This window comes from Mya arenaria, chromosome 3, assembly GCF_026914265.1.
Source record: "Mya arenaria isolate MELC-2E11 chromosome 3, ASM2691426v1".
Taxonomy (NCBI): Eukaryota; Metazoa; Mollusca; class Bivalvia; order Myida; family Myidae; genus Mya; species Mya arenaria.
Genome location: NC_069124.1, coordinates 42,750,425 through 42,872,898, shown reverse-complemented (window position 1 = coordinate 42,872,898; position 122,474 = coordinate 42,750,425). Strand labels below are relative to the sequence as shown.

The following is a 122,474-nucleotide window of genomic DNA, read 5'->3' as shown; positions in this document are numbered from 1 at the left end:
CTTATTGTTTACTGTACTACCCTACATACCCTACAATAAAAAGTCTGAAGGATTAACCTGAATGATTCGAAATACTTATTTAAGGTCAATCAGAAACAAGTTACAATTTTGGCCATTTTGTTATCATGGCAATAGCATCATCAAATTGTGTGTATTGTACAGGTTCTATTGGTGGAATTCTGAAATCATTAACCGAACCTCCTTCTAAATATGAGAGGTAGAGTATCAGCATGAATTGCCGTGGGGTTTGTTAAACTAAGAGGGGACACTAGGTAAGTAAACGGTTTATCACTGAAATGGCCAGTAAGTCTGCCTGCTTGGTCAATCAGTAGTGCATCCATCAATTTCTGAATTAACTGGACTTTATCTTTTCACTCATTAGGCTGGCATTTATTGGAGCCATACGGAGCCCCTGCAAATGCCATTGAGTTCGATGGCCCGTGTTAGCAATAGGTCTATAGTTACATATTCACGGTTAAGAATTAAGTGCTTAAGTTTATTTAGCACATGAAATGCCAAATAATCGAAAAAAATGTTGGGATAGTATGTGTGGGGTCAGGATCGAAATAAGACTGCATGACGTAAGAGGCCTGGTAAGTAGCGTATTGTGGCTGTAATGGATGCTGGCGAGGTGAAATGAGGAGGTAGGGGATCGAGATGAGATTAAGATATGCAAGTGCCAGCCAAACCACACCCAGACTGGTTAGTCCTACGCCGATCAGGGAGTAAACGTTGTGAGATCATGTTTTCAAAATCAATTACACCCTCCTGATTTTCAATGTCTTTTTCGGGTGCTTGTGATTCTGTAGCATGGATTGTCTCCAGAATGTCTGGTGTAGCTTTACGTTTCCTCCCGGATGGGCGCCCGCGACCCGGCATTGTTGATCAGTTCCAATTTGAGTTTTGTAACTGAAAAATGTATAGATAAGATGGTAGTTTTTGCGGCTTATTTGTTTGATACTTATGTTTGAAAAACACGCCAGAAAGTGAGTTCCGCATGGACGGGTTAATCGTTTTGCACTAATATCGCCAAATATAATTTAAATATTATGAGAACCTGTCCGATGTCAAATAAAACGGATTAAACAAAGAAGCACCGAATGCTTATAAACGTGTAAATAATACATAATGATGTCAACATTTTCCGAAAAAAATGTATCAATTTTAAAATAAATGAATAAAATTATCGGTTTTTGATAACAACATGTTTGCGTTTAACAACATTAAAAATTACGTGAAGTCATTCAAATATCCAGCCTGTGTTTTAGACATTTGCATGGTGTAGTACGTTTTATAATATAGTGTAAAGCAAATAGTAGCTGTTCTCTGATCTTAATACTTTAGCTACTGTATATTGCATTTTGAAATCGGAACTTAAATCTCAAGATAACTCATTTAGCCAAAGTTACTAAACTGAATGGATTCAACTGAAATATATGTTGTGCACCTTTGTCTTGATGTTATTTAATCATACTTTGAGGTTATACTAAAACAGGTACAATTATATGTTCGTGAATATTATATATTGGATGAGTGTCTTTATATCTTTTATAAGTTAAATTGTACGCTTAAATTCATTTGAAGGTAAAAATATGCTACAGTGTCTGTTTTAAATAACTGAATGGATTATTAATTATTTATTTATTGCAAATGAATTTCTGTTACTTTTTATCGGAATTTGTACTTGCTGAAATAGTCATTATATGCATACACATGAAACATATTTCCATTTATTCAAAAACTAATTCAAGTTTAAAAATTTGATTTCCAAAAAAAAAAGATATTCGTCTAAAGTAAATTCAGCACAGTTTCCATTCATATGAAACTGCAGGGAGTTTCAGCTTAAATTACGACAGTGCCACTTTCTCCAGGAAATTAGTAGCATTCCGTAATGGAAAAACACCCCTATGTTAAAGCATTTATTCTCATACCGCAGTGATGCACAATGAGGATCGCATTGTACTGACTTAAATTGATATTCGCGAACACTGCGTTGTGTAATTTTAAAGATGACACTCTTATTTAATATCAATTTATAAACATGTATAACAAACATAAATTTTGAATAAAGTGATTAACTTTTAAATATTTACTAAATAATGCATCAATGGAAAATATAAATAGCTGATAACAAGATAGTAACCGTTTATTTAATAGCTGAAAACGCACACATATTAAATGATTGGTGAGTGCTAAAAAAATTACAGTGGTCTACTATTGTCCCATAAGATAAAAACACCGTGTTTTCTTCACCTTTCTTTTAAATTAAACACGGCATTTGTCATAAGAACCATATTTTGTGATATTTATTTTCCTTATATTAAAACAATTTTATTAATTGTGGTACATCTTATTTGGGAGTTAGAGTGCATCTTTATTCTATAAATCTGATCGAAATAAGCGGCGGTCAACAGAAATCTTCCTTTTGGATGTTTGTGATGTGAAGTCCGAAATCAACAAAAAACGCCTCTCGAAAATGAAAAGGAAAGACATACAACACATGTCAACGGATTGCAATTGTGTTAATTGCCAGTCAAACTATGAATACTGCTTTTTATGAACGATAATCAAATATTGATGCTCTGGTGACATCCAACGGGTCCTGTCTTGAGTCTACTATCCCGCTGTTCTAGTGACTGGTCATGTACAAAATGCCTGCAATTGCTTCATTATGTGTGGCTAAAGATCCATTACTGCGGACCATGAGTACGTTACCGCGACGTTTTGGACAAGCAGCTTAATGTAACAAATTCAACAAAGCAATCTCCCATAGCAGATCAACATTAACTCCTTCATTGAATTAAAAAGTTCTATTTACGACACAAATGAGTGATCTGGCGGTAAATAAAAGAAACATTTTTTTCGATATGGAAAGACCAGCATGTGGTTGTCCATGTGTCGAGATAATAAATTCACGTAGTCACAACCTAAATTAAAATGTAAGAGTTTTATCTAGTGGTATGAACTATTGCCTCCGGGACTTCTACCACTATCATCAAACTTAAGATAACGCCCAAATTCACGTCTGAAATCCTAACATTTCATAACAAAATGAGTTATGCGTCTGCATTCTAAAGACTTGTATCAATGGTTTATCCTTGTAAATAAGATACACTATCATGACATGATACGACACTGAAAATTACACCATGATGTACATACACATTACCAAACGTTCATATCTTCGTTCATCCGAGTGAAAAGTAAAATAGTTTTTAATTCCTTTACTTGAATGGGTTTTGCTCAGTATTCAATGTATCATTCTACGAATGAGTTGTCTGTTTACAACTAAACGAACCATTTTAGTAAGGTTATTATGTGTATATTGAAGATTATCTACTGTAAAATATTCATTATTTTTCAACACTATTACTCTTTTTAGTACGGTGGCACAGAGGTGACAACCGCAACACCCTATTTGTATTGTGGCCACTTAGTAAATTGAGGTAACATTTGGCGACAACGTAGTAACTTAGTAATTTGAGGCCACAACTTAATATATTGTGGCCACAAGTTAGTATACTGTGGCCACATCTTAGTACTTTTTGACCACAACTTAGTATCTTCAAGCCAAAACTGATTAAATCGTGGCCACAATTTAGTAACTTGTGGCCACGACTTATTACCTAGTGGCCACGACATAGTTTATTCATTCAAAACACTTGTTTTGTCTGTTATTAAAACGTCATTTGTACCCAGCAAAAGTGAACTTTATGGACAAAGACAGGGACAGTCTTATAGCAGATTACTTTCAGGAAGGCTTTTCTTACGCTATTAATTATGTAACTGTTTTGAGAAAAAGTCATAGAATTCAAATAAGTTTGCGTCATATGCACAGAGTACAGATATCGTTGGAGTTAAGGCGTAGAGAGTACAGTGATGCTCGTTCCGTTTGTGACTTTCCTGTTTGTTAACTGGAACGAGCATTCTAGACCTACTCATCGCTACAGGGTTATGCGACACCGATGCTTGCTATGGATTGAGCGTAAGGTTTGAGATAAACATCCATGTTCAAACCATGACTCGCCACCATGACAGCATTCCTTCCTCGTTCTTCTTCCCATTGCTTCCATCAGGACTAAATAGAGCCTGTATGTGCAGGCGAAATATCCGGTGAATCCGTAGAACCGTACTATCACCGGTAAAAGCCATAACGAGTCAAGCATGACACAGCTGTTTTGATTGGCTGAACTAAGTTTTGGCCACAAGTTACTAAGTTGAGGCCACGATTTAATAAGTTGTGGCCTCAAGTTACTTAGTTGGGGCCTGAAGTTACTAAGTTGTGGCCATAATTTACTAAGTTATGGCCACAAGTTACTAAGTTGAGGCCACGATTGAATTAGTTGTTGTCTAAGTTGTTACTTAGTTGTGGACTCAAGTTACTAAGTTGTGTTCACAATATAAATAAAGTGCTGCGGATGACACCTCTGTGTCACCGTAATTTAGTCCTCTACTCAGTTTCGAATCCTAAACTGAACCTTAGATTCAAAACGTTAGTGTTTGTGGGAATAAATTCAAGGCTGACTTTAAGCTTTCTGCCAAGTATTCGAAATCTAGTTGAAATAAAAACAGAAGGAATACACCCGATGATTTAACCTTTTTATTTTAGTTTCCTTTTTTATGTATGCATTTGAGTGAAAATTATAAACAAAGATATGATATCGTGAGCAAGTAAAACTGAATCAGTGAAAATAGATTAGGTATGGGTATATTTCTCCTTTATTTGTTTGTCCATATCATATATTAAGTATATTTCCAAATGATAAATTTAATCATATTTAGATATCAGCATTGCTATTGAACATAGTTTAACGTTAATAACATGGATTTTTATAATTGATTGTGCGTTGAGTAGAGTGACATACATCACCATGAAACTTTTCGCATCAGTAATACTTGTGTTTTTGCTTGACTTCTCGCCGTCCTATGGGGGTAAGTTACATCTTTTTTAATAATAGCAATTTTATATAAAAAAAATAATAATATATAATAATAATAATAGTAATAATAATAATGATAATAATAAAAATAATAATAATAATAATAATAATAATAATAATAATAATAATAATAATATAATAATAATAATAATAATAATAATAATAATAATAATAATAATAATAATAATAATGATAATAATAATAATGATGATGATGATGATGATGATGATGATGATGATGATGATGATGATGATGATTTCTATATGACGACAGGATACATTTTTTACAATACCATGTTTTAGAAACCAAAGTGCGTTTGGCGGGAGGAGAAAGTCGCTCCGAGGGCAAGCTGCAGGTCGAGATCAGGGGGGAATGGCTGACTGTTTGCTCAAACAATAACTATGACAAACAAGGAACCGCCCAAGTGGTGTGTCAGATGCTCAATGCTTCAGCAAACGCGTAGTAAGTGAATGGCTTATTTCGCCGTAAGGCTGTCTGCATTCACCCTGACTTCCAGTGAAATTTACAGAAATCAACTGAATAAAATTAAGATTTTCGTTGGCCATTATAAACGAAAACTAGAAATTCCATTGTTTGTTGTAAAATTAATCAAAAGGAGTATCAGAAACGAGCTCTGTAGATCCCTGAGTGTTTCAAAGTATTTTATTTACCCACTAACGATTTTTAATGAGATGTATGACATACCATCTTTTTAGGGTAAACATAACGTGTAAAACGCTTAAATTAGTATATATACATATACTATTCATGTTATAAACATATAGTACATAAGTTGATAATTCATATCCTATAAGAGCGTCGAGTTGCAAGTCATAAGCAAATTGGCTTACCATCTTTCATGTCGATCATAATAGTATAAACAAATGTACTCAAGAACTCAGTTCCTGTTGGTTATACTAATATTCAATAATTATAAGGGTACAACATAATTATGACCGTTTACTACCTTTTTAGGGTTGAAAACATTTATGTATTAAAACTTATCACGTACTTAGTCAAACATTGCAATACTCTATAATACTGTGCATGGTTATTATTTCAAAAGCTGCACTATCATGCAAGTACCTCGTGTAGTTTCAGAACTTCTTTCGCGTTGTTAATCAAAGCGCGAAGCGCTGAAAGAATATCTGCGGGCAAATATGTGAGAGTTGCAAATTTTATTTGAACTATGGAAATGGGTGAAGGGCACATAGATAAAAGTGAAAATGTGCCGAAGGCCAAGAGCGCTTGTGCCCACAATGGGCGAGGAAACAAACATATCTGTATCTATTATATGACGTCTTGTGTCATTTTGTTTATGTAAATGTCACTTCAATCGTCATAATACCCCTTCCGCATGTATTTAATGTTACAATTCACGCTCCTTCCAATCGTTTCTAACGGGTTGTCGTTGCTTTGATTAAATATCATACGATAGGAAAATACAATACATCATATATATCATTTCCTTTTATGAACATACATGTTTTGTTTAAGGAAAATCATTTTTTTTACAAACAACTTCAGCAATAATTCCATTCAAAATGCACAGCGTATCACTTAAGTCGACGTATCCCCATGTATTTAAAGTTACAATGCATGCCCCTTTCAATCGCTTCTAAAGGTTTTTCGCAGCTTTGATTAGATATCATACGTAAGTCAAGTTTTATGAACATACACGTTTTAAATAATTGTTTAAGGAAAATGATTTTATTTTTACGAGCAACCTTAGAAATAATTCCTATCAAAATGCAGACCTTATTAGATGGGTTCTTTCCAGCGGTGAGGACAAACATGTGGTCAGTTAATGTATATAGAAACTATTTTTAGAAAATCTGTCAGTTTATGATGTTGAAACTATTTTTAGATTATCGGTAATTGTCTGTTTTAAGAATGGGAATTTGATTGTGCTTTTTCAAGTTTTATTGATAAATAAATCGTATTAATGTGTTACGTAAATATCTGTGTAGAAATAATACTAGTGCTGTTATGAAGGCTTCGCACACTTTAGATGTTTTACAGGTTAAATCCGAACTACTTTACTTCATCAAACGTATGAATGACTCAATGTTGTATCAGGGCATGTGTGTTAGAATAAATTGAAAGCCTTATGTCCAAAACAATGGCAAGAATGGAATGAAGCTACTACGCAAAAAATGAAAACATCTTAATAGAAAAGTATACGCCTAAAAGTCATAGAATGAATAGTATTTTGTAATTGTACAGCAGGCAAATCATAGCTAGTATTTGAATCATTAGCAACGCGAAACCTAAGATACAACTATTTTGACTTTCAGACAATCATTTTTGTTTCTTATCTCATAAAACGGTAATATCAAAAGGACACCATTACAAATAAGCTTGCTTCAGGGTCAAATCAGGTTATAATAACAAACCATGCAGGCGATGGGACACTTGCGGTCGGTAATACATCTTGGGCTAAACTCAGAGTGGATATCAGTATGTTAACTGCCTACCAGAGCCTCCATTATTTTGACCCATTAATCTTGTAAATATAACGATCTAAAAAAAGTTATGTCCTACTAAAAATAAAACGCCGGGATACAGAATTACAGCGCGGAAATAGCCGAACAAGCAAGAACTCATACTCGGAACGCAATACAACTAATCTATTTTTATGATTTTGTCGTCATTCTGCTAAACATAGAGCGCATTGAGACAAAAAAATGGGTTAAAACGACATGAATAGAAGTAGTTCTTTGGAATTTGCGGTCTTAAGACTACCTGCGCGCATGCGCAGATAGTCTAAAAATAGCGTGACAAAAATCGTCAACCTGTCAACTTGTGAATATATAAAATAACCTTACTTTACTCAGGCCACCAAAAGCTTGTAAATATTCAGGAGCATGGTTTCTCAAATAAATTGGATAATAAGCTCGAGGCAATCAATCTTATAGACAACTAGTTGTTTGTCAATGCGAAGTTCGTAAATTGTAGCATTATCATAAACTTGAGCAGCTCGCTAATGCAAAGAAAAAGGCGAATTCCATATTTTAACATTTATCAGAGGGCGTTAAATTTAAATAAAATCGAAACCGAAAAATAAAAATGAATAGTTAGATAGATAGGTATATAATCAATTGTTTATTACGATAGGACGCTTTTCTAGTGACCTGCCTCACGTCGAGTTCGGTGATGAAACATGTATCCGTCGAGACCGCAGGTCACCAAAAAAGCGTCCTATGATAACGTCTTCAATTTATTGAAAAAGAATTGAAGTGATTTGAAGTGTTTCGTTTTTGTTTGAATACCAGTCTTTAATTGTCAAAAATGACAAACGTTTATAAGTTGAGTTCAGTTGCGTTTTAAGTCAATCGGAACGAATCCATTCTCATCATTTATTATTTTTGGTAGTCTTAACTTTTCTTCATTTAAGGAGAGAGAAATGAGTGATCAATGTATATATTTTGTCAGTGAGAAAACCTCTGCTGTGTTGATTTGAGTTTTCTTCTGTTAACTATACAGCAGACATCATTTCATTTACCCCCTGTTTTTAAGATGAATTGTTTACCGTGTGTTCGAAAACGAAACGCAAAGAAATACTCAAGTACATAAATAAAACAAGTAAACGATAACCTTTACATCAAGCCCACATCAAGTGTGATAACTAAATTGGTAAAAACCAATACCATAATAATTATCTGCAACAGTATGTCCAAAGCTGGGTTCAATACTTTTCAAATGAATTTAATAAACTAGGCAGATATAAACATTGATAATTATATTTCCTTAACATATTATCGCATAAATCATTTTTCTCGCGTTTCAGTTCAGGGTGATTGTAATTGTAATTCACTTTGAGTAACGAAAAACGCTTTGAGTGGCGTTTCCACGTCAAACGTTGTTTTTTTTCTTTTCATCTGTTTGTTTGGATTTTTTTTTTAATCAAGCTTGTATCTTTCTAAGTGCTGTTATATCTATCAGCAGATCAACGTGTTAGAGTTAAAAAAAACTTGTCGCAGAAAAACATAGAGATATTATCGATATCATTTCATATAGTTATTTACTTGAAACTTAGTATTAATATCATTTTATGCATATTTTAATTTAATATAGCAATGGCACAACAACACTTATAAACAGCCCATATCTAACTGAGGGAATCAGCATGGGTGACCTCCACTGTGACGGCTCGGAGGAAGACCTCTTGTTCTGCAAGTCTGGCCCTTGGCGAGCACACTCATGTCCACTTTACACAAACGCTCTTTGGATTGAATGTAGTGAGTGAATGTAGCTAGTGCTATGACACAGAAAAGAAACAAGGCCATCATAGTGGTGTTCGAATCTTTTTCGAATTACCGCTAGTATTTAGCGGCGATATCCTGCTCTCGTCAATTTCTAAAAGTTTACGATGCAACCTACTACATATAAAACTATTGTTTTATGATACTTAAGATATTTCACAAAAAGGTTTATGGCTCAAATCTCAAATTGCATAATTATCTAGATATATCGCATACTGACGTATTTAACCATACTTGCACAGACACGCCAGTATACAACACAACGATAGCGGATTATGCTCTCGGAGGCAATGGGTCATATGAGGGCCTGTGTGACAGTGGCTTTGGTCCCGTGGAGGCGCAAATTTATTGCAGAACAGCAAATCTTCCAGCATGGTAAACGTTATAGAAAAAATATATTCAAAAGGAACATAGTAATAGTAACAGAACTAATAACACTATCATTTAAAGAAAATATTTGCGGTACATCAGCATCTTTGTCTACAAATAAGACAAAAAAAATATAGATTATACAATATAAAAAAGTAATCATCAATGTCCACATTCAGTCATTATTAAAATCACTAATAGTGCAACATACATTCATTATAGAAATACAAGCGTTTCGTCATTCTGGTAAATGTAATGACTGATGGCATGTACTTCATTAGTGATTTACTTGTCCGCAATAAGGTATTGTTGTATGCAGAGCTTTAAAAGTATTTAATGAAGAGCCACCACGAATACAGTATGAAATAAATTTTCATTAGCATTTGGCAAAGTAAGAAAAGGATCTCTTACCATTATTCGCTTAGAAGCAAAGAGATCTTCATGGACGGCAGACAATTTTAAGCATTGTGTATTGTTTGTAAACGATGTTTTTTTCTGACTTAGATATTCCGGCATGCGCCAAGGCAAAAATAAATTCAAAGATGATAAGACAAACATGGAATGTGCATCTGTTTTCGAATTCAATAAGATAACCAATTTAATTGTTAATGAACTGGAGCGAGCTAGATTATTTTGGCAGATGACATTTTGGTGGTGTGTGATTTTTAAATCTGCTAAATATTGTATTTGTGTATCGTAGAGAAAATATATGCAATGTAAGCTTTTGCATATCAGATTTCTAAGATATAATTCAATGTAACGCAGACACAAAACCGTATGGCTAGTGACTTGATCAAGTGTGGTATTTTTCATTAGCATTTTATTAAGAGCAAGATAACAGCATCTCATTGATAAATGAAACTAAGATTAGGTAGAATTTAAGAATAATTTGTTATCTAAAACAATTGTTATTCTAAACTGAATTATTCTGCATTCTTATCCACTTGTACAACTTTGAAGATGTACTCTTACTCCCAAATAAGATTTAACACAATTAAAAATGAGTTTGTATATATCAAAAAGAATTAATCAGTGTCAAAACAATGGTTCGTATGAAGGAGTTTAATTTGAAGGAACGGTGCAAAAACATGGTATTTATACCTTAAAACCATAGTAGATCGAAATAAATCTTATTGCATTCACCAATCATTTACTATTTTTGCGTTTTCAGCTATTAATTTTATATTACAATCTTGTTATCGGTAATTAATATTTTCGTATTTTACATCAATACATTATTTAGTAAGTATTTAAAGGTTTATTATTCACAATTTATACTTGTTATGCATGCATTTGTATTGATTTTGAATAAGAGTGTCACTTTAAGGTGTTTTCGCGATACTTTATACAACGAATTTTTTTTGCAGGAATGCATTTATACACCATCATCAGTACGTCGGACACTCACTACAGATTTACGCCAACTGCATTGGATATGAAACTGACATATCACAGTGTAACCTCTACCAGGCGGACTGTCACTATACAGCCGGAGTGGATTGCTCAGGTAAAACGTAGTTTTAATCTGGTCGCTTTCAAGAGGATTGTAAGCGAAACGTATTGTATAATATAGTTTTTGTTCCGGTGGTAAAATTGTTTCCTACCCGATGGAAAACGCTATTTTATATTTTGTGACATTTATCTTATGTGTTTGGCCATGGCCATGGTCCTTAGACTCTTAAACACAGGGTCTTCGTTTAAATTAGCGACCTCTGGGAATGTCCCTGTAGATTCCATTTTTTTATTTTACATGACTTAAATGAACGAACACAGAGATACAATTTGTGAAAGCGACTTCAATGTTGTTAAAATGTTGTGCATTTCACTCCTTGTATAAAGTGCTTTGTTATTTAACAAATGTATATGCACTTGAGGTTCCGCCTAGTCATTTTAAGGAACTGCTTGACTCTCTATATCACATAAGGCTACATAACATATAAGCTGAAAGGTGGCGTGGAAATGGACGTAATATCAATTATAGGACGCATAGAATTCCTACGTTTTTTTTCTGTTGTCAATATGTACAATTATACATTCAACTTAAAATATAATTTTTAATAAAGTTTTCTTCCAAACGTAAATATTTGTATTAAAACCGTTAACTTAGTCAATTGTAAGACACAACACTAATGCACAGGGGTCGCTCATTCTTAGTTTATTTCAATAATCAATGGTAAAATCACATTGCCAAACAAAAGATATTTTCAGTAACATGTTAAAACACAGAATTGCAACATTTTTTTAGGCAAATTCCATGTTGTTGTTTTTTAAATATACCATCCATACATTTCCATGCGCAATTATATAATAGAAAATGTTATGAGTTTGTCCTTTTTTCGCATTTCTATGAGAAAACGTCGTCATTTGAATGGCCCCCTCGTAATCTTATCGACCAGAAAGTGAAAGAACTCCCAAGGAACTAAAAATATACCATTTTCAATTGGTAAACATAAACGTTCCCGTACCAAAGGAAGGATAGGTGGACTTCGAATTTCTATCTGCTTAATGGTCCGGTATGACCTCAAATGATGCTAACACGTGATCAGGAACGGCTTATATACTAGCCGTGTTTTATATTCCTACTTACTATTACGTTTTATGGTGATAATCGCACAACAAAGTTTTTCCTCGATCTAATATAAATATACTTATATTCGCTTTCCGCTATCCCAACATTAACAGATTAAACATTAGTATATGTGACTAGCGTCGGTGGCAAGAAGATATGTTGGGGTTGGAAGGATCGGGGAACACGAAAAATGCCCCATCCAATAAGCAGACCAATAGGTTTGAATATGTTACCCATAAGCAAAACAATATGTTTGAATATACTACGGGAGTTTTGCTCTTGCCCGAAACAATATATTTAATCTTCGATGTTACCATATTCATGATTGTTAGCAAATGAATGTCATTTATATTGCTGTCATGCATATTTGACTTAGACATTCGAAATAGACCCCCAGTCCTGTAGCCCAGCCAATCAAAGGGGGTAAAAACATAAAAACAATTAAAATAACCGGGACATATACAGTAGCCTAAATTATTACAAAGATCCTTTTTAAAGGCCGAGGATCAAGGCTTTTAAGCAAACACTAATTAGGAGAAATACGTTGTCACAATGTCACAAGGCAACAAAAATTAAGTATATCAAAATAATATAAGAAGATGTTTGAAAATCCGCTTTGGCTAGGTCAATGCGAACTGAGTGAAAACGCACTAGGGGTGTAAAGCAGTTTCGCCAGCGCTCAACTCGACAGTTGCCTCAACAATTATCAACAATGTTCAGGTAAAACAGGAACAAAATATGACGTCACAAGAATATCAAAAGTATACATATAGGTGAAACAATAATGTTATTACAGCGTGGATATTGATACTAGCGGAGTACTGCTTCGGAGCGTTCAATCGAACAGGTAGGAATTCACTAGAGTCATTATATCCTTAAGTACTTAAAGCATGGCTTAACTGTTTATCAAACCGTTTTCACCACACAGTCACAGACATTGGGCTGATGGGAGGCCATAACAATCTGACCGGAACTGTCTTTGTGAATGTGACTGATTCATGGCGATACATCTGCGCTGATGACTTTGGGCCCAATGAGGCTAGGGTCGTGTGCAAAACGCTCAATGGAACTGACGTGTAAGATTAAAACAAGAAACGAGACGTAGCATAAGCTTCGAGGATTGTTTCTTAATTCTGTCTTCAATATTGTGTGCATAATTTACATGTTGTTGTATTTTTAATGCATGGCATATTTGGTCTTTGTATATTATTATTTAACTCAAAATTTATCGAACTGAATCAATCATACATGTTATATCGAAATAAATATTGTTTAAACCACTATAACCATTGTTAGATATACACTTTTTTCTATTTATTATTGGTATGTAAATGCCTCTAATGGGATATTTTGTCCATGACCAATCAGGACGATATGTGTGTATGATAGAAATGTTTGTATAAAATAATATCACTGCGTTTCTGTCCTCTCTCTATAAGACCTGGCCAGATATCCCGTGAATATGTTGGCCATTACGGACTGGTGTCAGACTTACAATGTACGGGCAGCGAGGATGACGTGTCTTTGTGTACCTCAAACGTTTTAGGTTACTGCAGCAGCGGATACGCCGCCGCTGTGGATTGTAGTATGTACAACTATTTCTAAGAAAATTGATACTACTCATAAATTGATTGTATATCATTGTGTTTTATTAGGTTTTTACATTTAATCTGTTGCAAATGTTAGGTTACTTTATGTTTTAAGATATTCAGATATTACTATCGTTGGTTTAGAAAACCTGTACGTTCAAAATTATTCAAGTAGATCCATTTGATTTAAATCTACCATCCAAGCAAACTGCTGTGTTTGAAGTAAGTTAAACGGGAAACGGAAATACAATTCAGGATTACACCGCACAATATCTTGTTAAAACTCTATAACTCACTCATATAGTTATTGATGGTTTAAATTCAGACACGGTTCGTCTTGTTGGTGGAACTAATTATACGAACGGTCGTGTAGAAGTATATGACACCTTCAACCAGACGTGGGAAAACGTATGCTACGATCATTTCAGCTACAACGACGCAAAAGTTATTTGTCGACAACTGGAATTCTACATTGGAGCACTTAGGTATTTGTTTGTATGTTTTTTTATGAGTTGTGATATTTACTGACAATGTGTGTCCGTTGAAATCAAACTTGTTTTCGCTCCTGCTAAAATATGTATGTTTAAGAAACTGAAACAACCAAAACTGAATCTGAAATAAAAACATGTTTTGATTAAAAATTACTATACCGCATTTAAGAGTATGTTGTTGTTGTAGTTGTTTGTTTGTTTATTTCTTTTTCGTTTGTTTGTTGTTGTTTTTCTTCAGCAATATTTTACAAGGACTTGTCTTGACAAACTAGTCGCCTTATAAGGGTTATGTTAATAAAAACATTTAAAGACTTCTACTCTAATTCAATACGAATCTAAATACAAACAATAACATCTCCGCTGTTTTGTGATAAGTTATTTGGCCAAAAAATGTGTGCTCCTTGATCGTTTTCATCGACGCGCAAACCTTTTTATAATTAGGCAGATATTTATGCATAAGTTTATAAGTCAGTTTAAAAATAAAACGATTGTTTGCATTTAACAATAGTGTTTTATCCAAACCATAGTAGGGCAGCTACTTGTGTACTTCTTACAGCATTGTTATAGACGTATGACGCTTTTGTCATAAAAGTAATCAGACAAACCATTTTGTTTCAATTCAAGTGTGAATGGACAATTTACTAACAATTTAACCAAAAGTTCGGCACGTAAATTGTCGATCAATATGAAATTTAACATTCGAATATTAGGAAAAAAACACTCGCATTTCATTGGTTGAAAACTGGTTTCAGCCATTAATGTCTTGCTACTCCACGTACGTATTCTCATCTTTAATTTTAAGGGACAAATTCATGTTCTTTAGATTCAGACATCGAAAAAATATGCACAAAATGCTTGTAACAATGATTAAACATCATCAAACGTTTAAATAAGGGCTCTATTGTAAAACTGATCTAAAACAGATGAGTAACTGCCAGTTTGGACTTTATTTATAAATGTAAGTAAAATAACCGAAATTGAACAGAGCAGATATATTGACAACATTATCTCTTTGAAAGAAGTCCTTTAAATCGCAACAAAACATAAAAAATGATATTTAAATCATTTTGCATTTGCATATGTCAACTTGGTTCGTTTTTTTCAGTAGGTACCGATTGTATAGGTATTTTACAAGACCAACTATATACAGAATGAATTGCCATGGTTATGAGGATGACCTATCACAGTGTGCAATCGACTGGAATAACGGTCACTGCAGTTATGATGCTGAAGTGGATTGCAGCGGTATTTCGACTTATTGGCTTTTTAAATAGCTCTGTAACAATATCCAAACCACCATTAAGTCCTCGCTAACAGAATTTGCACATCTGAAAACATCTCGTTTGTAAACGCTTTTAAGGAGTTTTTCATAGTTTTCACTGATTATTAAAGGGGCTTTACTCCGTATGATGAAATAGCGAAAAAAAAAAAACTGACATAAACTTGGTATCGATGTGTACAATGCATTAAAACTTACTAACTGAAGTACCACATAGTTTACAATTAATTGCTAGTAGAATTCATTCCTAATGCGTGATTGGCTAGTCGATGTTATCACGTGATATAACCAAGTTAGGTATATTGCTAAAATATTACATTATGAGTAAGCCTTCGTAGCACAGTGGTTACAACACTGGACCGCAATTTTGGCCATCCGGACTCCGACTCGATTTTTTTATTACATTTTGGTAATTTTTACAATTAGGGTATCAAAGAGTAAAACATTTTATTAAATAATTGTCCTGAGATTCGTTACAAAAAAAGTCTTTTTTTTCGTGCCAGTCTGAGGAACAGTCCCTTTAAGATCTTGCAGCCTCTTAATTTAAAGGAAACAATTCCCGTAGTCGAAATAATCTTTAATTTAAAGTTGTTTTGTTATAGTTCAAGACCGTCCAATAGCATATCCAACCACGTCGAATTGTGAGTTTTTTTGTTTTCTTACAATTTGATTTTATTGATGATCTCAAGTTTCCATATTGATTATTTGTTTGATTTCATTCTTTAAAAGTTATTGATAGTGAAAATGAAAATTGGACCGCGTCGTGCGATTTCTAGCCGTCGGACATAAATATTACAAATGAAATAATCCTTAATAAAAATACCAAAAATATTGATTTTTTTTCTATGTATATCAATTTCTTCCAGACTTCTTTCTTTTAAAGGTTTGCCATTGGTGAATCATTTTCTCGACGATTTGTGACCATTGGTTTACTCATGTTTTCATGGCAACCATAAATTTCGTCCCGACCTGTTTTGACTACATTTTTAGTCTGTGTTTTAAACGGCCAAATGTATTAAAGATACACAACTGATTCATTAATTTTATGTTAATTAATGTTCCTTTATTTTTTTAAATAGCTAAATCATATTGATACGTTCATTTTGCACGTCATTCGAATAATGGGCTTTCGTAACGACGTCATTCACATGCGCAATACATGGTCTCACTTGTAAACATGTATCTTACGCAATTTAAGTGATATCATTATAACATTTTCCGAATTTCTTCTTTGAATATCACTTCATTCAAATACCTTAAAGCATTGTAATAACAAATATGTCCGAAGGCCCAAAATCGCGCGACGCGGCTAATATATCCCTTTGTACATAATAAAAACATGTTTAAGTTTAGTTTAAACTTATTTATTTTTCAAAGATTGTGAAGAAAGTTATTACAACACAATTATTCGCTACAGTATGGTCTTGTGTTATGAGGAAAACCGGAGAAATCGGTGAAAAACCATTGGTCCGGCTTGGTGACCACAAACCAAAATCATTTGCGGCCAGCCCGGGAATCGAACCCGGGTTGCCTAGGTAATGTGTGTTAATCACTGCGCTTACCGGACAACCTAATATTTTGATAAAAGTAATGTTTCTTGTGCGTAATTCGTACGAGCGAGCGAGCAAATTATCGTTATGTTTTAGCAATTTAACACGAGTATAAGCTAACTTTCATATCTGTGTATGATATTGATAAAAAGCTGCACAAGTGCGCCTGGTTGACGGTGACCACAACCATTCTGGGCGGGTTGAGGTTTACTACCAGAACCAATGGGGGACTGTGTGTCGACAAAACTTCGACCATAATGATCTGATGGTTGTATGCAGGACACTGGGTTACTATCGTGGATACGGGTACTACTTATATCTTATTTTAGTTTTTGTTAGTAAGAAACTAGACAGATTCCTATTTTTCCCAATGTTTATATTTAATATAAAGCTCACTTGCTGGCTATGTTTGTAGAACAGGGTCTCGGTGAACATTGCAGAACGTGAGCTGCACATCGACGTTCGTTTGCTATGATGTTATAGAATAAATGAATCCTTTTTAACCAAATCTTGTTGTGACAGATACATAGCAAAAAAACAAAGCATTCTAATAGATCCAAAAATGATTGCATCGACTAAATATGAGAACATGTTGAAGTAGCTAACGTTTCAATGAAAATATGAGGTTTTGATTTGGGCTGCAACCTCACTTAGGGCTATTCGTCTTTTATATATACATATATATACAATTATATACGTAGACATTTTTCCCGGATGTATTTATGTTGTATATTTCCCTGAGTGCGGTGTCTGAAACATGACATGTATACATTGATTGTGTTTAAGACCTGTGTCAACTGTAGATTTGATGGAAACAAATATAAACAAAGTTTGAATGTTTGGCAAAACACATCAAGCATCAAGGTGATATGTTACAAACATTTATAAAATATAAATAAATAAAACGATCAAAAATGAAAATTAAACAATTCTTACGCCGGCAGCAGGATTCGATTATTGCTATTTCTGCAGTTGGGTACTATATGTCCTGCGCAACGGTAAACAACTATTTCATTTGAGTTTCTGTAACACACACATACACAAAATTTGTGATTGTCAACATTTTCTCAACACAATATGTTTGATAGGTTCATTGCATATACTTTTGAATAAATCGGCGCCTTCCGATATCTGACAGAAGGTTACTAAGAAATGTTCATGAGGCCTTATACAACCAGCAATCTATTTATTTTGTCGTAAATGTCGACCTATGTACAATAACCAAATCAAAGAGAGGGACTTAAATACTATAAATCTGGAGCCTTACAAAAAGAAATAGAACTATAGCATGTGTTTTATCAGTGCGTGAATGGTACAGTTTGTAGTCCCCGTTTGTTTAGTTTTGCGTTATTGCATCTGAAGAGCTACTTCTTCGAGCACCATTATTCTTATTACATACATGTGATCACTTATATTTAGGAAATCTTGCAACCGTTTCATTTGAGATTATTGTAAACCTCGATCGATTTTTTTTCTCTCAGGTATGGAAAAATATACGAAGGGGTACCAGCTTCCGGAGGAAACGTGGTTATTGAAGACTTACAGTGTCGGGGAAGTGAATCAAACGTAAAACTGTGTACATCCAAGGTCTGGCTGTCAAATACGTGTGACCACTCCCAGGATGTCAGTATTGACTGTAATTGTAAGTTCTTTGCGGGATACACTTATAAAGCTTACTGATAAAAAGTATCGATAGTAAATGGTAAATACACTTTTTTGAGGGCGTGACCATCTGCAAAGGCCCGCAAAATGGTTTGCAGTCCGAGTGCATAGAACTTAGAACATAGATGCAGACTTAATTAACTTATTAAGTATGTTTAGAATATGCATTCATTTATAAGAAATGAATTTATGAACAAACTGTGGGTTTTTTAAATTGTCCAAAAATTGGATGTGCACATTTCTGTGAAAAATGCTGAAAAATTACACATTTGATTCAAGATCAGAATGATATAAGTCCAAATATATCGCAACTCTATTTTGCTAAAACAAAGGTGGTAACAATCGGATATGATATCCTTTGGCAAAACTTTCCCGACCTACCCCTTTTGGCATCCGGCCCAGCAAACAAAACTGTTAAGCCAGTTATTCATTCTACCAGGGAAAAGACGCGTAAATGTACACAGACCAAATTGCGACGGCCTGTGGAGTGAGAATGAAATTATACACAGCTCTACTAAAACATTAATAATATCCAGACCTACCCTCCCTATATTTTTGGCCGTGAAATCGGACACAAACATTTTATACATTCATTTTCAGCCTATGGAGATTCTATAACAACAGTTCCATATGGATCGATTTATTATCATACCGGAAGCCCTGTAGGTGAGTTCACGTGAAATATAAGGATGGATTAATGCACAAACAAATGGATAGATTGACCGACAAACGGACGGACGAACATAACATGCGTTTATTCAGACTTATAAGAAATAACGTCGTCTATTCAGATGATAATTTGCTTATAGATGTGACGTGTATATATATAAATGCGAGATCTGGCTTAAACTTTGTATTATAACAAAACACTGTTAGTATTAAGAGTGAATACAAGCTTTACATTGTTTATTGCGGTTCTCGTACAAAACTTTCACTTATAATACTAAAGCATGATGTCGATTTAGGGAACGTGATTAAGAATTTAGATTGTTTTATAGAAACATTGGTTTTAATGCTTAATTCCAATGCCTTACTGCTAAGCCCAAATAATTTTAGTGTCATATCATCTGAAAGGACATTGGTTGTTGATCACAGAACATCAGTTATTCATGAAGTTATTGCAGTTTCTATTATTTTTTTCAACTAAAATTTACTATTGAGCAATCTTTAAAAACCAACATTTTGGTTAAAAGTTTGGTTAAAAGTTTGAATTTCATTTGGTACCAATATAATTTGGAGTCACAAGGCATCCAAATTAGTGTACATCGGTTTTTAGTATTACATAATGTGGGTATAATGATTTTGGGTAATTTATACCATCAGATGGAGACATTCGACTTGTTGGTTTTGGCTATGGCAGTGCCAGTGGACGACTCGAGGTATTTTACAACGGACAGTGGGGAACTGTTTGTAGTAGAAGTTTTGACATCCGGGACGCAGAGACCGTGTGTTATATCCTCGGTTACTATGGGTAAGAATTAGTTAGGGCTAATACTGGAAGTGGAATTAATGCGCTACCCCATTATCTGCATTTCATATAAAAATGAGCATAATTATTGTGAGCTCTCAAGTGTTTGAGTTTCCGGGACGAACTCAAGAACGTTCATTAAGTTCCTGATCAAGGAGCACATTCCTGACATTTACGCGTTTCTGTCAGACTGTTTTATTTACTCCTTGTGACAACATTTCAGAACACAAAATACCATACTGAATCCGTATGCAACTTGTTATATTCTTCTTGCTGGTATTCCAATGGTTTTGTGTCAGAAAAAAATCAATTTTGATCAGAGAGACGAAAAGTATTTATTTGTCATCTATATTTGTTATCTATCTTGGGGCAGGTAAAGACAGAACAAAACCATCTCGTTCTGATCTATTTTAATGTGACTAAATTTATAAAAAAAATATACTTTCTTATCAAGAGTTCATAAAGTCTGCGCGTTTCATCCACACATAGATCACCGACCTATTACCGCTCGTATTATATTGAGGGACCAAGCTATGGAGCAATCATGATAGAGGATCTCAACTGTCGAGGTGGAGAGTGGAGTCTAGCTCAGTGTGATTCCGGGGCTTGGTTGTCGAATAAATACTGTAGTCATAACGATGATGTTGGCGTGGATTGTTCAGGTAATTTTTAATAATATACGTTTTGTTTCATACTTGTATTTTAAGCTGTCATATGTATATGAAGGAACGAATGTTCGTAAAACCATGAAAGAAATATGAACGTACTATTAAAATTAATCTATAATGCTGAATGAACCTTTTATTTTTAAGTCGAAAACATATTATATCCAACATACAAATGATATTTTAAGTGATAGAAACCTATTACAGGGGTTATTTCATGGTTTGTAGCATGCACTCTTACGGATTTGTTTTTCAATATGAAATAAAATATGTTCAATCATCAGAAGTCTTGAAAATTTAACGACAGCTGAATGCCTTCTATTAATGTTGAAATATATGCTCAAATATTGTCTCTGAAGTCCACAATTTCAAGCACCATTAGTAACATGATTCGGCGAAAGGACTTAGCTTTATTTGCATTATCAAGTGGTGCTTTTAATGTTTTTAACAATGGTTAAAATACCCATCTCGTAATGCATGAGTTTTTGTGGCCGGTTGGATAAGATTTCTAAAAAAAATTGTGATGCTTCCTGTGTGGGCATGCTTCTCACAAAACAATATTGTTTTTACACTTGCATCGTTTGTTTTTCTGCCATTTCGCTATCTAACATTAAACTTATTAAAGATTAAGTGTTTTCATGAGCATTACCGAGAAAACTAATTTTTGACCCATAACAAGAGCAAATCGATTTAATGACAAACAGTGTTTTTTTTCTATATTTCTATTTTGAATTTAGGACAAATATCGGCAATGACAACAGAGTCTACTTCCACTTGGTCTCCATATACTACTCGTAAGTATTAAATAAAAACGTCCATAATAGCACAACAATACCGGCACGAAAGTTCAGTGGTAGAGCGTAGCTTCGGTGCGGAAGGTCGGGAGTTCTAACCCCGGCCGCGTCAAACGAAGGACGTTTAAATGTGACACCAGTAGCTTCTTTGCCTAGCGCTCGGCATTTAAAGGGTAGTACTGGGGAAATGGTGTACTAAGTACTGGTTCAAACAAAGAAGGTTGTATCCCATTTTCGATGCTTTACACCAAGCACGTTAAAGAACCAAGAGGTCATTTCGCAAAGAGCTAGGGTATCACTCCCGGATCTCTTGTATCACACACCGTTTCTTCAAGTTTTCTAATTTCAGAATTTGACTGCAAATTGCTGACACATCTATCTCATGTCACTAATGGCATTTAAAACACAATGTACGTCGTGATGGTGTCACGGCGGGATCAGGCCATAATGTAGCCAATGGGTGCAGCACACCTTGATAAACTCATATAAACAAACAACACAACGACAAAACGTATTTTATGATATATTATATTATATTTACCAGTTATTCACTATACACTTTCAGTTACTTTTACCTTATATTGTTTACGTTTTTTCATAACGGTTGTTTTAATCCGTCGACCTTTAACAAATAAAAACTCTAAGAAGTGCTCTTTCAAAGTACCTATTCTCCGCAAGTTTGTTCGAAGTTAACACATACATTATAATTCACATTAATGTAATAACTAGAGCTGTGCTTTTATATGTCATTGACAGCTATTAATGTCATAGGATTAACTCTATTTTTATTTATCTAATTAAACTCTTTATCCTACAATCGTGACACGGAGGCAATATATATATTTATTATTATGCCTGTGGGTGAAAAGTCTTAAGAATGTGTAGATTTTGTGTCGTGTTTGTTTACAAGTCTTTAAGCCATGAACATTTACAAGAATGTTGATCAGCACTTCGGTTGCTGTTTGTTGTTTAGCCAAGAAAAAGCATTGGAATGGGCTTTTTCTTCGTGAAAATTATTACAAAGAGGGATCAACTTTGTGTTTAATACGTATTGATATCAAATCATTTCAGTTATGTGTTCTGATAAAATTGTTTTAATCAATTATGCCTATGGGATCAAATATATGTATCTACATCATTGTATTACAGAGCAGTGCGTGTCACAAAATTTCCACCACATATGTTAATACGGACGAACGGGCAAGATCAAATATATATGCCCAAATAAGTACTGGCTTGAAACATCATATGGCATGTTTTAGTCGTTCTTAAGAGGCTGTTTTCGATAACCTAAGTCACACGATATTCCGTCAATACAATAATTCTGCAATCGAGGGGATAACATATAACTTCGAGACGAAAGCTATAGTTTGTATTGTTATCTTTTTATCTGGGCTTTGCTTCAAATGACAACAGTCCTTTATTCAACTCCAAACGTGCGAAACAGAGTGTGATTATCATGATATTTCAAATTTCAACATTCAATAAATAGTGTATTCATAGATCATGTGGTGATTATGGCTGAACTATTCTTCAGCATGTGAAATTTTGGAGATCAAACAGTATTCTAATATTTGTGGCACACATACAGGTTTAAGTATCTGTCTTCTCAGAGATCTTGATTACGAAAAGGTGAAGAAGCTTTGATGCTCATAAACACAGTTTTAAAATAAAATTTATAAAACAAATAAATATTTTCGCGTTTTTGGGTGATTAACTCAAAATTTTGAAATATCTGTTTTACTTTTAAAAAATATCAATTTGGAGCTCAATAATTATTGCACAAGGGTTTGGATTTGGGCAGGCTTGTCTCCCTTGATTATGTGCAATTTACTCGTTTAAAATGCTTACAAGCACCAGTTATTTACACGTTTATGGTATTTTTAAACAAATGTATTGCATTCAACTTATGGTATATTCGTCTTGATATATCTTCTACGATAGGAAAACTGAAAGTATAAATCGTGTTTTAAAAAAGAATCGGAATAAATTAAAATACGTACATGAAAAACATACCATGTAATAATAAATACCCCCTAAAAACCTACCTGTATAATGTGTATTTCACAAAATTGCAGTAGAACTCACTTTCTAGTGTCAATGCATTCAACCAGATCTGGTAACAGCATGTAAAATACATATTGGTTTCAGATCAAGTATTTCAACTGCCAAGTGCTGGACTTCAACCTTTGACTCCCCGATTATGAGCTTGAAACGCTACTAATTGAGAAATCTTGTCGACGTATAAATCTTATTGCAAATTATAATTGCTAAACTTTGGTTCAAAATAAACATGACTAACATATTTATTTGCAATAATGACAAAGATTAAGGTTGTACTTGTAGTTGCCTTCTTCATGCACCGTTTTTCGATATTGCAGCTAATAAAAGCTATTGCGGAGGATATTTCAACGGGTGGTCGGGCTATATTGCCTCACCAAACTATCCTAAACAATACTTCAACGGCCAACATTGCGAGTACCATCTCAGCGTTCCAAGCGGTCACGTGGTGTGTCTGTATATTGAGAACATGAGCCTTGAGACCTGTTGTGATCATCTTCAGCTTTACGATGGCCCTTCTTCGTCGTATAACTTAATAAGCAGGTTTGCTAATGCAAATTTATTTCATTTAAGTATTTGCGAGGTAACAACAATAAAAATACCTTTCACAGCAATGGTATCTTGACAGAGAGAAGTTGATGTATGTTTTAACGTCTCGCTTTAATAATCATTGAGAAGTGTATTCAAAAAATTAAAAGAGGGACAGAAAATGATTCTTTTAATAAGCAGGTATATTAACTTTACTATAATGGCTTCCGTGTGTTTTAAGTTGCAAAATGTTTATCATTTCATCAAAGATATTCTTATTTCAATCTTAAGACCGCGTTACTGAATTTGCAGTAGCACCTGCTCAGATTGTCGCAAATTTAGTACGGAAGAAATGGTACTTATGTTTAAATAAGATACACCATAAACGCATACACGTTTAAGAACTTTATAACCCGTTTTTTTTTTTTTTCAAATACGACGGGTATCGTTATTTTTCATTTGAAACCAACCTTGAGTGTATTTTTAGTTGCCTAGCCCTACAGTTTGCTGAGTTAAATTGATACATTTGAATAACTTGTCATTTAAAGCGTGACTTCAACATCTGCCCCGGGAATAAACTGGAACGATACGGAGATTTGCTCCACCGGACCTACAATGACTGCAGTGTTTACTACGGACGGCTCTGTCACAATGACAGGGTTTAACGCTACCTATTCTGCGTTTATACCAAATTCAAACGGTATGAATAAAACAATTGTTCCACTAAAAAGATAAAAATACACAAGTTTTTCATATATCAAATATGTTCCGTTTTAGATTTGAAAGTAGGACATAGGCATAGTGAATTTGAGTCTATATTTACAACAAATCGAAACCTTGAATGAAATTTACATTAGTTTCATTGAACGATTTTCTTAGAAGATCAACTTTTTTCGTGTATCATTGAAAGTAGAAACAAATACGCCTTACATAACGACCGAGCTTGCTGTTTCTCATGACAAACGTTAATTGGGGTTCTACCACAGTATCCAGTAAAGCCCGGTATGCCGTTCTACTTGCATAATACGGTTTTGTCTCCGCCAGGTATCCGTCTTGTGAACGGGCACAGCCCATACTCAGGTCGGGTGGAGGTCTACCACAACGGGCAGTGGGGCACGGTGTGCGATGATAGTTTCGACGCCTTAGAGGCACAGGTCGTTTGTAGAATGATTGGATCCTATCGCGGTGACAGGTAATGCTGATGTCTAGTATTGGTAACTTGTCTTAGCGTGGTGAACTATTATTACAACTCACAGAACATGGTATGATCCTTCAAACTATACTTCAATAAAAGCTGCGCCTTAACCGCTAGATCAATCTTTACATGAGTCATCTTTAGTCGGTTTATTTTTATCTTTAGTTGGTCCCTTTTTCAAAATCATATTAAAAACGACCACCAGGATATTGCGTATGGTTTGACGTCTTGTTTTACCGCATAGGGCAGTTTAAACAACTTCGGTAGTTTGTCATCAAAATACCATACTACCTTTGCAATGCTCGCCAGTTAAGGCTCATAGTTACTAACGTTAATAGATGTTCACTTTAGCACCATGCCTTTTATTGAATCGCTACCACATTGGTACCAAATCATCGTATATTAATTTAAATGAAATGAAAATTCAAAAAAAAATCGTAAAAGAGATACACAAGAATGGTATTAAGCGCATTTAATGATGCCATTGCGGGTGAATTGACCTTTTGGGTGCTGAGTAAAACTATAGTAGAAGTTTGGGGCCTAACCTACAAGCCACAGGCAGCTTTATATATCATAACGATACCTATAATAAATTAGCTTAAAGAAACTGAAGAAATGGGTATTGTCTGCTGGGAATTATGTTTTAGAGGTTTGCCTCAATATAAGTTTCTGTGATTATTTTTCAAAGACAAGTAAAGTTATGTCATAAAATGTCAACCGTGTACGCGTCAGCCCTTCATGAACTCCTGGTGAAAAGGACTCTGTGTTGATCCCATTGCACATTGGGTCATATGACGGTGATAGTGTCGGCATGTATAAAGCGGTGTTTCGGCTTTCAGATGTGATACTTTTTACACCACAATAGGAATTATTTTTTAAATTATCAGGTATGTTATGGCATACAGTAGTGCTCATTATGGACAAGGATCGGGACAAATATGGCTAGATGATCTGAACTGTCATGGATACGAGTCCAACATTTACGGCTGTAAAACAAGAGCATGGGGAGAGCACAACTGTGGCCATGGCGAAGACGCGGGGGTCGACTGCGATTGTGGGTTATTGGGCGATTTAATATACCTTACTGTTTATAATATATGATAATATATGATAGTTTACCATCCTTTGATAAGGCTGGTTATTTAGATCTTAATTTAATTGATATTTAAGTGGGTGTGTTGATTAATTGCAGCAAAAACATTTGCTGTAGCGTACTGTTTAACGATTATGGTGAACAAAACAATTAAATATGTGAAATAAACCCAGTCTTATTGTTGAAAAGTTAATAAATTGTGAACATGCACGTATTTGATATTTGATCATCCACATCTTCGAAGTTAAATTGAAAGATGGACATGATTGTGTCAAATGTAAGATTTTGTATACACAATAAAGTGACTTCATGGTGTTGTTTTACTTTTAGATAATTATTATGATACAACAACACCGTGGTGGATAGCTACAACGGATCCTTCAACAAGTGAGTTGCTTATATATTACTATCTTACATCAGTTATTATTTATCTTAAATGTGCTTTATAATCTATTCTATTTTATGTGATGTATTTTATTCTGTTACTGATCTCTGACTGTGCGAGGCCACTCCTTTTTTATTTACATTTTTGGCAGAAATGTCCACTGGGTGGTCGAAATAAGAAAGGAACTGTTAAAAAAAGTTCTTCACATAGATAGTTAGATTCTTTTTTGACCATAGCTAATAAGATTATGTTTCATATTGATTTTATTTAACAGCTAGACGCGGAATTCACCTTTAATAACTCACCTATAAATTTTGACACTATTAATTTGAACAACCATTATTATTTTCGGAAATAATATTAGTTTGTGTACATATATTCGCCGACGCCAAATAGCAATTAATATTTCAAGGCATGTCCAGTATGTTGTACATGATAAGATATCCATACCATCACTCCTTGATCTGCAGCCGACAAATATCGGGTCAAAACAGTTTCAGTGCAGGTGATTATTTGTTCGGGCTGTAGGTAATGCTATGAAAATTAAGGCACAAAGCACGTGTTTTCGACCATTCAATTCTTGAAATATCAAGTATGATCGTGCGGCAAGATTCTTGCCATACATGAGAGAGCTACGGCAGGTCCATAAAAGAAATCATTTCGGAAATATTTCACTTCGACTCTCTTAAACAAGTCTTTTGAATGCAAGTGTACTAAATTATAATAGCATTTTGTTCTATGTAACACAAAAGAGCAATATTACTCTCAGGGACCATCTTTTTAAGAAAAAAACAATCAAACAAACAATGTGCAAAAACATAAATAATGTCTGTGTGTGTGAAAATTTCCTAATTTCAAAACGCGTGTTTTTAATTGAAATACTATCATATTTCTCATATGTGTTCAATTGCGTTATTAGGGCTTTCTATAAAAATAGGGCATTTTTTCTATCACATGTTTATTTACGGGCGAGAACATGATCTTTTTTGTAAAGTAATAAAAGGTAACAATTATTGTATACAAAATTTAGGACAAAAAAGTATTCCGAGACAAAAATAACATTTTGAATATCAGTATGAAACAGTGTGTGTATACCACTTGATAAATTGCGTCATAAATGCTCTGTCGGAAGTCAATATTTTGCTTCGAAAAAAAAGTTTAAACACTTATTACTTTACCATTTCTTCACCATTTTAAATGAGACAAAGCGCAGTCTACGCCGCTTACGGAGCCCCGCCTTCGGTCTTTTATCAGTTTGATTTAGATTTTAGTTTCTTTTAACACTTCGACAAACCGTTTCACAATACGGCCGTCTTACGGAGCACTGGCAAAACATTATTTTGAAAACAGAATAGTCGAAGTGCATGTTGAAACTAATCACCTTATCAAATTTCGGTAATATAACGAATGTGGGGCTCTTTAAGCGGCGTAGACTGCCCTTTATTTCATTCAAAATGGTGAAGTAAAAGAAAAATTATCTTTGATAAAGTCTTCATTTTCAGCAAAAAGTTGCATTCCGACGTAGCATATATGACGTAATTTATCACGTGGTATATACACACTGTGAAATACTGTGCGAGCTAAACACAGTCTAAGAAGCCGACTTTAACATTGTTTTACCGTGATTATATTTGAGTGGATAATTAAAACAATATTATATACATTTATATGAAAAACTACAAAAACAAGTCCAGTAGTCGAAAGTTTCAAAATAAACCCCGTTTAATGACACAAGGTCAACGGCAATGACATGAAACATAAAAAAACACAATCACAAACCAGAAACAATGAACAACAACACAAAACTCCACAAACAAAACACTACATATTTAATATATATTTACATCCGTACTTGATTTTCTGAACGATAAAAATTGAGTACATTTTGCATGAACCGGGCGACTTTTCCTGACCTTTGTAGGCGGGGTTTCGCAACAAAGCAACGCTCTGTTTGGGCGCTGGTGAATCACTGCGCGTAGTGATCTTACTATGATCTACTTTATTGCTAAATATAGCAGGGCACATGTTCTGTTGAATGCCGGCTTGTTCACATGTTTCTTTGATGTTTAACGAAGAATTTAAATGAAAGACATTATTTTCTAGAAATACGATTTGGAAAATGCTTTATTTTGCATTTGACAACAAAAGAACATGCATTGAACAAATAATACAAACAAATTAAAATTTAACGGTTTTTACTACGGTTCGTCTGCAACAACTGTCAAAACAAACATGGCTGATGATTCTGAGTTCGGCGATTTCTTTCTAGGACAAATGAATGATACATTATCGGATTCAGACAATGATTATCTTTCTACGATAGAATTAGGCGATATCTTCGTCTACATTTAAATACATGAAATGATTGGAGATTGATCAAGTGTCATGTATTTTCGTGAACTCGAACAAACGTCTTAATATTGACAATTCGAGAAGACTAGCACGACACAACACTTCAATATCCTTGCGAATGTTAAAAGACAGCAACAAAAATGAAATTATGACGCTATAATTACCTTGAACTAGAAGTTATCCATTAAATTACCATGACCACATTTGTTATGCCCTCTCACATGGGTCAGGCATATGTAAAACACAATTAAAATGTATCGAACGTTCTTTTGATTAAATGAACATATTACAACAAAAATCATTTTTACCTCCACATATAAACTATTAAATGATTAAATAAAATACTTGATTCTTTATTTCTTTCTGCAAATTACTTATGGACTATTTATTATGCGGAGGATAAAAAGAACGCCCAGCTAAAACACCAAGGGCGACAAGCGCTCTTACCATTAACATTCGGTCTTCACGTTTTGTTCCCCTTTGTTGTAATTAAATGCTTATTCTTAAACACTATTAGGTCGAAATCAATTGCAAAAATAAAAAAGGACAAATGTAAATATAAGTATTGATTCTTATTTTTTGTGCGTTCATACTGCATGAACGCACAAAAAATAAGAATCAATCCTTAAGTTAAAGTAGTGGTGTTAATCGATTGTTAGATACCGTATTGGAACGGTCAGTAAAATGTAAATTTACTGGGGTTTGAACTAGTTTGGGTGCATAACCCGACAAGCCAAAGCAAATAACAATTTTTATCAATGTTTTTTTTCGAAGAACTTCACATATTTTGGTGTATCATAATGGCATAATGTAAAGCAATGCGTCTTCACTGATATAAAACTAATTTAAAATGGTTTTTAAACACAAATATGCTGTTCTAATGACAGGATATTTTCCGTCAAGATTGCATTCAACATAAGTAATGAATACTTAGCTGTATGTAGACATTCGTCCTGTGAACGATCACGACAGGTACTCGGTCTATCACAACGGGCGGTGGAGCATGGTGTGCGATTGCACTTACATATTATGATATTTTCTATGCTAGGTATCCGCCTTGTAAACGGTCACACCTCATACTCAGGTCGGGTAGAGGTCTACCACAACGGGCGATGGGGCACGGTATGCGACGACAACTTTGATCATAGAGACGTCATGGTCATTTGTAGGATGCTTGGCTACTACATGGGACAACAGTTATTATCACGTTTGATTATTTAACTAAACATTAAAACTGTATATGTATTTAATGGTATATTGTCATATCATATAACTAATAAGTCGGCACAAAAGTGACCATAATTGACTGTCATAATTTGATAAATTGACATTATCATATCGTCAGTGTTTGATATGTTCGCTTCGATAGACGATGTTTAACTACGGATAGTTCTCTAAAACTCGCGACCGCAAATCATACAAATAAGAACGTTTCAGCCGTTTCATCTTGATTTGCTCTTGTTACCTGCTAAAATCATTTCTTAGATACGGTCGCCCATACCAAGGCGCATACTTTGGATCGGGATCGGGAACCATATGGCTTGACAATCTTAATTGTGGCGGGTACGAGTCAGATGTACAGTATTGTAGTCGCAATTCGTGGGGCGACCATAACTGCGATCACAGTGAGGATGCTGGCGTCGATTGTCATGGTAATATGTGCATTTAATCAGCATCTTTCTATAACTTTTACTTTGTCATCAGGCACATATAATACGTGCATTTTCAAAAGTAGTTTTAACAAACATTTCGGCGTGAGTTCGTCAATGTTTAATATCAAAGTGTAGGTTTTGGTCATCATATGTACGAAATCAATTATTGTTAGGAACAATTATCACTATGAATTAAATATCTTAAATACTTTTTTAATGTTTAATTGAGTATATTAATTTAATTAAACATCTATTCTGAAGTACAATAATTGTGCACCCATATTACTTTAAGCGTCAACTATAAGGATAAGGATTTTTCTGTTTTCCCAAAAGCAATCTTATTTTTACATACAATACAAACAATCTAAAACTTTAGAATGATATTTAAACTAGTAAATCTGATGCGGATACGTTAAACTTAAGCCTCATAAAAATGTAAATTACGATGTTTGCCTCAAAGTGACGGCGATTTTTTTTTCAAGATTCATCGGACATTCTTTGGTTAAGGAATTACTCGCTATTGTTAAATTTAAGTTTGTTTTTTGTTTTGTTGCTGTAAACTTTTTGTTTTCTCAGCTATAAAAAAACTTCTGATCCTGATTAGGCTTTGATTATATACCAAAATGCTTACTTTCCAGCCTACTTCTATGAAACTACGACCTATTATCCTACAATGACAAATCGGACAACTTATCCTTGGTGGCTGCATACCTCAGCATACACAACCTACCAACCCTGGTGGATGACAACGTCAGGTAAACTCTTGCTTACGGACGTTCATAATGCAAATTCAGGCACAGAACAACTGATTTTGAAGTCGAAGCTATTTGGGAAGCATCTAACATAATAATATAGATTTACTGATTATCATTGAGAAAAATCGTTAACACTCAGGCATATTCCTTGACAAGATAATCATGGAAATAGTTTTGGGCGATAATTTTCCCCAAAATTAGGTGGCAAACAACTGTTCCGCACTTGCTTAAAACGTATGAAGTAAAAATTGATCCAATCGAAAATACGAGTTCATGTTTGCAAATTTCTTTAACATCGTATGTAAAAAAAACTACAACATAAGATCGATGATCTATTTCTGGAACAACACTGCTTTAAAACGCAAACCTGTATTCGTTAACACCCTGCTCCGACCTTTTAACAATGCCAAGGGCATGACAAGGAGGATACTGGTACCATTTTAACTTCTTAAGCCTAACGTGGCCCGGGATCGAATATGCAACCTGTCGCATCCGAAGAGGACGCTCTGCCACATGGCTCATTTTATACACATATACAGCCACAATGGATATGCTATATTGACCAAATGATTGTAAACACACATTTGGCGGTAATCAGAAAATGAGTTTATACAGATATATAGAAAAATGCTCGCTTCACAAACGTTCTGTCTTTCCATAATTATGTAATAAACATTTTTGTAAAAAGAGAATATTGTAAAATACCCACTATTTTCATTTATTAAAAACAGCATGTAAGTACTGAAGTAAAGTGTAAACAAGGAAATAGTGATAGCAGGATTTAAATCTCAATAGAAATGGTGAAGGGAGCCTAATCAACTTTGTAGTGGTCGCTGGTTTCAGGTTTTAGGGTCTCTGATTAATGTCAATAATTAACCGTCAATACACATAAGTCGTGAGTAGAGGGAAAGTAAACGACAATGTAGTAGTCGCTGAATATAGGGTAAGTTGGTCTCTGTTTACTATCAATGATTAACCGTCACTTCATCAAATAAACGACAATGTTGTGGTCGCTGAATTCAGGTTAAGTGTGTCAATGTTCACTTTTCCAGGCTACACTGTGTACGATGCGATCCGGGTGAGCTGTAACGAGCAGGGCTGGGACATCCAGGTGGACATGGGTCGCCTCCGGTTGGCTGCCCCCGGTGCCCTCGCCTCCGACATTTACCTGGGAGAGAACTCGTGCACAGGCACAGAGGAGTGGGGCATCCTGCACTTCCGTCAAGGACTCCGTCAATGCCTCACTTCTGAGACGGTCCTTACATTATTTTGTCTTGTTTTTGTTCCCATTGTAAAAATACTACCATCTACGTTTTATTTGGACAAGTTTATGTTAGTTTTCCACTCATGCATGTGAAAAAACGTACTTATTTTTTCTGCACTAATATTGTTTGTGGGATGAATATAATTTACCAGTTCAAATTGACAATGGCTCACGCAGGCTTAAATGATGGGTTTGATTCTTTGTTCTCAATTTGAAAACATGGGTGGGCGATAATTTGGTAAGTAAGTTAATGTTTTTGTTTTTGTAAAGTTCTTTTTTTAAAAACACGGAAATAAATCACAATGGACTTCATCATCAACCTTCAATACTGGATGAGCCTCAATAATTTTTCTACGAAAGACCCTGACAACTACTTGTTACTAATCTCTTTAACACAGCAACGTTACAACGTGTTGGTTTACACCAACGAGCTAGTGTACGCCGAGCACGACCCCGTTTACAGTTTCATCATCCGCAATTACAACTGGACGGTTGGGGTGGAGTGTGACGTCCAAAGAAACGAGACTTCTTCAGGTATTGCTTGTTTTAGCATTATATATAGCACTTTTCTATAAAAGATCAAATTCGAAGTCCTTAATAAAGTAGCATTACTATCATTGTAAATAGTATATTTTATTATTTTTACAGTCAAAGTTTCAATGTACTGCTTTTGTTGTTTCAATATTCTGTATGTCTTTAAATGAGATTTATATGTATTTAGAACTACTACTTTAACCAGAATGTACAGAATAATTTTGCGTCTCTTCTTGATATTTTTTAAAACTAATAATTCCCCATTTTTCCCTCCAAAAGGGCACATCCATCACGACAACAACCAACATACGGTGGTTCCGGTCACGGGCGCAAGTCACTACGGCGTCAACATGACATTCTATCGCGACGCCAACTTCCGGATGCCGCTCCCCGGAAATCCGCTGCATGTGCCTGTCGGCACGGACGTGTATGTAAAGGTGTTCACGACGACGAGCGACTGGACCGTGAAGATGCGCGTGCACTCCTGTTTCACGCGCCCCGCCAACAGCGCCTCAAACAACCTTGAGTACTTCCTCATCAAAAATGGGTACTGTTGTTATAATGTTTTAGCTGCTCCATTTTTAAACTATCGTTAACACGAAAGACGGTGATATAAATGTGATAAATTACGCATGACGTTGACGGTTAACCGTAGAACGTTAATTCCGATGATTACACAAACGTAAATCTCCTCATTCAAGTGTGTTTGATGTATTTCAAAGATAAAATGATGACATGTTTATATTTGCACCAGACATATATTTATAATCAGTTATAAGATATAGCTTACATGTACACTTTCATTGTTAACCAACACGTCTTAAATCATTTTCACAGGTGTGAGATGGATTCAAACACTCATCTTATCTCGCAGTCAGCACACGAGACTCGCTTCGTCTTCAAAGACTTTGAGTACACGAGCAGCCACGAGGGTATTGACGTTGAGTGTGACACCACGTTCTGCAGCTCCCATGACTACTCCCGCCAATGCACACAAACGTGTAACCCAGTGATAAGACGGTCGGGGCACGTGCATATTCACAATGCAACAACAGATAGTGACTATGACGTCACAACTGATGGTCATGTCAGCATTGTAAATGATGTCACTGTCGATAGTCACGTCAGTCCTGTCAATGATGTCACCGCCGATATCAACGCAAGCCCTGTAAATGATGTCACAACAGATAGTCACGTCAGCCTTGTGAATGACGTTACAAATGAGATTAGCGTTAAGCTAGTGAGTAACGTCATAACTGATACTGGTGAAAGTCATGTCAGTTCTATGAATGACTTCACAACTGATGGTCACGTCAGTCCCGTGAACGACGTCCTGATGACCCCTCCCACTGAGTCTTCTGGTGAAGATTAACTAGAAGGTTATATAACCTATTGAATCTGTGATTGATTACTTGCTGAATGATAAATGAGTGCAGTTTATTTCGAATATTTTCTTAGTCAAGTTATTACAAATGAATGTATACAAACATACGAACCTGAATTATATTTCAAATTAGTTTTATTTGTGACTAATCAATAGTGTCATAAATCAGCAGACATGTTGTCGGACGTACATACAAACTATACATTATCAGGAGTTTTGTAAACAAACCTGAAAAAAATATTTAAGTACTTGATATCTCTAGAATATTAATAATCGGTCTGAAGGTGTTCAACTTTCAAAAATAATAAGTACTCCTAATGCTTAAGTTTATGCAGCCGAAGACGAATAATATTAAAAAGGCGATTTTTGTATCTTTTGGATATTTACGCAAACGACAAAACTTTTTTCTTTATAACAGTATTAAACATATTTTTAATATTGAACAATGCAGCACGGTATGGAGAAATCTGGAATAGCAATTCATGTAAATACGAATGTTTGTCTTTATAACTAATAAATATATATTCATATAATCAGTTGGTGGCTCTTACTGATCATCACTTTATGGTTTGTTGCACCAAATGATGCCGACGACGTACGATGGTCTTCCGGTGGCAATGAGTGTTATGATAACTGTCGTTTCCCTTGCATCTGGTACACTGTTAGCCCCATAATCAAGGCTGGCAACCAGCAGAATCACCGGAAGTACCAGTGAAAGCTAGTAAAGTATGTAATAAAGGACTGACGTTGCTGTGGGCGTTTTGATTATGATTGCAATAATGAAACCAACAAGAGCGTCGATGACAGAAACCCTTCCGGGTGCCTTATATTAATCTGTCGAAGGACTGAGCATTACAACAACACTCAAAGCCGCGCACGGCTTATGGCCCTATTCATGTGTGCGTATTGTCTTTGTCAACATAGGCAGAAAGTTTCATTTCAATATCATGATTTTTTATGGGATTACCGCCTTTGAACGGTCATTGAAACAAGGTTTACAAGGAACTCAAGGTTTATCTCGCTTTCAGTCTACACAAACTAACTTACAGTATCTTAAAAGTCCGCATTTTAGTCAATATGTTTTATACATTTGATATAAACCTTTTTCGCACCCTTAGGCTACTAGTAGATAAACTAAGTTACACTTCTGATGTTTTGTTTAAGTTAAGGGCCTGTCAAATGTCAGAGGGAATTCGTATGCTTTCGAAATTTGACTTAGTAGGTAGCCTTTCGCTGCTTCGTCATTAATTCACATCATTTGAAGTTATGACGGATTTTTAATGTTTTACTGAACATCACAGTATAACAGCTTTTAGTAGAATAAATAGTTACGGAAATGTATCCATTGCATTCCTTACTTGTATTCCATCGACTTTAAATATAGCATTTTTTACCAAGGTGATTCTGGAGATCATTTACAAATATACTGAACAGATATTGAAACATAGTTTCAACCTTGGCTCTCTCCTACCAAACGGTTATGAATGCATATGGTTGTTCAGAAAACATTATCATTTGTTTTCGTGTAGTCTAAATTTGCATTAAAGAATTTCCAATTTATGTTTCCAGTTAGCATTTCTCGCCATAATCCTTTCAACGAAAGAGAGTCGAATGCTTGCTCTAGGTTTTCATAGCAGCAATGCATCTGTTCTCAACATGGACTAAGTAAATAAAACTTTTCAATATAAAAATGTGTATATTTTAATAGTAGAAAGATTTTGGCGAACGCCAGGCGGAGTAGAAATAATTGTTATTTTTCGCATAGTATGTTAATACGATAATAGATATCAAACATTTTTTCAGTGTAGTCAATTCGATATTATTTGTCATCAATATCTGAGCATGTAGAAACAATATTATTGATTTTTACTTTTCAGTGGTTTGTGAAAATGATGATAATCAGTGAAAATAATTTCTTGGATTGGCGACCATCTTGAAAATGGCAGCCATTTTGAAATAAAGATGGTTGACGGGTTTTCCCATCAAGTATCCTAAGATGAGTTCTCGATGATAATTTAGTCATGCTTGCATCACAATCTGAACGTTTTTTTTCTTAATATTGACTAAATCTGCTGCGCTATTTTCACCATTCGGAAGATATGTGACATACGTGTTAGATATAAGCTGCTCTGTCTAAATGACCAGTAGTGTATGCGTGTATGTGACTATACTATATTTTTGACAAATTATAGAAAAAGTCTATGTAAAACATACTTAAAAATACTAGCAGTGTCGAGCAATTATTTTTTTCTGCAGCAAATGGTGTGATTTGGGAATAGCAAGGCAATGAAATAAAAATTATGGCAGAAGGCCATTTACACACAGAGATTCTCCGTACAATGTACAGTCTATTTTAATGTTATCCCAAAGAAGAGGCGTGTACCCGTGATAGTGCATTTTATTACGATCGATAATATTGCGAACTTATGTATTTAATTACATCCATATGTTGAAGTTCAAATTTATACTTACATATGATCTTTAAACACATCCATTTTAAGATTGATTGAACAGTTCGTGTTGGAAAAGTGGATCTCAAGTTGCTTCCCTATAGTCAAACATAAACACACGCTCGTGGGCTTTAGCGCCATCAGCAGAACTTCGTGCAACCATAACTGTAAATTTTTCAAGTGATTAGTAAACATTTTATAGACGTAAGAGTCAATAGAAACAGAATAAAATTTAAAAAGTACAAAATAAGAAATGTTACTTAGCAATTCCCCCCTAACGACATTTTGAGAAGTGGCCAGTCAGCCTTTGATAGTGGATAGACCTAACGTATCTGACGGATACCCATGTATACCTTTTCGTGCTGACATTCCGGCTATTATAGTGTTATATGACTCTCAGCTCCAGTGTGGCGTTAGAGGCTTTCGGTTATATTCAATAGCCGCTTTAAAAGCCTTCGGTTCCCTTTCAATAGTCTCATCGTGACCTTTCAGTGGCGAGTAATTGTCCTTCAGCTCAGCTTACTGGTTAGAAACAACCAATGTGATTTAAATGACCATCTGTTTCATTACAGTTGTTAGTATGCGGCTTTTTTTTGCATTATTCATATTGCAGACATATGGGTCTTGGGAAACTCAATCCCCCGACGGGCTGGCGAGAGGGCACGATCGAGGGGTATACCAGATCTCAAGCTTCACGAGTCAATTTCCTGGTGGGGAGTCGGGGGCCTCACCTGTCCTTAATTCAGAAAGTCTTTCGAAACGCAGGTTCTCTTGTGTTCTCCACCAAAAATCATAGTAATACACCTTGGGGGAAATGACTTAACCCAGGCTCCCTGTAACGTAATTTAAAACCAAATCGCAAACGAAATCAGCTATCTTAGAGCAGCCTTTCCAAGTTTAATAATTATTAAATATTATAAGCCACTTATCCCCTTACAGACAAAAGGCTCATGCCGACAGTTGCTGCAGTTTACAGAAAAGCCCTCATTTGTAGCCTTTCAGGCAAGTGATAAATCTTGGCTACAAGCCATCTATGCTCTATAAGTCTGTACTTATTTTGAGCGAAACTCACAGTTTCGGCACCCAAATCGAAGTTTGGATCCCAGATCAATCCTTGTCTCCCTAGAATACTTATGATATATGAAAACTTTCTTAAATTGATTATAAATGCTGTTTCCCAGATTTACACCCTGCAGATACCCTGCATACCCTGCAGATACTGCCGATGGCGTTGATCCAGTGAACCGGACCAGATTTCCAGCCATGTGGAATTGACATTTCCAGCCAAACTAGAGCCAGGATTAATAGCATACTCCTTAACAGCACGATGAGCTTCTGCGTATTTATTTCCGGCCTAGTAAACACTGCAAGAAGTCCGGCGCTTTTGCTTTCCCTTTGTCATTGTTACAAAAAGTACCCAAGAAATTCTCAATGAAAATACAACTGTGACAGCATTGGAAACTAGATAACTAATAGCTCTTCCATAATGTATAGAAAGCCTTTTCAATTACTAGTTAAAATCAGATAAGTAAACAGGATTCTCATTGATTTTAAGATGCCTTGTGAATCTTTCATTTTTACTGGGGTAATGGCTGACTAAATGTCACACTATGAGGATGGGGTGGGGGGATTTTTCTTTAGTCACCACTTTGAAGCTTGTGAATGTTTATCTATAGTATACATGATAAAAATAAATCTAATTTTATAACGTTTGCATTTTTGTTCATTATTCAAATATTGAAATACATGAATCTTTTGAAAATTTAAAGTTTTTCTATAATCAAGCTCTAAAAACACATTTTAAATGGCGTGAAAGGACTAAATCAGGGATAAGAAACAAGTATTACACAAAGAATGCATCATGTCTTTTATTTGACGGCTAAAAGGCGAAAAAAAGAAATATTTTAAGCATAAGAGTGTAAGTACATAATGTTATAGCAAAATACATAATGGGCCGATTGTACAGTACTTTGTCAACTTTGTTATAGTTGTTAACTTTGTTATAGTTGTTAACTTTGTTATAGTTGTTAACTTTGTTATAGTTGTTAACTTTGGTTAACTTTGTTATAGTTGTTAACTTTGTTATAGTTGTTAACTTTGTTATAGTTGTTAACTTTGTTATAGTTGTCAACTTTGTTATAGTTGTTAACTTTGGTTAACTTTGTTATAGTTGTTAACTTTGTTATAGTTGTTAACTTTGTTATAGTTGTTAACTTTGTTATAGTTGTTAACTTTGTTATAGTTGTCAACTTTGTTATAGTTGTCAACTTTGTTATAGTTGTTAACTTTGTTATAGTTAACAATGACATAAACGACATCATTGTGAAATTTAAATCTCAAGTGTATTCATTAAGATTCCAGAGCAGAAAGTTAACAATGATGACGTTAACAACGTTGTAAACTTTATCAAAGTTGTGGACGTTTGGCCTATTGTGTTTAGCTCGCAGTTTGTTTAATTATAAATTTCTATAAGTTTCTATATCGGATCATGGTTACCTAGATAATTGTACCATTTAGGGGCAGTATGATGTATAATACTGTGTGAAAGGATGGATCCATTAGGAGCTCAAAAACGTCTTATGAGGTAATCCATCCATATTTAATACAAAAAAACGCTACTTGTAAGTTTCATTTTTAAACTAACAAAATGTTCAGTTTGAATACTTTAAAAGGTTTCATGAAGCATTTTGTATTATATAGACATAATATTATCTAAGAAAAAACTTAATAGAATTGTAATATAATCATTACAACAGTAAATTTTGTGTTATAGCATATTTTTGATATATTATATTATAATATTAGCGCCATTTTGGAGTTATTCATAAATGTAATCCATGCAAGAATAATATGATAGTCACTCAATATAAACATAGAAATACTATTAATATTAATTTTTAAATGCTCTAACATATCTTTGCTTCCTAATGATGGATGGCTTGGCAGAAATGAAATATGCAACACTGCCAGTCCCCTCTAGCACTGGCTTAAGTAGAACTATAGCACCGGCTTTAGCAAGACTCTAAGCCCTCTAGCACCAGCTTCAGCAGGACTCTACGCCCTCCAGCACCGGCCTAATACCACTAAACGCCCTCTAGCACTGGCTTAAGTATAACTCTACACCCTCTAGCACAAGCATAAGCACCAATCTACGCCATCTAGCACTGGCTTAAGCACCGCTCTATGCCCTCTAGCACTGGCTTAAGTTTAACTCTGCACCCTCTAGCACTGGCATAAGCACTAATCTACGCCCTCTAGCACTGGTTTAAGCACCACTCTATGCCCTCTAGCACTGGCTTAAGTATAACTCTACGCCCTCTATCTCTGGCTTAAGTATATCTCTATGCCCTCTAGCTCTGGCTTGGGTACAACTCTATGCCCTCTAGCACTGCCTTAAGTATATATCTACGCCCTCTATCTCTGGCTTAAGCATATCTCTACGCCCTCTAGCTCTGGCTTAAGTAGAACTCTATGCCCTCTAGCACTGGCTTAAGTAGAACTCTATGCCCTCTAGCACTGGCTTAAGTAGAACTCTATGCCCTCTAGCGCTGGCTTAAGTAGAACTCTATGCCCTCTAGCACTGGCTTAAGTAGAACTCTATGCCCTCTAGGACTGGCTTAAGCACCACTCTATGCCCTCTAGCACCAGCTTCAGCAGGATCTACGCCCCCTAGCACCAGCTTAAGCAGAACTCTCGCACCGACTTCAGCAGAACTCTATGCCCTCTAGCACCGGCTTAAGCAGAACTCCATGCCTTCTATCAACGGCTTAAGCAGGACTCTACGCCCTCTAACACTAGCTTAAGCAGAACTCCATGCCTTCTATCAACGGCTTAAGCAGAATTCTACGCCCTCAAGCACCGGCTTAAGCAGAACTCTACGCCCTCTGGCACCGGCTTAAGCAGAACTCACGCCCTCTAGCACTGGCTTAAGCAGGACTCTACGCCCTCTAGCACCGGCTTAAGCAGGACTCTACACCCTCTAGCACTGCCTTAAGTAAAATTCTAGAGGGGGCCTCTAACTGGCTTAAGCAGAACTCTACGCCCTGGAGCAGTGCCTAAAGGCCTGGGAATAATTAGTGGCAGCAAAAGTTATAGGCCGCGTTGAGTTCCTACGTATTATTTGATATGTTAAAGTGACACACTTTTTTTCAAAATCAATGCATACAGAAACATAAATTTTGAGTGATAAACATTTTAACTTCTTACAAAATATTGCATTCATGGAAAATATTAATTACTGATAACAAGATTGTAACAGTGTATTAAATAGGTAAAAACGCAAACATATTACATGGTATTGAATACTAAAGGATTTAATGTGATTTACTGTCGTCTAATAAGTTAAAAATATTTCTGCACATTTTGATTTTAATTAAACTCGTTATCCTTTATAAGAACCATTGTTTTCGACATTCATTCCTCCTTTTTGGTATATAAATATTTTTTGCAATTGTGGTAAACCTTATTTGGGAGAAATTGTGCATCTTTGACGTGGTCACTCGGTACAGTGATACATTTAATTTAAATACTAATCAACTAAAGTTTAAGCCAAACATGAAACTATTTGTGTTATAACCGTTTATATGTATGTATATACGCATCAATCAATCAATCAATCATTGGTCAGATATATAGTTAAGCATACATCAAATTATTAATACATACATACATTGAGAACTTATACCACTCATAATATCATGCATCGTAAGGGGATAGAATGTGTGTTCTTGACTGTACAACAATGTCCAATCGAATACAAATATGACCATTTTGTTGTTGTTGTTGTTGTTGTTTTATGTTTTAAGGTTTTTTTGTATATTTTTTTGTATATTTTTTTTTTTTTTTTTTTTTGGGGGGGGGGGGGTGGGGGGTCCAATTTGAGAACACGGTATCAAACTCCACATGTGAACCCTGTTAAACTGTAATAACTTCATAGATATTAGTGAAGCAAACGTTCTTACACGTGCATGAGGGAAAACCAAACTTTAACATGTCCAAATGAAACGCGAGGAATACGTTATCTTTTAGGTTAATGTCAGAGGAAACGGCGGTTGGGCGGCCTTTGCAGCCGGTCTTAAGAGTGATGTAATAACGGTAAATCATTAACAGTATAAACAAAGACCCACTTAGCATGTACTCAACAAACATTACATTGCTAGGCTTCAGCTATAGCTCAAGACTTTCGAAATAGGCCACAAAAATTCAACTCAGTCCATGTGTCGTTGAACATCATACTCGGAAGTACCGGTTTGCAATGAAAATCAGTCTCTGAAACATATCTGGAATACTGTTGGGTTTGCAAAATAAGTTCATGTAAGATAATGTAATATTTTGTGTATGTTAACAGTAAAACACACGTATAATACACAGATATGAAAGGGAAAACTCCCATAAACTGGGAAACTCCTTGAAGTTCTGGTTTTGACTTCATTGGAACCCTATTAGATAATAATTCTATAAATAAGATACTACAGTGGAGGGAATTCATATGTGCAATACATAATTAATTCAGTGAGTGTTTTCTCTCTTCTGTCCGCACTGTTCTATCAGTGAAATTAGCCAAAATGGACGAAATATACCCAGTAGCATATTGTGAAAGATGGAAGAACATATAACCTATAGCATTATCCTATTATACATACCTCAGATGTTGCAAACGTATATATTGGCGTTCATATTCCAACTTCTTCGTAAGCTAGGTCATTTTTCCTATGTCTTTGTGTGTAAGTTCAAAAAAAATCCATCCCTGCGTATGTAAGTCATATGCTTTTATGAACATTCTGATGATTCTTATTTCTGTTACGGATAATTGCTTTAAATATGTACTAGTATATCTGTAAATAATTTGTTATACTCTCTTTCTTTAAGTCAAGATCTATATCTTATTCTCTTAAAATTGAAAGTGATAGCCAAAGTAGAATAACACCCTAGTATAAAAGTTAAGTAGAATCTGAATACCACATTTTTCTATGATGTACGTTTTTATTATGCTGCTCATGGAATACAACGAATCAGTATGGAGTGTGGCTTGGGTTGTGAGTGGATCTAGAGCGGTGAGTGAGTGAGTATTTGGGCGTGTGTTGGCAGGCTGGGTGTGTGGACGGGCAGGCACAAGAGCGAACAAGCGAGTGTCATGCTAGCATTCATATGATCGTTTTTGAATATCACTGAGAAGGAATCATCGCTCATGCCGTTCAGCACTATCAGTGCTTTGATCGTTTACTTTGCCTTCACCATAGCTCACGAGATTAATATAGTGACGGTAAACCATCGACAGTTAACAAAGTCCCACTTAACCTAAATATCTAAATGTTAAACTTATACATGCTTGATAACTGATGTAATATAATATTGCGCTTTAAACGGAACCGCCTACCCATTAACTAACTCAGCTCACCTGTATAGCGTGAATAACATTTGTGCGCTATTAGAATCGTATTATCGCATATATTATGTTGAAATAGATTACTGTAAAAATAACTGGGGCGGAATTCATAAATCTTTTTTATTTTTTCCTAACTTTAGCCACGTTCCTAATTTTAGTGTTTCTTCAATTATATGAAATAAATAATAAAGAATTTTCAAAGATAAATTATTTTGATTGTCCTTATTGCAAAAAAAACAACATATTTAGTGTTAAAACATTTATACCTTTCTTTAAAGTTGACTGAGTAGTTACTTGAAGATGTAAAGTTGTAGACAACTGTTTTTTGTATTAAATCAACATTGTATTAAATCAACATAAAGACAGTACACATACCGATTTGTTTTGGGGGGTTTTATATTAAAAGTAAATCCAAATACAGTAGTAATGTAGTAATAAAAGAAGAAATATCAAAATAGTAGTTTCCTTTTCTTTTGCAAACATGATTTAAGATTTAAGCACTCAGTTCAGTAAAAAATGAAACTGTTTGAGAAAAAACAGGACAAGAAAGATGGTATGTATTTATTTACTCCATGTCCAGGCAACTGGATTGGCTGGTTCATTCGCCCCTTGTGCAACCCCCTTGCTTAAAAGAGGGCCATCGGCGGCCAGTCTAATAAGGGGCCATACGTAGAAAGCCATGTATGGTCCGCGTGTTTTATACTCCTTGAACTCTGCTCTGTTAAACTCTATGTCAGGTTTCCCTCTGTTTGGGCATTCAATGATAACCGGAGGGTCGTTCACAGCCATCAAGAAGCATACTTTGACGCAGAGGTGTATGTACCCTGCCAGTTCTTTGTTGGATAAGGCCCTGCGTAGTTGCTCAACACTACATTTCGCCGTAATATGGTCGAAAAACTCCTATAAAGCACAAATCAACAAACATATTAAATTAAATAAATGAAATAAATTAAATCAATTAAACTGACCTTTTTATGGAATGTTATTGTCACACGCGTTGCAAATACGAATCTTAGTCAATTGACAAACAAAACTTACCATCTCTAAAATACGAGTCTAAGTCAATTGACAAACAAAACTTACCATCTCTAAAATACGAATCTAAGTCAATTGACAAACAAAACTTACCATCTCTAACTGAGAAACTAGACCTTGGGCTTGCCGTTTTTGGCCATCTTTCAGAACCCTTCTCACTGTTTGTGCATTATAATCACTCTGTAGAAAATGCCAAAAAATGTGTTAGCACGCATTAACAAATATAAATTTTCTTTATTGTGTAATTCACACATACCCCATTATATAAAAATAATCGCATTTGGTACTTACTTCAGGCAAAAACCACTTTGTTACAAAGGACCAAGAAGAGTGTGCCTTTTCATTGCAGAAGGTGTAGGAGTCCTGTAATGTCGAAATTATTGTTATTATAATGTGACACATGTTTTCATTTTTCCAATATTTAATTCACAGGGAACTTACTACAACAACAACAACTACTACTACTACTACTACTACTACTACTACTACTACTACTACTACTACTACTACTAATAATAATAATAATAATAATAATAATTTGGGCTTAGGCTTAAACAATCATAACACAGTGTATCGTCTATATATATGTATTCATTCGTTCATTCACAATGGTGATGATAACAAGTCACAAGTCACAAGTCAACCTAAAGCGTGTGGCGCCAAATGTCAAATATATATGTCTCTCAGTCTTCTCTGCTCTCAACCCCAAGACCGTGGTGTCAATGTTCTGTTAAACAGATCACATTATACTTAGAATCCAATCTTAAAAATGTAAAAAGACAAGATGTCTGTCCAAATGATAATTTGAACTCCGAAATCTAAGTGCGTCTGAAACTTTGATAGCATTACCATTGCTATGTCTAGGAGGAAGGACTCGATTTGTTCTGGTTCAAATTTTTCCTCCATAAAGGTATAAGCAGCAGTCCATTCGTTGTCAAATAACTCACTAAACATCTCGGCCAGTTTCGTGGGTCTGTAGTGGTCACTCAGGTCAACAATGTTTGGGTTCTTGTCTCGAAGTTTGACGGACACCAGTTGGCTTATTCTACAACAAATTAGATAATGAATAGCAATATTTAAGCGAGGAGTCTTATGAAACGCTCGTCTGGGATTGCATATTGGCGGCCGTGTACTACAATAAAATAACGTTTAATTAATCGTATATCGTTTTTGTTAATTTTAATGATGAAAATGTATTTAAACACAACAGGAACATTGTAAACAAAGGAAAGATTTGTTTGTAATTTCAAATCACGTTGAAAGATAACATAAAAAACACTATGTTCTTTGAAAAATTGTTTTAAAGCTTTAATATTGCTTATTCGTTATAGTTTTGCCAACTACAGGCGATGGCAGACATAGTGCAAATTAAACTTGATTCGACCATCAACTGATTAATGTACTCTTAGAGTACAGTGCATCATTCCGTTCAAAGAACTTTTCGTGTTAAGTGTAAATATAAGTTGCTTGTAACGCTTGGTAACTTAGTTAATGTTTTTATTTCGTACTCAACAAAAATAATGATACTGTAGAATCATGTTAAACAAACATGCAGCTGTTATAATACTTAATTTATATTTATTAAATAACAAAAACTTCAGATTATTGGATTTATTGATATATTATGGAATCCTTCAACGATTCATATAAACAAACCTTTACATTTTGCCTTACATTATAACATAATTATTTAGTCCGCATATTAATGTATTCAATGACATTTGCACAGCTATTACAACTATAAATCAGTGATATTTATTGTACGTGTAAATGAATGACGATTGAACCGCTTGTTTTTAGTTCTACGTCATCACGTTATGGGTAAAATATACATCTTAAAGCAGTAATACCATGTGTTTGGGATGATCACGGTAAAACACGTCGTGTAGGTTCGTTTCCTTTATTGAAGTAATACATACAATAACAGCACACATGAAGTTTTACGTCAATACATCGCGTTACGTTATATCGCGTCAAATTCCCAATATTTCCCGGCCACAAATGGTTTTAAGGTATATTCCAATAAAGTCTATTCAGTGTCCACTTATTCCAGCGGGTATAATTTCACTATAGGGCGAGTGGTTGCCCCCGTCGCTGTGCGTATTTGTGCGGCCCTTGTGAATCCGTCATTACCGGTAATGAGTTCATCTACAACTGCAAGGTCCCACTGCAACCTAGGTTTTTAAATCGTCTTGGACAATCACAGTGTCCCCTCTGCGGATCGTCTGGTGGTGGGTACCACTCTTCGTCTGGTACTCCCTGAACGACGTTACGTTATATCGCGCCCAAATCTTATCACCATGATTGCAAAACAGAAAGCGTTTCTTTCGAGGGTCTAATAGAACCACCAAACACGCGAATTTCAAATTGAACTGCAATGACTTCAGATGTGTATGTTTATATAGAGGCGAAGCTAGACGGAATTATGAGTGTAGTGCCTTCATGCTCAGTGAATATGGGGTAGGGTGTGCATGTTCCACAGGTACATGTTTTTAGTGTCATTGTAAATGTTGTCTGCCATATCAAAAAAAACATAAGATATATTTTCTGAAAATGATGTGCAGGTCCAGGTGTACAGGTGAGTAAATTACACGCACATACCTATTCAAAGCATCTTCCTTCTCCTTTTTGAGTATTTCTTTTTCTTGCTCTAGTTTGACGATTTTGTCTTTTTCTTCTTGTGCATGTTTCCTTATTAGATCTCTTTCCTCCGAAAGTCTGAAACGTGTGAAAATAAGTGACACGAGATAGAAGTGACAGCAATTCGCAGTCAAATCCAGACATTGGAAGACTTGAAGAAACAGAGTGAGATACAAGAGATCCGGGTGCGATACCCTAGCTCTTCGCAAAGAGACCTCTTGGTTCTTTAACGTGCTCGGTGTAAAGCACCGATACACGGGATACAACTTTCCTGGGGTGAACCAGTACTGAGTACACCACTTTTCCAAGCACTACCCTTTAGACGTCAGCACCAGGCAAGGGAGCTACTTGTACCAGCTTTTAATGTCTTTCGGTATGACGCGGCCCGGGATCGAACCCACGACGTCCATTTTGCCATTGGTCATCAATCCACCTTTTAACGAAACGCGACAGCAGTTACTTCCTTCGATTTTTTAAAGCTTTAATATTACTTATTCGTTATAGTTTTGTCAACGACAGGCGATGACAGACATAATACAAATCAAATTCATAAATAGTTAAAGCCAATACTTGATTCGACCATACACATTAATCTGTATTAGTGCATCATTCCGTTCAAAGTACGTGTCTTGTTTTAGTGTAAATATTAGTTGCATGTAACTCTGGGTAACTGAGGTGATGTCTGTCCGTTTGCAACAAAAATAATGATGCTGTTTATTACTGTTAAATAAATGCTGTTATAAAACTTATATTACATTGATTTAATAAAAAATAACATTTTTTGTCATATTTACATATTTATCACATCCTCCTACTCATAAAGTCATACCTATAAATTCTTGTCTTCATTAACCAAAATTATTAAGTCTACATATTCATGTGTCCAATGACATTTACACAGTTATTGCTACTGTGTATCCAAGATATACACTGTACGTGTAAATGAAGGACGATTGAACTTCTGTTTGAAGAGATAATCAGTTTATGGGTAAAATATTCAACTAAAAGAAGTGATAACATGAGTGCAAAACCGACATTGGAAGCGTCTAATAGTACACCCCAAAGGAATGTTGCGCATGCGAATTTCAAACTCAACTGCAATTACTTTAGAAATGTACGTTTATAATGAGGCGAAGCTAGACAAAATTTTGAGTGCAGTCCCATCATGCTCGGTGCATATGGAGTAGTCATGGGAACTGTTTTCTTCCATATCTAAAAAAAACAAACATGACAATGATGATATTTTCTGAAAATGATGAGCAAGTCCGGCTGTACATCTGAGTTAGTTATACTCATATACCTATTCAAAGCTTCTTCCTTCTCCGTTTCGACTGTTTCTTTTTCATGCTGTAGTTTGCCAATTTCGTTGTCTTTTTCTTCTATTGCATGCTTCATTACACGATTTTCACCCAAAAGTCTGAAACATGTGTACTAGAGTTTTGAAATTGAAAACATTGATTTAACTTTGTGAAGTTTGCAAAACTTTATATGAAAGTTATATTGTTTCTATTTTACTCGGAACCTCTATTGCAACACATTGCTCAAGCCTTTATCTACATGACTGTTTTGAAAATAATGGAATAATAAAGAAATAATTAAACTATAGTGTTTCTGTGAATGGAATGGTTGTAGGAGATCAGCGATAGCGGTAGTAGGTAGCCCTTACGAGGTGAGGATTTCGCTTTGAATGGAATGGTTGTAGGAGATCAGCGATAGCGGTAGTAGGTAGCCCTTATGAGGTAAGGATTTCGCTTTGAATGGAATGGTTGTAGGAGATCAGCGATAGCGGTAGTAGGTAGCCCTTATGAGGTAAGGATTTCGCTTTGAATGGAATGGTTGTAGGAGATCAGCGATAGCGGTAGTAGGTAGCCCTTATGAGGTAAGGATTTCGCTTTGAATGGAATGGTTGTAGGAGATCAGCGATAGCGGTAGTAGGTAGCCCTTATGAGGTAAGGATTTCGCTTTGAATGGAATGGTTGTAGGAGATCAGCGATAGCGGTAGTAGGTAGCCCTTACGTGGTAAGGATTTCACTTTGAATGGAATGGTTGTAGAAGATCCGCGATAGCGGTAGTAGGTAGCCCAAATGAGGTAAGGATTTCGCTGTGAATAGAATGGCTGTAGGAGATGAGCGATATGGGTATTAGGTAGCCCAAAAGAGGTTAGGATTTCGCTGTGAATAGAATGGTTGTAGGACATATTTGATCCGGGTAGTAAGTAACCTTTATGAGGTAAGGATTTCTCTGTGAATGGTATGGTTGTAGCAGATACGCGGTAGGGGTAATAGATAGCGTTTATGAGGTCAGAATTTCGCTTTGAATAGAATGGCTGTAGAAGATACTCGAAAGGGAAATGAGGTAAGGATTTCTCTGTGAATGGAATGGTTGTAGGAGATAAGCGATAAAGGTAGTAGGTATTCCTTATCAGGTAGGATTTCGCTTTGAATGCAATGTTTGTAAGACATAAGCGATAGGAGTATTAGGTATTCCTTATGAGGTAAGGATTTCGCTGTGAATGGAATGGTTGTAGTGGTTAAGCTATAAGGGTAGTAGGTATCCCTTTTGAGGTTAGGATTTCAGAAAGGAGTGAATATGCTATTCTTTCTAAGAAATGTATTTGAGAAATAGCATTGTTCTGTTTATAGTCCAAAAATAAATAGTGGGTACTGTTTTTTTTCTTAAATAAATCAACTGAATTTTTGCTAACACGTCAAGTATTGTCACTTGTATTAGGTTGTACAAACTCTTTCCTATGTCATAGTCGCAAGAACGTGTTTTGGGGGACAGGAAATAATGCTGGAAATTACTTTGAAATGGACTTGCTCTTGGTTTGTACTATTCACCTTTATATTACGAACTACAGTGTGGCAAATTATTGGGAGTGTTTCAACTGAGATACTGATTGCTGGAACCCTTCAACACATGTTGATTAAGGTTTCAATATTGTCTACATTTTTGAATAGCCTTTCTAACTAGCGTTTTTCTTATATCTTTTTGGACTTTACCGGTGTAGGTTTGCCCCCAACTAAAACGAGGTTTTTATACTTAGTATAGAATTTTTTTCTACAATTTCGGTGTTAAAGAGTTAAATAATCATAGCATATGTGTTTTCAGATGCATTACCGGAAAACATATTTTTGGTGCCAAAACATAGCAAGTCACTTTAAAGATAAATGTGTCAGCGCCTTAAACATTTACCTATGGTAGACTACATTGAAGGTTTTAAGAAATAGTTAGAATGAATACAAAATGCTTCTGTGTATAGGGGACATGTATTGTTGGGTTCTAACAAAACGATTTCGTGTATATATTGTGGTTTGCATGATATTTGCCATGTACCATAATTATGCTTTGAATGACACTCGCACGAATGCTTTAAAACGGTCAAAGGGATAAACTAATTGACAAATAAAACGTCAAGTATGTGCATCCACATATGAATGTTATTTCATACTCGTGTATCCTGTTTTGGAGCAGAGCATTTTCATCTTTATGTCGGTTTAACTGCTTGTTGGTCTCCTGTAACTTAATTTCGGTATCAAGTTGGTCGATGACCGGTTCGAAGTCCTGTCCTGGTTGTTTGTATCTGCATCCCTTTCGTCTGAAATGATTCGTATATATAGCTAAATACATGTTTAAATGTGTCCGTAAGCTTGGTAAAGTGACATATTCATGTATATATAATCATCAGCAAATACATTAAGCTTACTTTTTATGAGGAACTATTTGTGGTTTATTTCTTTATAATACTGTCCGAGTTTCTTCATTGACTGGCTGAGGTAAGTCAGCTCATCCTGGTTCAATAGTACCCCAGGTGTTATCACCAGATAGTCCCAAAATTGGCAAATGCATTTAGGCTTTACTTCCACAAAACAAGCACAGAATTACGAGCAAGTATGGCGCCGACAAAACATCATTTTACATGATTAAAAGAATATTTTGTCGCTGTCTCAGCTAAGATTACTCGTTAGAAAATAGCGCATGGGATACATCAGAAAGTAAGATTCAATGCGTTGTACACAACGTCATCAATTTTATGTTAGTTTTGACAAGTTTCTGTTTTTCTTGAATTTGTATCATCTGGTGTCTAGTCCCTTTAAAAATTATATTAATATCCTTAGCTTACTCAAGCATGAGACATTACTAACATATGAACACGCATTAAACAGAAATAACGAAAACGTGTTTTGAGCAAAAGTATGTTAACATGTACGCAAGAGTTTCGACAAAACGTCCAAATTCTCCAGAAGAGCAATATGGGACAGAAAAGGCCTAAAACTTCCACAACAGTCCATGGTCTTTCTGCAACAGAACAAAACAATGTAAACTTCGTTTTCAGCATTAGTGACGTATTAATAAGGTATACAGAGGTAGTTTTTCTAAAAATAAACGTATCAACTAATTAAAATAAGAATCCACGTTACTTCTGTTTGTCCTGTTGCGTTCTTCATCACGATTAATTATACTTTGGCCTTCCCTCATTCCTGCAGTGTTTTGCTTACAGGGTTTATTCCAGACCAGGAAGTATATTGTCGTCTGTAAATGACTTCCGGTGGGGAAGTAAACTTAATGTCACTTAACCGATATGAATCACTCTCAGGTATTTAGTAGTCAGCCCGTATTATATACCTGCATTATGATTAAACTCCTACAACTATTTGGTTCCACACAGCTTTAAAGGGTTATATTGATTTTAAATGTAATAGAATAAGAAAGTCATCATCGTCAACAGAGACTACGTACAGCTGTCAAATCGTCCAGAGAAATGCTCGGGACACACGGACCGTTAAAACACGTCTTCGGTCGCTCGCCAACATGCCTTGTAGACGGCCTTGTAAGGGTTTTTAATGTACTCAAAGGTATAGGGCACAGCGAGATCGGTGGCCTGGGCGTCATCTTAGAACCACACCTTCGCCTCGGACAAAATTGGTGTTCGTCCTAGCGAAACGGCTTCTTACGTCTGCAAGAGGATACTTTTGAAGAAAAAAACTCGTATTGTATATATTTCTTATAGCTAGAATAAGATCATTCACGAATACAGCTAGAAAGCTTCATGGATTTGCAAGATCGCACCCTGACGATTATACTGCATGGACAAAGGAAAACGAAAACCAATACATATAAGGACGCTCAAAAAGATCTATTTCAATACATAATATTAGATTATTAAACCGACTAATGTTAGATAAATAGCATGCATCGAACACTGCTTTAACAAAAAAAAAATATAATCAAAATAACACGATTAGAAATATATGGTGGCATATTACTGCCGTAAGATAACCTGATAGCGTTTGCGAATTGTTTCCTGTTAACCACTTAATTTTCGCGATAATTATCTAGCTATCTAGTTTATATTCGCGATACTTTTTTGGTAAGATAAATATCATAAGACTAAAAAAAAACAGGCTTGAACGTGCCCAGAGAACTTTGTTTACTGTCAATGATTTACCGTCACTACATCAATCTCCTTAGCAACGTTAAAGGGGGAGACAACGACAATATAGTGGTTGCTGAAATCAGGTGAAGTGGGTCTTTGTTTACTGTCAATGATTTACCGTCACTGCATCAATCTCCTTAGCAACGATAAAGGAGGAGACAACGACAATGTAGTGGTTACTGAAATCAGGTGAAGTGGGTCTTTGTTTACTGTCAATGATTTACCGTCACTGCATCAATCTCCTTAGCAATGATATGTGGAGACAACGACAATGTAGTGGTTACTGAAATCAGGTGAAGTGGGCCTTTGTTTACTGTCAATGATTTACCGTCACTACATCAATTTCCTTAGCAATGATAAAGGGGGAGAAAACGACAGTGTAGTGGTTACTGAAATCAGGTGAAGTGGGTCTTTGTTTACTGTCAATGATTTACCGTTACTACATCAATCTCCTTAGCAACGAAAAAGGGGGAGACAACGACAATGTAGTGGTTACTGAAATAAGGTGAAGTGGATCTTTGTTTACTGTCAATGATTTACTGTCACTACATTAATCTCCTTAGCAACGATAAAGGGGGAGACAACGACAATGTAGTGGTTACTGAAATCAGGTAAAGTGGGTCTTTGTTTACTGTCAATGATTTACCGTCACTACATTAATCTGCTTAGCAATGATAAAGGGGGAGACAACGACAATGTAGTGGTTGCTGAAATCAGGTGAAGTGGGTCTTTGTTTACTGTCAATGATTTACCGTCACTACATCAATCTCCTTAGCAACGAAAAAGGGGGAGACAACGACAATGTAGTGGTTACTGAAATCAGGTGAAGTGGATCTTTGTTTACTGTCAATGATTTACCGTCACTACATTAATCTCCTTAGCAACGATAAAGGGGGAGACAACGACAATGTAGTGGTTGCTGAAATCAGGTGAAGTGGGTCTTTGTTTACTGTCAATGATTTACCGTCACTACATTAATCTCCTTAGCAACGATAAAGGGGGAGACAACGACAATGTAGTGGTTGCTGAAATCAGGTGAAGTGGGTCTTTGTTTACTGTCAATGATTTACCGTCACTACATTAATCTGCTTAGCAATGATAAAGGGGGAGACAACGACAATGTAGTGGTTGCTGAAATCAGGTGAAGTGGGTCTTTGTTTACTGTCAATGATTTACCGTCACTACATTAATCTGCTTAGCAATGATAAAGGGGGAGACAACGACAATGTAGTGGTTGCTGAAATCAGGTGAAGTGGGTCTTTGTTTACTGTCAATGATTTACCGTCACTACATCAATCTCCTTAGCAACGATAAAGGGGGAGACAACGACAATGTAGTGGTTACTGAAATAAGGTGAAGTGGGTCTTTGTTTACTGTCAATGATTTACCGTCACTACATCAATCTCCTTAGCAATGATAAAGGGAGAGACAACGACAATGTAGTGGTTACTGAAATCAGGTGAAGTGGGTCTTTGTTTACTGTCAATGATTTACCGTCACTGCATCAATCTCCTAAGCAACGATAAAGGGGGAGACAACGACAATGTAGTGGTTAATGAAATCAGGTGAAGTGGGTCTTTGTTTACTGTCAATGATTTACCGTCACTACATCAATCTCCTTAGCAATGATAAAGGGGGAGACAACGACAATGTAGTGGTTGCTGAAATCAGGTGAAGTGGGTCTTTGTTTACTGTCAATGATTTACCGTCACTGCATCAATCTCCTTAGCAATGATAAAGGGGGAGAAAACGACAATGTAGTGGTTACTGAAATCAGGTGAAGTGGGTCTTTGTTTACTGTCAATGATTTACCGTCACTACATCAATCTCCTTAGCAACGAAAAAGGGGGAGACAACGACAATGTAGTGGTTACTGAAATCAGGTGAAGTGGATCTTTGTTTACTGTCAATGCTTTACTGTCACTACATTAATCTCCTTAGCAACGATAAAGGGGGAGACAACGACAATGTAGTGGTTGCTGAAATCAGGTGAAGTGGGTCTTTGTTTACTGTCAATGATTTACCGTCACTACATTACTCTCCTTAGCAACGATAAAGGGGGAGACAACGACAATGTAATGTTTGCTGAAATCAGGTGAAGTGGGTCTTTGTTTACTGTCAATGATTTACCGTCACTACATTAATCTCCTTAGCAATGATAAAGCGGGAGACAACGACAATGTAGTGGTTACTGAAATCAGGTGAAGTGGGTCTTTGTTTACTGTCAATGATTTACCGTCACTACATTAATCTCCTTAGCAATGATAAAGGGGGAGACAACGACAATGTAGTGGTTGCTGAAATCAGGTGAAGTGGGTCTTTGTTTACTGTCAATGATTTACCGTCACTACATTAATCTCCTTAGCAATGATAAAGGGGGAGACAACGACAATGTAGTGGTTGCTGAAATCAGGTGAAGTGGGTCTTTGTTTACTGTCAATGATTTACCGTCACTACATTAATCTCCTTAACAATGATAAAGGGGGAGAAAACGACAATGTAGTGGTTACTGAAATAAGGTGAAGTGGGTCTTTGTTTACTGTCAATGATTTACCGTCACTGCATCAGTATCGTAAGACATGATGAAATGAAAATGAACGCCAATGTAGGGGTCGCTGTTTATAAGATTTGCTGGTCTCTATTTCATGTTTCAGGCTACATTGTGTACGATGCGATCCGGGTAAGCTATAATGGATAGGGTTGGGATATCCAGGTGGACATGGGCCGCCTGCTGATGGCCACACCGGCACCCTCGCCTCTGACATATATATTATATTTACACCAATAATTCATCATTTCTTTCAAGAACTGTTAGGAATATTTAATTTAAGAAAACGGTAAAGTAATTCTCCCTCACCTATTCTGTAAAAAGAACGGCCCGGCTTACTACGGTTATACTGCTACGGACAAATAGTCCAAAAATACTTTTTTTAACGTAAATTTGAAACGCGAATGATAAAAATACTTTTAACAAATAATAAATTAACACTTTTTAACAAGTTGATTTAAGTTCTTAAGTTGTATGCTGACAAACTTGAATAACAAAATATTTATATTATGACCTCTAAATAGTGTTTCCATTATCAATTGACTAATTTCCATGCGATAACACACGTATTCCTTCTAATGCTTCACGACCCCAGCACAATATATGGGAATAAAGTTTCGCTTGTGAACAAAACATTAAGCAACTTCAGAAAACTTCAGAAAAAAGGTTACGTTTAAATAAATACGATATCCGGTGCAGGGATGCAAAATTGGGGTGAAAAACGTAAACAAAAAAATGAGATTAAGTAGAACCTGCCTTTTCAGACTGATTTTGAAATCATAAATCAGACAGCCTCAGAACCTATAAAGATGGAAAGTAGCCAATGGTCCGAGATGGAATGACGATGCTTTGATTCACTGGCATGCGTTAACAAAAATAAATAAGACATGTGACGATCAGTAAACACCTCCCAATTGGTGTAATTTGCCCTTTTAGATGCGATGATTCGCGCTCTGAACATATCCGAAGATGTACATTGATATATGCGTAATTGCCGAAGGGCCGTTTATTTAAGGAATGGAAGTTGAGGTGTAAATATTAAAAACACAAAGAATATGCTTAAAATAAATCACGAATCGAGTTTCAATACCTAATTCCTTTTCACAACGCAGAAGGGGGTACTTCCAACCCGCACCCGCCCCCAATACTGGTTGCACCTCAATACTTTTCTGGGATAAGGCCTTGTATCTGCATCATCACTTTGCATTTTGATTTCGACTTATCAACAAAATTTAATTCCGGAACAGATACGTAACAATACGTTAGTTTACTCTAATGAGCTGGTTTACGCCGAGCACGACCACATCAACATTTTCATCATCCGCAGTTACAACTGGACAGTCGGGATGGAGTGCGATGTCCAAAGAAACGAAACTTCTTCAGGTATTGTGTATTTACTACTTAGATAGGTCAGATTTTTAGCATTATCTCCTGGTTATGCCAAAAGCGCTGATACATTCATCTGTTGTCAATGGTCTGTGTCTTGTAAGCTTTTCTTTATACAATCGAACCCCGTTATGTAAATAACGTTAATACGTAGGGGATAGTGTTTGTTTAAGTATATGACCGTTTTGTTTTATTTTCACCGATAGAGCACCAAAAGTTATATTTCACGAGTGGTGTAGCCACGAGTGAAATATTAACTTTTGGAGTTAACGAGGTTAAATATATAGCTTATCTTACACTGGTTTTTAATATATGCCTAAATTGGATATAAAGACATTAAACAACACTTTTTAGAAAAAAGCGCAAGTAGTAATTTCGGAAATGACGTCGTTGGAATTGAGTTCCAGCCCTGTGCGCGCTGGCGATGGATTTGGAGCCGAGAGCAGGCTAAAATTTTAAAACAGTGAAAAATATCAATTTTATTTCACTTATAAATAACTATAAAAATCTCCATAAACCACCGGAAAGCATATAACAAATACAGTTATTCTGTAACAGAAAATTTCCGAAGTCGGTCTTATTCGAGTAGCATTTAGTAGAATTTAAGGTTTCAGTGTACTAATTTTATTGTTATAAAATTATTTTATTATATATGTCTTAAAAATGAGATTTTTACACGTATTTAGAAAAATAACATCAAGGTGGACTGAATTTTTTTCCTCTCTTCTAAATATTTGTACAAACTTATAGTACACTATTACACTCTCCCCAAGGGCACATCCATCACGACAACTACCAACATACGGTGGTTCCGGTGACGGGAGCCAGCCACTACGGCGTCAACTTGACATTCTATCGCGACGCCAACTTCCAGATACCGCTCACCCGGAAACCCGCTGCACCTACCCGTCGGCACGGACGTGTATGTGAAGATGTACGCAACTTTTACCAAGGTGGCCACAATAATTTTTCCTCTCTTCTTGTTATTTTTAAAAACTAATATTACCCCATTATTCCCTCGCAAAGGGCACATCCATCACGACAAAAACCAACATACGGTGGTTCCGGTGACGGGCGCCAGCCACTACGGCGTCAACATGACATTCTATCGTGACGCCAACTACCAGATACCGCTCACCCGGAAACCCGCTGCACATGGCTTGTAAAGGTGTTCACGACGACGAACGACTGGACCGTTGCGATGCGCGTGCACTTCTGATACACGCGCCCCGCCAACAGCGCCAACAATGTTATAATGTTCTAGCTGGTCTTGAGATTTTGATTAACTGAAGCTATGAGTTGGGTCATGTCTAAGCTACAATATCGTTAACTTTTCAACTTTGGCATCTTAAGTTGACGTTTCCAGTAAGAAGAAACACGGAAGATGGTGATATGAACGTTAACAAATACACATGACGATGACGATAAACCGTGCAACGTTAATATCGACCTTTACATTTTACCTCTACTCTTTCATTTGTGTTTTGATTGGTTGAAGATGAAGTGTGTGCCTGCATAAATATTTGCATATGAAATTTATTTATAATCAGTAATAATAGTTATCATGGTAGATGAACAGGTGCGTCGTTAACAAGCACGTCTAAATTCATTTCTACAGGTGTGAGATGGATTCAAGCTCCCATCTTATTTCGCAGTCGGCACACGAGACTCGCATTGTCTTCAACGACTTTTGAGTACACGAGCAGCCACGAGGTTATTGACGTCACGTGTGACGCCACATTCAGCAGTTCCCATGACTACTCCCGCCAATGAAAACAGATGTGTAACCCGGTATTTAGGTGGTCGGGGCACATGAACATCCCAAAGACAACAACATATATATGTAGTAATGTCAACACGGACTATGACGTCCCAACTGATGGTCTGGTTAGCCTTGTGAATTGTGTCACCGTTGATAGTCACGCAATCCCTGTGAGTGATGGTACCGCCGATCGTCACGCGAGCCCAGTGAGTGATGGTACCGCCGATAGTCACGCGAGCCCTGTTAATGATGTCACAACATATGGTCACGTTAGCCTGGTAAATGACGTCGCAAATGAGCGTCGCGTCAACCTTGTGAATGACGTCACGATTGATAGTCAATCCAGTGTTATGGATAACGTCACCACCGATGGCCACGTCAGCCCGTCAAGAACCTCTGATGACCCCTTCCAATGACTTTTTTGGCGGAAATTAGCTATTTTAAGTGTAATGTATTACGGATATCTCTTTACAATAATATAATTATGTATTGTCTTAAAATGGAATGTGTCCAAACATACGAACATAAATATTAGGTCAGATTAGTTTTATTTTTAACTAGACAATCGTGTCATAAATCAGCAGATTTATTGTCGGATGGACAAACAAACAGTATATTTTGTAGAAGCTTTGTACACGAACCTGAAAGTAAAAAAAGAAGAAAATAAACGCAATCTTTAAGACGATCGAAATATAATAAACTATGTGCAAGCGTTCACCGTTGAAAGCTACTTTTATAAAGTATTTGTAATATTCATGTTTATACAGCTATACACGAAGCAGACAAAAAAGCAGCGAAGGCTCTTCAATCTCTTTGTATTTAATTAACCACAGAATTGTCTTTAAAACAATAATCAACATGGCATAAATATTAAACGATGTATGAATACATTAGGAATAGCAATGATACGTTTTACCATCAATATATAATTTCATTACTAATAGATATGTAAATATGCAATCAGGTGCTGGCACTTACTGATCCATCGCTGCAATGGTCGGGGTTTTTTGCGCCACATGACGCCGACGACGTACAATGGTCCGCCGGCGGCAATGAGGAGGATGCACAGCAGGCTTTCCTCCGGCTTCTGGTAGACTGTAAGCGACAGGATCACAAGGCTGGCAAGCAGCAGAAACACCGGAAGGGCCAGTGGCAGCTGGATAAGCATGTAAGAAAGGTTGACGTTGTTGTTGTTATTGTAATAATGATAGCAATAACGATCAAGAGGAACAAAAAGGCCCTATATCGTTCAACTGATTTAAACGACCAAACATCAGTGGTTATTAAGGATGTTGCAATAGCATATCAAGGGAAGTCAAGACGTCGTCAGCTGGTTGTTCGCAGGAACAAAGGGTGTGATAGCAATCAAAGCCGAATGTTGCTAAGGAAGTCATTGGTTGCTATGGAAGTCATTGGTTGTTATGGATGTAGGTAGTTGTTAAAATAGAAAGTGGTTTCTAACAAAGACACTGGTGACTAAGGTAGCCAATGGTTGCTAAGGAGGTCATAGGTTGTGAAGGAAGTCATTGGTTACTTAGGAAGCCATTAGCTCCTTAAGAAGTTAGTTGATGCTTCGAATGAAAGCAGTTGTCACTGATTGCTAACGAAGTCATTGGTTGCTAAGAAAGTAAGTGGTTACTTATAAAGTCGTTGGTCACTAATAAAATCGTTGCTTGTTAAGGCAGTCATGGTTGCATTCACCTTGATGGGCCTGTGGAGGTCTGGCTCCTTATAGCGGAGGTATATCTGGCCCGCGAACACGCACGTGAGAACGATGGAGAATCCAAAGCCCATCAGCTCAATCAGGTAAAATATCTCCTCAAAACTCTGCATTAGCAGTGTCAGCGCCATCTGCGAATATACATTGTAAATACATTAGGTCACTGGTTCATCCATATCATCCTCCGCCCCACAGCGTAGCATAACCTATATGAAAGGATATGATACGCTGGGGTGCCGAGGATGATCTGTGTGTATATATATATATAAAGAATATAAACTGGGCTTTTTCTGTTGATTTAGAGAAAAATATACTACAAAAATAGGATAATTTTGCGTCGTAAAATTTACTGACTTGGGTTGAAAGAAATTTCTCTTATTGTCAAATTTTATATGAAGTGCCAGCAAAAATTGAGATTGTTCCAGTCTCTTGTTACTTACGATGACAATGAGGGACGGGGCAGGTGTGAGATTCCGTACATGTATCATGGAAATGAAGTTGGGTAGATGGTTCTGCTCCGCCCCTGTCATGAACAACCTGTAACCGTGTCATCATGGGTTAATGTCCACCATTTTATAATGGATTGTATGCATTTTTTAATCGAAAAATCGAAATATAAATCCAGGCAAGGTGGATTTTTCCTTCATGCGCGACGAATGCAGAGCTTATTCAGGATATAATTTTAATCAGATTGACATAGTATGGGTTTAAAATTTCGGGCTGAGCGGATCTGTGTTGATATTGTCCTTTCCGATATATACTAATGCGCCTACCTCTGAAATACACTTCCACCGGCGGCTTTAGTCCTCGGAAGTTTCTTTCATAATTATTTGTTTTAATATAAAGAATTATACAAGAAACATTTGCTACACCCAAACAAGCCAATATTGAAGCATGAGCTTCGAAATATAACTTTTCTACTTCCGGGGACTAATTCTCCCGGTTGATGTGTATTCTGGGGCAGATGAATGGGTTATCGGAAAGGTTTATGCTGAGTAAACTCATTGTAAAGTTACGTGGATTATATTTTGAACGTTTGTAACGTCTTCCCTCTGTGTCCGTCTGTACGGTTTTGGAGTGGGCGGGGGCGGGGCGGGGGCGGGGCGGGGCGGGGGCGCGGCGGGGGAAATAATACCTAGACATTGAGAGTGAGTTTCCGTTGATGGCGCCCATGACAGAGACGGCGATCAGGATGGGCGTCACCCAGGAGAATGACGGGATCGTCTGGTCGGAGAACGTCTGTAACGATATTACGTTAAAACGTTTAAAGGGTTATAACTATGAGAGCAGTGGCTTATCAGTTCACTGAAAGCTACTGTTTCTGTATATCACAAACATAAACATAATGTCACATGACAGCATAGCCGTACCTCAACAATGATCCTGAAAGGGACAGCAAAAACGAAAGCGAACATTTTAGCACAGAAAATAATGAATACATCACTGTGGGGGGGGGGGGTTCAGGCCTTTAAGCAAAACTTGGCTCATTCTAAGACAAAAAAAAGTGTTCTAAACGGTCCATCTGTGAGAGTGCAGCTTTAACAAAAGCAAGCAATGGCCGCCACATCATTCCTAGATATACGTACGACAGCGACGGCGGATGACGCGAGCATTTCGGCGGGGGAGAGAACGGCAAAGTAGGCGATGTTCGCGACCAGGTACACGGTCGTCACTATGGTGATTGAGATCACTATGGCCCGTGGAAGGTTTCTGAAAGAGGCAGAAACATAATAAACATTAGGTTATACTGGTATAATACAGTACATGCATAATTTTCCAGTAAGATTAAGTGGTAAGTGACCAAAATTTTGAAACAAAGCATCTTCATTATTTTATGAATGGAGCCGTATTCATCTTGAGTGTATGTTTTAGACTGAGGCTCAGAAAACTGAACATTTAAATGTTTTAAAATACATACTAGTATATAATATAAAAATTACCAGTTTTAACAAAAAAAGTTATACCTAAATGTAGACTGACATATTATTTGTAGCACATACATCATTTTTCACATACGTTGGTCCTTAAATAGCATTAATTTTACAAAATTGATATCTAGCTTTTCTGAGTCTGAGTCTTAAACTGAGACTCAGGACGTAGGTTAATACGGCCAAGGGTGACTGATATGAAGTATATATAGCATACATACTATTGAATTATAACCGTAGCTATTAGTTTTCGCTAAGAGAATACTCGAACACGTACACACTTACTTATGAGGTTCTATAAGTTCATCTGTGAGGAAATTAAGATAGCTCCTGGAACACACAAGAAAACGATTTAATACACACTGGAAAAAAAATCTTTTTTTTATAAAAATATATTAAAATTCTATATTTATGACTCATCGTAATCAACATCTCTACCATTGCCAACATATATTTGTAGCAATGTAGCTTGTATTGTATATATTTGTTGCATGGACACTGGTGGTTTGAATAGTTCACCTCTTTTTTATCAGTAGAGAAAATTATAATGGAGAGATCAAACCCGCGACCATCGTGAAGTGAATGAAATGAACTGCTGCTATTCATATCGTGCCATACGACCAGTAAGATTTAGTGGTATGTGACATAAACGCATGCATTTTTCCATTCGGAACTCCTCTGCCATTTTTATCGCAAACAAAGAAAATGGCCGAGAAGCTCCGAATGGCATTTTTCATCAGAATATAAAATGTCACCTCTAAGTTAACTATGAATCACAGGCGGTTGCCTCATTGTTTGTGTCTACAATGCTGATAAATATCCTTTTTTGTACATACAATGAGATAAACAACACATCTGAAGATACTCCATGCCTATGATATACAAAAAAACAACATTAAGTTATTGAAAGTTGTATACGGAGTCATGCTTTATTCCCATTCGTATCACCTCGGCCATTTTCCGCCGTAAACAACCTAGGATGTATGCCGGTATATCAGTAGAAGTAGTTTGTACAATTTTAAATAATAGTATTAATTAATTTTAGTGTTTTAATGTAAAATTTATATTAAGATGATATTTTTTGTTGTATTTTATATTTAGTCTTCAGTATAAACATCAGACTCCGACCTAGTGAAAAACGGGCTTTTAAAAGAAGTTAATGAGATTTCCTCACCATCCCCCGAAAGCCCAGAAGCCCGAGTAGAATGCAATGGCGATGGAGCCCGCGCTGAAGTCACTGTCAGTGAACCCGTCCTGAAAGTTTTCACCGGATCCTTGGTGTTGAAAAAAACTGGATTAGGGTAAATGATATCAATTTAAAGGTAATGAAGATGTTGCGAATCACTACGGGTACGTGTACTTGTGATCTTATTGCGCTACGTCAACCATGTATGTTTAAAATGCCATGGAAAAATGATTAGGCAAATATCAGTAAGACTAAAACAATTGTGAAGAAAAAAATTGAAAACCACTTTAAACTCAATTGCAGCGTTTACATATTTGTGCAATTACACGTTTCTCCTATTCTGCAGCGTTTACATATTTGTGCACGTTTATGTGGCGTTTCACAATATTTCTCCAATTCTGCAACGTTTACATGTTTGTGCAACTACGCTTACAAGTACACGTTCATGTAGCGTTTCTCAGTCTTTCTCCTACGCTGTAACGTTTACATAAATGTCCCATTACACCTCCCGGTACACGTTCTTGCGGCCTTTCGCAATCCTTCTCATATTTGTACTAATCAATGCTGCATCGTTTACATATATAAACAAATATATGCAACTGCACCTACAAGTACACGTTCATGTGGCGTTTCTCAATCTTTAACCTATTCTGCAACATTTACATATATGTGCAACTGCACCTACAAGTATACGTTCATGTCGCTTTTCATAATCGTTCTACTATTCAATGTTGTTTACGTACAAGCCTTGTGAGGAATGACCCACAAACAGTAAAACAAGAATATTATGGTGGCCTTAATCACTCAACTCAGGTCATTAGCTGAACATGTGGTTGTGTTGTTAGTAGTTTACACTCCGTGTCCCGGCTTGAGCACCTTGAAGGGTCCCAGGGTGACAGTTCAACCACCGCACACCTATCCTGGCCAACCTATCAGGCGGTTAACCAGTACTATGTGCCGTCACCTCTGCAAGGAACTAACAACTTCTGTACGCTGTACATATCATGGGGAGCAGTGGGAATTTCATAACCAATCACAACAGAATCGACCTGTTCCGCCCGGGAACCGAACCCGGATTGTCCTAATTACATTCCAACGCTTTACCGATTGAGCTAACAGGGCGGACAGCTGAACATGTTAAAATATGTTCAAGTCATATACTGCTTTCCTTTACGTTGCCATTTCAACCAAGGTTCTGCAGGAATTACAATAATTTCAGCAGCTTTAAAAGAGGTCCACCCAAGAATCATTTGAACGTTGAGTGGTTTTATCAGCGGACGACGGACGGACGGAAAACGGACTGTCATTCGATTATCAAGAAATTTCACCCCTGTCACTGTAACGTGATCAAGTGCTTTCTTGCAGAAATAAAAAGAGGCTATTTACGCATCTTTCCTATATAAGGAACTAGCAATTACCATACGCAATAAAATAAACATTAATTAGCGAACTAAGCTGTTTCAGATTTTAAATGCATATAAATCACGCTACAGGATTTCGTCAAGACTCTTCCTTGAGCGGCGTCTAATTTGTTTTCATAGCAAATCGATACATAAATCGCGAATTTGAATGACACCTCGTTTCGTTAATAGGAAAGGGATGACAATAAAATGAGTTTTGCAGGAAAACTGTTCTTCGTCAATCTTTAAGATATAAGTGGATTATTAAATGTAAGGACTGTGGTCGCCTAACTAACTGCTTTCGTTCTTTATTCTCATCCAAAAGGCTTTAAAACCTGATAAATCAGGGTTGAACACAGCTAATTAAAAAAGAAGCTAAAGCATAAGGTTAAATTATTTTATTAATGTAGCCCATATATTCCTCAATATGACAAAAGAAACACTATGTTGTTGTGGTAAGGTATAATTTATACTCAATCATTCAAATGGCGTATATTTCGTTCTATTCCATCTAGCAGATCGGCTCTGTGCCCATTTTGAGGGGTCATGAAAAGCGTCCCTTAAACATCTCCAACCAAAGACCCCACAGTCCTTGGTTAAAGGCGTGTCTTAGTGAGTGATACCCATCTGGGGATTCTGTTTATCGCGTAAAGCAAGGTTTGAAATCCCTCTAGCATATATAAGAAAATTGATACATATCTTCCTAAATCCTGCGTAATTATTTAAATAACGGAAAGCCTAAAGTGATAACAAGATAGCCGCATGGTGGCTTTACCAAGAGGGGTAAGTCAACACATATTTGAGCATGAGTCATGCGACCAACTTTCAGACACCTAGTGTATTTGGGCACCTAGCATTCGGACGAATTGCATATTCGGACATCTAATGTTCGGACACATATTATATTCGGCCAATAACATTCGGACACTCAGCATATTCGGAGACTGGAATATTCGGACTAGAATATTCGGAAATCAAGCAATCGGATTAGCATATTTGGACATATAGCATTCGGACACCTAGCATATTCGAACACCTAACATTTGGACTAGCACATTCGGACAAATAGCATTCATACACCTACGACATGGCTTCGACACTAGATGCCAACACTTAAACAGTTTTCTCTAAAAATCCTCTAAAGTTACGCGTTTTTTTTCGTTCGATTCATCTGATTTTCTCCTCAAAATCTATGAAAACACGAGATTAAAAAAAAGGATGCGCGGAAATAAAAAATAAAACCTTGCATCATTTCTAAGCATTTTGAGGAGAAAAATATAGGTTAAGTACTGTATTTATGAAAAGAATAAAGATGTGAGAATATAACAAAGAAATCCCGCGTTTTTTTCAGTCTTTTTCATCTTTAAGGAACGAGTGACGAGACCGCGAGGCGCCTAACTCGTCTATGCCTCTAACATGAGTCAATAAAACACAGAATCGTGATCACATTGTCTTATCCATCCTTCATTTATAAAATAAACAAACTGCGGGTTCAGTACCTTGTTCCATCCACACGAATCCAATGACGATGATCATGAGGAGTGCGGCCAGCTTGCAACCCGTGATGACCACTTGGACCTTCGCTGACCATTTCACGTCCAGACAGTTCAGACTAACCAGTAACGCTGAAAACATGGGGGATGAATATCATAAATAATAAACTAACTTTACACTTTTAAGTCTGATTTATCATAAGTGCACGGCAAGATTGTGCTTACACTGTATGTTGTTTTTGCCGAAAAGGGGACATAACTTAAACCGGTTTGTAAGCCGGAGTTATGGGTCTTTTAACACGTGTGCGTATTCCAACTGGTGCTATGTGATGCATGCAATCGGAGCACCGCGGCCTTTTTTTCATCGAAAACAGCATCGGGTATATGCATAACAAATTGAGATTCCTAAGAATATTATTTAGGCATTTATTTCGTAGTATGTGACCTATACATCGATGGAAAATTGCATTCGGAGCTCTTCGGCCATTTTTATTGAAAACATAAAAATGGCCGAGGAGTTCCGAATTACTAACTTTCATGTAAGTATCTTGAACGCAGTATGTGAGTCGTGACCAAGTTAATAGTTTTAAGTGCCGACGCCACTAACGATACCATCATGGCTTTAGCAATTTATCGACCTTTGTCTTAAAAAAATACGGACGAGGTGAAGACTTGCAATATATATAAAAGTAAGTCAATTGTAAGTCAAATGCGTACAGTTACTCCTGGATCACAACTGAAGCGAACCGGCCAAAATAACTTTCCAAATTTAAAGGCCTAAAAAAAAATACATTTGGTTCGGGTTACCCGACCCTACCTACGAAATAGGCGCCGACCCTACCGTTTTTATAGTCAGTTTGAAAAAAAAATGAAAAACTAAAAAAAAAAAAGTGTTGTTTTTTTTTAAATTGCTTTTCAATATGTAGTTTAAACCTTAAATGCTTATACAGAAGATAGCTTTAACACCATTCTCCAATGATGAAAATGATATTCTTATATAAAGCCTAATAAAAAAAAAAATAAAAAAAATAAAAAGCCTACCTACCCTACCTATTTTTGAAAAGGATGTAACCCTAACCAAACAATTTTTTTTAGGCCTTACTCTCTATCCATATAAGCTCAGGATATTGACATCAGAATTTACAATAATTCAATTTTCTTGTTGTGCCAGAGATATGGTAAACCATATAAAGCCATGACGAATATCATTAAAGCTACACTCTCACAGATTGAACTTTTTGACAACTTTTGTTTATTTTATGTTTTGGAACGAGCTAATTTCTGCGAAAATGCATGGAAACCAATGATATTTAAGTTTGCTGATAAAAAATCAGATCGCAGGTTTTCAAATTTATGTTCAAAAATTGAAGTTGTATGCATTTTTCTTAAAGCGTTAGTAACACTTTTAGCAATAGAACATTAATGAAAATATGAAAATATGCGATCTGATCTTATAGGAGGCTTATATTACTTGTTGTTGATATTTACGCAAAATATGGCTCATTCCAAGACGGCAAAAAATAAAAAAAGTTGTCAAAACGGTAAATCTGTAAGAGTGCTGCTTTAAAAGCAAACAGATACGAAAAAAATACTTGTTTGTAATCAGACGTAAATCAAGTTGAAAGAAAATATAACAATAGACTTCATAGTACTTCATCTAGTACTTTGATAGACCAAAGCATTTATCTATTAAAACTAACGTACATATTTTGTTAAAGACCATCTGCGTCGGGGTCGGGGTCTTTTCAATAAGGGTTTAAGTGGTAACTTCACACTCTCGCGTAACATCGTGCCAGCGAGAGTGATTAATATAATGTCGTGATAACTTGTTTTACAATCGTTGTAAAATAAATTAGTTTAAACTAAACTCTAAATGTATGTACTTTAATCAGGAAACATAATTGTTGCACTTAATTACAGCATCATGGTGCACATAAATATAACACAAAGGTCACAGTGATCTTTAACCTCCATATAATCTTTCCCTACACTCTTATCTATGGAAACAAAAAATGCTCATACGATTGTCTTGCTTATTACATCGGCGTAGGACGAGCGGGGGCAGTTGGGGGGCACTTTTGAACAAGGTATTTGCACTTTTAATAGGGCATATTTATCTTAAGAAAAGCATTTGTAACAGTAACGTCAAATTGAGGAATTCTGCATGATTTCGAAAAAATCTACCAATGAGAATGGACCAGAATATCTTAACATAAATCCAACAATGTCTAAGATGCTTAGCAAAAGCCCTACACTGCCAGTGAAATGCATAATTATGTGCATTTCATACATATTCATGCCAAGATTCGATTAAGAAGGAAACATCTGAGTGCAGAAAATATGCATATACCTGGTACGTGCAGCATTTCAAAATGTTCTAATCAGTGGTTTTTAGCTATAATTCAGTTGTTGTGTTTACACGTATCGTTTAAATGATAGGAGTCAACATTATGCACCAGTCAATTGTTACCACGCCCCCCCCCCCACACACACAGGTCCGGCGAATAGTCGGGACTTTCGGTCTAGTAATTCCAAGATAAAATCCCGGCCCTGCGGGAACAAACTGCTGGTAAAATCCCCGCCAAATGCCCCCGCACCCTGGGGACATCCTAGATAAGGCCCATTCCCCGCTATCTTCGGCGCGAAAAAAAAACCACCGCACGCACCTGGCACTGCGGGGCAACCTGGAAGGTAAAATCTCATGGCCAATTTCCCCCTCTATCCCCGGTATAAACCTTGGGAGCTATGGCTACAATTAACTGGTGCATTAATACTTACTGACAGCTAGTGGCAAGATGGCGCAAGGCCGCGGGCGGGACGGGGCTCGCAGTGAAATGCATGTGTACATTTATACACATTTTGTTATAAGAGCACAAATTGTACTTACTGACAACTAGAGCGGCAAGAAGGCGCAAGGCCACGGCTGGGGGCTCGCAGTCCGGAAATATTGGCTTCAGCACGTACGTGGCGAATATGAGGGACGAGGCGGCGATGCCCACAGGTGAGATGATAATGAAGTTGATCCATAGGCATAAAAATCCGGGGAAGTCTCCGAACGCCCGTTTAATGTAGATGTACTCGCCGCCAGACTGGGGGATGCAGGCGCCTAACTCCGCGTAACAGAGGGCGCACAGACCGGAGAACACCCCACACACAGCCCACATCACACATGACATACCCACAGATTTAACGTTCTTTAATATCCCCACCGGTGAAACAAAAATACCAGATCCAATTATAATGCCCACTATAATTGCAACTGATTGTAATAAACTAATTTGTGACTTCAGCTTCACAACAGTTTCAACTTTTGTGCTTGTGGTTGCATCACAATCTTTCACAGTTCTCTTCGTGCAAATGTCTTGTAACGGCAATTTGGCGTCACCATTCTGAGACGTTGGCGTCCCCACAGGGCTTACGTTAGTTCCGTTACGTTGGCACACGTTACTATCACCGTTCATACTTGCACTATTATTTGTTCGCTCCATCATGTCTTGATTAAACGTTAGCTTCACAGTTTAGCATATGTATTCAAATACACAATAGTTAACGTCAGAAATGTTAAAAGCACTTTTTATTCCAGACGAATTCCATAAGGATCTTGCAACACTTAAACGAACGTACGAATGGAACGATGCGCTGTACATAAATGAGCATTCGGATACTGTGAAGAAATATTGCGTCACCTTTTCTATTATAAAAGGGATTCAATCCTTTATGCAACTAAACCCGATTTTAGAAACACATGGACCATTGTGACCTTTGACAATAAACAGAATAGTGGAAGTTTAATATGACCTCGATTTTACCGCGTGGTTATAGCATTAGGACACGCTATACTAGTCTTGTGTTTGTCGCTTCGAAAGTAAGCTAGCTATTAAACCAAACATCCTTTAAAATTACGTTAAATTACAATGTTCAGGAAGGCAAATCAAAATATACATTCAGTTAAATGCACCAAAAGCTTTTAAACATGTAAAACTATTGGAATAACTGTGGTGATTTTGAAATTTTCTACGGTGTTTAAGTACCTTTTAATGGTCGCAAATATGTTTCCGGGAAATGCGATGCCGTTAGTACAAAAAATGTTTGTTTTTTCTTTCGAATCACCACAAACTAAGGCGAACGTGGACGATAAACATGCGGATATTTAACAGTCTGGCCTTACAATGCCGAGCATAAAGGCTGCGCGTGATCACCGAGTGGTATTGCTTTATCTACTAATGCGAAAATAGAGCGCCCTGTGCAGCGAATATTTGGTTGCACTTGCTGAGTTTTATTTGTATAATAAATTATATCGACAAACATTTTAAACGCTTGATTTTAGCATTGAAAGATAGCAGAATTGTTAATTTCACGCTCGATTTCAGTTGAAATAACTGCAATAACGTCATCTAATTTTTTGTTCCGTCAAATATTAAACAAGGCCTTTACAAAGACAAATGGTACATCGAAAATTCGAACTTTACGGTGGACATTAGTCTTACACTTGATAGTTGCACAAAAAGACTTTAATGAGTAAATTGTATTAGTCTTAAAGCTGCACTCTCAAAGATTAACCGTTTTGACAATTTTTATTTTTTTGTCTTGAAATGAATTTTTGCGTAAATATCTGAAAAACAGTGACATAATATGTATGCCTTAAAGCTTTCCTAACGCTTTAAGAAAATTGCATCAAAATCATGTTTAGCATAAATATGGAAACCTTCAGATTTTTTGTCAGCATTCTTATATCACTGGTTACCTTGATTTGGCTCGTTCCTAGGCAGAAAAATGTCAAAGCGTTCAATCTGTGGTGTATCTTTAATAAATGTATATTTTTAATTAATACCCACGTGGTCACAAATTCCCCCAGAAGAAAAAAACACGCCAAAATATCTCAAATATTATATGAACACAAATCATATATTTTTTTGTTTGCTTTGATCATTAAAGTGAAATGATTCAAACACAATAATGCATCAAATTTAATTTGTTTCTTTTGTGCAACTAACACGTCACGGTAAAACACTGTCTGTCCCACTTTAAAAAGCCATAACGTACCATACACAACATGCTAGTGCATTAAAACACTCGGAACAAAAATTTCCAGTACCTTTATGTCTGCATTTTAGAAGTGCTATATTACATGATAAATATTCCTCTCGAGACGGAAGCCTAAATGTTCTTCATCACAGTGAACACTATTCCAGGTCATTGATCGCTACAATGTCCATATCGCTCTGAGACTTTACTGGTCGTCCGATGCTTGTAGATAAAGCGAAACACACAACTCCAATTAGAAATTGTAATAGGAACCTGTCTTAAGTGGATTACTTATATCAGCATACAAATGAACTAGTCTCAATAAGTTCTACGGTTTGTAGAATCCAATTAAACATAGAATCTAATTAAACAATTCAATTGATGAAAAGCGCACACAAATGAGTGCATGTTAATCATTTATTTTACTCAATGAATTTGTTTACATGAAAAATATATCGTAGAATCCAATAAATATATCGTAGAATCCAATTTAACGACTAAGTTGATAAACAGCGCACACAAATGAGTGCATTTTAATCATTTATTTCACTCGATGAATATGAATTTATTTACATAAAGAAAAAAGTTCGTAGAATCCAATTAAACAAAGTTGATAAACAGCACACGCAAATGAATGTATTTCAATCATTTATTTCACTCCATGACTATGAATTTATTTACATGGAAACTATGAATATTTGCAATGATTACAGCACACTGAACATAATTAAGATTTAGTAAGCATGGATCTTAATGTTTTGTAGACCAAATAAAGATCAACCTCATTAAAACCCCATTACACGTTCCATGACGTGTCGCTATTGACGTAATGGAATGAAGTTTAACGTCACGTTATGATTTTAATGAGGTTGAATACAAATACAATACAATTATTTGGAGGTTTTTTTTCCAAAACTACAACAGTTTATAAACAAGACACTTACTAAAATGGCTAAACTTTACAAAGCAGTCAGCACCAGGATATTAAATCACACCAGATTCAGTGATCAAGTCAGATAACAAAAGTAACACGAGCGAATATCCGTCCAACATCCGCTCGTCTGTTTTTAATTTGCTTTAAAAATGAGCTCAAAACGGAGGAAATAGGTACCTTACTGCTAGCCATATGTGCCGTTTATAAAGATTTAAAATTATTGAAGTCAGGACTGGGCCCCTCAAGATTTTGCTATATATAAGCATTGTAGTGCTAGGATTTACATTAGTACCTCGAGCTGTTTTTGAGTATGGCATTAAGTAATTTCTTTTGAACCAAAAAAAAACAACCAAATCATGTGAATAACGCAATCCTTTTAATTAACAGTATCTTTTACGACAAAAAAAATCTCTATCATTGTCGAAATGCACATCCAGTGTCTTAATCTTGAAAAAAGATAATGTTCAGTTGATGGGAATCATTTTTAATTCCTTTAAAAAATGGCAAATGATATGAGATATCTATCTATAATAACTAAAAATGCAAATTTGTACTAACATTATTATATCCTGTTCTATTCAAATATCATGTCCTGTAATATCCAAACCTTTACCTAATCAGTGAAATTAAAATATTAAATATTCTTAATTTCTACAAAATGTAAGTAACCCTTTAAGACCCAAACAAGCAAGTTATGGGTCACATTATAGATGTTCACAGAATATGACCAGTATTTGGTTGATGGAAAAAAATATCATGTATGATGGTGATGTACTTTTAACAAAAAGCCAAACAGAAGATCATTAAGATTACATCTTAAAGCAGTCTTAAAGCTGCACTCACACAGATATACCATTTTGGCAACTTTTTAAAAAAAAATTGTCTTCGATTGAGCCAATTTTTGGGTAAATATCTGAAAACCAGTGATATATCACGGCTGACAAAAGATCAGATCGCAGATTTTCATATTTTTATATTTCCGTTCGGAAATCGTTACTAGCAGTATAAGAAAAATGAAAAAAAAAACAACTTTAAATTTCTGAACTAAACTATGAAAATCTGCGATCTGATTTTTTGTCAGCAGTCTTTTATCACTGGTTTCCATGTATTTGTATATCATTTAGCTTGTTCCAAGACAAAAAATAATCAAGCTCTCAAATGTTCAATCTGTGAGAGTGCAGCTTTAAGGTCTAACTGTCAAGATCATTTCAAAGAACGCATGCACAAATAACATGAAAATAATGCAGAATTTCATTTCTACACCAATGTTAAAATCACTGGGTGTTCACGGGGTCTGGTTGGGTACATTTGTCACTAAATAATACATTTGTGTGTGAGAAGATTGCAATCAATAACTGCTTTGTCTTGCTTATAGGTCTTACAAAATGTGCAAGCAAATCTAGTTCATCAAGGATAAATGAGCATGAGTTTGAAAGATGATTTGTTATTATATAACATATGTAGTTTACTTCATTAATGTCCTTGTGTCCTCCTTCTGTGCCCATGTAAGGAACAGTCTCCAGACTGACCCGACTTAGTAAAGAACTTTTATTACATTATACAGAATTGTCTTTATTTCACTCCTATTACTAAAATTAAATGTCATTTTCATACAGATATCAAATTCAGCAAATTGTATCATTAATTAATATTCAAAGAGAGAAAGAAAATTATAATGAAATGATGATTTGCGACTTGAGACTAACTCCTAGTTGAGGCTGTCTTTATCATTTGCCTCTACTTAAAATTAAGCCAAGTCTCTCATTCCTGTATATGTTTAAAGGAACAGCTTAATAAAAATATGATTTATTTTTTTGAAAATAAGCTAGTTCACTCTAAAGAAAACAGCATTTATAATAATAATTTATTTATACTTTCTATGTACAGTATGCTTAAAATATAATTTTATTAAATAATAATTATTTCATAAAAAAATATTCACACAGCACCTATTCTAAAATGTGACTATTTAACACAGGTCAAAATTACACAACAGGACACAACTGTAGCAATGGTTGACAAACCTATAATGATAATATATATTGTCATTCAGAATAAAAATGAGTGTAAACTTAATCATTTGTAGTAACTAAATGTATACAAGTTACAACATGCAAAATGCAATGGGCAGATTGTTCAGATCTTTGTTAAAGTTAACAATGTGATTAACAAGAATGTTGTGAATTATTTGATGATGTGCTTGTGTATTGAATTAAAAGAAGTACAGTTGAAATGGTGTCTCAAATCTTGTTAGAAGTACTTCAGATCACAAATGTATCCATTAAACTTCCAGAGCAGAAATGATTTAAAAGTTAACAACAATGACGTTAACAACGTTGTTAACTTTAACAAGGTTCTGATCAATCGGTCGATTGTTTGTGTAAAATATGAGATTCAAAGTTAGAAGCACTTCAAAATCAGAGATATCTGTAAGTAAAAACTGTAATGAATAACACCGTCTTACCTCAAACTTTCCAAAATCCCCTTAACTCTCATAATTACTCTTATAATAGAAGACAAAAAAACTAAAGGTAATAATCAATCATCATTAACCAAAAAAATTAAAACTGGTTAAATTTCATATTGAAATTACAAAAAGTTAAGTTTGAAAATATTTAAATTTTTCATTGACAGATGTTTTTATATAGACATTATGTTTTTGAAGAAACAAATTAATAAAACTGCTATTTCATCATAGTAAATATTGTTTATTACCTCTCTTTTAAATGAATCATTTCAATCAAAAATGCAATTACAAATGAATCCTTAGCAAGATGCTGGTCCAGCATTAATAGCTACGTAAACTATATTAAATCAAATTGTATTAAATCATAGATAACCTTTAATTAACCTACTAGTTGTCCATGTATGTGCATAATTAACCAATGTCTGTGGCATCTCAGTATTAAAGTGACACTCTTATTCAAAATCAATACATACACATGTAAAACTAACATAAATTTTGAGTGATAAACCCTCAACTACTTACTAAATAAAGCATTTATTATAATTATTAATTACTATTAACAATATTATCGCCATGTATTTAATAGCTGAAAACGCAAAAATATTAAATGATTGGTGAATGCTAAAAGATTTACTGCGATCCACTATGGACTCATAAGGTAGAAATACCGTGTTTTCTGCACATTTCTTTAAAATTAAACACTGTATCCTTCATAAGCATCATTGTTTTTGACCTTTGTTGATCCTTTTTTGGTATATTAAAACAATTGTGTTAAATGTGTTAAATCTTATTTGGGAGTAATAGTGCATCTTTAAGTAACAAATAATTAACAATAAACCTGCAAAAGTATACTCCATGCACAGTGATCAAAAATTGCTCAGGGAGAGCAACATTTGACATTAAAGCATACAGAGAGCTGATTTTTCTACCTTCTGTACTCTGTTCATGGGATTGAGTTAGGAATGTTAGTTAGACATTCAAACATAAAACAGTATTTGTTGTTGAAAAACAGACTAGTTATAATGGCCAAACCTGATTCATATTACAGATTCCTTCAAAAATGTGATTCCATAAGGAATTCTGGTTGCCATGGCAACGGAAAGGAAAATCACCTTAGAAACTGCTGACCTGATTTCAATATAAATTCAATAAAGTTCAAACATAAAACAGTATTTGTTGTTGAAAAACAGACTAGTTATAATGGCCAAACCTGATTAAGCAACCCTTAATGCACCCGTCAATCGTTACCACTGTTTATCACTCAAAATGTATGTTTGTCATACATGTGTATGTATTGATTTTGAGTAAGAGTGTCACTTTAAGTCCAACCCAAAACATTCAAATAGAGCATTGCCGAATTCGTATGACTTTTCAGCTTGATCAAAACATTGTTTATTATTTACATGCACATAAATACTTCATTTAGAGTTTGGACTGTGGTTTTAACAGTTTAGAGATTAACTAACATTCACTTTAAAGGGACTAGACACCAAATGGGCCGAAAATTGGCAAATACAGTTTTTCCTCAAAACAAGCCTAGAATTATCAATACAAGTCAGTAAGGCTGATAATGAGGCCGATTATACATTTACATGATAAAAAGAATATTTTTTCGTTGTCTCAGCTGTGTTAACAGGTTTTAAAATAGCAGAATGTTTTACCAGTTTATAGTGTCTATATTTAGCATGTGAAAGTCATGTTATGAGTAAAGATACATATACCATCGCTATTTTAAAATTTACTGGGATTTACGAGACAAACAGACCCAGTCAATATTGAAGTGGAAAAATATGCAAACACTGCAAAAGATCGTAATCAATGTGATACATCACTAAGAAAGATTCAATGCGTTGTACACAATGATATCAATTCTATGTACCCATAAGTTTTCTTGCAATGGTATCATCTGGTGTCTAGTCACTTTAAATACATAAACCAAAGCAAAACAACATTATTAAAAGGATAACTTCTATACAACTTTAACAAATCAAAACAAAGTCAATTATAGAGAAACTTCAATCAGTAAGATAAAATCATTAGCACATAACAAATAACTGATACATTTGTACATGACAACAACCATACATCAAAAGCGATTTTTTAAACATGTATGCGTGGCATTCAGTGTAGACCTTTGAATGAAAAAGCCAAAATTTAACAAGGAATCTTTGACTGACAAGGGAATATCTCTGCAGTGGTTATTAATTTTGAATAAAAATGTTCTCAACTTTCTACTTAAAATTTTACTTCAAGTCAAACCACTATAATCATACTTTGTAGGCTTAATCAGAATACTTTTATTTCCATTTTAAAGCATATATCTCTTTAAAGGTATGTAATGATTTGACATTTGTCAAACTACAAACATATTATGTGATATTCCCACGCTTGTTAGTAAAGAAAAAGTTCAGGACCAAAATGCTTTAGGATTCAGAGGCCAAAACAGATCTTCTTTAATGATGTCAAAATGTTACATTCCCACGTCATGCACATCATTTCACATCGCAACAATGACATTAAACACCCTCTCACTCCCTCCAAAATTTCACAAAGCTTTTCAAAATACATAAGTAAGATATCTGAGGGGGAATTGCCAATTTACACAATGTTTCAGGGGTTCTAACAGCCAGGGCTTCCACTAAGAATTTGAAAATAGAAGGAATGAACTTCCTGTCCATCAATATTGGAAGTTTTTCACTGAAATGTTGAAGTTTAAGTCTCCCGAATACAATATTTTTTCCACTAGTATGATAAAAATCAAATAATTTGCAACTATTACTCATCATCCACAGATTTATATTAATTCATTTTACTTTAACACTGATTGAAATTGTGACCATAAAAGTAATATTGACACAATGTTTTGTTGTTTGGAACTTCCAAGCTTTCAAATTTTAAAGTTTTCTTCAAAATTATGGAAGTTTTTGCACTTCCAAGGAATCAAGTTTGGAAGTTTAAACCCATATCTAGGGAGTAACATACTTCCAAACTTCCCTTAATAGAAGCCCTGTAACAGCTGATAATGGTCAAGCCCAGGAATTGTGCAAGTATGAGGAATACATGCCCAAAGCTGAAAGACCCAATTTGAAAATGTTTCCCAAGTCTTAAGATTATAATTGTGTAGAAATTGCATGATAATATTTGGATTTCTTTTTTTTACAATTTACCACAGTTTGCATATTAAATAGATTAAATTTCATAATTATGTTTTAATGAACAAAACCTTAAACATGAACCAACTAAGACAAAACAATCCTCAAACATATATGCTCATATATTTGGCCATGCAAATCTAAGAATTATTGTTTTTTGTAGAATAAAAATTTAAATAATAACAAAGTAAGATTCTTCATATAATCCATCTTCATCAGTCAATTCTAACATGCAAATAAATTCATAACGACTATACAATAACAATGTATAATTATGTGTACGTAAGTATGCATACTTGAAAACACATATAATAAGTGTACCGGTAATACCCCGCAGGCAAAGCTAAAGCATAAAATCTACACATACATATAAACATATGGGAATTGTGCACATACATGAAATCAAACCAGATAACATGTACACATACATGTAAACATGAGAATCGTGCAAATACATATAATCTTATAAAATAACATGTACCCATGCATGTTAATGTACAAGATCAAAGATCATACGTTTACAAAATTGTAATTGTATGAGATAATATGTACACATACATCGCATCGTACAATATGATATCTAAACATACTTGTAATAGTAATAGGTTTTATGTACACATAAATGTTAATGTACGAGATAATATGTACACAAACATGTAAACATACGGGATAAAATGTACACAAACAAGTAATTGTATGATATAACATGTACTCATAGATGTATGTGTACGATATCATATGTACACATACATGTAAACATATGAGATAAAATGTACACGTATATGTTATTGTACGAAATAACATGAACTCGTAGATGTATCTGTACAAGATTATTTGTACACATAAATGTAAACATATGAGATAAAATGTACACATACATGTTATTGTACGAGATAACATGTTCTCATACATGTCATTGTAAGAAATAACATGTACACATAGATGTATGTGTACGAGATCATATGTACACATACATGTAAACATACAAGATGATATGTACACATACATGTAAACATATGAGATAATATGTAAACTTCAATGTATAAATATACATCATGACTGTAAGATGAGATAAAATCATAACCCTGATAAAAATTACAACAACAATATTTACATTAACTTAATTATAAGAATAATTATGAGCAACTCTTTAAACATAAATATAACAGTAGTGTATACATGTACACATCCTCCTGATAGATCAGCAACATTGGCAATATGGCAAACAACAAACAGCAAACAATATAGACAGGGCAAAAAGATCATGTCAGATTGTGAGCTGACAACATTTTTCAATCAGATTTAATTTTAATTCCATACTCTAAATTTAAAAATAAAATCACGAAATCTGTATATCATTTGTAAAAATATTTTATACATCTATATGTATTTATTATCTTATTAATATTGTAATATATGATATTATCATACATGATTGATTAAAAATATTTCCATTTCACGCATGAAAAATGGGTTAACAAAGTTATCAAGGTTTTTTTTAAATCATAACTTTTTGAAACCATGTCATAAAGAAATTACTAATGTTTTTTAACAATAGTCTGACTACAATCTTACAGAAAGCCTTAAGACATGAAAAACAACAACATTTATTGTGGAGATCTTTGACAAAGCAGTGGACAGAATCAGCTCAGCAATGGTTGAGGACCTTAGTTAACAACAAGTTAGCAGTGGAAATACAGGTCTTCTTAAAGGGGCATAGCAAGCTTTGACGAGTTCATTTGCATATACATGAAGTTAGGAATACAAAAGTAATTTAAGGGTTAATTTAGACCCCTGGAAAGCTTCCCAGTACCCAACTAGATACTAGGAAAAAGTAAAAATGTTGCTTTCAGCATCTTCCAAAAACCCACTATTTAAATCTCTTATCTTTTCACTTAGTTGTGTAACACAAATCTTATTAAAAAAGTTATAGTTCTTATTGAATCGAAATGTAAATTCAAATTTGTAAAAAGCTGACAATGCCTTCTTAAAAGATCAACATGATATATAACATAGCAATTACACAATATTATTTTAAACTAGAACAATAGGCCCAAATTTGCCGAAACTTCTGAAATCTCTTTAATTTGCATACTATTTACATGTTTCAGTGTTTTAAGACTTTAGATCGGAATTGTCTTTATGATAATCATAATAATAATTTTTCATTTATCAAAATCATTTCTTTCAAGTATGTACATGTGTATTTTGGCGAATTGAAATAAGCTACTTAAGCCTGTTAAGCTTAAGAAGTTTCGAGAAGTTTGGACCAGAACACCACTGCAAAGGAAGAACTAATATGAACAATATTCTTAGGTTTAACACTCCAAAAACTCAATTATTATTGTAATTCCACGCTACATTTCCATGAGACCAACCAAATTTCACTATTAACTGGTATAAGTTCAAATATAGTAATCTTAACAGTTGTTAGCATTTAAACACATACACAGCATTCCTAAATAAACATAAAATAAAATCCAAATCTTAGGTTCCTAAATTGAAAGCTAACAATGTTTTATGCCCTTTAAGCATAACTTAAATGTACCGTAAAAATTTAGTCAATTTTAATGGCACACCAGACTAGAAATTGAGATGGAAAATAGATGGGTTCTTCCTGAAAATGAAGACTATACCATACAGGAAACCACATAATTTATGATAGCTGCTTCTTTGGTTAACAAGAGCCCAATATAGGGAACATTTCGACTCTTCTTCAAATAAAAAAAAAAATTCAACACTCTTTGAGTCTTCCCATTAAGTTTATACTTACTCTTTTTAGCTCGATTATGACTAAAGCTGATAGCTTACAGAATCACTCTTGTGTCCTTTTCCTGGATTAAAACCAGTACTTGTGTCAATTCTGTGAGGTCGTGAGAAAGTACCCCTGGTAGAGATCGAACCCACAACCTCTTGGGTGAGAGGTAGACACCTATACCACTAGCCCATTCTCACTCTCATTTACATTTGTCACAGGCAGTAACTGTTCAAAATCAAATCTAACCATTTGTGCAATGATTACTTTAATTCACAATTAGCAATTCATTTACATGGACTGGGTCCGACTGCTTTTAAGAAATAACAATCACTGATAAGCCATTTGAACTGAAAATAGGCAAACTGATCTTTGAAAACACTTTCCTTCAAAAAACATCAACGGAATTACAGCCATTCAAACAGACCACTAAGATCCATATCACTAAGATAACAGCTAAATATTCCATACATTGGTACAATATTCAGCTGGTGAGATGCTAAACACATTGACATGGCTTGGTGTTGTACTGGCATATTGTTTTTTCTATTTTGGTATTACATGACTGACTAGATCGGGTGTTCACTCAAACTGAAGGTCTTCAGGCTTGGCCGGAGGTACCACCAGCAACAGCCGCTGGATGAACCTTGTCACATGGTCTGAAACACGCAAATAGTGACCAAGGATGAAAAATACATACTTGCCCTAAATACAAGTATCTGAATTACTATACAAAAACAAAGATGACTTTACTCACTCAGAAATTGAAACATTACCTACTCAATACACAATATGCCGACATTTATACAAGGTGAAATAAATTTCTCAAAGCCTACTTACCCATTTTACTCTGGAAAGTTTTGGGCTTGTTCTTCCACTTGCCGCAGATGAGATACAGGACGATGCCAAGGACGACGAGCCCGAGGGCAAGGAAACTCTCATGGGGCTTCTGGTAGAATGTCAGGATCACAATGGCAAAACTCACGACGCATAACACGATCGGTAGGGCAATAGGCACCTGGAGGGATGGAATAAATAATGGTAACTGGGGGATTACGTAATTTTATTTCATTCAGTGATTTTTTTTGGTGCAATTTACTACTTCCTAAAGGCTGTTTCCCATTGCGAAAAAATGTCCATTTTCCCCAAAAATTTCTTATAAACAATATCTTGATAATACTTACTCTTTCACAGCATAATGTATGCATAAAAAAGTGAGAACATGTATATTTAACATTTTATTAGCAATTTTGGACTGCATTTGTATTTTTCTCAAAGTCAACTTTTTTCCCAATTTGCAAGACACAGGTGGTAATAATAATTCCAAAAAAAATCACTGTCATTTATTTCCACATTCAGGAATGTGATTCACCTGGTGAAGGCATGAAACCATTTGTGAGGAGTTTGGGGAGCACATTAACCCAGAAGCAAAACTCCCTTTTCAGAAGCTCTTTTGAATGAATGCAGGTGTTATGTAAATAAAACAAAAAACATTTATTATGAACTCTACCTTGTGTACTGTGTTTAGAGACATGATTGTTTTAGCAAAAAAAACCCAGCTAAATTCCCTTTTTCTAAGCCCTGGCCCCATTTCCAAAATGTAGAAAAACAGTCCTGCATAGTTTTTAATTTTGAGAAGTTGGCTTTAACAAACAAGAGGCCCAAAAGGGCCTATGCTCTACTGGCATGGCTTTTGTGGTCATATCAATCCAGAGCATGTATGTATGAGTAAAAGGCAACAGACATATAGTTTATGTTTTGTGTTTGGGTTACCTGAAAACGTAGCTTGTTCAACATCTGAGCCCAGAAAGTATTGTAAGCAGATGAGTTGCATGAACTATTTTAATATGTGCCATGTAAAAGTCATCTGACAAAAAAAAATGCTTTCAAAACTGTACTCATAGTAAAAATTTCTGTAGTTTTAAAAGTTAAAAAAAGTTGGTCAAAAGGTCAAAGTCAAGGGCATCCTAGGACAACATTGATCAATTCAAACAAACATTCACAATCAATTGTGCTGAGATGGATGCACGAACAGACAAAAAGATTTTCAAACCTTTCCAGATTTATGTTTACCAAACCTGTGAACCCTGGGTGTGTGGCCAGTAATGACACCAGGTGCATAACTTAAACATTCACAACCAATTTTGTTAAGATGAATGCGCAAACTACAGAACTTAAAGCTAAAAAATTGCCTTTGGGCTTTCAACAAGAACAAGGCTGAGTAATTCACAAAATCAACTGCAAAAGCAAAAAGCAAATTGTCTCTCAAATCCTAGACTTGCAAATTGTCTCCCTTAACTCTAGACTTGAATTTACATGTACATGTAAACTTGGCTAAAAATCTGGCTAAAAATAGAAAGCATTTCTTTAAAACTTTCATGGCCCATAATCTAGGCATTCATGGGCGGATCTTGCTGGTTTTCAAAAGGAACCGAGCTCTAATGGATATCTAGATACTGTACAAGTTTCATCGTGATACAATCAAAACTGAAGACTGTATCGTGTTCACAAGCTATTGTTTACAGACGCACGAACGCACGGATGCACATACTACGTACACATTACCATCGTATAAGCTCTTCTGGCCAAAGGCCAGAAGAGCTAAAAATTGCCAAAAAAGGACCCCAAAAATTGAAAAAAAAATAGTATTTTCTTGAACAGTAACAATCAAGAGTCCAAACCTTGATAGGCCTTTTGAGATCGGGCTCCTTGAATCTGAGATAGACCTGGCTGGCAAAGGTCATCACGAGAATGCATGCAAACCCGAACCCCTCCATCTCGATCAGGTAGAAAATGTCTCCAGAGTTCTGGAATATCAGCGTCAACACAAGCTGGAACAGAAACAAAAACCATTAGATGTACAAATTTATACACGATTAATCTGCTAAATGAGCACTGCAGAGCAATGCCATATTTTTCTTACAGGGTTCTCAATAAGTTTCGGGTTAACCGTCACAAAACAAAAAGTAACCTATGAGCTACTACTTATTCTACTTAAATTATTTTTCCAAATTTGAACTGCCCCAATTGCCATTTGAACCCTCCATTAAGGCCGGCAGCCAGTTCTTATTATAAACACTATCTTAACAACCTTGCTGGGCTAATGTCCAATTTAATCCTACGCATAGCAAAAATATAAACCAAATATTTGATTTTTATTTATCAGATTTGTGTAACATACCATAGAACAATAGAGTATTGAAATATCTTATAATCAATACGTATATTGAGTCTATCGCACAAAAATGACATCAAGACAAATCTTCAACGTTTTCTCTCTTAAAAAAACAGATATAAGGTACGGCGTTGGCTCAAACTCATAGGGACCGGCGAAAACACCTCAAGCCTCGGAAAATTCAAACCAAGCATGAATGTTTCACTTCAGTATAAAGCTATCGTTCCTTTACATCCAGATAAGGCCAACTGGGGCCATTGGATCCGCGGAATGGCACGGACAAATCACATTCCTGTCATACTAAGATTTAATACCAGATTTGCTTACAATTGTCAGCAAGGAGGGCATGGGTGTGAGTCTCTTGTAGTTGATCATGGATATAACCTGGGGCAGATGGTTGTTGCCAGCTCCAATAAAAAACAACCTGAAATATCAAACATCCACTTAGTTTATTACTATAAATCAATGGCTGAATAAAGATTATGGTAAACATTATTAAGTACCGAATTGTATACAGTAAGGGTCAATGGATAGCTTCATCTCATTACTTAATATGAAAACTGTGTTTTTTCCGGATTAGATTTGGAATATGTTGTTTCAATCAAACTGACACCCTGGCCCCATTTACAATGGAGGGAAAAAGAACTGAAACTATGTGTACAGATGTTGATGAAATCTTGTGATGTTAATTTAAACCCTATATTCATGTAAATACACAATGTCATCCATAAATAAAAACATTAAAACCTAAAAACAGGAACAGGGGGGGGGGGGACCTAACTGACTGTTTTACTTTTTGATATGTGTTCATGCTATTTCTAATTGCATAATGCGTTTTTAGACAATTCATCAACAAAATCTTAACAATTTTCCTATTTTACATGTGAATGTTATACGTCGACACCATAGGTATGAATAAATGCTGTTCCTGGACAGTACAGGACTGATAAGCAAATAGAGACCCTAGCCCAACATTTTTATTTGAAAAAGGGCCAAGGATGAAAATCAAGCAATTTATTTCCAGTCACTTTACCTAGACATGGAGAGGGCTGTTCCGTTCATGGTTCCGCTGACTGAGATGGCAATCAGAATTGGCATCAACCATTTCAGTGGTCCAAGAGTGCTGTTAGCAAACGTCTGCAAAAGTCATAAATAGCTCTATATATACATGTCAATATAAACAAATAAATAAAATGTGATGTCAAGATTTGATTTAATATTTATAAAGCTTTTTAATCCTGAATTGAACAGGATTTTTTTAACAGTTCATCACTATCAATATTTGATTCTCCACAGAGTTGAACAAATCAAAACTAGGGCATGTACTTTGCTTTCATTAATTTTTAGTACAGAGCCTTTATTCATTCACATCCTGAGACCACATTCAAGGCTGAGCTACACAAAAGCAAAATCTTCATTATGTTACACAATATATAAGATTTGTGTAAACAATTGTTGAAAGTGTTCTGGGTTGAAGGCCAAGACCCTAGAAAAGGCATAAGACTAAAGGACTAAAAGCATGTTTGGCAGGGCTTCCATTAAAGGAAGTTTTGAAGTATATTACTCCCTAAAAATGTGCCAAAACTTCCAATATCGACTCCATGGAAGTAACAAAAAAATCCACTTACTTTTAGAAAACTTTGAAAAAGTGAAAGCTTGAAATTTGAGAATATCAAAACCCGGTGTCAACGTCACTTTATGGCCAATTTTCCAATAAGTCTAGAAGTAAAATGATTTTTTTTAAATATAATTTTGTGAAGTTAGCAAGTTATTATAACTAAAGCAATTTATATTTATTGTATCTTGTTAGACAATAGTGGAAAAATAGGGCTTGAGAGGCATAAACCTCCAAATATCAGAGGAACTGTCCAATACTGACTGTCAAGGAAGTTTATACATTCATACAAATTCTTAATGGAAGCTCTGGCATGAACATGTGAGAACCAACTTGTGTACATTACCACGGCAACGGCCGGAGAGGAGAGCATCTGGAGTGGTGACAGGACGCCCAGGTAGGCAACATTCGCCATCAGATACACAATGATCACCAGCGTCATGGAGATGAAGATGGCCCGAGGCAGGTTCCTGCACAAAACTTCTTTTATTAAAATATGCAGTTACTGAAAATGTATTTATATTGATACATCTGCTATGCAGTAATAAGAATACCAAAAATACCCTACTCTAGTGCAGTGATCTCAATAAAAAGTGCTATGCAGGAAAGAAATTTCACGTCACAGAAAAAAGAAGCTGACTTCACAAAAGAAAGACTTGCTTGCCAAGGCCCGTAATCTGTTCTCTTTGAAGCTGAAGTTCAGTTTGGCTTCCAGCCTTAAATATATATATATATATATATATATATATATATATATATATATATATATATATATATATATATATATATATATATAAATAGTAAAAAAATCCCATCTTGGGGAATAACACTTCAAAAAGTCAGATATAACAATTTCAACATACATTTTATCTACAAATTCCAACAATTAAGTTAATTAAAAAGATACATGAACACTTAAGTGTGGCACCACTGTGATGAAATGTTATACTGATAGCATTATCAATGTTTCAAGTTGAGAATATAATATGGAAAAATTCTTCCATTGCTTTAAAATGCTCAAACCCCTGTTTAATGGCTGTGGTGTCTTTTACCCTATAGAACAGTGAGGAACACACAACCCATAATAATTCAAAAAAGGTTGTAAGACTTAAGATCTTAATTTTTTTGCTGCCCGCTTTTGATGTTAATTGTGTTTTAAATATCCTAAGAAAATTTATCATATAGATTCTTGGTAAGTGGTCTGAGCACTCGAAAGCAGCGCATGATTAACAACTAAGATTGAAACAGACCCTGATACAAATATCCCTATTGTTGGGAAACGATCCAGTTTGATTATCGATACCTGTTTCTTCCAAAGTGACCGATTAGCGATAGTACAATCGGTTTTTTTAAAAAGGAGAAAATTGGTGGAAATAACCGAACAGAAATACAAGAGGAAGAAGAAAACCAACTCGCTGGAGAAATCGCTGATCGATCATAACCATATGCAATTGATTGTCCCTAATTTCAATGCGAACAAATCGAACCAATTTTCGATTTTAATCATCGGAACATCACTAATTATTCCTAAAAAATCATTTATTGGAATTTGACAAAAGGAATTTGAGAAAATAAAATGGGTGTTTGAAAATTAAATGTTTGAATTATTATAGAATTTCTGAACATTGGTGACTAAGCTGACACCACAGTGGCACTTAAAAACACCATGACAATACATTATACTTTTTTCTCAGTAAACAGGCCCCAATTTCTCGAAACTTCTTAAGCTTAACAGGCTTAAGTCGCTTATTTCAATTAGTCAAAATACATACAGAAAATGGATTTTGGTAAATGAAAAATGGTTTATTCTGATAATCATACAGATTATTCCGACATAATTTCTAAAAGTTCTTGTAGAAGTAAATATATCACATTTTATAGAACAACAAAAATAGTGAGATTAGCTTAATCCTGTTATAAGGGACTTAAGAAGTTTCGAGAAATTGGGGCCAGAGGTTTAAAGAGAAATCGCTAATTATATATATCAGAACCAAATTCTTCTTACTTGACTGGATCAACAAGTTCATCTACCAAGAAATTCAGGTAACTCCTGCAAAAAAGATCAATTAAGTATTTAAACCACAAATAAATGGTGGAATAAACAATCCATATAAATATAAATATGTTTGTTTGAATATTTGAAGACAACAAAAGCTGATAAAATGAGTTTGATGTTACTTAAACGCTAGCTGCTGGCGCTGACATTGTTACTGCTGAGACTGACATAGTTCATTTTACATGTCATTTTTAAATCAGCTTTGAACTTCAAGTTTTGTTTTACTAAGTTGTTTATCATAGAAAGACCTTAAAACTTGGTTAAGATGTTAAGCAGACATTATTTAAATATCAGTACTATTTAATTATTATATTCAATCACAACAATTTTTTAAACCGTAATCTTGTTGCAAAACACGCACAGGCAGATACCAATCCAACACCCGGGCGGTGTTTTGTCACATCGAGAATATTATATTCAACCATGACAGAATGTTTAATCATGTTTCCCACCCCTGGGTTTGGATGTATGGTTAAATGGAACAGTCCTTGTATAATTTGCACCTAATTAGCTAAATATGGGAATAAAAATCAATACTTATCACTAAAATCAGTTTTTACAGCTTTAAATAATTTCAGCAATAAATCTCATATTTAGTAAGATAAGTGCAAAAATTCAGAGTTTCCCAAAATGCCTAGACAACAGCGTGAGCTAATGGCTGATGAAGAACCTACCATCCGCTATATGCCCAGAAGCCAGAGTAGAAGGCGAGGGCAATGGATCCCGCACTTGTATCACTGTCCTCAAAACTGTTAGCAAAACTCTCTGTTTCTCCTGAAGTGGACATGTACATGAAGGATATTTACAATAATAATAGAATAATATATTCATTACCACATATATATGGAGAGCTGAACAGCATTTCAAAGACTTTGATATACAAATTAAATTATAATTTCAATTTCATATGAAACAGCTAATTATTTGTCAATCCTGAAAAATAGCCGGAGATCTTTGTTTTTGAGGGATTCATGTCCAAAAGCAGGGTAAAGGGGCTAAGAAACCTTAAAATTGTTGCCAAAAGTCATAAATTTATATTCATTTCAAGGTTCTTCCTTCTGTATTTAATGCAAATGTCAAAGCAAAAAGCAATCTTTACATCTGTACAAGAGTCTGAAGTTAAAAGGATCTCAATCCAGATATCAGGAATAATCCTGAACTGAAGAACCTGTCTAAAGCCTATGAACAAATCACATAAAAATACATGACATTAAACAAAGATGGAGAAAATACATAAGCCTAGACTACCTTAGATGTCAATGTCAAAACCTAATTTAAATACTGGACCAGTGTATCATATGACATACCACTACAATAAGAAAATAGCCTAGAAAACAAACCCTTAAATACTCCTTAGGCCAAAAAAAAAATTGTTTGTTTAGGGTAACCTTCCCAAAATTTCTTGGTAGGGTAGGTGGGGATTTTTTTATTTTTTTTTTATTATTTTCCCAAATGTGAAAATGAAATTCCCAGTTATATTTTTTGAAGAAAATATAAATTAATTAAAAGTAAAATAAAAGAATGGACTCACAAACTACTTTGTATGGAAGAGTTTGTGTATTATAAAGAGAAACCAATTTTACCATGTACTCTATTACTTAGTTAAGGCCTAAAAATTATACATTTGGTACGGGTTATGCAAACCTACCTAGAAAATAGGCACAAACCCTACTGTTTTTATAGTCAGTTGAAAATATTTTAAAAAGAAATAAAAAAAGAAATTTAAAGAATATATTTTTTAAATGTATGTCGTTTAAAACCATTAAAGCTTTATAAAGAAGATTACTTTAACACCAGTCTCCAAAGATGACAATAACATTCTAACATAAAGCCTTATAATTTATAAAGAATAAAATAAGAAGCCTGAATAGCCTAGCCTACATTTAACCCTGAGCCATTTTGCTCTTATCTATATTTTAAAGCATTCATTTTTATTTCTAGACAAAATTGAAATTCCCAATTCAAGTTACATTTGACTAATGATTCAGAACAGCCCTGGCCCCATTACCTGGCCAATAATGGTTAAGGAAAACAACTCTCCTGTATGTTGGAAATGATAGCGAGTATAAAGTGCACTACATTAGGCCTAGAAATAAAAATATGTTTGGTTCGGGTTACCCGACCCTACCTACGGAATAGGCGCCGACCCTACCTTTTTATAGTCAGTTTGAAAAAAAAAAATGAAAAACTAAAAAAAAATAATATTTTTTTTCTTTTATTTTTTAATTGCTTTTCAATATGTAGATTAAAACCTTAAATGCTTATACAAAAGATAACTTTAACACAATTCTCCACTGATGAAAATAACATTCTTATATAAAGCCTAATAAAAAAAAAAAGCCTACCTACCCTACCTATTTTTGAAAAGGATGTAACCCTAACCAAACAAAAAATTTTTTAGGCCTTACCAACAAAAAATAACTATACAAATATTTATTCACAAATACACCGTGACACACGTATAAACTTTGTTTTGGTTAACAAGTGAAATATATGTACATGATACATTCACGTTCTCGTTCAGATGTTGGCAATATAGCCATTTCTATTGCAATATTTTGAATGACTGTGTCAAAACAACAAAGCTGTCCTAAAACTTGCCAAGTAAAACATAAAACTCTGTCAGAAAAAAAGATTAAGAGATCTTTTTCTACAACACAAATGCAAAGTTTGACCCTGAAATGTTATCTGAAGATGACAATTTACATTTACAAAACACTGGCTGTTTATTTGTAACACAAATAAATGAAATAATGTAAACAACATATTAATCTGACTACAGAATGAGGTGTAAACATTTCTGGTATGTGACAAGTTGAGATTTTTCGGCTTTATAGTAGCAGTGAACAAAAAAACTAAATATAAAGTGGTAAGAATAAAGAATGCATTGAATATATGGATATTTTATCAACAAAATAAAACACAAATCATAGAATGTTACATAACCAATTAACTCAGGATTCAAAATAAGTTTTGGTAGAACTTTCCGAAATACTTATTAAAAGTAACTGGCCACCTAGTGGTTCAAGAAGGTGAAAAATCTCTTTGGCAAAAAAAAGTTGTTTGGTTTTAACTGTAATAGGGGTACATCCTTAATTCAACTAGAGCTATCACTGAAGGTGATTAATACCCCTGAACGCCGCCTCTCATTATGATTTATCATTGTAAAAAAACTATGAAGTTTTATGAAATTCCATCTAGTAGTTTTCAAGTTAATGTACGGACAAAAGTTTGACAAAAAAACACAGAAAAAGGCAATAACTCTGTAATTTACTAAAATATGGTAATGAATCATGTACATTGAACTCTTTCTCATTGTACTCTACCATTGTATAAAGTTTAATTACATTCTATCCGGTAGTTTTCAAGTTATGCACCAGACAAGAAAAAAGAAACAAAGGGCAATAACTCTGTAATCAGCTGAATAGAATTGCGGTTCCTGTACACTACACTCTCTCTCATTATGATCTATCACTGTATGAAGTTTTATTAAATTCCATCCAATAGTTTTCAAGTTATGCTCTAGACAAGAAAAGGTAACAAAGGGCAGTAACTCTGTAATTAGCTGAAATAGAATTGCGGTTCCTGTACACTACACTCCCTCTCATTATATTCTATCACTGTATGAAGTTTTATTAAATTCCATCCACGTTTTCAAGTTATGCTCCGGACAAGAAAAAGTAACAAAGGGCAGTAACTCTGTAACTGGCTGATATAGAATTGCAGTTCCTATACACTGCACTCCCTCTCATAATTATCTATCACTGTATGAAGTTTTATTAAATTCCATCCAATAGAGTTCAAGTTATGCTCCTGACAAGTAACAAACTGTCAAAGGGCAGTAACTCTGTGATTAGCTGAAATAGAATTGCGGTTCCTGTACACTACACTCCCTCTCATTATGATCTATCACTGTATGAAGTTTTATTAAATTCCATCCACGTTTTCAAGTTATGCTCCGGACAAGAAAAAGTAACAAATGGCAGTAACTCTGTAATTAGCTGAAACAGAATTGTGGTTCCTGTACATTGCACTTTCTCTCATTATGATCTATCACTGTATGAAGTTTTATTAAATTCCATCCAATAGTTTTCAAGTCGTGCTCCGGACAAGAAAAAGTAACAAAGGGCAGTAACTCTGTAACTGGCTGATATAGAATTGCGGTTCCTGTACACTGCACTCCCTCTCATTATGATCTATCACTGTATGAAGTTTTATTAAAATTCCATCCAATAGTTTTCAAGTCATGCCCTGGACAAGAAAAAGTAACAAAGGGCAGTTACTCTGTAATTAGCTGAAATAGAATTGCGGTTCCTGTGCACTGCACTCCTTCTCATTATGATCTATCACTGTATGAAGTTTTATTAAATTCCATCCAATAGTTTTCAAGTTATGCTCTGGACAAGAAAAAAGTAACAAAGGGCAGTAACTTTGTAACTGGCTGAAATAGAGTTATGGTTCTTGTACACTGCACTCCCTCTCATTATGATCTATCACTGTATGAAGTTTTATTAAATTCCATCCAATAGTTTTGAACACTGCACTTCCTCTCATTGTGCTTTACCGTTGTATGAAGTTCTAATAAATTCCATCCAGTACTTTTCAAGTTATACTCCAGACAAACAAAAGTAACAAAGGGCAGTAACTCAGTAATAAGCAAGAATAGAGTTATGGTTATTGTACACTGCATTCCTCTTATTATGCTCTATCATTGTATGAAGTTTAATCCAATTCCATCCAGTAGTTTTTAAGTTATGCTCTGGACATGGTAAATTGCAACATACCGACCGACCAACCAACCGACCGACCGACCACAGGGTGACTCCAATATACCCCCGACAAACGAAAACAGGTAGGGTATTTAGGCTTTATATTTTTTTTATAAGGCTTTATGTAAGAATGTTGTTGTCATCATTGGATACCCTGAAAATTCTGCTGTGGCTATTTTGAATACCCTGAAAATTCTGCTTTGGGTATTCTGACTACTTTGCCATTTTTGAGGTGTGGGTATTTTGACCATGAGTATTTTGACATACACTCATGGCATACATTTTTATACAAGTCCTGCTACATAAAAAAAATAGAATTTGAGCAAGATCTGAAAGCACTTTTCCAGAGCAGAGCATGTGCAAATTTTGACCAACACTTAACCACAAATTGTAACCAGCAACTACATTATGTACCCACCTTTGGCAATGAAGTAGAAGCCAATGACGATGATGGTTGCCAGGGCGATCAACTTGCTGATGGTGATGACCACCTGGACCTTCGTGGCCCATTTCACATTTACACAATTCACAGCCACCAGCAGACCTGCAATACACAACAGAGAATTAATACTATTTCAAGTTTTTTAGGTTAATATGCACATTATTCTCATGTTTTTAACATATATTTTCCTGCACTTATTAAAACACAAAAAGATTCTGCAATATGTTTGGATTTTATTTCAGATCTATGAAATAATGTCCAACATTTCCTTCCTTCATGTCCAGTTTGGTAAAACACAAATGAATATTTAAAAAAACACTTATGATGTATGAATATAAGTTATATGATAAAAATGAGAGAGGTCATATTAAAAGATGAAAATGAAAAAACACCTCAAAAATTAATTTCAACCATTTCCTAAGGTCAAGGTACTAATGTAGGCAAGGTCAGGTTACCTGAACCAAAAGTGATTTTTAGGCCTAAGTGAATGAGCTCATTTTTGGCTTTCTACAGAACATGGAAGAGGACAGCCACTTATGCCATAATAAATTTAACTGAAAGGCATGTATACCCCATGGTGAACAGATCTAACGATCTAGAACACATGTCAACACACAGGACAACATCGTGTTATTACCGGTAAATCCCTTTTTATCAAGTATGGGTTTAAGCCAGGTTTGAAAAAGGGCAGGGTGCAACAAAAAAGGGACAGGGTGCTAATGAACATTGGGCACATTGAATTGGGCTATGAAGATTTGACAAATAAATTTTAGAAATATGTTCAATTAAGGTAGATTTAGGGTTGAACTGCATATACATACTAAATCTGCTTGTATCTATAATGATAGCCTTCTATAACAAAACAAAGTAAATATTTTATTATCTTAAGCATTAACTTCAAGAAGGCAGAAAGGTGCATATGCTAGTCTCCATAAGGACAGAGGTGCTGCCAAAGGACAGGGCCCCACACCCTCCTATAACTCATTTGCCTTTAGACCCTACAAGTAAGCTTCATGCTGGTAACACATGTTATTATATTTATCATTACCATAAGTGTTGAAAGACTTATCACTGTTACCCAATGAATCTTACCTATATCTTATTAAAATCAGACAGTGTCACACATAAAAATATTCTGTAAGCAATTAACATTATGTGATTAGGAGCCCCCCCCCCCCCCCCCCCGCTGTATGGTCACTTGTAAAAACAGTTTCTTTGTAAGTCAGAGTTGGTCATTGGATTATTCAGCCATGTGCCATCATTTATGGATAAAACATAATCCCCTTTATTGGTAAATTGAATGGTTCCATGACAACTAGTGTGGTGTTAATTACAACCATTCCAGTCCCCAGCTGCTTGAGTGACTTGTATGGAATTAATGCCATTTGTGGCAGGTTTCAGAATGTCAACAAAGGATAACATCTAAATAAATATATCCTTACAGCTGAGCTGTTATAAGTAGCTATGAATGAACAATAATTTTTTTCTGACATGAATAGCTAGTATCTTTAATAGTACACAATACTGTAACATATATATCGAGTGAAATATCTCATAATCTGCTTTATCATATAATTCAGTATTGCAGTCACTCAGATTAAAATTCATTCAAATAAAATACTGTGCATAAAACAATATAAATGTTCTCTTTGATTTTGTTATAATGCGGTCTACCGACTTATATAATAATAGCTTCAAGGTTTATGGTGCCTTTACAAAGAATAATCAGGGCATACATTCATGTACAATAATGGCCCATAATATAAACAATCTTTGCAGGTACAAATATGGTTTAATGTACTTTGTGATATGTACAAACCTTTTAGATTAGATAAGACTATTCTTGCATGAAAATGTACTACATTCAACATTTAATACTCATTTTATGGCTATTCTTTATCCATGGTTGAAACTAATAGATAATTCAAATGCTCCAGCCAGGATTTGAAAAGTGCAGGGAACTAGGTCAGAAAGGGCACTTTTGATGCTGCAACCACTTTCAATACTACCGTAATAGTTTGTTATAAATATCTCAGCTTTTATCTTTATTTGAGTGTCAAAAGTATGTGTATTTATGATTTTTATACTTATTTTTGAAATTTGACTTTTGTCAAACAATACGGCAAAGCAGGGTGTAATAAAAGCCAGCAGTGTGCACCACCCAGATTTTTAGGCCTAGCTGGAGCACTGCTAATTAATGTCAGTAGTAGTGCTTAAAAATATTTCATATAAAAACACTGCCTGAAAGGATAGATTCTGAAGTTTTTTTATACAGAACAAAGGACATTTAATATAATTTTATTTAAACTATTATACCAATGAAACAATGAAATAAAACTTAAATATTTTCACTGCCTCTGCACATGTATTGGACTTTGCCCATTAACTTAAAAAAATAAGAATGACCAACTATTCGATTAAATCAAGGTTTTTGAAATTGCTTATGTGTGTCGGAATTACCTTAACCTGTCAACACAATACCTTGCAAGAAAATCTTGACACCTATTTATCTATTGATGCATGGATTTAATTTTTAATGAAAACATCTGATCAAAATATATATCATATTACATAAGAAGTATGTATAACTTAGTGCTTACATGTAATTACACCCCCAAGGAGGCGACTCGGCAGCTCTGGAACCTCACAATCTGGATAGATGGGCTTCAGCAGATACACAGAAAACATGAGGCCCATCGCAGCTATGCCCACTGGACAGACGAGTACAAAATCGATCCAGAGACAGACAAACGATGCTAGGTCTCCGAATGCCCGCCTGATATACACATATTCCCCGCCCGACTGGGGAATCATTGTCCCTAATTCAGCATAGCAAACTGCGCCCAAAGCGTTGTATATTCCACACACAACCCATAAAACGAATGACATCCCAACAGATTTGACATTCTGCAATATCCCAACAGGCGACACAAATATACCTGATCCAACTATTATTCCAACAATTATAGCAACTCCCTGGAACAAACTGATCTGCTTTTTCATAACAACTTGTCCCTCTCCAATCACAGCCACATCTGGATCTGCTGTCACCTCAGCCTTGTCCGATGTCCTTTTGCAACAACCCATTTTCAAACCTGAAAAAGTTGCTTTCAGACATCAAGTTTGGGCAATGTTTTTAAGGTATTATGTGTAGAGATGTTTTATTAGCTATATGCATGTGCTTGACAAAACAACAGTTTTTATTCCTGAATGAAAATTATTAGTTTGTAATAATGGCTATAGATTGGTGAGTAACAAACCAACAATGCAACCCACAACAACTGCCCACAATCAATTCATTTAAAACTTCTCAACCATCCGTTCCAATGCACTCTTAAAACAAAACCCTTCTTTATGAATTGCATATTTTTTCTTCTGTGTTCATGGTACTAAATATAAAACCGTTACAAGGCAAATTGTCTATGATTCCTTTCTGCATAAAAAAGACCTGACAATGATGTGAGGTGAGGCATGACCCCTCCCCCAAACCCACCTCTCATACTTAATTCTCCTAGTTCTATTTCATTACTATTTGTTTTTACTAGAGACAGATTTCTGCAAAAAAATAGACTCTGCACATCTTCTTGTCTAGTGACTACCCTTTAACATCCTGTTGGATACTACATACAAAAAAATACTGTTCCAGAATCATTTATATTGAATAATAAAGCAATGAATGATCACATTATAAAAATAATACTATTAAAACAGCAAAAAACAATGGCAAAGTGATAACAATTATGATCCTTTAACAGGCCTTCATGGAAAAATTTTGATAACGAATCCGATAATAATCAAGAATTAAAAAAATCATAAACAAAACTCATGTATCCATGTACTTTATAGTAGTCTTTGATGATGCAACGTTTCGTCTGTCAACACACAGATTGTGAACGTTAACTACATATCTATGATAAAAAAATAATAAAGGTAATGATACGATGTCTAAACTAAATATGTAATTATTTATACAATTAAACCCACTTTTTAGGCAGTTAACACGCGGTATTCCCTTCCTTAAGTTCCCGCCACGGTCCTTTACACTGTGAGCACGCTAGTCTTGTTTGGATATATCAACCGGAAACGATCACCGTCAATGACATGAAGCAGACAACAGTTTTGTGTATCCCTCATTGATGACGTCACCCCTCTCCGAATGCGGTTTAAATCGGTTGTGAGCAGTTTATCATACCCGCTCAACTCTCAGATATTTTTAGTATAAAACATTTGGCTACACCATTATGTTTTAGCCACACTTGGGGATGTGACGGGCCATAATGCAGATATTATAGGTCGCGGGCAGACCTTTATAAACTCAACAACAACATCAATGATCTAGCGACTTGTGGCGTACAGTACTGTACTAAAATAATAGACGTGTTATACGGGATTCTTCCAATCCCTAACGTCGTGAAGGATTTGCCATATCAAAAATCGTAAAAAAATCCGTCAACGTACAATTATTTGGACTACTTGTGGGGTTAAACGGTCAGATATCTATTCGTTTTATGTAAATAAAGGGGTATTAATAGAGTGCATCGGTGTCATTTTTTAAACTTTAAACTAACCATTCGAATAAAGTTAATAGGCTCCTTAACAACTATAGAAGTTTTGGTAAATGTATACATGCATGGTGTTTGGCCGGAAAATTCCGGATTCATCCATATTGTTTTAATAAAAAGTTAGATGTATACTGTATGTTAATTGCTTAATTCAGACCAAGCCGCAATTAAATATATCGAAATTTCGTCGCTTGTAATTAAGCTAAGCTCACTACAGTAAACTAGGTTGTTAAACCCACTGGCACCGGATTTTCAAACTCAAACATTTTTTTTTTTTAAAAATCAAAAAAAAAATCTTATAATTCCTCACTAAAATTTATAATACCGAATATGTGAAAAAATATTGAAAACTATTTTTTTTAAATATACACCTTGTACTGTATATTAAAAAATAAATATTTTTCAACTACAGACTGTATGTGGAGTATGTAGGCACCAATGTGTATGTATGTATTTCTTTAGACCTTGGGGTCAAGGATAACCCGTGAAAGTGCAAGCACTTAGTTCAAACGGGGTCCTTTGTTTTTGCTGAAGGAACAGCACAATGAAGAGACAGTGGTGGGATTCAAGGAAGTCCAGGTGCTATAGCCTAGCTCTTTTTCGAAGAGACCCCTGGGTTCTTTTACGTGCTCGGTGTAAAGCACCGATACACGGGGTACAACTTTTCCAAGCATTACCCTTTAAATGCCGAGCGCCAGGCAAGGGAGCTACTTGTTCCAACTTTTAACGTCTTTTGGTATGACGCGGCCAGGGAACGAACCCACGACCTCCCGCTCCGTAGGCGGATGCTTGCCCTCTAGGCCACGGAGACGTAATGTTCAATTCTTTGTCCCATTACCACACTTGTATGCAAGTTAGCTATATATTTGATATGCTTATATTTGGTCATCAGATGATCGAACAGTTCAAGTGCTGACAATTCTATGCCCACTCAACACTGTATGGGCTCTACACAAGCCTCAGTGTAATGCTCAGGTTAAAAGAAGTATGTGATCTGGGATGTTTTGTATACCCTGTCAAAATGATGTGGGAGTTTTTGTCCATGGGATGTTTTGTCCTACATTCAATATGCTGGATATACATTGGATATATTGATCTACATTTTTGTTTATATTTTCATCGCAATGATTGTCCTCCTATACAGGATAGTGTTACTTTATCAAGTACACAGTGGTTACTTTCAACCACCTGTTTTTCTAATAAGAATCTTAACCTTTTTCTTACATTTTTATTGTTTAGTAGACAAGGGGAATTTTATTTCCATACATGATTTTCGGGGTCGTGAAACACTAGAAATCAGTGTGATATCGCGTTCATGTTCGTCAACTGACTATGCAATATATAGGACATTTATTTTAGTGGTATCTAACCCGAAACATGGTCATGGGGTTGTATTGAACACCGGTCTTAATTGAATCTAAGAACGATGTAGCTAATCGGATTAGTCGAATAAATAACGAACCTATATAGTGAAAATATTCAATGATGTATGACCATAAAACTTAAGATTTATTTTCAATGTCACCCGTTTCATTAAGGGATCATAGGCTTAAGATCGTAAATTTCCAGGCGAAAACTCTTTTTGGCGTAAATGCGTTTCAATAAAGATATCGTAAGCACATTTAGCGCTCGTGACTTTACGGGTGTATCTGCACTGTAAGTCAGCGTAAAGTTTACGACTAAGATATATTACTTTGCTTGTGTTAAATATCAGCCTTAATTTGATCTAAGAACGATATAGCTAATCGGATTTCTTTTTATTAATAACTGACAAGTTAAGTGAATGACGTCAAAGATGTATGACGATAAGATTAACTTATGTTGCATATTGAATACCACCCTAGACCAATATCTCCGGAAAGCTATATTTCAATGTTCTATAGTCAAACTCACTGACCTGCAGAACGCAGGTCTTATTTTTTGACTTAAATAGAAATGATGTAAGGTGATACTATTGAAGAGGCTTGTTTTGGTAATAAATCTGCTGGGTAGAGATCACTTTTATAAAAATGCACACATTATTGTTTTTCAAGCTTGATCAGATCTGAAGAATTATGTAAATAGGTGAGGTTTTAATGTCAATCTTCTCTTAACACTAATAGGTGTCCTAAACAAAGGATCTGGCATTAATTTGAAATAATTATTTCTGCACATGAGGTCACTTTTGTTTGCATTTCACCAAAACAACCCCAAAGACAATGCTAAACTTGATCACATTTCATTAGAAAAAATATTTTAAAATTATAAAATGCTTTGCGTGTAACGTGCGTCAATTAAATTATAAAATTATAGATTATGGATAACTGGTTTGCCCTTTTACTTGTGGGTATTGTCTACATGTGTGCAGGTATATTTTTTGTTATTTTACATTTTAAAATCCCATGATATCATTTTCCATCACATGGATTAATTTTCCTTAAAATCACTTTGCCAGAATTCAACAGTAGAATTAAATTACAGGAGCGTGAACATATTACTTGAACAAATGTTGCAATGAATAGGGCACAGTGTACTGGCTAAGGTCACAAATCCGAACACTTTTGGAGGTTTTTTACAATTATCTTGGAGAGTTGTTGTTGTAGTTTGTTGTTGTAGTAAGTTAAACTTTCATATGAAACATCATTGGTTAATCATAAATGTTTCACTGAACATCTGTCAAAGTAAAGATTCACATTCTCATCAGCTTAATGTCGAAAATCGTTAATTTTATGAACAGTAGATCGCCCTTCAATTCATGCTATAGAAGGCATTAATACCTAACACTATAAAAGTTGTTGTTTTTTTCTAAAATAATACACCATTCGAAATAGGTTATGCTAAATTTTGACAAAAGAATGTCGAAAAAAATAATGCGATTCTTTTAAATGCATTATTATGTTTGATTCGTTTATCTTTAATGATCAAATGAAAACATGTGGTTTGGGTACAAATAATATTAGCCTTGTTTTGATTAATGGCTACGTGGCCACAAATTCCCATGTAAAAAGCGCCAACATATCGCGTATAAGTTTTCTCGCAAATATTTTATATGTACACAAAGCATGTGTTTTTTTGTTTGTTTTTTTTGTTCGTTTTGATTATTAAAGTGAAATGAGTGAAGCATTATAATGCATTGAAATTGAAAAAAAGTTTACGTTTATCCATAGTAGCCTATATATTGCCCAATTGAAGGCCTAGTTTAAGAATTTTCTGGGTTATTAATCCCCAGCTGGCCCCAATTTCTCGAAACTTCTTAAGTCCCTTTTTACATGATTAAGCTAAGCTCACTTTTTTGTTATTCAATTATTTTATGATAATAACTTCTTTAAGTTTTTTTTTTTATACTTTTGATAGGAATTATCTTGGTGATAATCACAATTAACATTTTCATTCATCAATATTCAATTAAGGTATGTATTACTTTATAGGCCTTTAAGTTATTCGATATTCAAACCTACCCGATAGCTCAGTGGTAGAGCGTTCGCTTCTGGTGCAACAGGTCGGGGATTCGTGTTAAACCCAAAAACGTTAAAATATGCCAATATATGGAATTTTTTCCTAGCTCCCGGCATTTAAATGGTGGTACTGGGCTAGGGTTTCGAACACGGATCTCCTGTATCTCACTATGTTTCTTCAAGTCTCCTGATATCTTTAACTGGTAATTGCAGCCACTTTGCAGCGAGTCACGCTTAAATTATGTTGAATTATTGGGGCCAGGTTACATCGTGTAATTTAAAAAGGGTTTATTTCCAGAAATTAATTAAAAAAGTAACAAAACTATATAACAAAATATATTTCTTTGGCTTTTAAGAAATGCAAAATATGTGATTTCACATGGGTTTTCAGTTGAAAGAAGAGCAGAAACAGAAACTGCAATAACATAAAGCTGGCCTCTCATAGATTAACTGTTAAGACACCTTTTTATTTTTGTCCTAGAATGAAACATTAATTTTTGACCGTAAATATGAAACACTGCGATCTGATTTTTAGTAAGTAGTTTTATATCACTGGTTTCCAGACGTGCACGAAATAAATGCCCATTATCAGACAAAAAAATAAAATAAAAAAAGTTGGCAAAACGGTCAATCTATGAGAATGCAGCTTTAATTCAAAATGCAGTTTTAGGTCAATTACGATCAGAGCACTTAGCATATGTACATATACATACACTTGACATATATACTATAAGTTCATGTGTTTAGACGATGTATTTACGCCGGTTCTGTCCTGTTCTGTACGATTACCATTTCAAATGATACCAAAATCCGCGGTCACCAGAAATCAAAATTTAACATTATTGTTAATGGAGTCAGAGGTGGACCCAGGATTTGAATTTAGAGGGGGCGTAACATAAGGCGGAACGTTTTGACTTGCGCTCCTCCCTCAGAGCCGCAGTATATTTGTTTTAAAGTTTTGGTAGTGTGTTTGGGGATACTGATCCCTTTATATATTTGGCGTGCTTTATAACTGTTTTTTTTACTATGATTAAATAAAAAGTAAACTTGGACGATTTAAGGGGGCGTGTGCCGAGTGCGCCCCCCCCCCCACCCAATCCGCTTATGGGAGCTATCAGAGAACTAGGTAATTTGTTTTTTATCTGGCTCGGATTCCTGCGAGCTAGATAATACACACCTTTCGGTCTAAAAATGTTTACTAAATGCTTACGGTGGTTTATAGTTTCAAACAGTGAGAATATCACTCTGCTATTTTCACTGATTATACATTTTAGCCCGCTCTCAGTTCCAAATCAAAGGTCGGCGCGCACAGGACTGCGACATAATTTCAACGTCAGTTCTAAATGACGTTATATGTTCGCATACACATTGATATTATTTTCTGAAAAACTATAATTAAATTTCATTTTATACCACTTTTAGACATGTAATAAAAAGACAGATTGTTTTGTTTTTTCAGTGTAAGATTGTAATATATTTCACCTCGTGAACACCACTTGTGAAATATAGCTTTTGGTGCTCATTCAGTGTAATATATTGCAATGTAACACTGAAACAACGGATAATCCTCTATATACACGGTGCGTGTCCAAATCGGTACCCTCTTTGCGAAATCTACTGAAACGGTACCCTTTTTGCACATGCACCGGTCATTCTCTGCTGAAAACAAATTTGCGATGGACAACAATCCAGTTAATGTTATTCTAATGGTGAAAGGAGGTATGTCATATGCAAAAGAAGTATACCACGAAACACTTAACTGTTATAGCTATGTCTCTTTTTGTAATGTGCCCATTTTTCAAATACTGCAACTCCACAATAAGCTACACAATATCGATATGTCTTGCCTCGCCCACCGCCTCTGCATGTTCTGCGGGCTCAAATGAAGCACTGCTTTGATTATGTACACACCATACGTGTATTCATTTATATATCATATTCATACAAACTGCAAAAGTTTGTCAAAAATATATGTAAAATTCAATTAAACACCATCCTTTCGGGTTCACAGCGGCAAGGCTAACCTTTTTGCTATTGCTTTTTATGTCACAGGTAACCGTAAGAGCGTAAGCTTTTGACTTGCGCCCCTCCTTCCAACCGAAAAATGTTTGGTAAACAGTGTTGGCAGAAGACGGGTCGGGAGGCTACTGCCCCCCTCCCTAACCCCACAAGATAATTTTAACAATTTTAAGTCCCAAAAGGTGAAGTTGTGCGTATTTTTGTGCCCCCACCCCCGCCCCTAAAATCGTCCATGTTTACGCCAATATGCACCATTTCGGACTAGAAATTGTTAAAATGCTAAATGCTGAAAGAATCCAAAAACTAAAATAAGATTTAATGCTTCAATCATTCCGAGTTTACTTCGCCCCAACTCACCGATTTCACTGTCATTGGATTTTCAAACTAAAATTATGTTTTTGTTTTGTTTTTTAATCTTTTAATTCCAAACTAAAATTACGATTCAAAAAACGTGTAAATAATATTGACTTTTCTCCATAAATATGCATTTTGTTCTGTCTTTATATTCCCACGTTGTTTGTTTTTATAAATATTGTTTTTTTGTGGATTTTTTTGGGTAAATGAGTATGAAAATACGGTGCAAGTGTGCAATAGGGGTATATCTTCTTTTCATTGTATAGATACTGCAACAAGTGAAACGACAACGTCAAGCACATCGAATGCTACAACTGATTCGTCAGCTACTCAGACGGCATCTTCAACGTCATATTCAAGCACATCGAATGCTGCAACTGATTCGTCAGCTACTCAGACGGCATCTTCAACGTCATATTCAAGCACATCGAATGCTACAACTGCTTCGTCAACTACTCAGACGGCATCTACAATGTCATATTCAAGCACATCGAATGCTACAACTGCTTCGTCAACTACTCAGACGGCATCTACAATGTCATATCCAAGCACATCGAATGCTACAACTGATTCGTCAACTACTCAGACGGCATCTACAATGTCATATTCAATCACAACGAACACTTCAACTGAGTCGCCTTATACATCAACTACGGCCAACTGTAATGTAAACTATACAGCGGATGCGAAGGGAGGATCCTTCACATCTCTTAACTACCCTTATGATTACATCAAGTAAGTATAATTTTATTCTCACATACTTTTCGATGAAATATGGAGTTTTCTTTCATGCTTTTCGATGAAATATGGGGTTTAATCACGATGAAATATGGGGTTTAATCAGTGAAATAACAACAATGAAAATATCAATTTGATATTTCACTGCAAAATAAGGAATGAAAATATCACTTTTCAGAACTACTTTTAAAATCCTTTGTAGTAACTTCCCCATGATCAAAACAGAACACTTCACTTTGAACCTGAAAATGTTGGCAAATAAATAAATTTGGAAATTAACAACTTACCGTTTATTACCGGTTATCCCGTGTTTCAAACGTTTTCTTAATCTAGAAGCTGAATATTCGAACATATGCTTTCATACCAAACAAATGACAGATGACAACAACTGTTCGAACATAAAAATAATGTTATATAATAGTTCAAATGTAGTTTAAACTGTTTGTCATTTTAATACGTTAATCGAGCTTCCCGGAAAATTCACAAAACAATTTACAGATAATCTGATATTTTTTACCCCACCAACGTCTCAAAATATGTTAACAAACTAGCGTGGTCCTCATCATTACCTTGAAAACGACCTGTCTTCAAGAAAAAAACAGACTGGTCTTTGACAGTAAGATGACTGAATATCCATGTATCATGAAACACACTTTAAAACTAAGAAAAGTGTTTAAAATCCAATGATTATCCGCATTTGTTTGCTAACACATTTGACCTTCCAAATTTTCATTCATTAAATCGCGGCGTAGTAATTTGGTTATGTATTCATGCCCCGCTTAAAATTAAAGTGTTTTCGTTATTTTTTGGAAAATATGTGCACTTATAAAGCTTCTTTGATTACTGCTCATAAAGCTTTGCACTAAAAAACGAGCAAATAATAAACTAAAATAATGAAAAGCTGAGAACTTTTTCTAGCCGGAAATAGAAAAATGACAGCTATAATTTTGCGTGAGGGGCGCCCACGGGTAGCGGCGTAAACAACACCCTTTGCAAAAAAGGGAGTATTTAAGAAATAAATTTAAAACAACTAATAAAACTCCGAAAAAAGCATAAACGAAACAGAAAAAAAAATGTTTATTTCAGTGTAAGCTCGTATTCGATCACCACTCATGAAAATGTGTTTTTCTATGACACTCGTGAAATAAAATACGATCTTACACTGAAATAAACAAATATCCTCTATTTTTAAGTGAAATAACAACAGTGAACACATCAATTTCACATTTTCACTGCAAACCAAAGAGTGAAAATATCAACTTTAATGATTAATTTTGAAATCCATTGTAGTTGACTTTCAAGATACAAGATACTAGAAACAAGTGTGTTTACTTGTGTAAACAAGGAACATTAGCTCAATGAGCTATTTTCCGACATGAATAACAGACATATAAAATATAAAAAAAAATGACAATGAGCTTGCGACCTGGAAATAAAAGTATATATGTTAAAATGAAAACATATTGGAGCATGTATTTACAAAAGCCGTTTGTTATCATATCCATGCATACAAATCCAAATACTTTAGTAGTAAAATTGGATTAGAGGACAATAGAGCATCGAAATCAGTGATAACATCAACAAGTTTTCTCGGCTGTACGGCCAGTCCACCCGCGCACGGTTCCACTCGTTGACATTAGAGTTGTGCTGATGATCGATTATTATCGACATTTGATCGGAAAGGCCGGGGACAATCGATAGTGAACTTGAACAATCGTTTATATAAACAAGGGACGTAACTGCTACCGACTAATTTTCTTTTTCTGGTTTATGCTAGTAAATGCTGAACGGTGTTACTATGTTAAGTTATGTAGACATATATTTACAAGTCAGTATGTTTATTACACATTTTCTTTGTAATTTTACTACTAAACGATTTCTTTTCAACTTCTCAAGGTTGTGGTTTCAACGTGATTTTTAAAACATGTTACCGTTTACATTTTACCATGTAAGAATTTATTTTTCTCAGTTGATGGAAAGAAAATGTTCTTGTAAAAAATAATGTATTCAGCTGCTTGTTGTACGTGTTACTGACTGATTATTGAAAAGCATTTGATATCTTTCTTTTTGTGTATTTTACACATGTATAAAATACTAAATGTTAGACAAAAATTAGAGCCTGTGGTCTGATGGTCTGTAAAAGTAACTTATAAACACAAACGCTAGTTGCGTTCTGAATAAATAATGTAATTTATACAAAGAAATTTGCAAAGTTTAACAGTATTGTAAAGAAACAGGTGTGCTTAAAACTGGTACATGTACAAAATATGATGACCAAAGGTAATTAAAAAATGATTAATAATCGATCATTGATCGGTTTCATAAACCGATTACCGATTATCGATGGTAATTTGTATGTCCGATTTCCAACACTAGTTGACATACCACCGTAAAATGATTAGTTCTTTCAAAAGTATAACTTAATGGGTAATCATATACATTGAAAGTATACAAGGGAATAACAGCTTTGTACATCGATGGGTCAGCCTTCTAAATTATGGTAGGTCGAGAGCACCTTATTTCCTTTGGGAGGCTGTTCCAAACCTAACTGGCCTCAAAGCCGAAAGATTTTCCCCATACTGGTATTTATTTGTTCTTACTGATGGAACATCTACACAGTTTTCGTATCTGAGATTAAAATTACATGTCTTAAAAGTTAAAAGGTTTTGAACATATTCTGGTGAGATACCATACAGACATTTGTAAGTTTCAATAGCAATGTATCTTACCCTGCTCAAATGTAATGTTGGCAATTGAACTCTATTAAGAAGATTTTCGTAAGCTGATGTGTACTCATTTAAAAACAGTTTTTAAAGCTCTGTATTGAATCTTTTCCATTTTTTTCTGTGTTGGTCTTGCTGCAAAAATGCCAAACAACAGGACAGTAGTTGAAATTGGATCTGATAAAAGATTTAATGATAATGATTAGCAAAACTAAACACGTCACATTTGAACCAGAAAATGTTGCCAAAAATAATTTGAAAAAAAGAAGTTGCATAAGTTTTAGAAGATATATTTTGAAATAAACAACTTACCGTTCATTAGGAAGATGGTAGTCCTGTTTGATAAACGTTTTCTTGAATTTTGAAGCTGAATGTTCGAACACAGTATTTATTTTGTTGAGGCTTTGAGGACTCATTTTATTTGCCCCTTTATGGGGACCACGGGTTCGGAGTCAACCCCTTGGGCACTTACAACATTCATAAACAGTAATATCGATGGCCTCATTCCAATTGCCGAAGCTGCATTTTTTCTGTTTGGGATTTTTCATTCTCATTTTAAAAACAAAAAGCAAGCGCATCTAACTACAAAATGCCGAGTAAATACAGTCCAATGAGAAAATGGTGTTGCATCATGTGTGATCAAAATTTCAGGCAATGATTGAACATCTCGCACGGAAGCAAGAATGCCGAACCTTCAAAAATTGTAACAACAAAAATTTGAAATTCGGCGTTTTGTAAAAAAAAAAATGTGTGATCAAACTACCAAGATTGAATACTTAAAACGTTGCTACTGAAAACATGGGGTTTTGTAACTTTTGGAAGTGTGGCCAACGATATATTACAATTAAAATGCACTGATCTAGTTATCATGAGCGTTCATTTTAAAAAGCAACAGCACTACAAACTATGTGCAAAGATACCATGGGTCATATTTAAACAAAGAGATACTTCGCCGAACGAAAAGTATGTGAATATTTCTCAGTTTGTCTCAGTAATTTCAGTCCAATATTTTGAGCATGTAGCATGATGCATATGCATATTTATTTATTTTTAAAAACTGATATAATCTGTTCATGTAAATCTGTTCATTTTGTCCACGGGTGATATACGTTGATGGCATAATTAAGATACATGTATGTACATCAAACATACAGGAAATAAATAGTATGTGGTGATTCGAGTCAGAGGTATTTGGCGTTGTAGAAAGAAGGCTTAAACACTAAACTAATTAATATGTCCAATGCATTTTGTTTGGATGCATTTGGTTTAGCTGGCATACCCTGGTAAAAAAATAAATACGCCCAAGTTTCAAGTGTAGAGTAGATTCTACTAAAATTTCCTTAATGCCTTATCCGTGGCAGTGCATTGTTCATTAAGGGTTTAATATGATATTGAGAATTATTCCATACCTTACAAGTAACTATTTGGTGTAATCCACATTTCAAGTGACTTATATTGCATGATCTCATTGAGAATCAACTTCAAACTCTAAAGGTGTTCGCGAATGAAATTATGAGCGAGCATAGACTATCTTTGAATTTTATAATTATGTTTTACAATTACATGGCTTTACTCACAAAACGTTGCAGGCCGAAAGCCATTCAACGCTTTAAGCGCTTTGATTTTCTTCAGCTCGATGGATTGCAACATCTGGATCACTTCTCCGACGGACACTGCGGTGGTTCTGATCCCGGGAATGTTCAACATGGAGGATGAGAAATATTGTCAGTACGACTCATTCTCCGTCTATGATGGTACGTGCAAACATAGAAAGTGGCAGCTTTTCGGCCATATTTCCGTAAATGTGAAATGGTATGCTCTTGCCTCCGCCATCGGGATCACCGGTCTTCTCGTCCATTTCCGTAACGTCCGTTTATGTGAACTGGTATGCTCATGCATCTGCCAATCGGGATCAACGGTCATCTCGGCCATTTCCGTAACGTCCGTTTATGTGAACTGGTATGCTCATGCATCTGCCAATCGGGATCAACGGTCATCTCGGCCATTTCCGTAACGTCCGTAAATGTGAATTGGTATGCTCATGCACCTGCCACCGGGATCAACGGTCTTCTCGGCCATTTCCGTAACGTCCGTAAATGTGAATTTGTAAGCTCATGCATCCGCCATCGGGATCACCGGTTTTCTCGGCCATTTCCGTAACGTCCGTAAATGTGAATTTGTATGCTCATGCATCCGCCATCGGGATCACCGGTTTTCTCGGCCATTTCCGTAACGTCCGTAAATGTGAATTTGTATAGTAATGTCTCCGCTAACTGGATCACCGGTAGGATTTAAATTGAATCATTGAGTAAGCCTCCGACGAAAACAAACGCCAAATTCCTGCATTTCGCGCTCAACACTAAGAAATTTAGGATTTATTTTCATGCGTTGATCCGACCTTATTAATTTTAAAGCTCTTATTCATATTTATTAACAATAACATGCACAAAATTAATAAATTTCATGCGTTGATCCGACCTTATTAATTTGAAAGCTCTTTTTCATATTTATTAACAATTACATGCACACACTTAATAAAAGAATGTTTTCAGGGGCTTCATCGAGCGCCACGTTGCTGGGCCAATACTGCGGCACGAGTTTCCCGGCTTCGCTGGAAAGCTCGGGGAACGTTATGTACATCCACGTGGTATCAGACTGGACAGTGACGGCGTCTGGATATATCATCTCTTACGCGACTTTAGATACCTGTAGGTCGTTCTTTTAATAGCTTGTACAAAATGTGTTATGGTCAATTGCTCATCTGTTTCTTATCCAATCAAGGGTTAACTTTTGAGTCGTTGTTTATCAAAATTTACATAATTATAGTGTTAGTTTAAAGCTCACAGATTTACCGTTTTTACAAAAAAAATATTTTTTGGCTTCACCAGGAATGAGCAAATTTTTGCGTAAATATCTGCAAACCAATGATATAAGATTGCTGACAAAAAATCACATCGTAGATTTTTATATTTCCGTTCGAAAATAAATGTTTTATGGCTTAAACCGTTACTAAGGGCTTAAGGAAAATGCATATAACATCAATTTTTGAACATAAATATACATACGCGCGATCTTATTTTTGTCAGCAGTCTTATTTGACTGGTTTCCTTGGATTTACGCAAAAATTGGCTCGTCCTAAGACAAAATTTATAAAAGTTATTAAAACGTTCAATCTGTGAGAGTGCAGCTTTAAGGTGTTCGTCTTTTTCTGGAAAGTTACGATCGTTTTCCTGATTTCTTTCATTTTCTACTCGAGGAGAAAATAAGTATACAGCTAGTAGGCCAACTAACATTTTTATTGTTTAATATATTAAGAAGAAGTACAGATTCGTTTTAAGCATGTTTTAATTATACTTAACAGTTGTGTTCTTAACTGAAATTTACATTACGAACTATTTTCAAAAAGATTTCCCCTTTTTCAGCCTACCCCTATTGTAAATCGGAATACACTGAAATAACCGCTACTGCAAGCACTGGACCGGCACCGACATTTTCAAACTCACAGACACCTTACTCCAGGTAAAATATTTTGAACACTTAAACTTCAATATGTACATGTTAATTTGTAAGTACCCAAATAAAAATAGTAACTTACATATTGTTTCAGCCGAGTTTATATTATAAATATATAATGTAAGGATTATGCAACTACACATGTACTTTCTTGGTTTACAAAACTGTCAAGTTAACATTTCGGGATCAGGGGTGGTATTCAATATTAGTCTTTACTGAATCTACGAACGATGTAGCTAATCGGACTACTCGATATAAATAACTGATCTTTAGAGTGAAATAATTCAATGATGTATGACCATAAGATTGACTTATCAAGTTGCATATTGAATACCAAACCCACATATCCAGGTATCACCACCCATTGCTAGCTACAATTAATAGCGATCAGGGATACTTTTTTCCTATTTTGACATTTCTTATGTATCCCTGTCACGAGTCTGCCATATTAATTAAAAAAAATCGTCAAAAGGCTCGTTGACGGCCCTTTAGATGGACAAGTCTGCCATAATAAAAAAAAAATCGTCGGCAGACTCGTTGACGGCCATTTAGGTGGACTTCACCCCTTGCGAACTTGACGAATAAAAAAAGGACAAAAATCAATAGAATTATAGGTTTAGGAGCGTTTTTTCAACATTCTTGTGCTCTTGTTTTTCAATTTCATTTCTAACAATAGCCGATCCTGATCCTATTCAGTGATTCTATCAATGTTTCACCTATCGTAACATCTTGGCATCTCCGGCAAGCTCGGAATAATTCTTATAGCGGAGTTTGTTATGGCATCAGCCATTTGAATAAAACTTTGATATGGTGTCCACATGTCATTATTCGATTAATATGCACATTAAATTGGTTTGATTGGTGTATAGTACGTATATGTTAAATATTGACCAATGAATATGACAGTTCGGCTAACTTAACCCAAACAGAATAATTAACCAGTTTTATACAATCGTTTCAGCAACACCGATGAATACTTTTTGGTGGTGAAAGGGGGTAAAAGTACTGGCGATATCATTCTCAACCTACAGTCATCCAGCATTGAGAACTCTGACGGCTGTATCTACGACCGCCTTGTCATTTACGACGGTAACTACGGCTCAGAATTTACCAAGTCAAGTCAAGTCAATATTTTATTGTCAAATACATTAATTACATTGCCATAACACTGAATAAACAAGCAAGGTGGCGAAATTTACAATAAATCAGCATAATATTTGTATAATATTATGAAGAAAAGTATGCAAACTATATTGGTTGATAAGATCATCTTCATAAGTAAGCAAATCAATATTAACATGAAAAAATATTAACCTCCCCGTTTAAAAGCTTGATATAAATAAGTTTTGTTTTGTTGATAATATTTACATTTGTTGTTGACAATAATGTTACAAATTTGGACAAACATGGCCAACGTGTATAATACTTAGGCTAGTGCGATGTTTTAAGATCACGATAAAATGGACATTTAAGTAATAAGTGGTATTCATTTTCAACACAGTTTATTTTTCATTTAGTACATATTCTATTTTCCCTTTCAATATATTTATATCTGCCTTCCTCTATCAATAAAGTATGGCAACAGTGACCCTTTTAAACTTAACTTCAGCTGTATAATTGTAGATACAGCTGCATATTTAATTATTTATTCTTATACAGTCGAAACTCGATGGCTCGATATTCTAGGGACCGGCCAAAATACTTCGAGTCTCGAGAATATCGAGCCAAGCGGGATTCCATACAGAAGGTGATAGTTTAGTTTAAACATAATTATTTTACAACTATTGTGAACAAGTTATTACAACATTATATTAATCACTCTCGTTGGCCCGATTTTACGCGAGAGTGTGGTCTTGTGTTGTGGGGGAAACCGGAGAAAACCCACTTGTCCGGCTTGGTGACCACGAACCAAACTCACATGCGCCCGAGCCGGGAATCGAAGCGAAGGTGAGAAGCGAGTGCGCTGACCTCTGCGCTAACCGAACAACCGGAAGGTGCAACAGAAGGTGATGTTTTATTTGATACGTTATGCACCAGTCAATTGTAACCACGGCCCCCAGGTCCGGGGAATAGCGGGGACTTTGACTTCCGGTCCAGACAACCCCGGGTAAAATCCTGAAAGGTAAAAACACGGCCCATTTTCCCGGCTATCCCCGGTATACCCCCGGACCTGGGGGGGGGGGGGGGGGCGTGGTTGAAATTGACTGGTGCATTACAAAGTCTTGTTTACCTCGATTGTTATTTGTTACGCTATCTATTGTATATATTGGACATAATTACCGTAAACACGTCGTATTTCGCCTTATTACAAATGTAAACATGGATACCAATACGAGACAGAACTTAGCGTTATGGAATATTTGCTGAAACTGTTTAACCATTTGTTTTTTATCGACCCTCAGGATATCGAGCCATCCGGTCAAATTTTATTTGAACATAGACCAAAAAAATCGGTCCTTTCAATCTAGTTCGAGCCAACGAGTTTCGACTGTAGCTGTATATGTGTAGATATAGCTGTATATTTATTGTTAAAGCTGTATATTTGTATATACAGCTGAATATTTATTGGTAAAGCTGTATATGAATTGATACAGCTGTATATTAAATGAAATTTGACTGTCTTGAAGGTGACAGTGCATATTGTCAACCTGTGGTAAATTCTATCGACCGAGGCGAAGATAATTATACCGAACAAAAGCTAAAATTGTCTGTTTCATCTCTTCAGAGGATTACACTAACAGCGAGGCAGTAGGGTGATAGTCGAAAATATTGCTTTGTCTTCTATAAGTTCGTAAGATGAGAGGTATAATAATGATAGATACAGCTGTATTTGTATAGATCTCGCTGTAATGTTTAGCCGTTGTTGTATTCCAAAGCCAACAATATTGTTCATTTTTACAACAAATTTCTATCTGTACTCTTAAATACACTAACTATTTTTTAACCATAATACTTGCGATTCTTTGCATAATGAGCTAAACTAGTTGTCTCCCATTTGTCTGCAACTCTTTATCGCGTTCACGTTTGTTAAGATTCAATAAGACGCCTTCCTCGTAAAACTTTAGACTTACTACTTTTGACACGTAAGGTTACGGACAGAATCTATGTGATACATGTCATTACGATATTTTTATTGGAACGGTATTACGTCTAGAAATTACGCTCTTATTAAGCATAGGGACCTTTTTTGAATCGGCACCCTGACCCATAAATGAGTGAGTTCTCTGAAAGCTCCATTCAATTTTGGTATTATAGGAATAATTATATGTATCTTCCATGGCCGCTCGTGTAAGATAGGTTCGTCCCGACCCGAGCGTAAGGTGTTTTGCGGAAACGAGGTTAACCTCAGTAAAATAAAATACATTAAGTTTTTTTTCGTTGGAACTCTTTTGTGCGTAGTAAATAAATGCATATAATATATTTGTGATAATTCGTGGTTGTCATGGATATGCGCGTAGTGATTCAGATTATGTTCAAAGTCAAATCGTTCTTGAAAAAGTTCTGAGTAGAGTGCAGCATTAGTTCTTGAATCGAGCGTTTAAGGAAATATGGTGTCATTTGAAGCGAGAAATAAGTAATTAGGATTCTAAATATTGGCACAAGACAATGTTTCGATGACGATACAGACGACTGTCTTCAACAAGGGAGGTAATTGTGTGATGACATTAAAAAAGGAGTCCATACGGGTACTTGTTTTATCTTTGCCCGTGGGCAAGATAAAAATTCCTAGCATGGTCAAAAGTTTGGATCTACTTTTCTCCCACCTCAGATAAGTAGATCCAAAAATTTGACCATGTTAGAAAATCTGTGTTACCGGTCCGGATCGAAAAAAAAAATCCGCCCCGACAGTACCTGTGTTGCCAGGTACCGAGGCTCGCCGCGTGCCCAGGGTCAGATTTTTTCAGGACCGGACATACATAATTGATACTATTTAAAGCAAACCTTAATTTAGTTTTGGGGGCCAAAAAATAGAAAGACGCATTTTTGTACATTTCACCAACAAGCGCGTTCGATGATGTTAACCGACGACATGTCGTGCAGTATTTTTATTCACTGCATACGTCAAGACGTTCCTTCAATATAACGTCTTTTAAGGGTCTGTGAAAGCAATCGCACCTCATTGTGTTCAGTACAGTGAAACCCCTTTTTTAAATTAATTACCTCATACACAACAATGAAAACTTTCTCTCATAGGAGCGTGCCGGAGCAACACGGTGTTGGCGACCCACTGCGGACCACGGCTGGCGCGCTGGGAGCTGCCCGGAACCGAGTACCTTGTGCACTTTCACTCCGACGCAGTCATCGAGAAGGACGGCTTTGTCATGGAGTATTTCCTCGGTGTGTGGCTTGCAGTGAACTGTATTATTTCAGTTTAGGAATTATACAGATTCCCCTTCCTTTTTTTCCGGTCCATGCTAAGGGAACATTTAATAAATGCAACGGGGGTGGGCGGGGGGGGGGGGGTGCTTTTGACTTCTATTGTTTTGGGAATTTTGGTACAGCAGACACTTGTTGATTTTTAATGACTATCCAATAATAAAGCTCACTTGAACTCCGACCCCTTAATGCCATTAAGTAAAATTACTAATCCTTTACCTTTTAGTTTCTACAATGTTATCACATGCCTGGCGTAGCTCATTTTTTGTTTTCAACTACTACAAAAATAGCTATTAATTTTCCGTTTCCTCGCCTCAAATATGCAGGGACAGCAGGCACTGCTGAGCCAACGACGACTACGACCACTTCCGGTCCCCCGGTGTCGGCGGAAATTTTTCTCATGAATGACTTGTTGACCAACTACAGCAATGACGTCCTGCCAGTCCGCGACCTGACCATACCCTTAGAGACCAAGGTCGACCTTGAGTTGGTCGGCGTCAACGGATTGGACGAGGTAAACGAAACAAGTCATGAAATTATTAGTTTATACTCATTCATGAGCTCAAAATCTTTCCGATGAAAACAAATCGACGCATTGTCATAGCCTTGATTTTGGCGTCGGTGTCGGCATCGGCATCGTCGTCTTTTTGCGAAATATGTGGCTATAACCCGAAGATAATATTACTAGTATGTTACTTTGTAAATGGAACTTGGAACCGCGTTGCAAGATACAATGTGCACATTTATAGCTCGTAACTCTGTCTTTAATGTTTGTTGTGTTTTATTCCTCCGCGGTGCTGTTGCATTACCTTTATTGTTTAGACCTATGACGCATAGATCTAGATTTGGTAGAAGCTTTTCAGAGAAAGATAGAACATGTTTGGACACGAATCCCGGAAAATCATCCTTGTACACGATTTTTGCCCTAAATGTTCACACGCGTAATAAAAAAATATATTTTTTTTTTTACTTTTTCTGAATATAAACGTTAATAGTCATCTGTTTCTACAATTTCTACGAACTCATTCTATGAATAATAAGCTCATTTTTGAAATGTATGAGTTTGCACCAAAACGTTTAGAAAACGTGGTACAAATATTTGTGTGTATAAATAGACATGCCACACATATGTTGTAATGCACCAGTCAATTGTAACCACGACCCCACACCCTGGTCCGAGGGTATACCAGGGAAGGCCGGGGAAATGGGCCGTGTTTTTACCTACCGGGTGACCCCGCAGTGCCGAGAGAATTCGAGACGAAAATAGCGGGCAATGGGCCTTACCTAGGATGTCCCCGGGGTTCTGGAGAAATTGGCGGGGATTTTACCCGAGATTGGCTGGATCGAGAGTAGTCCCCCCGCTATTACCCGGTCCTGGGAGGGGGTAGGGTGGGGCGTGGTTACAATTGACTGGTGCATAAGTCTTGCATTATATGTTTTTTACAAAATTAATGATACAAATTCTAATTAATTGCATTGTTGACAGGTATCTCAGAAACTGACGACGACGGTGCTGTTTACGATCACGTGGACGGACGCAAACATCGGCTGGCCCACCAGCAGGCAGTCTGGGATCTCACAACTCCTCATACCCCAGGTACGACTCTAACAAGCACTCTCTGTAGATCTGTTCGCAATCACGTGGTTAGATGCGAATCTCGGCTGGCCAAATCGTAACTTCTCGGCCATCTCCGGCAATCTCAGATCCGAATTGGTTCCGGTTGAAAAAAAAGTGATATCTATCTTTAGGCGTCAATAATTGGTGTCATATTCCTTGATTGTTACTTTTTGTCAAATGAATTGATGTATTCTACATATTAATACATTCAATATAGCCAAAACAGCAATTTATTTTTTAAAAATATAGATACATTTTTACATCAAATTAAGTAAAGATGAGGTGTAGCGAAATTTGACTAATATAGTTACTACCCAGTCAAAGTGAAGTGTCTTTAATCTCTCTTAAGCTATTTCTGGTAAACCGCGTGTTTTCGAACGTTTAACAGGACGATGTCTGGAAACCGGATGTTGCACTTATGAACAGCTTCACGCGGATCAAGCAGCTTGGGGCGTCGTTTATGTTCGTGGTGGTCACGAACGAGGGTGCTTGTACGTGGCGGCCGTACCAGATGCTCGACTCCACGTGCAAGGTCGACATGACGTACTTCCCGTATGACACACAGTCGTGCGACATCATGGTGGGTAAATGTATAGCAAAATAATTGTTATGTTCTTTTTTACCGGTATAATTTGGTATCCTTTGAAAGCGTGTTATGCATAGAGAAATAAATCATTTTACTATAATTTCGACAACAAAACACGAGAATAAACAACATGCGTCATACTTTGTACTAGTATTCTTGTCATTTGATAACAGGAAATGATGCATTCTGTGTGGTCAACAAAGTTAATTACACGTTTTATTTGAACTCATTTTGCAGTGGAAATATTTATGTACAGTCGAACCCCGTTGGCTCTAACTCGCTTGGCACGAATTCCTCGTTGGCTCGAACTAGATATAAATGACCGATTACTTTATACTGTATGAAAACAATCCCGCTTGGCTCGAATTTTCCGAGGCACGGGGTATTTTCACTTGTCGAGCCAATGGGGTTCGCCTATACATATATCAATTGAAAATGGTCCCGAGTGGACGAAGGAGGCTGACTGGTGTCTTTATTCTACATAGACTGTCACTTATGTCTTTCAGTGGTAAAGCCAAGATTGATTATTTATGTTTGGTTCACGAGTTGAAATATAATTTTTTATTTCCATTAATAACTCTCGTTCGCATGATATAACGCGAGAGTGTAGTCTTGTGTCGTGGGGGAAACCGGAGTACCCGGAGAAAACCCATTTGTCCGGCTTGGTGACCACAAACCAAACTCAATGCGCCCAGGCCAGGAAACGAACTCGGGTCGCCTAGGCGAGTAACGAGTGCGCTAATAACTGCGCTAATCGACAACGTTTATTATTGTAAAATTGGTTGCTTTTCGTGTTACAAGATAATGACGAGGTATCACGTGACCTAAAGAGGTTCTCACATGGGTCACAACCGATGTTAACAAACAAGTAATCATTTGTCAAAATTTCAAATTGACGGAATTTGTAGAACAATGCAACCCTGAAAATTTTGCCAGGGATTGCATCATTAAAATACAAGCAAATCTAACATTTCACACGTGGAGAAGCAGAAAATAGCATAGTCTTTAATAGGCTAATAATTGTTTTCATATCGTTTAAGTATAAACGATTATTTAGATATTAACGTCACTTACTTGTTTGTTTACATCGTTGAGACCCGTGGAGACTCGTGAGAACCCCTTTAAATCACGTGATTCGTCATTCTGAAGATATTTTTAAAAAGAAGTTTGCTTTCTCCCTTTTCTAGATCAGTACCTGGGCCTCGTCCTCAAACGAGATAGAAACCTTAGTCGGCGCGAACGGCATGCAGAAACACGAGTCGTTTGTGGAAAACGCGGAATGGAGCCTGCTCAAAATCTCGCAACGAAACGAGACTTTCAACGGACAGTTTACCGTAGTGTTTACGTTAACGCTACAACGTAATCAGGCGTTCACCGTGTTCTACATGGCGATTCCAGTTGTGCTGTTGACGTTTCTTTGTGCTTTTACGTTTTCTATGCCCGTCTGTTCAGGAGAAAAGTCTGGCTACGCCATTACCGTATTTTTGTCGTTAATTGTTTACGTGATTGTTACGTTTCAGAAGATGCCCGAAAATTCAGAAAATCTTTCCATATTCGCTATGTACGTCCTGGGAGCCACGGGTCTAAGCCACATTTCAGTAATGATTTCTGTCCTTGAAATTCGTTTTGAGTCGCTAGACGTCAGGTACAAGCGCGTTTTAGGGTGCACGCAAACATTTTCCAAATCTATCATTCGCCTTCAGAACAGACTTTTGTGTATCAAACCGGAGATTGAAGAACAGACAGCTGAAGCCGGTGGACCCAAAACTAAATCAAATTACGCTAAAATGTTTCCAGATGATGAGAACGTCGAAGAAGAGACGCCTGACGCTCAGGATGAAGACGTTTGGATTGATTTTGTGTCGGCTTTAGATTTCGTCTGCTTCTGGGTGTATATCATTTTCACCTTGGTTTTGGCATTGACCGTATTTGGACTTCTTTCTTTCAATTAATTATATGCACATGTCTTGAAAATAAGTTGGTAAACTTGATCATTTAGGATTTCAACTTACGTGCGTGTTTAAAGGTCCGCCTACCGTCACTCATCCAATGCACACTCCCTGTGCCAGATTTTGTAATGTATCAGCCAATGTGGTTGTATTCTAAGTCAGTTAGATAACCTGAAGTAATATTTATATACGCTACGCTCACTCCGCCCATTCTGAATCATTAAGAATTTACTTCATGTCATCTTACTATTACGTAATAAGCTATTGGTGTACATGAACTAATTCCGTATTTTCTCTCGAACGATAATTGCTCGTATTTCTATCATGAAGTAAAACTATGATGACATGAAGTAACATTTGAGCGAACGGGCCCTTCTTAATAATTGAAATATTACTCCGGGTCATCTGAATGTCTTAGAACCTCGTTGGCTGACACATTTGTAACGCAAAATCTGACGCGAATGAGCGGCAACAGGCGGATGTTTAAACATCCGCGAAAGTAAAATTCCATAATGATAAAGCCTAGTGCCTTTCTGCAATTCCATTGGCTGTAAATGCAGGGTTCTCAAAATGAACCGGCCGCCGGCCTATTTGACCGGTTAAAACCAGAAATCGGCCGGTTAGAATTGTTCTAGAAACCATAAGGTCACATTCTTTTCTGACATATTTAATACTGATTATCTATTCTTACTTCGGCGTTTGTAAGAGTCTTCAGGTTTGAAATCGTTTTGGTAAGAATTCTCCGTAATTTGCGCATGTGCAAGCACGCTTTCCTGTTAGAAGAACACATTGCCGATGTCCAAAAAAGGATCATACCGTAATTCCCCTTAAAGTTCGGACACCCGTAATTATTTTCAAAAATAATTAATTTTGCGTACCTAATTTTTGGACACCAAAAGGACTTCAATCATAACTTTCACAGTTACCAAGTTTCACAGACGAAGATTATTGATTTTTATCTTTATCAGTTAATACCCATCCTAAATGATTTATTGCCTGTAAAAAGAGGAAGTGTGAAATATTTATTGGAGGATTATAGAAACAAGAAAGGCAATCAAGGGATTAGGAAAACAAAGACATGACATTTTTTCAATAAACTTTGAAACTTGTACCACACTTTATAATATAGACTGTAACAGATAATAATCGTACAGTTATACTTATTGAAACATCAATAAAAGTCAACACATTCAATGATATAGGTTACTAATTAATGTGATTAATTAAAGTTTGAAATGAAATACTTAAGTTGCAATCGAAAACACCACTCAGACACATTAATCCTGCAAAGCAATGTCCATGCTCTCCACGAGATCCTCGTGGGCATAACTGTGAGTAATGTGACGTCACACAATGTGACTGTTTGATCTGAAGCTGATAGAATGTGCTTATTCAATTCAATGCAAGTATAAAATGAGGTTTTAATTAATTTGATGAAGGATTTATACTTATAGGCGTAATAAATAATTTTATGACCATTGATAACTACGGATAAATTAATAAGTAGTAAAATGCAAACATGAAGGCAGGTTTAAAATACATGTAGATAAAATGTAAAAATGGTAATTTTCTATAATTCTGACAGGATTTTTTTTTATTTAAAGGTGTCCGAACTCTAAGGTGAAATAAGGTAGATGATTTTTTTTCGGCCACAAACAGCCACTCTTAAGTATGAATAATTAAATACCATTGAGTATTCATCCATTTATTATAGACCTGTTGCATAAGTTAGCGTGATATTTCTCTTTTTAGTTTATATATTAGATCAATTCTTATTTTGATTTGATTGCAGGAAACTTCAGGAAAAGGAAATGGTTTAAAAATCGGTCTGAAATGTGTTCTTTTTTCTATTTTCAATCCAAAACGGCTTAGTCAGTGATGATACAGACACTGACAGTGAATTATCAAGGTCTTTCTATGAATTTATGCTATGTATGACATTTCTGTATATTGTATGTGAACTTATGTACAAAACAGTATTTTTATCGAAATTTTGCATTGTTGTTCACTTCAACACTCCTAGAAAAACAGTTTCCTAAATGGCTCAGAATGCAGGAAATTGCATTCTTATTTTAAAAAACTCCGGGGGGAGGGGGGGGGGGCATGACCCCGGACCTCTCTAGAAAGCCTGTTACAAATTCAATTTGGCCTGTTCAACTGAAACATTTTGAGAACCCTGTAAATGTAGGTTGTATTCCTACGTGTGTTGCAATATCGAAAGTGAGAATTGTCGATGGTTGTTTTTCATAATTATTTCTATGTTTGTGCATTGTATAATATTCATATAATGTCATAGTTGAAGTCCCCATTGAAAGCAAATTACTGATGTACATCAATATATTATCTTCGTTCAATAAAGTTTTGATTTTTCTTTTATATTTGTCATTACTATAATTATATGTTTTAAAATAATATTTTATTAGTAGTAGTATTATTAGTAGTATTATTATCATTATTATCATTATTATAGTAGTAGTAGTGGTAGTGGTAGTGGTAGTAGTAATAGAAATAGTAGTAGTAGTAGTAGTAGTAGTAGTAGTAGTAGTAGTAGTAGCAGCAGCAGCAGCAGCAGCAGCAGCAGCAGCAGTAGCAGTAGTAGTAGTAGTAGTAGTATCGTAATTATTATTATTATTATTATTATTATTATTATTATTATTATTATTATTTATTATTATTATTATTATTATTAATAATATGAAAGTAAAATGAAATATTATTATTTTTATTTGGAAACGCAATATAATAAGTTTTTGCTAAATAGCCCGGTCTGTCGAAACGTAAAAGTCAGTATTGTAATAAATAAAAAGCAATTCATTATCGTTTATGATTAAAAAGTTGGACTGGAAAAGCATTTTACTTTGAAAATAACTACCCAACAGACACGCATTACCAGGAACATTCGTGAGGTACCGGTGCCAAGTAGATTGGTTTTCGATCTTGTTATCGTGACTGGGGCCCTGTGAATTGGAACAGTAAACAGCCAAACTACTGGTAGGTTGGCGTCAGCAAACCACGGTGTATCTAGAAAAAACGACTTTCTTATCCGTTCGCATACGTTTTTATTGCAGGTAAATGGAACAATATCAAGAGATTCTTTGATATGTCAAGGAAATACTGCACACACCGAGGGAGGATTTCGAAACGCAATTCAGAAGTCATCTACAGTATGGGAATCTATCAAAACAGTTTGTTATCAGAAAAACGGGCATGCATGTAAAACAGTTGTGTATCAAATTGTGTTTTGAAAACAGTCGCTTCACAGTTAAGATTCAATGGGCCCGCCCCAAGGCGTTTAAAAAAAACGTGCAGAACGCTTTCAATTTAAAACAAGTTGTTAAGCGGGAACACAAAGAGGATACTAATTCACATGGCCCCAATTTCTCGAAACCTTTTAAGTCCCTTATAACAGGATAACGCTAATCTCAATAATTGTGTTTTTAATAATTTGCGAAATATTTACATCTTAAGAGTTTTACACTTAAGCCGTGTAGCCTCAGATATTTCGAAAACTTGGGGGGGGGGGGAGGGGCATAGCCGATATTTAATATTGGTCTTAATTAGATCTAAGAACGATGTAGCTAATCGGATTGATTGTTATCATTATTTGACCAACGGAGTTAATGAAGGCAATGTTGTACGACCATAAGAATAACTTAAGTTGCATATTGAATACTACCAAGCAGGGGTCACAATCAATATATAACTAAAGCCAATCTTCTTGACTTCATTCACTGTTTTGGTTTGTTTTTAATACCACGCAATCCGATACGCTACATCAATCTTAGATTCAAGTAAGATCTATATTGAATACCACTCCATATCTAAGAAATGACCTAAGTGTATGTTTTTTTTCCATCGGCGTTTTTCAAGGTCAACGTAATATTTCGAGGTCAACGTAATTTTCGAGGTCAAAGCTTAGATTTCATGCAGCATCATTAGACACCAACCGGGGAATTCGGCACAAGCATATGGTCACATTTATAGGTTTAATACATAT

At 35.5% G+C, this 122,474-nt stretch overlaps 5 protein-coding genes across 8 annotated transcripts; 2 read left to right on the top strand and 3 right to left on the bottom strand.

Annotated features, from left to right (window-relative positions):
• The first annotated feature begins 4,862 nt into the window (after positions 1-4,862).
• On the top strand, positions 4,863-35,377 carry LOC128227743 (deleted in malignant brain tumors 1 protein-like). 2 transcript variants are annotated; one of them, XM_052938551.1, is made up of 28 exons: positions 4,863-4,932; positions 5,243-5,402; positions 9,018-9,181; positions 9,448-9,580; positions 10,942-11,081; positions 13,072-13,219; positions 13,583-13,728; positions 14,058-14,217; positions 15,332-15,468; positions 16,105-16,143; positions 17,205-17,358; positions 18,534-18,694; positions 19,315-19,380; positions 20,038-20,185; positions 20,672-20,844; positions 21,585-21,641; positions 24,023-24,245; positions 24,779-24,930; positions 25,275-25,422; positions 26,313-26,479; positions 26,849-26,905; positions 30,304-30,451; positions 30,741-30,907; positions 31,546-31,662; positions 32,715-32,917; positions 33,325-33,460; positions 33,740-34,007; positions 34,298-35,377. In XM_052938551.1, the coding sequence occupies exons 1-28, from the start codon at positions 4,872-4,874 to the stop codon at positions 34,830-34,832; spliced, it is 4,368 nt and encodes a 1,455-aa protein (XP_052794511.1). In that variant the 5' UTR covers positions 4,863-4,871; the 3' UTR covers positions 34,833-35,377. The 2 variants fall into 2 exon arrangements, with proteins under 2 accessions (XP_052794511.1, XP_052794510.1); XM_052938550.1 differs by having other exon boundaries at positions 15,329-15,468.
• An 8,737-nt stretch (positions 35,378-44,114) lies between these two features.
• Positions 44,115-52,048, bottom strand: LOC128228738 (uncharacterized). Its single transcript, XM_052940224.1, has 9 exons — positions 51,776-52,048; positions 51,569-51,653; positions 50,806-50,952; positions 48,655-48,771; positions 47,316-47,432; positions 45,564-45,759; positions 45,006-45,077; positions 44,808-44,894; positions 44,115-44,579 (listed from the first exon to the last, which is right to left on the bottom strand). Exons 1-9 carry the CDS (start codon positions 51,831-51,833, stop codon positions 44,241-44,243), a joined length of 1,218 nt encoding a protein of 405 aa, XP_052796184.1. The 5' UTR covers positions 51,834-52,048; the 3' UTR covers positions 44,115-44,240.
• Positions 52,049-57,285: 5,237 nt separating this feature from the next.
• On the bottom strand, positions 57,286-71,683 carry LOC128227168 (large neutral amino acids transporter small subunit 1-like). Of its 3 annotated transcripts, none has more exons than XM_052937427.1 (11): positions 71,310-71,683; positions 69,102-70,071; positions 66,221-66,346; positions 63,310-63,409; positions 62,421-62,465; positions 61,794-61,917; positions 61,343-61,446; positions 60,648-60,744; positions 60,189-60,338; positions 59,466-59,643; positions 57,286-59,128 (listed from the first exon to the last, which is right to left on the bottom strand). In XM_052937427.1, the coding sequence occupies exons 2-11, from the start codon at positions 69,703-69,705 to the stop codon at positions 59,058-59,060; spliced, it is 1,599 nt and encodes a 532-aa protein (XP_052793387.1). In that variant the 5' UTR covers positions 69,706-70,071; positions 71,310-71,683; the 3' UTR covers positions 57,286-59,057. The 3 variants fall into 3 exon arrangements, with proteins under 3 accessions (XP_052793387.1, XP_052793388.1, XP_052793389.1); XM_052937428.1 differs by having other exon boundaries at positions 69,102-69,974; XM_052937429.1 differs by having other exon boundaries at positions 69,102-69,853.
• Positions 71,684-71,874: 191 nt separating this feature from the next.
• LOC128227170 (large neutral amino acids transporter small subunit 2-like) lies at positions 71,875-96,703 on the bottom strand. Its single transcript, XM_052937430.1, has 11 exons — positions 96,589-96,703; positions 95,205-95,699; positions 92,581-92,706; positions 88,068-88,167; positions 87,343-87,387; positions 85,684-85,807; positions 84,756-84,859; positions 84,050-84,146; positions 83,229-83,378; positions 81,388-81,565; positions 71,875-81,206 (listed from the first exon to the last, which is right to left on the bottom strand). Exons 2-11 carry the CDS (start codon positions 95,689-95,691, stop codon positions 81,130-81,132), a joined length of 1,488 nt encoding a protein of 495 aa, XP_052793390.1. The 5' UTR covers positions 95,692-95,699; positions 96,589-96,703; the 3' UTR covers positions 71,875-81,129.
• A 2,663-nt stretch (positions 96,704-99,366) lies between these two features.
• Positions 99,367-120,848, top strand: LOC128226502 (neuronal acetylcholine receptor subunit alpha-5-like). Its single transcript, XM_052936405.1, has 11 exons — positions 99,367-99,513; positions 103,240-103,708; positions 108,067-108,188; positions 108,987-109,142; positions 109,857-109,953; positions 110,909-111,036; positions 114,142-114,285; positions 114,651-114,838; positions 115,811-115,921; positions 116,331-116,522; positions 117,716-120,848. The coding sequence occupies exons 1-11, from the start codon at positions 99,462-99,464 to the stop codon at positions 118,478-118,480; spliced, it is 2,424 nt and encodes an 807-aa protein (XP_052792365.1). The 5' UTR covers positions 99,367-99,461; the 3' UTR covers positions 118,481-120,848.
• Positions 120,849-122,474: the final 1,626 nt, after the last annotated feature.

Coding starts and splice junctions, on each gene's coding strand:
- LOC128227743 (XM_052938550.1), top strand. CDS start 4,872: ATGAAACTTTTCGCATCAGTAATACTTGTGTTTTTGCTTGACTTCTCG. Junction 9,182..9,447: donor CGCTCTTTGGATTGAATGTA/GTGAGTGAATGT, acceptor ATACTTGCACAG/ACACGCCAGTATACAACACA. Junction 32,918..33,324: donor AATGCCTCACTTCTGAGACG/GTCCTTACATTA, acceptor TCTTTAACACAG/CAACGTTACAACGTGTTGGT.
- LOC128228738 (XM_052940224.1), bottom strand. CDS start 51,833: ATGAGGGAAGGCCAAAGTATAATTAATCGTGATGAAGAACGCAACAGG. Junction 45,760..47,315: donor AAGGAAGATGCTTTGAATAG/GTATGTGCGTGT, acceptor AATTTGTTGTAG/AATAAGCCAACTGGTGTCCG. Junction 44,895..45,005: donor CAAAGTGGTTTTTGCCTGAA/GTAAGTACCAAA, acceptor CATTTTCTACAG/AGTGATTATAATGCACAAAC.
- LOC128227168 (XM_052937427.1), bottom strand. CDS start 69,705: ATGATGGAGCGAACAAATAATAGTGCAAGTATGAACGGTGATAGTAAC. Junction 60,745..61,342: donor AACTCACTCTCAATGTCTAG/GTATTATTTCCC, acceptor ACACGGTTACAG/GTTGTTCATGACAGGGGCGG. Junction 59,129..59,465: donor ACCATTGCAGCGATGGATCA/GTAAGTGCCAGC, acceptor TTTTACTTTCAG/GTTCGTGTACAAAGCTTCTA.
- LOC128227170 (XM_052937430.1), bottom strand. CDS start 95,691: ATGGGTTGTTGCAAAAGGACATCGGACAAGGCTGAGGTGACAGCAGAT. Junction 85,808..87,342: donor GAACTTGTTGATCCAGTCAA/GTAAGAAGAATT, acceptor AGTTTTGTGCAG/GAACCTGCCTCGGGCCATCT. Junction 84,860..85,683: donor CCTCTCCGGCCGTTGCCGTG/GTAATGTACACA, acceptor TGACTTTTGCAG/ACGTTTGCTAACAGCACTCT.
- LOC128226502 (XM_052936405.1), top strand. CDS start 99,462: ATGGATAACTGGTTTGCCCTTTTACTTGTGGGTATTGTCTACATGTGT. Junction 103,709..108,066: donor TACCCTTATGATTACATCAA/GTAAGTATAATT, acceptor GATTTTCTTCAG/CTCGATGGATTGCAACATCT. Junction 114,839..115,810: donor GCGTCAACGGATTGGACGAG/GTAAACGAAACA, acceptor CATTGTTGACAG/GTATCTCAGAAACTGACGAC.